This window comes from Lampetra fluviatilis, chromosome 20 (genome assembly GCF_964198595.1).
Source record: "Lampetra fluviatilis chromosome 20, kcLamFluv1.1, whole genome shotgun sequence".
In the NCBI taxonomy this organism is placed as follows: domain Eukaryota; kingdom Metazoa; phylum Chordata; class Hyperoartia; order Petromyzontiformes; family Petromyzontidae; genus Lampetra; species Lampetra fluviatilis.
The window spans coordinates 6,503,225-6,647,403 of record NC_136294.1 but is presented as its reverse complement, the minus strand read 5'-3'; the positions used below and the strand labels follow the sequence as shown (position 1 = coordinate 6,647,403).

At 45.2% G+C, this 144,179-nt stretch overlaps 1 protein-coding gene across 7 annotated transcripts; it reads left to right on the top strand.

The window, feature by feature from the left end:
* The first annotated feature begins 53,784 nt into the window (after positions 1 to 53,784).
* LOC144937908 (gamma-aminobutyric acid type B receptor subunit 1-like) lies at positions 53,785 to 138,482 on the top strand. Of its 7 annotated transcripts, none has more exons than XM_078865505.1 (23): positions 53,785 to 53,948; positions 54,631 to 54,721; positions 62,366 to 62,569; positions 69,575 to 69,763; positions 80,516 to 80,581; positions 85,931 to 86,091; positions 87,740 to 87,874; positions 90,078 to 90,248; positions 93,857 to 93,958; positions 100,260 to 100,325; positions 103,628 to 103,819; positions 107,823 to 108,065; positions 108,855 to 108,918; positions 111,623 to 111,700; positions 114,643 to 114,793; positions 116,342 to 116,474; positions 119,793 to 119,909; positions 126,590 to 126,706; positions 128,465 to 128,558; positions 129,082 to 129,209; positions 133,886 to 134,014; positions 135,831 to 135,971; positions 137,535 to 138,482. In XM_078865505.1, the coding sequence occupies exons 1-23, from the start codon at positions 53,901 to 53,903 to the stop codon at positions 137,667 to 137,669; spliced, it is 2,955 nt and encodes a 984-aa protein (XP_078721631.1). In that variant the 5' UTR covers positions 53,785 to 53,900; the 3' UTR covers positions 137,670 to 138,482. The 7 variants fall into 7 exon arrangements, with proteins under 7 accessions (XP_078721631.1, XP_078721630.1, XP_078721634.1 ...); XM_078865504.1 differs by having other exon boundaries at positions 80,513 to 80,581; XM_078865507.1 differs by lacking the exon at positions 53,785 to 53,948 and adding an exon at positions 54,171 to 54,302 and having other exon boundaries at positions 80,513 to 80,581; positions 137,535 to 138,481.
* The last annotated feature ends 5,697 nt before the right edge of the window (positions 138,483 to 144,179 follow it).

The window sequence follows — 144,179 nt, the reverse complement described above, 5'->3', positions numbered from 1 at the left end:
ATATTGGATTCCTGCTCTTGCAGGTAGCCACATCAGCGTGGGCAGAAGAAACGTACATTGCATTCCCCACAGGACACGCTCATCAATGTGACATGACCGTGGCTAGAGATCCAATCCCATTCCTTATGGGTGGGCAAATGCACTATTTTTTACTGCCTAATAATAGAGATGAGTTTTGGATGAAAACATTTGAGATTTGCGAAATTTTAGAGACAGCTTCTAATATTTTGTTTAATATTCAGATGTTTGGATCGTTTGCATTATCAGGAAAAGTATAGATGTTACGTCATGGATGTGAGGTCGCATATCCTGAGACTTCACATTTTTCCATTATTCCAAAACGATAATTTAATCGGAAACAACACCCCTAAAACGTGTGATTACATATTAAAATATGTATTGCAAACATTAACACTTTACTTCACTCAGTTTTTCAGTCGGCCAAATGTTATTTTAATTATCTTTTGCAGCTGTGCCTATTGTAATTCCCAGTCAAGCTGCATAACAGCAGCGAATCGTGTTGCACCTCCTGGTGCAATAAGCCAAGTTGATAGTCGTTATGACAAGACTGCAGATTTAGCCAATGGGCTGCATTGTGTTTTTTTCAGCGACCGTGAGAACAATTAGGATTAGCTTTCTTTGAGCGAATATGCCATGGCTCCCTAGCATCTGGCGTTAAATGGTCACACTTTGAAATAAACAAAAGCTTGGTCGACCTGTTTTCCCTCCGGTACGATCAATTTCTATTTTCACTCAACGCCGCGATTATTCGGCTTCGGTTGGCAGCTGGCAGCCTGGCCTTGACGGTTGGGAACTCTCGAACGGCCGAGATCGTTCGCCAAAAAGAGAAACGTCTCCATTTTCTCTATCACAGTTCTATAACATTTTGGATTTTCTTGACAGACATGCCCCGAAATATTTGTTGTATTCCGCTCGTGAGTTCGTTTTGAAACAGCACCACCGTTCTCTGCGCGCGTGCTTAATATTTGTTTACCTTGAATGTAAAAAAAAAATGTTAATGTCAAACATTTAAGTCTTTTTTTCAAGACACTGCATCGTAAAATTACGTGCAAAATGTCTCTGATAAAATTTGTCCGCCTGTAGATTTTTTTTGGTTCAACGTTGACGACTTTATCGGAATAAGCGGCATATCCGCGCCTTTATCCCACGGGGTTCACAAATGCGATTGTGTGTAACCAGAGTCACAGCCGGCTTTATGAACTGCGACCATTATACATCAATTACTCGGCTCCAGGCAGCGTAAAAGCACTTCGTAAAACCAAGTTAAAACTATTACAGAGTATAATTGACAGCGAACGATCCTAACTGCCCAGTGATGTATGCTCCCACCCTTCTTTACGTTTCATATTTACTTAAGAAACTGTTTTTAAGGTTAATAGTCAATGTTGGTGCGCTGCTTTCATTTGCGACGTAAAGTATCTTACAAACCACGTTGATATCTTTCAGTAAACAATAATATCAGATTTTCTCACATTTTAATGTTTAAGGAGGAAAACTTTAGTTTGTCTAATGTACAGGGTGTTTAAAAAAGAGGGACCCAATTTCAAAGCAATTTATTTCACGATGGCAAGATGTTACAATTACACAAAAAGTTACAAACGGTTTAATGAGTTATCAAGTTTTACAAACCATTTTACAAATGCTCTATGTGCCCTCCACCTGCTGTACGGACAACATCGAGACGACAGTTGAATTCGTCCCAAACGCCTCTCTTCTCACGTTTTCCCCTGAGCTGCGTGGTCGCCCCGTGCTCTTCCCCTTACATCAACAGCCTGTTTCCTCAAATTGTCGGTACCAATGACGAATGCTCTTTGACATTGGCAGATCAATGCCAAAACGCCGTTGAAACGCACGCTGCACCGCAATTACGGATTCAGTCTTGCTGAACTGCTGAACGCAAAACACCCCTTGTGTTGCCGGGTCACCGTCTTGCGAATGACTGAGGCTAGAGGGCTGTTTGTGCGCTGGGAGAGGCATCGAGCGGTAATTATTTGAAACTCTATGCCCCGCCCTCTCTATGCCCCGCCCTCTCTATGCCCCGCCCTCTCTATGCCCCGCCCTCTATATGCCCCGCCCTCTCTATGCCCCGCCCTCTCTATGCCCCGCCCTCTCTATGCCCCGCCCTCTCTATGCCCCGCCCTCTAAGTGGTAAGCGTTTCATTCATGGGCGGTTCGTGGTTGCAGAGATATAGCAATTTCAAATCGGGTCCATGAAAACCCGATAACCTGGGTTTCATTTCAGTTTCATTTCAGTTTCATTTATTTGGTGTAGTCCTGTGAGCCATTTGGCTCTTGAATCGGGTGCAACCGCAACAAAAAAAAAAACATGCAATGTAACAGTGATCATAGGAACTGTGACCGAAATTTCACAATAAACGACATAAACAACATGTACCACCAAACCCTGTAGCCATAGCTGGCTGCATGAGTCACTCCACAACAGCAGGCGCATCAGTAGGAGCATCAACATTTTTCAAATGCACCTTTGATTCCCAGCCACGGCTAACTTTCACTGGCAAGAGTGGTGAAGTATGGTCAAACGAGTCCGATGACCAGCAGTGACTTGACAAAGCACTGCAAAGTATTGAATTTTGTTTCAAGTTTCTATTTTTCAATACATCGACTGCTATAGCAAGGCTTTTCTTGTCATCTCATTGCCTCCAAGTTTTGTAAATCCATTACCCATCTAATGCCTCCGTCATTTACTTTTTAAACTGTCATTTGTAATTGTATTCGTAATTTAAAGGGCTAAGTAGCCTTATATGTTATTGTTTTTTGTTTGTAAATCCCATGGTGGATGAATGCCTCCTCACAGCATGCCAGTCACGGAGATTGTTTAACCATACTTCACCATGCTGGTCATTGCAGTTTGGTGGAGGGTTACAAGTGGCTAGGACCAGTTCCAACATCACTCACCACTGATGGTAGCCATGGCTGGGATTCCAATTCAAGTTTTCAGGTTCGTAAAAATGCAACGCAAGACCCTTTGTGCCACCATTCCCTCCCTTAAAACAATTATTAACAATGTGTATTAAGTGGCCATAGCAGCCAATACATCACCAGTGAGATTTCTTTGGAAAGTCATTCCATCTAAATGCCCTCACAGCTTTAACTCATGAATTGCATTAAAACAAGCACACTGCAACACAATTATTGCCACCAAAGGGGACACGGACTAAACTAATTTATTTAACAGGTAAAACCCACTTAGCTGTCAGCTACTTTTCAGAGGCGACCTGGCCACACACGATAGCTCATCGAATTGGCTTGTATCATTACACGTGGGAATTTGTAGTTGCAGCCAAATAATCTAAATGCGCGTTGTTTAGAATTGTGGAGGGCAAAACTTCATAACCCAGAGAAAGATCAAAATGACCACCACGGGGAGAGAACACGTGAACTTCAAATATACAGGCATGGTCAGGATTGACATCGAACCCACGAGGTCCTGCATACAGGCAAGGGAGTGAATATCTCGCCACGACAGCGACATTAATATTTAACGAGGAGTTATTGCACACAAATTTCACCTTGGCTGAAGCTGCTGTGTGGCGATTCCCAGTCGAAGAGATGTTACATTCCTCTCGTCCACACATTTTTTATGCACAAATTAGCTTTGTGGTTAACAGTGTTGGGCGAAATTTGACATTTTTCACCCTCCAGTGTTTTTTTCAGCTTTGTCTAACTCGGCCAATTTTTTTAACGAAAATTATGGTGTAAGGATTAGTAAAAAAAAAAGGTTATTTTAGAGCCCTGTGTCAGAGCCTCTCCATGCTGCGTAAGGGGTTGTTTGACCATACTTTACCACGCTGGGTCAGCGCAGATTGGTGGTGGGTGAGGCTCCAAGGCCTGGGTTAACAACATTGCTCCGCCACTAAATTCACAGTTGAATAGACGAAGGGATTTGATTTCTCACGCGACGCGTTGTAACGGGTGTCCACATTACATAACTACACACAACGCACGCCTCCGATTAATTAGCACGGTTGGCTACGTACGGTGAGAAAGAAGTTCAGACGTACGTACATTTTTTTAAGTTACCTTATAAATCATTTGTTTCCTTTTGGTTAGCACAAGATTAAATAAAATAAACATTTCAAAGGAAATTCCCTGCAGGACGGCTTTTCTTTTATTTTATGAACAAATTATTGAATGTCGTGCTCTCGTGTTTAGACAAGTGGCTCTGCTGTAGAGCGAGCGGCTCACAATCAGAAGATTACGAGATCACATCCCGGATATGGGGGTTGGCCCAGTCCATCATTTTTCTGAGGTTGATAAAATAGGTACAAGTTTGTGGTGAAGTTAACAGTGGCCATCCTATGGATATGTATGTATGTATGTTGAACTTCTTTCGCACCATATGAAGCCAACCGTGCTAATCGGAGGTGTGGGGCAAGGACAACAAACTAACCATAGACTCGCCCCTGACATAGGAATGTGGAATTTCCATTACTGACTTATGATGATCGTTGTCTCAATGCTCAAGCGAGCAAGAATTTTTTTTTTGTTTAGCTATAAATTTTAGATTTTTTTTAAAGAAATGAAACTTTAGTTTTCTGCTGAAAGAAATTGACAGTTCCACGGCATTCAAGACAAAGTGTAAACATTTAAATATTTTATTATACATTTCCAGGAAGATACTAAATCGTCACTTTAAGGAATATGCATTAAACGTGTGGTTTTTGTTTTTGTCGTACCAGGATATAATGTGTGAAGCCATCAATTGGAGAGTCGAATAAGGGTTTCCATTGTTTGAAAATGAGTGTTGTAACGTTGGATGGCATTGAACCATAATCCATTCAACAAACGAATAGTGTGATTCCGTTGTATCACTGTTAAACATTATAATTGTACTTAAATTCTCAGTTGTTTGCAGTGCATTTCAAATTTAGTGCAAAGAGGTTTTCTTGAAATGCACTGAAGCTTTCTTTATCTTAGAAGGTGGAGCGCTTGATTTTTAAGTGATAAGCCAGGCATGTTTGACCTCTTTGCCAAAGAGTGGCTTGGAATATTGCAAATCACACAGGTGGGCTCGCAGTTTAATCCGAATTCTTCAGTGGAAGTCACGTGGACCAACGAGGGCTTCGGAGTGTGTGGATGGATTTCTGAATGGCCCCAAACATGGGTTTGAAAGGTCAAGTGATGGCAGGTCAGCCAGTTGCAGAGCACTCCCAGACCATTGACAGGATATTCCTTTCCAGTCTACAGGGCTGGATGTTCCAATTCATTCAATTGGCCCGCTCGCCCTGAACGGGGCTCTGGTCCCAGGTTGCCACAGCCTGAAATGAGAACCCAGTGGTGGCCGTGATTGCATATTGACTTTTAGGCGGCGCTTGCCATGCACCGCAATCTGCTGCCGAGCGAAGAAACGAGCGCTCGTCCACTCGCTGCATCTTCTTAACACTTGTTCCTTGAGAGTCACACGTTTGGAGCGATGCGTCACTTTACGCGCACTGCGTGCGTGCGTACGTGTGGCCCGTCGTGGATGCACAATGCGAAACAACAACAATAACAAAAAGTCGATGCCAGTGATGCATGTTTAATTATTTAAGCAGCGCGCTCGGAGATGTGCGAGCACGCAGCCTTAACGAGCGTTTTATTTAAGAAAACCGAATATTGCAAAGGATGCGTGGGCAAATAAATGCAAAGCACAGCTAATTTGATAAATCATTGTAATGAAAACAATTACGGTGCCAACTCATGCATTTGTTTTACAATAAATGGCAACGTGTTGTTTTATAAAAGGCAAACACTTATTGCTAACAAGTGTTTATGTTGCAACATCTTGGCAGGTACAAATTGGAGCTAACCATTAAGGTAAGAAAAAAATGCGAACCCTGCTGTTTATTATCTTACCTAAACTTTATACCTTTTATTTATTTACATGATATACATACATATATATTCCTTTGTCTAGAGGGTTGTAAAGACAAAGGACTGGAGCAAAAGGCGTGGCAATGTCAGTTATTTGCAACGTTCTTCATCGATCCAAAATCTCCCCAGCTAAATATCTCCCCAGCCCATGGAGAACTAATATATTGGTAATAAACGTGTAAGATCCTTACTCTATATGAAATATACAGCTAACATGACAATAGTGAGCAGATAATGATTCCTCTTGATATGCAAATTATTTTGTCAAGGCGCCCTTTCCCCCCCTTCCAACCCAGCTTATATATATGCTCCAAGCACGTGTGCTGTTTCATTAAGACGCTGTCGCCTCGACAGACCTGGTTTTCACCTGAGGACGGCTGCTTGCGTTGTGGCCGAAACGTCGTGAGAATTATTTTATCATGTTTTTTTTCGTATTACTTCCCTTTTACGTGACTTTACCGAAAGAACCAAGAAGATGAATCTCTGCAGTCACGAAAGCTTTAAATCGAAATTTAGGACTAGATTTGTTCAACATTGACTACTTCGTCAGGTACACAGAAAGTCGCGGGTTCGATTCCGACCCTGGCTCTTGTACGCTTGGAGTTTGGACGTTCTCTCTGTATTCGCGTGGATTATTCTCAGGGAACTCCGGTTTTTCCCTCCCCCACTTATTATTTGCTTGCTAAAGATTTCCACGTGATTAACCACTTCGTTGAGCTATCATTTGTGGTCAGGTCGCTTCTAAAAAAAATAGCTAAATAGATCAGTGGGCCTTACCTGGTAAAATAAAAAAAATAGTTACGTTTTTACATGTGAAGTATTGGAAATGACGGCAGGAAACTCCTTGACGGGAACACACTTCTTTTATTAAATCTTGACTTGTAACAATACAACGCGTGGCCTCTCTTCTTCACAATGCGGTCACCATACAACGGTACAACTCGTGACCTCTTCTTCTTCACCCTACGCTTCTCTTGACTCTCTGGATTCTGTGCTGCTGGCTCTCTGTGCCTCGTGTAGACTCCGCGCCTCGGCTACACTCTTCTCTCGCCTCGTGTAGACTCTGCGCCTCTGCTACACTCTCCACTCGCCTCGTGTAGACTTTGCATCTCTCTCCCTGGCTACACCGTATGCATACTCGGCTCGTGTAGACCTTCCTCTCTCTCTCTGGCTACACCGTATGCATACTCGGCTCGTGTAGACCTTTCTCTCTCTCTGGCTACACACTATACATCACTCAGCTCGTGTAGACCGTTCTCTCTCTCTGGCTACACACTATACATCACTCAGCTCGTGTAGACCGTTCTCTCTCTCTGGCTACACACTATACATTACTCAGCTCGTGTAGACCGTTCTCTCTCGCTGGCTACACACTATACATTACTCAGCTCGTGTAGACCGTTCTTTCTCGCTGGCTACACACTTATACCTTACTCTCCTCTATTCTCTATTACTCTCCTCTACTCTCCATTACTCTCCATTACTCTCCTCTCCGGGCTCTATCTCTGCACCTTCGTCTTCATTCTTAGATGGTTCCACTTCTGCCTCCTGCTCCTCTGTGCATCACCTTATATACCTCTTCTTCCCGGGAGACGGAGCGGATGCGGACCTCAACGTCGGCACCGCTCCCCAGTTACCCAATCCCCACGCGCTATCCCTACGATCCGGTTCCGCTCAGCGCGTGTTTCCACTCCCCGACCAATCACACCGCGCTGCTACCCGATCACTCCCTCTGGGCGCGTCACCGGCACACAGCCAATCAGCAGCACTACCCCCACCCGCGCACTGACGCCTGCTCCTCCCCGTCAGCGCGCGTCACCACACACACACCCGTACATACGCGCTGGCACACGACATATACACCCAGCGCGTATCACCACTACATCACCCCCTCCCACATAGCTCGCAGCCGGCCCGGCTGCTAACAACAACCAACCGCGATGATAAAACGACAACCACCAAAAAAAAAAAACCCCGTAACCCCCCGAGTGTGCCCCGTAACACAACACAACAACAACAACAACAAGAATAACTATGTACAGATTGACAAAGAACACGAAAAGTCAACAATAACACGATACGAGCAAATTCGAAAACGAACGCGCCCCACGTCCCTGCGACTACACGCAGTGACGAGGCGCTCCAACTGCCCCGACTCCTCACGAGGCAGGTCATGCAAAGTAGCACGACCTGGCGCGAGTCCGTCTGGCTGGTCCATCGTATGGGGCGGGACACTGACGACCGTCCGGCGGTTCCGGCTGCTCCAGACGGCGCGGAACGGGCCTGAAAGGGCCGGCCCCGCCGCGGAGATCCGGCCGCCGGTGATCGGCAGCCGTCAGTTCCGAGACACCTGGGAGCAGATCAGGCGAAAATACGTGTGGATCAGGCAGAGACATTTCCCCCTCTGGGTCGCCGGTCACGTCACACGCCCGGCCATCACGACACAAGGGGAGGCCATATGGAGGCGAGAACGGTTTCAGTCGGGAGGGGTGAACGTACCAACGGCGCTTTCCCCACTTTATCTGAACGCACTGGGGCCGTGCAACGCGCACGACCTCCACGGGTCCCCTCCACGGTCTCAACAATTTAGGCGACGTAGCCAAGGGTGCCTGAGGGCAATGCAGCCAGGCCCTGTCACCTGGTTTCCATTCGTGCATGGACACCTTCCGTGCCCGCAACCGTTCATTAGCAATTTGGCGAGCCCGCGAATTAAGCCGTGCGGCCTCCCTCGCCTCTGTCAGCTTGTGAATATTAAACTTAATATGTTCTGCCAAATTAGAATTAGTTCGTGGAGCGGACAGGCCAAGTTGCGTTTCCATTGGCGGGTCAGCTTCCCGACCGTACATCAAATAGAATGGGGAAAACCCCGTAGCTGCATGGGGGGCCATTCTATACGCGGCAAGGACTCCCGGGACCTGCAGGTCCCAATCTACATGTGCCTCGCACACCTGCTGGCACAGCATGGAAGTCAAAGTTTTGTGGAGTCTCTCCACCATCCCGTCAGTCTGCGGGTGGTACGGGGAGGTACGCACCTTCTTGGTACCCAACAGATCGCACACCTCTTGCAACAATTTACTGGAAAAATTTTTACCTTGGTCGGTCAGCAGGCGTTCGGGAGCCCCCTTGTCCAGGACATAGCCCTGGACGAAGGCATCCGTCACAGCCGCTGCCGACTGGTTAGCGAGAGGCCACGCCATAGGCCATCGGGTAAAGTATTCGACCCCCACTAACAAATATTTATTCCCTCTCGGCGTGACTGGGAAGGGCCCCAAAATATCGAGTGCAACGAGCTCGTTGGTACGCGAGACCTGAATAGATTGCAGCGGTGGATTAGCTGCCACGGCCGGTGGTTTACGCCTGGCGCACTCAACGCACCCCTTCAGAATATGTACCACATCACTTCCCATTCCCGGCCAGTAATAGTCACGCTGAAGCAGGGCAAGCGTCTTGTTAACTCCCAAGTGCAAGAGGCGTTCGTGTGCCGCCAAGACAACCCTCCCCCTCACAGCGGAAGGCACCATGAGTGCGTTCCACCGGGACAAACTGTCCCATCTCAATAACACGCCCTGCTCAAGTACATAGGAGCCGGTACGCTCCTGGTCCCCCTCGGGACCCCCAACCTTGCGGCGCAATGATAGCAGCGAGCTGTCCGCCATCTGGAGGCGGCCCCATTCGCCGAGCGACAGCGAGAGCAGCGAGTCCCGACCCTGAGAGGCAGTGGAATCATCCCCGATCGGTGCGCCCGCTGTCGCAGCCAGTGCCCCCATCTCCCCCGCAAGCGTCGGTTTACAGCGCGCCGATCCCGACAAACACGCGCATTCATCACAAGGCAACAACCGCGACAAGCAATCGGCATTTGTGTGTCGCAACCCCTTACGGTACGTAGTCGTAAACTGATAGTCCTGGAGGACTTCCAACCAACGCGACAACTGGCCCGAGGGCTGGGCGACCCTCAATGAATACTGTAGCGCCGCGTGGTCCGTTCGGACTGTAAAGTGACGACCATAGAGATATGGCCTAAACTGCTGCACAAAAAAAACAATGGCAAGCAGCTCGCGACGGGTGACACAGTAGCGCTGCTCCGCCGGAGACAACACCCTACTCCCGTAGGCGACAACTCTTTCGACACCCCCAACGACTTGGGATAGCACCCCCCCAATGCCCGTGTTGCTAGCATCCGTGTCCAGCAAAAAGGGACTGGCAAAATCGGGATAACACAAGGGTGGGGCACCCACCAAGGCGTCCCGGAGGGAGCGAAACGCGGCCTCCTCCTCCGGTCCCCATTTGAACTTCACTCCCTTCGCCGTTAGAGCGTGCAAGGGTTTTGCAATAGTGGCGAAGTGCTCAACGAACCGCCGATAATAAGAAGCAAACCCGATGAAACTACGCACGTCGGAAACGGACGTAGGTGTCGGCCACGAACCGACACAATCCGTCTTCGCGGGATCGGTGGAGATCCCCGAAGAATCGACAATGTGACCCAAGTATCTAACGGACCTACGAAGGAGGTGACATTTGGCCGGTTTAAATTTCAACTTAGCCGATCGCATTCGCAAGAACACCCCTCTCAATCGCCGGAGGTGTTCTTCAAACGTTTTACTGAAAACAATGACATCGTCCATATAAATCAAGCATGTATCCCACTGCAAGCCCGACAAAACCAGCTCCATAAGTCGCTGAAACGTCGCTGGAGAGGAGTGAAGTCCCATGGGTAACCGGTTAAACTGGAACAGCCCCCCTGGAGTCCGAAATGCTGTCTTAGGTTTCGACTCTTCGTCGAGCGGCAACTGCCAAAACCCCGATAACAAATCAAGAGTCGAAAAATATCGCGCACCAGACAATGCATCGAGGGACTCATCCATCCTGGGGAGCGGATACGCGTCAGCCACAGAGATCTTATTCAGGCGACGGAAATCAACGCAGAATCGCAGGGACCCGTCCTGCTTCTTAACCAGCACAATAGGCGCTCCCCACGGGCTAGAGGAGGGCGAAATAATATCGGCTTCTAGCATATCGTTAACAGCCGACTGAACATGTTCCTTCTCCACGGGACTCAGTCGGAAGGGATTTAGCCTGACTGGCGCCGCATCGCCCGTTTCAATGTGATGGTGCAACAAATCCGTGCACCCAATGTCATACTTATGTTTACTGAATACATCAGAGAATTTAATGAGCAACTCGCGCAGCGCACCCAACTGCGCCGCCGACAAATCGTCCGAGGCGGCACATAGCGAATGGACCCACTCAAGGTCTTCCCTTGGCTCAACGTTCCGCGCGGGGCTCGAGCCCACCTGCGCAACCAACCCATCATCCCCAGGGACCTGCGCCGCGTGAGCCAGCACGGTGCCCTGCGGAATGACAGCTGGTCGCGACCCCGCGTTCAAAACCATCACAAACGGATCCCTGTCAGCCCGCACCAAAGTGTGAGCCACCGATAAATCAAGACCCCCGACAGCCTTGTTAGAAGGACCCAAAAGCATACTCTGTCCCGAAGCCTCCCTCACCCATGGTTTCCGCAACCGGAGGGGAATCAACATCTGTGAACCCGGGGGCACTTGCACTGTCTGCGTCGCCACCGCTTGTATCGTAGCGCACGCCGTCCGAATGTCAGTAGGGCCCGTCAAAAATGAAATCCGGCGACCCGATGGCAGTTCAATGCATCGTTGATCGATAAGAATTTTAATAGGCATTTTAGCCAAAAAATCAGTGCCCAAAAGACACGGAACTGCCAAAGAAGACGAAACGAAAACGGGTCCCGACAATTTGATATCTCCAATGCAAATGGACGCCCTAACCTGACCGATAATGCCCAACGATCCCCCATTAGCGGCGTAAAATGGCACATCCACTGGAAGCAGCGGACGACATTGGACTGGAAGAATATTATAAATGAGGTCCGATATAATAGTTGCCAATGCCCCCGTGTCCACTAACACCCTAATCTCAACCCCATCAATAGATCCCGTAACAACGGACGAACCCGCCGAAGCAGCCACAATTCTATGCCCCAATTCCGCCCATTCAATGTCTCCCTGGTCCCGGCCGAACCCCCCTCGCCGAACCGAACCCCCGAACCTTAACCGGCCCTCCTCCGCCGCAACGCGGCGTCCCATGTGTGCCGAATAAACAGGCCGAGCGTGTGAGGTGCCGCGACTTGCCGGGGATTGTAGAGATGACTTGGGCTCTCGGTCGTCGTCCAGCCGAGCTCCCATGGCGCGCTGCCGCGGAGCGCGGCACCCGGACGCCACGTGGCCCCGGAGGCCGCAGTTATAGCACGTGACGAGGGTCGGAGTAGATCTTGGTTGCTCCGACTTTCGGCCCGATCGCAGAGGCGACCGGGCCCCCGGCCTCCAGTCCCCTGGTCGTCCCGTGGCGAACGCCTCCTCTCGTGGGCTGACGACTTGGGGTTCGGCGACCACCAAACCCGGGGCTGCGACGACAGCAGCGTTGCAACCAACGCCTTGCTTCCGTTGTAGGGCCTCGTGCGCTTGAATACTCGTGGCGACTCTCAAAGAAGAAATATCAATCTCGTCAGCTGTGTTGATAGGGACCCCCAGGTCCTGCGCCAACTTGAGCAGCTGCTCCAAAACCATCGCGTCTTGGCCCTCCTCGTCCATCCGAGGGAACGCCGCATCAGCAAGAGCCAGCAACGCCGTGCGATAGGCCAGCGCGGTCTCCGTGGCCGCTTTCCGTCTTGCGTAGAACTGATGGCGGCACGTAGAGGGAGGTCCGTAGACCCTGGCCAACAAACCCAGCGCATCCTTCAGCGTGGAGCGGTCCGACTTCCGTGCAGCCCTGAAGGCCGCGAGCGCATCGTCGTCCAGCATGGCGGGCAATGCCCGCAGCGCCGTAGCATCGGACCACGCTGACATCTCTTGATGCGCCAAAAACCTTCGCTGAAATTGGCCCCAGTCTCCGCCTTCCGCCTTGAAGGCTGACAACGTGGGCAGGCGCTGCTGAAAAATGAAGTCATCCGCCTCGTGGTTCCTCTCCGCCTGTCCGTCGGTGTCTAAGATGGCGGCTCCAGCAGCAGACGTAAGATGGCGGACCCCCTCGCGCGCTGATGACGTCGATGCGCGCGCTTGGGAACCCACCACCACGTGGCGCTCGCCGTTCCCGCCAAAAGTAGGCCCAGGCGCAATGGCGGGAATCCCCCATTCGTTTTGGCGGGAATCTGCGGGGCGACCTTGTAAAATGTCCCCCACCGTCCCCGCTCCTCCCGACGAGCTGATCTCCGCCAAGATGGACGCGGCGGCGAGCAGCAGCTCCGCCAGTCGGGAGTGCGCCTCACGAAGCCCGGCGTCGGTCCCCGGTCGCTCGGCCGGCGCCGTCGACGGACCCTGTAGCGTGGGCAAGTCCTCTTCCTCACCCCCCGCCACCAGCGGCCCCGAGTCGTCCAGGTCTTCCTCGCGGTCAATCCCGTGGGTCCTACGGGTCTTCCTTGTCTCCATATTTGGAAGCCCGTTTCACTTCTGACGCCAGATGAAGTATTGGAAATGACGGCAGGAAACTCCTTGACGGGAACACACTTCTTTTATTAAATCTTGACTTGTAACAATACAACGCGTGGCCTCTCTTCTTCACAATGCGGTCACCATACAACGGTACAACTCGTGACCTCTTCTTCTTCACCCTACGCTTCTCTTGACTCTCTGGATTCTGTGCTGCTGGCTCTCTGTGCCTCGTGTAGACTCCGCGCCTCGGCTACACTCTTCTCTCGCCTCGTGTAGACTCTGCGCCTCTGCTACACTCTCCACTCGCCTCGTGTAGACTTTGCATCTCTCTCCCTGGCTACACCGTATGCATACTCGGCTCGTGTAGACCTTCCTCTCTCTCTCTGGCTACACCGTATGCATACTCGGCTCGTGTAGACCTTTCTCTCTCTCTGGCTACACACTATACATCACTCAGCTCGTGTAGACCGTTCTCTCTCTCTGGCTACACACTATACATCACTCAGCTCGTGTAGACCGTTCTCTCTCTCTGGCTACACACTATACATTACTCAGCTCGTGTAGACCGTTCTCTCTCGCTGGCTACACACTATACATTACTCAGCTCGTGTAGACCGTTCTCTCTCGCTGGCTACACACTTATACCTTACTCTCCTCTATTCTCCATTACTCTCCTCTACTCTCCATTACTCTCCATTACTCTCCTCTCCGGGCTCTATCTCTGCACCTTCGTCTTCATTCTTAGATGGTTCCACTTCTGCCTCCTGCTCCTCTGTGCATCACCTTATATACCTCTTCTTCCCGGGAGACGGAGCGGATGCGGACCTCAACGTCGGCACCGCTCCCCAGTTACCCAATCCCCACGCGCTATCCCTACGATCCGGTTCCGCTCAGCGCGTGTTTCCACTCCCCGACCAATCACACCGCGCTGCTACCCGATCACTCCCTCTGGGCGCGTCACCGGCACACAGCCAATCAGCAGCACTACCCCCACCCGCGCACTGACACCTGCTCCTCCCCGTCAGCGCGCGTCACCACACACACACCCGTACATACGCGCTGGCACACGACATATACACCCAGCGCGTATCACCACTACACATGTAATGTATACGTATTTATGAAGTGCTCGAAATGTAATATAAAAGTGCATGTAATGACATGTATTCATCCTGCAGTCCATGTTCACTGTCCTTCTTCATCTGCAGAAATATTTTTGCACGGTATAAGAATCGGAAAACATTCTGAAAATGCCGGTTTACATGTTTGCAGTTTTATGGTATGGCATATCAACGCATACCAACCCATTTCAACCACTGTATGTACATACTGTATATATATAGAACACAATATATTATTGAAGACTAGTTTTTTTCCTTTTGAGTGCAAGCCTCTTGGAAGATTTTCATTTGGCAGCGATGTGGGTGCACGGTAACGTGTCTCCAGCATTCTGAATGTTCGACCGTGGTAACTCTATTGTCACAAAGCACTGTGTGCGTCAGGGAAAACTACATCTGACTTGTAAGTGTCATCATACGAATGAAAAATGTATTCCTACAATAACCCATATGCTGTGTTGATTCCCCGATCAACGATGCTTTGATAGCTTGGATATTTTGGGACCGATTAGATTGCATCTCTAAATTAAAACATATACTTGCCTGTTACCTTTTATCGGTTTTGTTTAAGCTATAGCAGAACCACAGTGGGGAGTATTGGGAAACAAAATAATAAGGTAACAAAACAACAGATTCGTGAATATATGACGCTGATGACACAAAGCACGAACAGTGATAGACGGGGGGGGGGGCGGGGGCACGGGGAATGAGCGTCGTGTGAAAAATAAAGAGTCACTTTTCAACTTTTTGTTTTATCGTGTGACAAGTTGAAGAGGTATTTCAATTTCTGAAAGAAAAAAAAATCGAGACTCGTATGATGAATACATTTGTGACACCGCCATCACTGACATTTGTGTCGGTATGAAAGATGGCCATAATCTAATGGTAGGTTTTTACCCTTTTAACTGGTACAAAACTGACACCTTTATTCAAGGCATCATGTTTGCAATGACCACAACACAAGTAGTCAATAAAGCAAACAAAAAGAAGCAACTCTGATAAGGATAATAATATGCACTGTCCTTGAAGTTGATTGGCCCACACCCGAAACGGCTTTCTTTAGAGCCTAGTCCCCATTGGTGTAGGGCCAGATGACACCAGAAGGCGTACAACTCAAAAACAGTGCAATATCAGAGTATTGAGAGTTCGGGGTAAACATTTACACTATGAGATCTCTTTTACCAGTGGCAAAATATAATGGTAGGTTTTTACCCTTTTAACTGGTACAAAACTGACACCTTTATTCAAGGCATCATGTTTGCAATGACCACAACACAAGTAGTCAATAAAGCAAACAAAAAGAAGCAACTCTGATAAGGATAATAATATGCACTGTCCTTGAAGTTGATTGGCCCACACCCGAGACGGCTTTCTTTAGAGCCTAGTCCCCATTGGTGTAGGGCCAGATGACACCAGAAGGCGTACAATGGGGACTAGGCTCTAAAGAAAGCCGTCTCGGGTGTGGGCCAATCAACTTCAAGGACAGTGCATATTATTATCCTTATCAGAGTTGCTTCTTTTTGTTTGCTTTATTGACTACTTGTGTTGTGGTCATTGCAAACATGATGCCTTGAATAAAGGTGTCAGTTTTGTACCAGTTAAAAGGGTAAAAACCTACCATTATATTTTGCCACTGGTAAAAGAGATCTCATAGTGTAAATGTTTACCCCGAACTCTCAATACTCTGATATTGCACTGTTTTTGAGTTGTACGCCTTCTGGTGTCATCTGGCCCTACACCAATGGGGACTAGGCTCTAAAGAAAGCCGTCTCGGGTGTGGGCCAATCAACTTCAAGGACAGTGCATATTATTATCCTTATCAGAGTTGCTTCTTTTTGTTTGCTTTATTGACTACTTGTGTTGTGGTCATTGCAAACATGATGCCTTGAATAAAGGTGTCAGTTTTGTACCAGTTAAAAGGGTAAAAACCTACCATTATATTTTGCCACTGGTAAAAGAGATCTCATAGTGTATGGCCATAATCGTGGCGAATGAATTCAGAAGGTTCACGCGAACAGGAAACTCAGTTGAAGACTGTAACTCTTTTGACATCTAATCAGAAAGCAAACCCCCTTTTGCGCCAACACTTTTTCAAAGTACTGTAACACGTCTCGCAAAAGTCTTCTCAAGCACCACTTCCCTTTGAGATATTGCAACCTCAGAAGTGATTACAGTCGTGGAATTTAATATTCAGAGGATTTTCGTCGTGTTGCTACAATGGAATCAATCACTGTGTATTTGTAGATTGAAACCCTCGTAATCTAAGGTGGCCGATGACCAAATCACTGCGAATGCCCCTGATCTCATAAGATATCGAAGGCTAAGCTGGTTTGAACCTGAATGGTGTTTATATGGTTAGCAGCCACCAAGAAAAATCAGGTTGTTATAGGTGGCTATGGGGCTATGTTGTGGGCAGCAGTAGCAGCTAAAGCTATTGTTGGACTGTATGTTCATGCTCCCGTGTCTATGCTCCACGTCTTCACCAACCCTTGACAAATAACCCACGTGGTCCACGCACAGCGTGGGGAGGCCCTCATCCAGCAGTGGATTTACACAGGGGGATGTGCGTGTACTATCTAAGGCGAGGTCAAGAGCAGTGTCCCTTCTGCCTATAACATCGGTGGATTCCTTCTGGAGCAGTCTCGTATGATAAACTCGATGCTGTACTTATTTCGGAAAGTTTGACTACAATATTCATAGTTTTCACTCAGAAGGAACCTTTCACAAAAAAAAGTCTCTGGGTGCAATGCATGAAAATAATAAATATATTATAGAAAGGACCGGATGGAAAATTAAGAGCCAAAAAAGGAACAAAACTAATTGTGGGAAAAAAAATCACAAAAGATGTGTTTCTATTCTAGATTTGAAGCATTCGTGACTGCAATGATTCATACTCTTAGGTTTTGTCGGTAAAGGCACGTAGGTAAAAACAAATCATAAAAACAAATAATAAAAATAAGAGAAATAAAATAATAATTCACGACGTTTCGGGCACAACACAAGCGTCCGTCATCCGGTGGGACAACCACAGCAGGTTGTCCCACCTGATGACGGACGCTTGTATTGCGCCCGAAACGTCGTGATGTGTTTCTAGTCGTGGCTCCAAGATATCAACACCACTCTCTGAGGGCCTCGTGTCCAACGGTGTGGAGTTCCACGACGGGGGGGGTGCCGCCACAGTACCAATCAGCCCAAAAACACACAACTCAGATTGAGGTTTGTGCATGAAAGGGCACAAGGACCCTGCCGGAGACGTCAGATAGAATTAGTTCTTGAATATAAAGTGGAGGAGCTCAGCTCTAGCCCGGCCTTAAATGTGAGCAACGTGATCTTAAATCCCACTCGACTAGAGGCAGACAGCCAATGCTCGTTATCGAATTCTCCTCCAATTAATTTCATTTCTTGTACTCCGTTTGCGTGGCGGTAGTTTTTTTTTCTTTCTGCGATTGCATCTGCTCGCACATTTTGTATGACCTGCCTTTAACGGCCGTGACGTGTTCCGCACCGCGTGGAGCATCCATGTTTAATGTCCTCTGCCTCTGTACGGTGAGTACCCGAAATGCCACTGCACTTTGGCGTCGCTCGTTGACCCAGGTCAGCACTGCAAAAAGAGACTTGTCGTCTCAATGGGGTTTCTGCTGGCCAAGTGCAATCCGTTATTCTCTTTGGGATGATGCCGTGGTGCAACAGCGCTGGACTTTTTTTTCGATTTAAAGCTTTCGTGACTGCAGGGATTCATCTTCTTGGTTCTTTCGGTAAAGTCACGTAGAAGGGAAGTAATAAAATAATTTTTAAAAAACATAATAAAATAAACGTCGTGAGAATTATTTTATTATGTTTTATTTTATTTTTTTTATTACTTCCCTTCTACGTTGACTTTACCGAAAGAACCAAGAAGATGAAGCTCTGGACTTGCGATGCAGAGGTCAAACGGTTCCTACGGGGTTAAACCAAGTCGCCGGTTCAATTTCCCGGCGCGGAAGCTGGAAAAACAATGGGCAGTTTGCGGTGGTGTGCAATAATTGTGCGCTAATGGCGCTCGGGGTTACCAGATGTCGTTAAGGACAGCACTTAAATGTAGCTTCCTCGTCCTTAAGATAACTTGTCTTTCATAGGGATATACAAACGTCCATGTGGTTAAAACACTCAACGTATGTGACGTCATCGTTCTGGAAAATTCCGTGTTAGAAATTAAGCCCCGAGTATAGATGGGCACAGCACAGTTAGTATATCGGCAGGTCGTGTGAATTGGGTAACGAGTGGATACTCCCACCTATTCCAAGATGCTTGGCCACTGTGGAAGAGTAGGCCAAGCACCCTCTAGAGGGGGTCTCTAAAGCTCTCTCTGGTGGGGGCCCTTCCACCAGGAGGGGCGTGAGTAAGCCATTGCAGGGCTGCGCCTGATATTTTTTAAATTTATTATATTGCTTTTCACGTGCGTTGATGAATTGGTTTAGTTTATTCGTGGTTATCCTTATTTAAATCTTCCACCCCTCTCCTCTACCACAACTGTCTCCAAGAAAAAAAACCTGTTCCTGTCCTTCCAGCCCCGATCCAAACGATCACTCCTCTCGTCTTTCATCTCGACAGCTCGTGCGGTGAAAAGCGGAGCAACGCGGACATCCAGAATAAACCTCCTCTCATCTTATAGAGATTGATATAGGGCCATAGTACAAGGCGCTTTACAATAATGGTAAAATTGTATGTAAGATGACAGTGGTTAAAATAACAGCTGGGAGTGGTTGAGGGGTAGTAATAGGGGTAGGGGATGGTGTAGTGGTAGGGGTTGGTGTAGTGGTAGGGGTAGTGATAGGGGTAGGGGATGGTGTAGTGGTAGGGGTAGTGATAGGGGTAGGGGTTGGTGTAGTGGTAGGGGTTGGTGTAGTGGTAGGGGTAGTGATAGGGGTAGGGGATGGTGTAGTGGTAGGGATTGGGATAGTGGTAGGGGTAGTGATAGGGGTAGGGGATGGTGTAGTGGTAGGGGTTGGTGTAGTGGTAGGGGTAGTGATAGGGGTAGGGGATGGTGTAGTGGTAGGGGTTGGTGTAGTGGTAGGGGTAGTGATAGGGGTAGGGGATGGTGTAGTGGTAGGGGTTGGTGTAGTGGTAGGGGTAGTGATAGGGGTAGGGGATGGTGTAGTGGTAGGGGTTGGGATAGTGGTAGGGGTAGTGATAGGGTTTGGTGTTGGGGTAGTGGTAGTGGTTAGGATAGTGATAGGGGTTAGATGTTGGGGTAGTGGTAGGGGTTGTGGTAGGGGTAGTGGTAGGGGTTGGGGTAGTGATAGGGGTTAGGGTAGTGGTAGGGGTTGGGGTAGTGGTAGGGGTAGTGATAGTGGCAGGGGATGGTGTAGTGATAGGGGTTGGGGTAGTGGTAAGTGTCACGGTGAAGATGATTACTCTGTGTGCTGCAGTGAGAGTTGGTTCCAGTGAAAATCACGCGATTTTGGATGATTTTTGACCCCCCCCCCTCGTCACACGGCGTCACAAAAAGTCAGACCACCCCCTTCAAATATGACGTCACAAAGCTCTGCCCCCCCGCCCCAAAACATATATAAAACATGCTTCAAATCGCTTTAAACTATTGTCATTGTAGTGCGTATTCAATGTGGCGCTGCACTCTGATGTTGTAGGAGAAAATATTTATTAAAAAGTAAATTTAATCAAGGAGAACGTGTTGTCTATATTTATTTATAGTTGATGTGACGTCACATTTCTCAAACCACCCCCCCCCCACTCGTCATACATCGTCACACATCGTCACAAATGTCTGACCCTTCCCTAGGTGCGTGACGTCATTTATGGAAGGCCCCGAAGACGCTGGTGGTGTACCCATCAACTGCATCTGATCATCACGTCTCCTTCGTGAATGGAAGATTAAAGAGACGCAATATGCCACGGCCGTGCGATGGTGGCCATGCAACCAAAACTATGGGCCGTGCAGTAAACCACTGTGACCTGTGCCCCTTCCACGGAGGCGCAGGAGCAAAACTATACGTACGAATATGCTTGGGTCTTTCGGTAAAGTCACGTAAATAGGTTCAAAGAAAAACACCAAAAAAATATTTTTATTATCTATTTTTTTTGTTATCTACGTGACTTTACCGAAAGACCCAAGAATGTGAATTTCTGCAGTCACGAAAGCTTGAAGTCAAGATTTATAAGAACGAACCCTCAACAAGCCCTCTCGTCGTGGCTGGCAGACCTCGACATTGGCATTTAGCTCCTAGACATATTGCCATACGCAGAGACTGGGATACAACAGCTCCTGTCCCGGGTGGATTGTTCGTCGGTTCACGGCAGATGGCGACTTGGCGGGGACTTCATCCAGCAGTGGATGGACCATCGCTGCTGACGATGATGGTGAAAGTGCATTAGTGTGGGGGTTGTGATGGTCGAGGCAAGTTGTTACACGCTGTGTCACTCAATTTTCCCAAGCTGCCAAACTTGTTTAATTAATAATTTTGTGTTATTTTTTTTACTTTGCTTTTCAGTTATCTTTCTTTCATATATTCGCTTTGTACTGTAGCCTCGAGATGTGGTCGCTTCTATGATAATGAAATTCTCAACGCACTCTAATTAATGTCATTATTATTTCATCGTAGAGATATTTTCATTTGTTGTACATTGATGTTGGCCTTTTTTTTTACATCATTCATGCGGTTCAAATGAAAATGGAACCCTGTTTCCCATGACATCGAACACACGCAAAAAATAACTCATGATAAAAATAGGACGTTTGAGATAGATGATGGTAAGGAACGTGGCAACATATGGGCAGGGCAAAGGACATATATTTATCGTGCGAACGGCGTGTTGTTTGTTTCAGGAATAGAGAACACATCCAGTGTGCAACTGCAGATAACTTTAGATGACCTCAGTCATTACAAGTGACACGCAAAGCAACAATGCAGATGTTGGATGAGGAGTTGATTGATTTGCATGTCCTTCCAACGAGTCATTAATATATCATTTGTCAATGTATCTCTTTAAAACTCGGCGCACACACACACGCACACCTTCTGAAGCGAGTATTATTTACGAAAATCAATTTCCATTAATCTCTTTATAATTGTTTGTGACGTGAGTATGATGCATAGCATTAGCGGACAATTCCAGACTCATAAACATTACTTATTCTACATCCCAGGGGACAAAATATGGAGATATTCTCGATCATCGGCAGCCATGCACAGGCATTGTCCAGATGGCATCGACTCTTTCCAAGTGCTCCAAAACCCTCGAATGTGACCTTGAAACTGGCCCGAGGAAGCTGTTCATGGCGAAAATAATAATAGTCAAGGCTGCCAAGACACTGGCTTACTCACGAGGTGCTCACGCTCGCCAGTCGGTCCGCTGGTGCCGCACACAGAGAGCGCACATCCTCTGCAGACAAAGGGGGTAGCAGACTGGCCCTGTATGGGACAGAGGGGGTAACAGGTTGACCATGTATGGGACAGAGGGGGTAGCAGACTGGCCATATATGGGACAGAGGGGGTAACAGATTGGCTATGTATGGGACAGAGGGGGTAACAGGCTGACCATGTATGGGACAGAGGGGGTAACAGGCTGACCATGTATGGGACAGAGGGGGTAACAGACTGGCCATGTATGGGACAGAGGGGGTAACAGACTGACCATGTATGGGACAGAGGAGGTAACAGACTGGCCATATATGGGACAGAGGGGGTACAGACTGGCCATGTATGGGACAGAGGGGGTACAGACTGGCCATGTATGGGACAGAGGGGGTAACAGGCTGACCATGTATGGGACAGAGGGGGTAACAGACTGGCCATATATGGGACAGAGGGGGTACAGACTGGCCATGTATGGGACAGAGGGGGTAACAGGCTGACCATGTATGGGACAGAGGGGGTAACAGACTGGCCATGTATGGGACAGAGGGGGAACAGACTGGCCATGTATGGGACAGAGGGGGTAACAGGCTGACCATGTATGGGACAGAGGGGGTAACAGACTGGCCATATATGGGATAGAGGGGGTAACAGACTGGCCATGTATGGGATAGAGGGGGTAACAGACTGGCCATGTATGGGACAGAGGGGGTAACAGACTGGCCATATATGGGACAGAGGGGGTAACAGGCTGACCATGTATAGGACAGAGGGGGTAATGTATGTCGACAGAAAATATATGGTGGTTCTTTTACGCCGAGTTTCAGTGAGTTTGTAAGCATTGCGGAGGGGCGAGTGAGCATGCATATTGATGTCGACAATTTCTAAGCCAAAAAAATGAAGCCCAATAAAAAATGATGTGGTATGCGAGCTGTATGTTAAATATTCTCCTCCTGTGTTTGTGCGATTTTTGCATATCACGTTCTATTCTAAATAGTTGATGTGCTGCTGGAGATGGGTCAATTGTAACAGTGGATATACTTTTCTTATCAGCGAGGAGAAGTGTCACTGTTGCCTTCACTCTGTTAGTGAGAGTTTGTGTGAACCAACATATATAAACAGCTCTCCTCCGTCATGTGTCTCCACATACAAATACAATTTGGTTTCGATTTACAGCTTTCGTGACTGCAGGGATTCATATTCTTGGTTCTTTCGGTAAAAAACCGACACTCTTTTCAAATTTTCTTGCTGTGGTTTTCACACCTGATGATGATTGCTTGTGTTGCAATCGAAACGTCGGGAGAATTTTATAGTTGTATTTTTTATTATTTTATTATTTCCCTTCTACGTGACTTTACCGAAAGAACCAAGAATATAAATACAATATGATTTCATCATTGCCCTATTGGCTTCCCAGACCCAGAAATGATCCAACGGACTTTTTTTTAGGCAAGTAAACTCTGGAATGGTTTTGACTGCCTTGATCTCATCAGCGGTCAGGTTTGTAAAGCACATTAAGTCTGTGGTTTGACCTCAGCCGAAATGTGAATCTTCGGTTGAAAATACTGTCCGTAATCCTAATAAAGATGACGCATTTTTAAAAGAGATTCAATGGAGAAAATGTTTACGGGTCTCTGCGATAATTACATTCGTACAGGGACAGCGATGTCCACACACTTGAATTAATAGTCGAAATCACGCGCAGAGAAAGCTCATTTACTTGCGACAATTGAGTGATGTGTGATGCGATTGGCGTGGCTTGAGGAGTAAGACAAAAAATTAACCCGTAAAAACTAAGTTTTTCACTATAAATCCTTTATATGCGTGGCGGCTAGAGACCTCTCGTCCTCTGGCTTGAGATGGCTGCCACCTATGGGTCAGATGATTGCCTGCCACCATTAAGCAATTGGTAATTAAATATTTTTAAAAAAATCCTAAAAAGTGTAAAGTTATGGAAAAAAAATTTCACGAAAATAAATTGTCACGCACAACAAGTCTGTGTGCAAAATGTCAGCTCGATTGGATCACGGGAAGTGGGTTAAAAAACGACTGAAAGATGTGCACGGTCGTAAGCGCGCAAGCAAGCAAGTAAGTGAACTTAATATAAAGGATTTAAAAACGCTATTCCACAACGCAACGGGGGGGGGGGGCGGGGGGGGGGAGCTAAGTCTTTTGGAAATCGACAAAGTGAGCGCATTGCACTTGAGAAGGAATCTGAAGGAAAAAAAAGACGACGGTGATGGCTCAGAGTTCAGAGCAACGAGCTTGGCACCGTCGATAATGGTGGCGAATATTTGTGCCGGTCCTGGGCCTCCTCTAGGTCAACTCAGCCCTCAGTGAGTACCCGGTGCAATGTGAAAAAACATCGGCACTGGGGTGACCCAGCTGGCCACCCATAGGTGGCAGCACTTGCCCCAACAACCTGCCAAGGCTATACGGGGGATCTTTGTCTTTGTTGTAATACAGAGTGATCCATCTGGAGATACCACACTGACTTCTGACCTTTTCTTATTTTTCTCAATAGGTGATTGAACATTATTAACGCGATGGCTCCATATCTTACAGAGGAATAGAGTGTTAATGAGTTGTATTGAGACTGATGAGAGACATGTTGAGGCTTTGAAATAAAATATTGTTTGCACAGTAATGACTGCCCTGCTAATTTAGTCTGGTGTCTATAAATGGCTCACCTTGTCTAATTAAAAAGCCTTCAATAGAACAAATGCAAATTAAATATTGAAATTACAACACTGCAACGTAAACAATGTATTCAAATATATATAAAACGTAATCGTAATTTGAAAGGAAAAAAATACCACTTTTACTGCTGATGAAAGTTCATCACAGTCTGAAGCGCCTTTAATGTTCGTCTCGTTTGGGCTGTTTTCCACACACATTCATAATGAGCCAGTGCCACGTTCATAATGAGAAATGTTACTACTTGAGATTCCTGCTGCCAAGCCCTACATTGGTACGTACTACAATGATTTTGTATATCCACTGCTGTACGAGGGCGTTCCCATGCCGTGAGGCTCGTGGTGGTGGCTATTTACTTCACCACGGCAATCAGCAGTCATTGGTGAAGACGGGGGAACATAGGCAATGGAGTATGATACGTCAAAATAATATCTTCATCTGCAATGCCCTATACTGCCCACAATGGAGCCTCACGGCCTATGATAAACTGTTGTGCATAGTGACTGCCATTCCAGCACTTATCCAGGCTCAGTCAGGCTGAAATATATTACGATTACATTTATCCACAAAGTTAAACAGAAGAGCAACATGAATATAATGCCAATTAGAGTATTTACGCAGAACTGAGCATCAAGAGTAAAACAAGGAGATGTTAATTATCTCCCCTGGCATACAAGAGGCATGTATATTTATAGTTGACATTTTCACCCCGTGGTTTTGTAGATGTTTCTCCGGGTTTCTCCGGTTTTCCCTCCACAATTAGAACCCTGCGTTTAGAGTATTTGGCTGCTATAAATGTCCACATTACAAGTCACTTCATTAGGCTATCATCTGTGGGCAGGTCGCTTCTGAAACAGAGATATACAGTTCAGTGGGCCTTAGCTGGTAAAATAAAACATTGTTTAGTTTATCACAGCTAAAATACGTGTATACTTAGGGTGACACTCAACGCTGTCATTCGGTGGGCCACTTCAAGCCCAAGTAGAGTATTAATATACTGCATAAAAAAAAGGATTAAACATTCAACACAAACCTGTGGAATTCAGGGTATCGTCCTCACTCTGACAAACACTGTTAACAAACGACCCACATCAGAGTTTTTAAACTACTCTCGCGTTCAATACCGTGTCACGGCAGACAAAGTTATTTTGTGGCTAATGAGGCCAATTGTGGAATCTTGGGATGGCCCAGACTGTAAATGCAGAGACGTGTGCAGGCTGTGATGCGTGTTACAGAGGATTGCCCTCTGGCCAGACTGAATGGAGAACTGTGGAGCACTGAACACGACTGCCAATGCGCAGTTAACTACGAATTGACGGCCAACACTCTCTGTGCATGATGCGGCAGGGCCGTGAAGCAGTGACCTGGCTCTCAGCTAAATACTGTAAGACGCGGAACCCCTGTCATTACCAGAATGAAGGTAGGAACGACACTCCCGCCTCAGTGATAGCAAAAAAAAGATCTAAAGTTACAAGTAGACTATCTACAGCAGAACCCGCCAACAATAATTTTAAATGGAATGTGATTTTCAAACAAACTGCAAACGCAGGACGAGAATCTATGATAATTATTGGACTTCATTTTGGTTTCAAATTGTCATAATTAACTTTTATACTCGATTCCCTCTATCGCTGCTTGAATATCCCACAATGTTTAAAAACTCAGTAAAGCTTCACGCAAGAGCCACATATTCACTGTTAATTATCCATTCTCCATTCATGTTAGTCATGCAGTAGCAGATGGCAGAAAAACGGCTTTGTTATTAGTATGCTTGTTTACACAGGAAAGCTTTTATAGCATCAACCGTATCAGAACATCAACAGGCTGATGTGCACATCTCCTTCCTTCATCGAAGATTAAACAAAAGCCGCAGTGCTACTGTGGCCAGGGAACCCGAACTACGAGCCACATAGTGAGTAGTCTGCACTCCTTCAATGGAGTAACAGCAAAAATTACACAGGCTCTCTCCTGAAGCTCTCTTGTGGTTAGCAGACCTCGACGTTGCCATTTAGCTCCTGAATATATTTCCATCTGCAAGAACCCAGGAGAGCCGTATTGATTCGTATGACTATTTTTTCTGGAGGCTTACTTTTAAATCAGAAGTTTATTTCCCGAGTGAAGACCGTCGAGTTAAGCAGATATTTTTTCAAGGGCGATTCTGCTGGTCCTGACAAGTTTTCCCAACAGGGCAAGATGATCGCTATGCATACTCCGAAATGAGTGTACGTGCATATAATTTATATATAAAAAAAGGTAATTAGGACCATGACGAAACGGGATCTTTAAACACCGCAGCAATAACCAGGGCAGCCGCTGGATTCAATCCGTGAACATCCGCAACAAGCGACGAACGCGCTAAAGGTGTCAGTTTTGTTGCCAGATAGAAGGGTAAAAAACCCATTATCATATTTTTTACTGGCAAATTAGGTTACAATGGTGAACGCGCTACCGTTAGGCCCTGTCACCACCAAAAAGTAGTTGATCTGCATCTTCGGTTCATTCCTCCTGCAGAAGAATAATGCACTCATGTCTGGTTCCAACTAAATTAACTGATTGGATTGTGAGTCTAATAGTACGAATGACGTAACACATGCAGTTGCATAACGGCGTCACGTAACTGGATCTAGATACTTCTCAAGCAGGGGGCAGTCCTGAAATGTCTATGGTTTTTTTGTTACATAGGGCCCTTTATTCATAAAAACAAAAGCAATTTAAATATATTTTCTCTGGTAAATATAAAAAATGTACATTTTCAGAGTCTTAAAGAGGGGCAATTGAAGCCGCCGACCCCCCAATTCTACTTTACAGCGCGTTTGGTTGGTTGATGAACGTCAAGTCATTATCATCGCTTGATAAACCACGGTGTTGGTAACCGGTGACCCAGGACACAGTCGTAGCCTTTGCGTAGATAACAATGCAGTCATTTGCTCTTCGTCGTAATGAATGCACCTTCCCTATGCAAAGCTCTGCATTCATTGCACGAGTACCCGATTCACAAAATGTGTCGGATTCTTCTTGCCGTTTCGTTCGTGAAATGTGCAAATTTCACTCTGGTAACAGGTTGGCTACTTAACACACTTGAAAATGAAAGAGACTAGAAAATGTGTTTTAGGCCCTGAACTCTTTTTTATGGACTGCATGAGTTTTAATTTATTTAACAAGTTGCCCATGCCACCACATCGAACCACTTGTCGTACCTGTGACAATAAAGGTCTAAACATTATTGATATAACTGCGTTATGTATCTACATAACACACGTTTATCGGTTTTGCCTGAGTTCTGGAAATTTCGCAGGTATCAATAATGGACGATCAATTACACTTTGTTTCCAAATTTTCTGACCTCATGCAAGCGTAATAATGCACTTTCCCAAAATTTAATTATACGAAGTTAATGAGTTTCATTTGAAACATTGGCTTTGGAAAGCCTTTTAGGCACCTGGAATGGGTGATACAAAAAAGAAAACAAAAAAATAATTGCCAATTATCAACCTATAAATCCTTGACTGATTTTTTTTATGAGCTTATTAGCTGAGAAATTATTTTTCAACACCAAAGCCCTCACACGCAGAGTGGAAATGTAAAACGGTCAGATGCTCTTGCCAGGAGTATCTCAATAAACCCCGCGGTGACTTGGTCGGCGACTCGAGTATTTTATTTGAAATTTAAAGTCACGTAACTTTTTTTCCCCACATCTCTTTAGACAGATTGACTCTATCACCTCTTAGTTCGTCCCCTACCCCCCAATCACGACTCTTTAAATATTTTAGGCTCACAGTTCAGTAGCGTCGAGGAAGACGACTGTTTAACTGACATCATGTGTAGCGCACTACCTGTGCTGCTATTTCCAGGAATTCCTTTTTTTAAGCCGTTCGTATTTGGGAGACATTCGTTTTCACAATGATAATAACTAGCCTTTTGCCCGTCCAAGGATGGGTGTATTGTAGTAAATCTGAAACTTGCAAGCGAAACGCAGACCACGACGTGATACTCATTGCATCAATGCGTGTGCAATTTGTAAGGGCGCGGTGACACAGACCTATTTCATTTCATCATGACGTCCTTTTTACTTCGATGTCTCAACAGCGTTACGGAGATTGCGTGACGTGAGGGTTCTGCCTTTGTAGTGAGGGTTGTAAGTTGACGCCGAGGAGCGGGGAGGAGGCGCCTCGCCCTCCCCATGTGGAGTGACGTCAGTCGCTAATGATTATGAATTGGGGTGGGGGGGTGTCCATTTGGAGGACATCACCTGCTCATGATTATTAATGAGGGGGGCTGGTCGACGTGGAGTGACGTCACGAGCGTTGCACACAGACATTCTTGGCTCATTATAGTAGCTAATAATAATGGGGGGGTGGGGTGTCCATTTGGAGGACGTCACCTGCTCATGATTATTAATGAGGGGGGCTGGTCTATGTGAAGTGACGTCACGAGCGTTAAGGACAGGGTGATCATAGTAGGCATAGTACACCCATACTCTTTGGTTCTTTCGGTAAAGTCACGTGGGTATAAAATAAAATAAATGCAATCACGACGTTTCGGGCGCAACACAAGCGTTCGTCATCAGGTGGGACAATCACAGCAAGAAACAATTGCTGAAGTGGGCAAAAGGGCTGCTGTAACAAGAGGCTATATAAGTAAGAGAGGGGGGACGGAGCCATGGAGCAGAGATAGAGAGAGTGAGGGTGTGGGGTAGGACGAATGGGGATGCTGCAAGTACAACCAAATGCCGGGGCTGGGAAGTAAGCGGGGCTGGGAGTAGGAGGCTGAAGAAAACTGGAGATGCGGATATGAAGGCAAACTATAAAGCACTCAATACAATACAAACGCATTTACACACGCCTTTCTCCCCGATTCCCGATATCGTGAGGTGACCTCTTCTTCCCCACGACACGACCCGGTTGTTTTGTAACTCACGAGGTGACAACTGCCCCCCTGCGCGTGTAAAGTCCCCCCGGAGAGAAGCCGTGTTTTTATTTTTTAGCTCATTAGCGGGACGGCTGCTCGCAATCGAGCAAGAGTTAATGACTGGAGGGCGGCTCAAAAGATCGGGCTCGGCTTCCCGCCCGACGTGACACGGACTCGTGGCCTGGGCCGAGATGCTGGCAACGCGCTCGACGTCCAGAAGGGCCCCCATGTCCGTCGTCACCATCCGAGTCTCGCGGTGAATTCCCCCCGGCCGACTGCGATTAACGAACGCGACGTCAAACCGCAGGAAGAAATCATCCCGCGTGTGCGTGTGCGCGCATGTGCGCGCGTGTGTGCGTGTGCATCAGAGGTCGCAACCGGGTACCCGATACCCGTACCCTACCCGATACCCGGTTACCCGTACCCGGCCGGGTACGGGTACGGGTAGCCGTTTGCGACCCTGGTGCGGCCGGGTACGGGTAGGCCGTGAGTCACTGGTGAGTAACCGTTTGTCACTCATTTCCCAACGTCTTGTCTCTTCCCACAATTCAAGTTCCTAGAATCAACCCACCCGCGCGTGCAACATGGCTTCATCCCAGAGGTCGCAATCAGGTACCCGATACCCGTACCCTACCCGTACCCGGCCGGGTACGGGTAGGGTACGGGTACGGCCGGGTACGGGTACCCGTTTGCGACCCTGGTGCGGCCGAGTACGGGTAAGGAATCAAAACCCGTTTGCGACCTCTGGCGTGCATGCGTGTGTGTATGTCAGTGACATGCGGTGAGGTCAATGGCTGGGGAGGCACTGGCTCGTGTCAGAGCCAGGTTCACACACTGAGGGGGCGTAGCCTCACTGAGGGGGGGGCGTGTCCTCACTGAGGGAGCGTGGCTTCACTGAGGGGGGCGTGTCCTCACTGAGGGGGCGTGTCCTCACGGAGGGGCGTGGCCTCACTGAGGGGGGCGTGTTAGACACGTCCCCCTCAGTGAGGCAGATGTGATAGCTGCCTCCCCTGGTGCTTTTTCATTGCAGTTTCATGACGAGACCAGCGAGCCTAAATATCTTTATACACATATGTGAAATAAGTTACCTGGAGTATGGAAGGCGAGGACATGAAATGGAGGGGTCTACAAACATTACATTGGTGACATTTCAGTTTTCAGTTTCATTTAGTAACAGGCACGCGCTTATGCCCGCACTCCATCCAGTTACTGAGGGGTTGCACAATCAGAGGGGAGGCTGAGCTCGTCGCTGCCTCACCTCTCGTCTCTTCCTGTATTTGCAGTGGAGCTACGCAAATTTGGCGATTTTGACTATAAAAATGATTGGAATCGTACAGAAATGTAATTTATAACACAGATCAGTGGAAAAATCTTAATATTTATTTAATTTGATTATTTTTTTTCGTAACAGCTATTTCCATTGGAGTATGACAGGTGAGGCTCTGCCTCCCCTGACCGCACGTCCCTGGTGTGTGTGTGTGTGCGTTATGCCCAAGTGTTCTTTGTTTCAACCGGGAAATATCCCGCAAAGGACACACGGAGGAAATTGGTCCATGCGGTGTGTGTAAACGATGCCGTTCCACGTGGGAAGCGGTGATGTGGCGGTTAGCGCTACGCTGCGCTACGAACCGGGCGCCCAGAGTTCGATTCGCGCTCACGGCCAATAGCGGTCACGATTATCTGAATCGGTACTGAGACTCCCCTGGGTCGACTCGGCCTCAAATAAGTACGTGGTGCGATGTGTTAAAAAAAAAACACGGCCGCTGGGGAGACAAAGGCGGCCGGGCGTGGCGCTGGTCACCCACTATCCTCTCGTGTGCCGGGCCGGTCTTCGTGGGTGCTATTCACGAACAGCACTTGCCCGACCCGCCTGCAAAAGCCGATATGGGGGATCTTTGTCTTTGTTCTACATGTACCACCATCATCTGCCAAGTCATCTCAGTCAGCCAACCCATAGCACCTGGGTCTCTCCCGTGACCTCCTTGCCAGCAGGCCTCACGACACTTCACGTGGCCTCAGGATGCACCTAGTCTGGCACAGGCACCATGGTCACGTCACCGTCCCTCAGTGGCGAACGGCAGTCGTCCTGCTTGCACGGCGCATGTAAACTACTCTGCATGCAGTACGTGATTATTTTTAGTGCCATCTGGTAATAATGACAGCGCTGTGGGATGCAATTAGCATGAATGACGCTATATAAAGTTACATTTATTATAATATACTGCATAGACATTTGTCTTCCCACTAGAGCAGTGTTCTTCGTTGTAAGGCCACCGGCGGCCACTGGTGACCTTTCGTGAGGCCCCTGACCAGTGCCGGATTATCTTCGTAGTAAAAGTAGCTACAAATGCTACAGGCCCAGCACTTTCAAGGGCACCGCGCTAAATGCTTTCAAGCTATCAATTCCGGCTCAGTGATTCTGCACTTGCTCTATCGCTATAGTACTATACCGCCTTCAACTTTTATGAACGACTGGGTGTTTAAGGTTAGCGATTTGTCGTATTATTCGGCTGCATATCGAATGAAAAAATACAACTACTTTACCATGCAAGTAAAAAATGTGTTTTAATATTTACGTGTTTTTTTATTTAGGGCCCCTTTATAACATGTTCTACAGGCCCCGCACTAGCTTCATCCGGCACTGTCCCTGACAAACGTGAAAACGCCTCTTTGCAGGCGGTGCGGCGGCCCTCACACTGATGATGTCTTACCGGCGCAAGTGCCCCCCCCCCGCCCCCTCTGAAAATTTGTGAAGAACACCGCACTCATTCTAGATTTGAAGCTTTTTTTGGACCATCTTATCTGACAGGCACTATTTTACTGTACTTTACCGAGTGTTAACATCCCCAGTTATTTTAACAGTACTCTCTTCATTGTTCAGCCAGCATTGGTATAAACATGGGCATTTTCGTTCTTTTGTCTATCATGTGTATCAGACCCCCCCTCCCCCTCTCTCTCCATTGTGTTGGCGTGTGCAGTAATTGGCCGCTTGCGCACAAGCGCTTCCACGTCCGTCGCCCACCCTTTTGGCCTCGCCCCCCCCCCGCCCCCCCCTCCCTCCCGATACGTTCCATTCATTGGCTACCATAGTCTGATGAGCTCCCCCTAAGTTTGTACCCATCATCATTTTCGTTCTTTTGTCTATCATGTGTATTAGACCTCCCCTCCTCCTCTCTGCCCATTGTGTTGGCGGGTGTAGTGGCTGGCCGCTTGCGCACAATCGCTCCATTGTGTTGGCGTGTGCAGTAATTGGCCGCTTGCGCACAAGCGCTTCCACGTTCATCGCCCACCCTTTTGGCCTCGCCCCCCCTCCCTCCCGATACGTTCCTTTCATTGGCTACCATAGTCTGATGAGCTCCCCCCTCCCTCTCCCTCCCCCCTCAACTCGCTTTTAAGGGATTACATCTTGAATCATTGCCTCACTTGATACAGCTAATCTGGCTGTGACGGTCCCACCTGATGACGGAGACTTGCGTTGCCTCCGAAACGTCGTGATTTTTGTTTTTATTTTATTTTACTTTCTACGTGACTTTACCGAAGAAAAAAAAAACCTAAGAAGATAACACCGCACTCGTTGAATGAAGCCTCCGCAATGCAGCGTCAGTCACGGGGGATGTTTGAGAACATTTCCACTTGAACCCAAGTCACCACGTTCATAGCAAAACACTGCACAAGCCCCTCCACACCCCTCTACTCATTAAGGACATAATGGCGTGGATACATTGCTGAGCAATCCCAAACTCCCTCATCACATCAGCCGGCCTTGCAGCGCAGCTTGATAGGCGACAAAGTCATACGTGTGGAATAGAAGGCATCCATATGCTCTTCATGGCACGCTTGCTGCACACCATTGGTGTAAAATTACATGATTGGGAGAGTGGCAGCCCTCTCATATCCAGCAAGGGTTCGGCAATTTTAATTGGCTATCCGTGACGATGGCCTGTTGTTTCTGGAGGCTGTCTTAAGTGTGGGGGAGGGGAGGGTAATTCAGCCCTCTTGCTCTGCCAAATGAGCATTGGTGAGGGGTCATAGGTGTCTGTCTCTGTGGGGACTGGCAAAAATCTTACACAGATTGTCTGGCTGGGTTCCCCTTTTGGGAATAGAGATTGCGGTGCAGGGGTTACCAGCCCCTCGCACCATACCAGGGCACCCCCCCCCCCCCCCGCGTTAGCCACTGGTGGTGGATCAGAGCACGCCACGAGGGTAATCGGTCGACTAACGGCAGTCTACTCCCCTGCTCACAACGCACTGCGGCGTTGCCATCTGGCACCACAAAGAGATGGGAGGCTGGGGGAGGGGGGTTGTTGTTTGGCCAGAGCACTACTACAATACACAGAGTTACACCTGCAGAGGGGTCACTGGAGCAAAGCTGTCCCCTCGAAATCAACACGCCGTAGGTACCCAACCCACAAGGGCATTTGAGAAGATGTCGCGACAGTGGGCAACAGCAGCTAAAACCTAGACATGTGCTTCTTGCAGAAATGGTCCGTCCGCGTGCAATGTCATCGGATAGCATTATTATGTGTTTCCCCGTGTGTCTGTGAACACCAAACAAGCCTTTCCTTCCGGTTCTAGGTCTCCCTCTTCTCTCTCTACCGCGTTTTGGTTTCCTTTACAACAGTTTTCAGGGTAACATTTTGTTCGTGGCTGTGCCCTTGTAGTTGTCTCTTCCTCTTGATTAAAACATGGAACTCTGGGCGAACGTTGGTCCAACGGTTTCCACCTCCATGTCAACGTTGGCCCAACAGGAAGTTCACACCGCTTTGTATGGAGAAAATGCTACTTAAGTTTTTGTATTATACCTATCGCATGGATAGGAGCTACCGTGGATTAACGGTTAGCACAACTGGACACGCAATCCAGAGGTCGACGTGTCAGTGTTAAGTGTATGCAATCCTCTGTCCACCCAGCAGTGTAAATGGGTTCTACCACAGTCCATGGGCAGGCCAACGCGTCTGGTCAACGTGGAAGAGTAGACCGAATAGGGGCACCGCGGTGGCGAGATGTTAACTACCTCGCCTGGTATACAGGAGGTCGTGGGTTCTATCCTGAACCCTGACACGTGTATATTTGGAGTTTGCATTTTTTTCCCCGTGGTCGCGTTGGTTTTTCTCTGGGTCCTCCGGTGGAGAGATGGGGGGGAACGTGGATGCTATACAGCTCCATTGGGCCTTACCTGGTAAAAGAAAAAAATGGCACTGTGCAGACGAAGGCAAAAACACGTAATGTAATCTTAAAAAGAAAAGCATTGTACAGCATATCTAATAAAGGTTTATTGCGACATGCATTTTATGACGTTACGTACGTCGCGACACTGGGCTGCGTTGCATAACAAAAGTAATGAGTAATATTAAAAAAAAATTTAAACACGCTTTAATGAAATGTACCGTACGAGTAATGGCAGAACTCCACGACTCCAGTAAGTGGCCCCGAAGCTTGCCACAACGTAAGGGGCCGTGGTGATTTACAGCCAACGTCAGTTGAGCGTGGACAATTAGACCCAAGCCGAAACATAACATGTAAAAAAGATCGTTTAAAAATATATATTTTTTATTTTAAATAATAGAATATGACATACGTATACCAAGTTTGCAGTCGATACCACATTGGGAAGTGGGTTAAAATTGAGTTACAAGATTTGAGAATACGACAACAGACAGAGTTGAGGATACGACAACAGAGTGAGTTTATCAAAAGCGTGTAAAAGAATGTTTTAAAATGTTTTTGATTTTGTTATGCTAGAATATAGTCTTGTCATCAGTATGACATAAGTATACCAAGTTTGCAGTCGATAGCACATTGTGAAGTGGGTAAAAATTTAGTTACAAGATTTTTTGAGGATACGACAACAGACAGAGTGAATTAAATAAAAAGCGTGTAATCATCAATAAAAAATAATGTGTCGACATTAGCGGCGAAGACTGCGTTCCAAGCAACACCGACACGTGACAGGTTCACCTTTAAATTTCCATTCGAGTGAATGTGCAGCAGGAGAGACTATTCAGAGAGAGAGAAAATGTTTTACCTGCAGCCGTGATCCTCCATGGGCGACAGAGCCTTCGGAAGCCACGTGCCTCGGAATGGGTGAAGCGAACGCTCTCATCGAGAGCGTCAGAGTGGGTTTGAGGCTTTAAAGTTTCGTCTCGAATCATGAAACAGATTTGTTGTCGCTTTCATATCCACGGTCTGCGTCGGGGGTTTTTTTTAATTGTTGTTGGAGTCTTTTCTTTTGCTTTCATCCATTTTAGTTTTATTTTAGTGAATTGATTTCTTTCTGTTTAAAAGGGTTTTAATCAGATGTATTTTGTAAAGGGTCTGTTAAGGGTTGGGTTATTTTATGTGAAGCGCAGTCTGAATGGCGCTGTATACCATTTAGTTTTAGTTTTTAAGCTAAAAAGTTGAACACATCTATCAAACTGCCATTTATGTACTGTGAATAAGGGCCGTTGCCCGAAACGTCACCTATTTTTTCTTTTTAAGCCCACGGTGTTACTGACAAATATCTATACAGAGTGCTTCAAAAAAATGTTAACACTTCGGAGAATTTCCAATAATACCATAAGAAATGTGCCTCCGGGCTCTGGAGACGACCTGGAGAAAATTTCAGGCACGTGTTGACAATGATGGCGAACAAGTGGAGACTCTTTGACTTTTGAAGCTATTAACATACATTTGTTATCATATTACAGTGTATTATCCGTTCTTTTTCCATGAAAAACGATATGTCAGTGTTTTATTTTTATTTTTAAGCACCCTGTATTTATGAAGTATAGTAAACTACGGCGGGAAACCACTTGACGGGTAGCACACTTTATTCACACTTGGGTTGTCACAATAACACGTGTTGTCACTACAGCTCACGCTACACGTTCCACCTGACACGGGTGGTAACTACTGCTCACGCTACACGTTCCACCTGACACGGGTGGTAACTACTGCTCACGCTACACGTTCCACCCGGCTACACACACACGGGCATTCCAGCCCCGTAGCATCCGGGGGAACCTCTAGACCCACCCCAGCTTGGGTACGGATCACGACCACTGGGTCCCGTGGCCCGGTCCTCACACGGACGTCCAAGGTCCCGCCTCTGAGCCACACAGGGCCCCGGTCCTTACAAGGACAGCGGGACTAGGTGTCTCAGGGCCCTATCTCTTCCTCCTCCGTCTTCCGTCTTCACTGGTCACCAACTTCTCCCCGAGCGCCCGCGCGCACCGCCTTATATAGCCCTCCGCTCCAAGGAGACGGAGCCTATGCGGACCGCGATGCGAGCACCCACCCTAGCCGACCAATCATCACGCGCTGCCACACGATCCCTTCTTGTGCCAGCGCACATAACCAATCCCCACGCGCTGCCACACGATCCATCACTGTCAGCGTGCGTCACCAACACACAGCCAATCACCATCACATAGCCCATGACCCCGCGCTGACCTACGATCCATCACTGTCAGCGCGCGTCACCAACACACAGCCAATCACCACGCGCTACCCCACGATCCTTACTACCAGCGCGTATCACCACTACATTTACAGTACTTTTCCTGCATGGACACGTAAAGCTGTTTTGTCCAATCCACTGCTGGATGAGGGCATACCCACACTGTGTAGGTCCGGGGTTATTTGACCATACTTCATCATGCCGTTTAGTGCGGGTTGGTGAATATGGGAAGCATAGATGCGGTAGCACAGAAGTACCGCACAACCCAATGCGTTTCGAAGCAATGCCCTCTCTGCTTCCCACCGTGTAAAAATAGGGCCGCAATCGCCTATGAAAACCACGTGTGCATTGTGGCCAGCCATCCCAGCACTATCCAGGTTCAAGCCTGCTTGGCTACCAATATCTGATGAGATCGGGTGCGTTCTGTGTGATTTGATCAGACAGTAATATACTTTAATGTAATGGCCTACAAATGAACAAAAAAAGCATATCCAGTAGAGAATAGGTTAATTGCTGTTCAATAACTACACGATTACATTCAAACACAAGCGAGGCATCTACAGAAGATAGGATGTCAAGAAATAAAAATTGTGTGAAGAAAAAGGCAACTTTTTTTTTATAAATATATGTGTATGACACTAGGCAACGATTTTCATGTGGGCATGAATTAAATCTGGTGGGCTCTGTTGTGAGTGTGAGAAAGTGGGAGAGCATCGGGGGCAATATCCACGTGTAATATCTCACAGGGGTTATGCAACTTATGGTGTTCTGCCATATTTTGTTGCCAATGTTGTTTTCATGTGAGCAGCCATGAGGGCATATCATCTAAGGGTCTGTCTTTTTAAAAATATATACAGGTAGTCCCCGACTTACGATGGAGATGCGTTACGACGACCCCATCGTAAGTCGAAAATATCGTCAGTCGAAGATGGCCCAGCCTACCTAGGAGTCTTAAAGAATGGTGATAATTTAGCAAAACAGAGCGATTTACAGCACTGCACTGTATACACTATATACTGTATGCATTTATTAATTACAATACTGTATTGCACAGGAAAATTTAAAGTAAAAACAAGGTAAATTCTTAGCCTACCTATATGAACTGCAATTTCATTGAAACAATCTATCTGCTATAAAAACTTTGAACATGCATTGAACGTATGTATCGTGGTAACCCTAAAATGAAATCGCTAAAGCTACGTATCATACATGCATTGAACGTATCGTAACGTATCATATTGTGCTGTACTCACCAAGATTCGCACTAACACTGAGACAACTTAACTCCGTCAACCGCTGGTGAGAGTGAGGCATCACCACATCGTAAGATCGAAATATCGTAAGTCGGACCGTCTTAAGTCGGGGACTACCTGTACTGTATATATGATTTCGGACACTGAAAAAGTAATTGGTGTAAAGCAATTGCGCTGCTTGGCATGAGCAAGCCAAGGTAATGCCAAGGGGGGTTGGGGGACCAAGTGGCTCAAGGGGGTTAAGGAAACAATATAGGGGCGCATCAAGTATCATCTCAAATTCACATCTAATAAACATAATACGCTCCATGAATGCGAACATCAAATTATTTTAGCGTCTAATCTCCATCTTGTCCGCATCTCTTGACTCTCGTCTCACTCCACCTCCATTGTTGTTGACGTTTGTCATCTTACCACGCGTACGGTACTGTACATCTCTCGTCTGTATCTCTTCAGTCATCTCGCGAGGCTTTTATAAATGGAAAGGGGGCCACCCAGAATAATGTCTGTCTACGTGCCCCTCCGGGGCCAGCACCACCACCACTGATTGAAAATGATTTGCCTTCATTACTGTCCATACTGACTGACAAATATACACTCGGCCGAGGGTTTGGGTAACGGCCCTTTAAACAGTCAACGCCCTCTTAGGTTTATTTGCAATTGAATTTGTGTTGATTCCGAGCAGATTGATGTTTTGGGAATTTATTTTTGTCCGAGAAAATGTTTTTGGTTTGTCCCCCATGCAAACACAAACGACTGCACTATCGGTGTCTTGCCATGGCATTATATTTTATTCTTCTTCTATCTTTGAAATCTATCCGAAATAGGTGTGTCAGAAACCTGCCAGGGAAAATGAGATCACAGAATTGCTTCTGATGTATCCCACTGAAGTTGGCATCCTCACCCACACTAAGAGCACGGCTTAATTAATGCCCGATACAGTGTTTTGTTCCATGCAAATACAGCCAAGAGTTTTAATTATTGTCGCCATAATGAGATGAATTCAGCGAGAGGAAAAAAAAAACCCATGTATATATTGTGTGGTCATCGGTGGCCGGGTTTGAAACCATCGGCTCACAACACTTGAGACCCCTGGTTTAATCACAGACAGCTGTCCAAAATTTTAACACAATATCTCGGTGGTGCTGGCTCAGGTGTTTTGCAATGGCATTAACCCCCTGAGTCACCCGGTCGCCTCTGTCCTGAAGGCGAGGATAAACTATAACCTTTTATTCCCTCCTGACAGCGGTGTCTATCATCAGCAATTGACACAATGGACGTGAGCACGCGCATTGTCAGAGATTTATATCAACAGGGCTTCTCAAACACCAGGCCTTGCCCTCTTCACGGGCCGCCTTTCCACGTTCACTTTTATTCTCCGTTCAAAACGAAACTAGGGCAATTAAGCATTGCACGCGTCCCATTTGTAGAAATGTAATGCCGCGCTTTGGCAAAGCGTGAGAGGAACTGCATTTGGGAATTCAAGTTACGCGGCTGCCTGGTCGTCTTGTTTATTATTCTTATTTTGACTTAAAAATTTCGTGACTGCAGGAATTAATATTCTATGGTTATTTGTATAATTTTATTGCTATTATTTTTTCTTCTATGTACGTGAATAAAAACGACGTTTCGATCGCTTGTGTTGCGATCGAAACGTCGTGATATTTGATTCACTTTATTTTTTATTATTTTATTGCTTTTTTTATATCTACGTGACTTTACCGAAAGAACCATGGAATAGTACTATTATTTGCCGCAACATCAAAAGCCCACGTTGAAACGCGAGGGAAAGAACAACGGCGATGTGCAACGAAGCGAGAAACACGAACGGCGTTTTGCGTTTGGTGGCATCGCGAGCAACAACGCTTCCATTTAGACGCGCTTGGTCGCCAGCAAGGCTTTGGTCCGGCAGGGGCAACCTGAATAGAGGCAACTCACACGGAGTGCGCCGCGGGGGGGGGCGGTGGCTGTCAGCGGTGCAGAGCAGGGTGATTCGTTTGCTTTTTTTAGTGCGCAATCTCACTCTCTCGCTCTGCCCCCCTTGGTAGGACAACGCTTTTGCTTTAATGAATTGCCATGTTTTGTACCAGCCTCGCACCAATTGCGGCGGTGGGTGCACTTTACTGTCGCTACGCCATGAGCGCTCTCTCTCTCGCGAAGATATATTTAGATGACGAAAACAATGCGAAAGTCATCAGCGAATGGGTGAATGTAGAGCGGCCAAAACTGTGTCTCGCACAGATGTGTAACTTCTTGTCGGACACGACTACAGCATTGAAAGAAAAAAGGAGTTCCAGATGGCTAATTGGTCATGCGTGTCCTTTGGTATTGCTGGCAAAAGCAGTGTGATAACATTCGTACAGTATCGCAGTTGCAGTGGCGTTGTATATTGACTGAATCTTTAAATAAAATTTGTGCCCGTAAAGAGATCTCAGTGAAAGCTGTTGACTGCGGGCGAGTTCGCGATTCGTTATTTAAACTCGTATTGTCCTTTAAAAAAGAAGATATTACAAAAAAGAAACCAACATTGCACTACGCTGCAAAAATAATATTGAATACTGTCCACAAAAGCTTTATCTTTTTTTTCCCCGTGATATGATTACACTGCTTGAAACATGGGGGGGAACCGGGGGGGGGGGTGATGTCAAGGGATTTGGAGGTGGCATTTTTGGTCATCAACCATCAGCAATTGACTACTGGGGGTGGTGGTGGTGGGGTAGAGTCGACCTCGTTCTCATTTTGTGACGCACCGGGGGAGATCAATAATGGGGCTGCACCAGGTGGGGCAATTAGATTGTAGGGAGCCGTCACAGCCGCAAGCAGCCACTCCTCCCCCTATAACCCCTTTCCTGCGGAACCTCCAAACTGCAGGCGCCGCGTAATGGTTCACCTCTGTATTCGTGGAATTTAATTGGATGTACTCTAAATCAAAACGTGTTTGTACGTTTTTTTTCTCTCTCTCTCTCCTCTGGATTATGTTCCTATCCAGGCATTTGAAGTGCTTTAATGAAGCTGGAGAGATGGGGCAATTTAATATACTTACGGACACACACACACGTGCGCGCGTGTGCAGTGGTGGCTACTGCATTGTGGATCTACGTATTCAGAGAGCTGCGTGCATGCATACATGTGTATGTTCTGTACGTTTCCGGTAGCACCGGGTACATGCAAAGGTCACGCATCAAAGTATTCACTTGTATATAATTGGTCTACAATTGCACATGCACAATTTTAGTTAAGGGAACGTCCATGAATGACGTCACGCGATTTTGGACGATTTTTGACCCCCCTCCCCTCGTCACACGGCGTCACAAAAAGTTAGACCCCCCCTCAAATATGACGTGACAAAGCTCTGCCCCCCCCCTCAAACCATATTTCTATTTTGAAAATAAAACATGCTTCAAATCGCTTTAAACTATTGTCATTGTAGTGCGTATTTAATGTGGCGCTGCACTTTGATGTTGTAGGAGTGATGTTATAACACATTAGTGTTGTTATAACAATTCTATATTTATTTAAAGTTGCGCATTTTGATGTGACGTCACATTTCTAACCCCCCCCCCCCCTCGTCACACATCGTCACAAATGTCTCACCCCGCTAGGTACGTGACGTCATTTATGGACGGCCCCTAAGATACGAAAATAAAAAACCCGCGAACATACTTGTGTATAATTCAGACATCATCAGTATAACAAAATCACACATTCTTAGTTCTTTCGGTAAAGTCACGTAGAAGGGAAATAATAAAATAATAAAAATAAAACATGATGTTTTACTTTTATTATTCATATTCTTGGTTCTTTCGGTAAAGTCACGTAGAAGGGAAATAATAAAATAATTTAACAATAATATGAATCCCTGCAGTCACGAAAGCTTTAAATCGACAAATCACACATGCCACCACTGTAGCATTGCAAGCCTCCACAAACCAGATTAAACAATCATGTCCGCAACAACGGAGAAAACTTCATGAACATCAATAATCAATAATGTTTGTGCAATTGCCTGACGTTAACCAATAACAACAAACTGAGGGACTGTGATCTTAAGAAGCTACTGGTGCATTGGCTTCCATCACGGTTATTATAACGGTGCTTGTCCTCATATGTCCAACTTCCTCTGCCCAGTGTTTCAACACCATCCGACTGCAACATCTTAACCACAGCACGCCTCTGATCATAAACACAGGCAGTCCCCGGGTTACGGAAGGGTTAGGTTCCCGAGAACGATCCGCACCCTGGGGACTTAGGGGCCGTCCATAAATGACGTCACGCACCTGGGGGGGGGGGGGGTCAGACACTTGCGACGATGTGTGACGAGGGGGGGGGTTGAGAAATGTGACGTCACATCAAAATGCGCAACTTTAAATAAATATAGACAACACGTTCTACTTAATTAAATATATTTTTTAATACATGTTTTCTCCTACAACATCAGAGTGCAGTGCCACATTAAATACGCGCTACAATGAAAATAGTTAAAAGCAATTTGAAGCATATTTTATTTTGGGGGGGGGGGGGCAGAGCTTTGTGACGTCATACTTGAGGGGGGGGGTCTGACTTCTTGTGACGCCGTATGACGAGGGGGGGAGTCAAAAATCGTCCAAAATCGCGTGACGTCATTTATGGACGGCCCTCTTACTTTACATATTTGGTGAGCCTAATCCTACATCCTCTTCCGACCGAGCAACCCACTCCTCCTCTTCGATGTCTTCATCAAGAATCACATTCTACCTGATAGGTGTTTGCTGTTGTGCTGAGATAACTCTCTGATTCGTTTTTTGTTGTTGTTGCTTCTGGTTGTACCACGTGTGTAACCTCAGTTCCTTAAGAAGCTCACAGCACGTGGAGTGAACCATCAGGCGGGTACCGCCTGGAAACACATCGGAAACCAACGATACGAACCGACTTTGTCTCCTGATTCAGTCGCCTCCCCAACCAGTTGTCGCGCATTTTCAAAAACACGCCCGTGATGTAGACAGTGTGCCCTCACGCCTTTACGCAATAGTTTCACGAACAGTGTTTTCCTTATACCCATAACTTAAATGCAACCTTTCAACAACCCGCATAATTTCGATTTAAAGCTTTCGTGACTGCAGGGATTCATCTTCTTGGTTCTTTCGGTAAAATCACGTAGAAGGGAAGTAATAAAATAATACAAATAAAACATAATATGTTTTAATGACTTTACATAAAAGAACCAAGAAGATGAACCCGCATAATATTCTTAGAATTTAGTTCGGATTTCTCTCAACCGAGTCACCTTCGTGGAGGGGAGGGGAAACCCCCAAAACATTTCATGAAAATGTTTGCTGCTGCATTAGTCGCGTTGAATTGTAAAGAAAAAGAGTTCCATTCATCCATGCCTCGTAGCGCCTTACTGACAAGAAACAACCTTTAGAGGATGGCAACATCACAACATGACTTCTGCTGTCTCCTCCTGCGATCGTTGTTGGCTTTACGCAGAAGCGAGAAGAGGCGGTCCCCATGTTGCTTGGTTCACCTTCAGGGCTGTGTGTGTGTGTAAACTATCCAAAGCCTGAGTTAATAGTTGTTTAAAATATTTTGCTTTTCGAGATCCCCACTCAGCCAGTGGGGAGGGCGAAAGGGTGGATGCAGAGGGAGGGGTTGAGCCATGCGCTCTCATGGAGCGTGGAGATCCACGTTGTTCTGCAAAGGCCCAGGGCCATTCATAGGCTGGCCGACACCCCAATTCCCCAGTGCTCATGGAAACATAGCATGCACATGGATCCTATGCTAATCCATACAATTCCATATATGAGCAAGCCCAATATAAGTCTGTGGGCCCAATGCAAGTGTTTCGAACCTTAATTAGTATTCGAGGACTACATTTCCGTCTACGGACTGTATTACATTTTCGGAAGATTTAATCTTGTATGTGACCCTGTGTAAGTTCACGGGTCCAATATTACGCCCGTGCATCTTCTTCCATACAGTGTGTTCGGTGTCTGTGTCATTCTGTTGGCTGCATGCAAGTGTGGGGTCCAGTCTTAAGCTGTGGTTCCTATTGCATGTCTATAGGCTCACTTTGTTTCGTCGCGGTAAGTTCGTGTTGTTATTTATGCCTTTTGTTGGATACAATTTCTTGATTTGTTAAATGTATATTTAATTTCTGACGGTTTAATTGAATGCTTTATATAAATATGATTCAGCCCTGAATTTGATTATGCGTATCATTATTGTAGCGCATTGTGAAATGCAATTAGCATGAATGATGCTATATAAAACTAAAATTATTATGATTGCCTATGAGCCCAATTCAATACCCGTAATCATATTTTCCCAATGTTAACCTGTGAGACTATTTTATTTAAAAATAAATCCACTTCAAAATCGCTTACACTTTAGACTTTTTTCACAATATGCATGCAGACGAGTGTCCACAAATGTTAAAATATATCACGATGAATCTCCTGCACAAATGATTCAGATACTGATCGTTTCTAATAATACTGAAGGTCATGACACTGCTCTTTCTGCCTCTTCTTTCGCACAGCTTGAATTTCCGTTTCCTTCCCGTCTTCTCTTTTTTCTTTCCCCAAGCTCGCATAACCTTGTCCAATTCACGATCCACGTTGAACTCTCATCGATTAGAACTTTGACGGCGCTAATTGTTGCTGGGCACTTGACGTTTTTTTCAAGGCCTTTGGGTTTGTGCTCAGCAAATTGTGTTTAGAAGCAAAAATCTGCAGGTATTCTCTCTATGTTACCGCCCGTGCCACCAACGCACTCGGCTCTCAACTTCGAACCTCTTAGGTGGTTCCACCAACATCTTTGCTTCATTTATTGCACCGGTGGAGATTCTATTCTGTGCTGGATATACCCACACGTACGGTAGTCCTTCGGTTAACGTTTTTAATCCGTTCCACAAAAACTGCTGTGAACAGAAATAACTGCTAATCGGATTCACCTATACGTCATGGGACCTCATTTGCCAGTACCAAAATATGAGAATAGGTTTTTCCCTTTTATTTGGCAACAAAACAGGTGTTAAGATGTTAAAACATCATACTGAAACCTTTTGCAAGGAATCATGTCTGCATTAACCACAATACTTGTGGTCTAACACACCGTTTGAGACTAGGCTCGAAAGAAAGCTGTCTCTGGTGTGGACCAATCAGTTTCAAAGACAATGCATATATTATCAGAGGATGTTTTTTGCTTGCATTCTGACCACAAAACCGCCACTTTTTTCAATTTTTTCTTGCTGTGGATTTCACACATGATGATGATTGCTTGTGTTGCAGTCGAAATTTCGTGATTATTTTTATTTAATAAAATAATATATTTAAATTATTTATTACTTCCCTTCTACGTGACTTTACCGAAAGAACCAAGAATATGAATCCCTGCAGTCACGAAAGCTTTAAATCAAAATCTTAACACCTGTTTTGTTGCCAGAAAAAAGGGGGAAAACCCCTATTCTCGGATTCACCTATACTGTACGTTGAAAACTAAGAGTCTGCGCTAGAGAGCTGTTTCCACTGCCAAAACAGAAAATATTGTGTAAACAAAGCCAGGCGAGTTCGTTGATTGGCTCAGCCCCACTTACGAGCGCTCGGAGTAGCCGAAATTGGCGCCCCCCTGCGTGCATAGCGTAAACGTACCGCTAATTAAAATGTTAACAGAAGTCAACACCTGTGGGAGGCTAAACGTTAACCGACAAACCGTTAACCCGATGTCACAGTTAACCAAGGGACCGCTGTGTTGCATTTAGTGGGGGGCAGCAGCCACGATTGCAACGGTCAAACTTAGCGAATCTTCATTCAGATGCGTGTCGCGGTGTGTAATGGTTAGCAGCACACCGGAATTGCGATCCAGACGTCCACGGTTCGATCCGATCTCCCACAGCGGCAGTTGAAATAGTGGGGGAAGTTTCCTAAGCTCCCTCGCCAATGTCTCTCCCCTATACCCTCCGGCAGTATAAATGGGTTCGTCACATTAGCGGTTGTTAGTCGATGGGCAGGTAACGTGTGGCCGCTGTGGCGGTAGTGAAGCTTTACTCGCTTCCCGAACGCCAGTGGCCAATCAACGACCTCGCCTGGCTTTGTTTACACAATATTTTCTGTTTTGGCAGTGGAAACAGCTCTCTAGCGCAGACTCTTAGTTTTCAACGTATAGGTGAATCCGAGAATAAGGGTTTTCCACATTTTTCTGGCAACAAAACAGTTGTGTTAAGATGTTAAAACACCAAAATGAAACCTTTTGCAAGGAATCATGTCTGCATTAACCACAATACTTGTGGTCAGAATGCAAAAAGCCATACTCTGATAATTATATATGCATTGTCTTTGAAACTGATTGTCATCTCCGTGTGAATCTTTGACGGGCATAAATAATACTAAGAAAAAGAAAAAACTCGCCTGCAAACAAATCCGAATGCTCTGAGAGAACGACTGTACTTTCATTTGGAATCCATACATTGATCCACATATGCAACACAACCGCTTCCAGTTGGCAAGAAGCCAAATCAAGTTATCGCTTTTGCATGATTTATTTATTAGATGCGATGATATTATTATTTTTCCCTTGGTCTAAAATATGACTAACATTACTCACCCATTAATAGAGGACAAAGACAAAAGACAAAGATGTCCCAGAGAGTCTTAACAGACTGTTGGGGCAACACCAAGCCTGGCCTCCTTTGTCTCCCCAGTGCTGATGTTTACACACTGCACCAGATACTCATTTGACGCTAAGTCGACCTAGGCGAGACCCAGGACTGGTTCAGACATTCTTCACCAATGTTGGTCGTGAGCGGGAATGGAACTCGTGTCACTGGGGTTCGTAGCGCAGCGCGCTAACCGGTGCCGTATCCGCTCCCCACTCACCAAATGCAAAACACGCGATCTGAACGCAACACCTTCCTAAACACGGCCTTTTGTGGTGTTTAATTTAACTGGTGCACCTTACACATCGGTAATGAATGCTGCAGATAACTAAATGTGGTGCAGTAGTCTTTGCAGAGAATGCATGACCCCATTTTCACGCAGAAGAGATATAAATAAGACATATCTAGAACCTGATGCTAATGGAACAGGGCATGCATGATGATGGCAGCTCTTACACATCCCTTAAAGAAGGTTAAAGGGGTATTTTTTTACCAAATGAAAACCCCCGAAACGTGGACCTATAAGAAGAATAAAAACATGTCACTGTAAAATATTTAACGTTGAGCTGAAGCTTATACACGATTTAATTAAGATTATTTCCTTAAACTCCCACAGTTTATTTTTCATTTGCTTTAGCGGTATGTTTATTCATTTTTTATGATAAGGAAATGACTGATTTAAAATTCACCACCAAACTAAGAAGTGCCTGAATTTCAACACGTTGATGAAGTATTTTATATACATAGACAGATACACTGTGAAATTACTTTCATGATTCGCGAGTTTACCAACAACCCAGGACAAGCAATGGTAACTGTGTAACAATTAGATGTTGTAAAGAAATAATTAAGGCGAGCAAACACCGTGTCGATACACCACTGGCCCCACTTACTCATGGGAAATAACGGATGACTGGAATAAGTGAATACAAACACAGGTGAGGCGGCCAGAAACGAAATGATTTACAAGTCAATTACAAGAAGATCGAGGCTCATGATGGACATATCTACCATCAATAGTGTGCAATGGATCTGAGCTTATTCACTTTACAAACCGTCATGGTCACAGATAACAGCCTTGTTTGCTGGTGATTGAGTAAATCTTCGCCTTCGACTCCTTCCCCCCCACCCCTCCGAATGCTGACACAGATTTAGGATTAGCCAACCAACGCCTTCAATGAGTGATCTGAATTCAATTTTGAAATCGTGTTTTTTTTCTTCATTTTTCTCATACTGGAGAAAAGCGTCGTATAACCCAGGACAAGACTATATCACGTGTGGGAAAACAAACAATAAACACACCTCCTGACAGCCTTGTCAAAATTGTGGAGTAATTCTTTTTTGAACTGCATCAAATTACGCTTCCCCCTACCCCTCCTCCCATACCATTACGTACTTCCAAGGTCCCCACCTGGGACACTGAACGCTATAAAATCCTTCCGTGACCTACATATCCGAAGGCGACGATTTGAATTCGAAATATTTGTAGTCCTACGTCCGATTTTTTTTAGGGTTGTTATTTTTTTTTTACAATTCAGTTGCAATGTCTGTGGGGATGACACGATCTTGGGGGCCACCCCAGTCCGGACAGCGTGACAAGGAACTTGACACGACACGGGGGTTCGACGGACGTGTGAAGTCTGTCGAATGTGCAGGCATACACTCCGTAGAGACACCTGCGCGTTTAATCTTTACAACGACCGAATTGAATGTGTCTCTCGATTTAATGATAAAGGTGTTGGGGTTGTTTTTTTTTTAATGTTTGTTTACGTACAAGTGTTTATTCACGTTTTCCAACCGCATGGGATACTTCCAATAATAATAACAGCACAAACATACACACACACTTCCCAAAAATTACGGCTCGTGTGGGTCCTTGAATAATTGCAAAGGGTTGGTCGTTCTTTGTTTAAGTAAACACAAGACGGGTGGGGGTGGAGGGATTTGGGGTAGTGGTTGACATATGGGAGGGGGGAATCCCATGCGATTAACAAGGGGGGGGTGGGGGGGGGTCCCAACGGCACTGGGACGAGGTGGGTTCCCGGACGTGCGGAGTGTGAAGGGAGAGAGGCTGGTGCTTGAAAGGGTTATCTAAGAATGGATCCCCATGCTGATTTCAAATCTGCCTCCTTCCCCTTTAAGTATGTATCCCAGGTTAGGTGGCGTTGCCTTTAAGGAGACAAACCGTCATGTGATGTGTCTTCTGGGTTGCAATCCTCCTCCCGGAGCTGATCAAATATACACGCTCCATTGCGTTGTGGTTCGTTGTTATTTCGTGAATATTATTTATTGGACGGGGGACTCACTCGACACATTTGTGGCTGGATTTCAGAGCGGTTTTATAGAAAATAATTTAAGCGTTAAAAAAAACATAATTGCGTGATCTTTCACGTTCAGTGAGAATATTATTAATTTTCTCAAAGATGTTCAACATTTATCAAGGGCGTAAAAGCCGCGTGCTATGGGATCTGTGGTGACAGCGAGTATAGTTTAGTAAATAAATAAGTCACTCCAATAGCTATTTCTCTAAATCTTTGGAAATGTGTAATGCATACGTAAATACGCCTATCCTCGATTGCTTACGTGTTTACAAGTCGTTTTCACTGTTAAACAAATTCCTGACCTCAAGAGGCATATTAAAAATAGCTTCTTGTTTAATCGTGATATCTAATTGCCCCACAGGTGAAATACACTAACATAATTGAGATTGGAAGAAGAAAAAAATATTTGCCGAATTGCTCGCAGTAATTGTGTTTTGCAAACAATTAGCAGTAGGTTACAGTGAATGAATTTTACGACAAAAGCAGTCGCATTTTTTGTCCCCCTTTACCACGTACACGCCTGCTAAACAATTCCCTTGTATGTTTAATGCGGGACCTGTTCCATTTTAATATAGTGGAGAAGTTACGGTGTAATGTTAGCTTATGCCCTGGACATACACGCTTGGCATACAGATGCATTTGTTTTCAAATCCCACCTGCATTGAATTGTTCCTGTCATATGCTGAATGTCCCATGCATTCTATTATTAAACTAAAATGAATAACTCTTTGGTTCTCTCGGTAATATGAATACATCGACAAGGCACAATTTATATTTACTGATTTCGTTTGTGACAATAGTATTGCTCAACATATATTATGTATGAATAAAATAATAGGTTTTCCCCCCTTTTTTCTGGCAACGAAACTGAAACCTTTTTACAAGGAATCATGTCTGTGTAATGGGTTCCGGAGACACTTGTAGACGTAACTTCTTTATTACAATACAGCACTCCAACAGTCCTGATACTCTGTTACAGCCTAGGGACACAGCCTAGGGACACAGCCTCCTCTTAGCGTACCTGACTCTGGCTACGCTCTGGGGTCCTCCGGCTACAATTACCCTAGGGGAGGCTACCTGACCCGACCAAGCCAAGGTGCGGGTCTAGACTCTGGCTTCCTCGGAACTCGCCCTTACAAGGAAGTAGAGCCGGGAGTCCCAGAGTCCCACCATTGGCCCGCACAGCGTCCCGGCCCTTACAAGGACAAGCGGGACGAGGGGGTCCAGGGTCCTAAGCTGGCTGGTCTTGGGTCTTGAGCTGCGACTGGCCCCGATCGGCTAGGGAGCGGCCCTTTTATCCCTCTTGCCCATCGAGGGGTGGGGTTGTGTGGGATCCCAGATACCCCACAGCCCCCCGTTGGTGGCGCCAAGGGGCTCAGCTGTCTGGGTTGTCTGGGATGCTAGAGCCCGGCGCCAAGGGCTTAGCTGCCTAGGATCCTAGAGCCCCCAGCAGCCCCTCCCCTCTTGGGCTGGCACAGTGGCCCCTACCCTGGGGGTCCGAGGTACCTGCAAATGGGCCCTGTCCACCACTGCCCGTAAGTGTGGCCCATCTATGGAACTACATCTGTATAAAATTTCGATTTGTATTAACCACAATACTTGTAGTCAGAATGCAAACAAAAAACATACTCTGATAATATATGCATTGTTCTTGAAACTGATTGGTCCACACCAGAGACAGCTTTCTTTTGAGCCTCGTCTCAAACGGTCTTAGACCAGAGGACGCCAAAAGGGGAAAACCCTATTCTTATATTTTGGTACTGCAAAGGAGGTCCCATGATGTAGATGTTCATCCCCGAGCTCTCATTACTCTTATAGTGCATTTGCTTTGAGCTGTACGCCTTTTGGCGTCCACTGGTCTAACACCATTTGAGACGAGGCTCTAAAGAAAGCTGTCTCTGGTGTAGACCAATCAGTTTCAAGGACAGTGCATATAATATCAGAGTATGTTTTTTGTTTGCATTTTGACCACAAGTATTGTGGTTAATGCAGCCATGATTCCTTGTACAAAGGTTTAAGTTTTGTTGCTATTAAAAAAGGGGAAAAACCTTTTCTTATATTTTGCTACTGGCAAAGAGGTCCCATGATATATAATGTATTTTCTACTTAATGCTTCGAGAAGTTTACATAACTCTATAAATTTTATTTTCCCTGTAGTCAAAGACAATTTGGGAGAAAAAAGCATTCAACATCTGTTTGCTTTATTACATTATGTGGTATATCAGGCAACTGTACGGCGTTAGCCTTTAAACATTTAGGCCCTTCCTAATTACGCCTGCTGCATGGGCAATGGTACACCAGTGGATGCAAATGTGTCTGTGGACCTATTCCTTACAAACCAACGACTCTAGAGAGGAAACCCACGAATACCTAAATTGTGAAGGATATAGCAATAATCCAGTAACATGTTGGAGAAACATGCAATAATGTGGCATTAAAAACAAAGCCTGAAACAACAATTCCACGCTTGGTGCAGGGCAATGCTGAGCTCGCCATACTGCCAGTGACATTGCAGAACCCTTGCCTGCATAAAATATACTGTTAAGCCCATCATGCCAAAAGGGCCATTAAAGCGAGTACTACTTTGTGGGGATGTCAACAGTGATTGTTCAATGGATATATTCAGCCATGCCATTGCAATGTTGAATGTCAGCCACTCGTTCTGAGCTATAAATGTCGGATAAGCATTGCCTACATGAACATTTGAAATGGAAATCACTTTGTTTCAATGTTCCTGTTTGCCTCAGTACACTGCTTGTGATTATTAATTACGATTTGAAAAGGTAATCCCAACAACAAGCACGATGACTTGTCAAAACATCTCATAGCGAATTGCCTGCTGTGTATACATCTACGTAATAAGTTAACACGTTGTGATTATTCTGTCGAGATTTGCACCAAATTTGCTTCATACAGAACGTTGTAATGATACTGTATAGTGTTCATTCAGTGCTAGATTGCATTCAGTTATTCATTACTCATTTATCATGCATCCAAAAGTAATGCGTTTATCACATTTGCGTCTTACTTGCTGCACATATACATAAATTAATAAACCGGGAAATGCATTAGTGCAAAAAAATCCAAAATTAAAACGTGACGTCCTTGAATTAAACATGGAGACTGTAGGCTTATTCATGAGGTGGGTAATTACATCCGTTTTAAAAAGAACAGTTATAATTTCTCATTTTAATCCCGGTTGTGACACACAGACACACACACACAGGCGGGTGTGAGTTAGTGGAGTGTCACCTCGAGGCAAACTTTCCAGGACCACTGACGACAGACAAGTCCCCCCGACCGCCCATTTAAACTCCCCTCCACGCGTACACTTCCCAATCAACAACAACAGCATTCATTTCCCCGGGCTGGCATTCCTTTATTATTTCATTCCTTCAACACTTGAAAGCTCCCGCCGGTCCGTGCAGCGTTCATCCATAACATCAGCACAGTCAACACCTACCGGCATAATGACTGATTTTGAGATACATTTCGAGATCATTTTGTTGTCTGACCTGCAATTACCATTGGACACTCCTGAAAATATTTTATCTGCGACGCGCGTCTGGTTGTCTATTAAATATTGCCCAGATTTCACCCACACAACTTCGGTCAAAAACATTTTCTGTAGCTGCCCCGATGGTTTGTAACCACGTTCTTTTCTAGTCTCCTGGCATCATCTTGCCATCTCTGTCCTTACTCAAACTGACGATTAAAATCCCTAAAGTTGAAGTGTGAATGTAATTTTCACAACATAATTGCTATGATGTTTTTTTTTAATCTGTTGTGGAATGCTTTGATGTTGTTTGCCGACCGAGTCGTCCATGAAAAAAAGAGCTTTTTAGCTCAATGTGCTTTACTCGGTGGGAAATAAACTTCTGATTCTGATTCTAAACGAATGTGTCTCGTCACACGCATTACACTACCCCGACCTATTGGCACCCAAGCTCGTAACGACAACCTCCGTACTCCGGCGCTTTGCTGCCTGTAGAGTATTGGCATCACAACAAGGCGCATACTTTAGCATACGACGCCTTGGAGAGAAAACGGAACGGGTCAAGACCAAAAAAAATGCCTAGCAGAGGCGGACACATGGACTCTGTGGTGGTCGGCTCTTTTAGCATTAAATATTAAACGCCACACTTTCGCCCATCAAAGCTCACGCTACTTTCGCCTCGCTTATGAGAAACGGCTTTGGCACAGGATGAGCCAATATAGCGATATCGATTGCTAATAACGGACACTTAAGGGTGAAGCGAGTGTTAAGCGTTAACAGTAAATAATGGCCAGGTTTTTTTTTTACGTCGTTCCAGTCAGCTTTAATCCTCTCCCCCCCCCTCAAAAAAAAATTGAGAGCGAGAGAGAGAAGAGCGAGAGTGAGTGAGCGGTCAAAACCTCTCCAAGTTTGAGCTGCGACCAGCGCAGTAAAGGCGAAGCAACGGCCACTCATCTTCCTTATTGCAAGTGCCCGCGGCCACAGCCACCGTTACGAAGAAAAGTGGCGCGCATTGAGATGTCACTTGTAAATGCAGCCATGGAAAAAGAAGAAGGGAAAAAAAACGAACAGTGTTTGCATTGATTTTCACTCAGGCTACATTACTCCAAATGTATTATTGTATAAATGAATTACCGCGTCGCATTAGTGCGTGTACGCCATGCATTTTTAACGCGCGTCTTCGCAACACTCGTTGCCATCGCGCGAGCGAGCGACGCTGCTGCTGCTGTGGCCGCTGCACCGATACGACACTTGGGGCACGACACACTCCGAAGCGCTCTTTGAGCCTCGGAGAGATTGACACTTCGAGCAATGGTCCAGGAGGAGGAGGAGGATGGAGATTGCGAGCGCTGGCATCGTCACCGGAGATCATTATACACACGTGCGTGCAGGGGCGGGAGGCAGAACAAGTGCGCGCGTTTGGATAATGTACGAGCCGCGTTCTATTTTAAACAGTCGCGTACAAGGAACGACCAATGGCGATCAAAGTAGCTGCGTCGGTGTATCAGCGAGTCGCACTTGCTCGCGCAAGGCATCGCAGAGTGGAGCAGCGCTCCGTGCTTTCTCTCTCTCTGCCTCTCTCTCTCTTCAATAGGCGCGCGGCTGCATTCCACTCCCGTTCGTTGCACGGGCGGCACGAGTTGCATCATTTGGCCCGCTCCTTCGTTGTGTGCGATTCCATCAAGTACTCCACCCTCTCCTTGCAGCCTTTTAGACAATGTTTGCCTCTCTCGCTGTAAGTTCAATATTCGTCAGCGTCATATTTTTAAGGCTGCTCGCCATCTCTCTCTCTCTCTCTTGCAAGAGATTTTGGAAAATTAACTAAACAGGAACAATATATTATTAGTTATGGGACGCCGTGTATATGCGTCCCGGTGTACCTGCCGTTGATACACTAATGAGTGGGTGATTGTGCTGCGGTGCTTTTATGAGCACGGGGCAGTTATTGAATGGAACGGCATGCTAAGGAGGAGGGGCAACAGACGGAAAAATGAATGAATGAATGGGCACATGGGGAGGAACAAGGAGGCGCTGAGCGTTTGCAGCTGCGCGTGTGCTTTCAGATGGAGCGGCTTCTCGCGATGCGTGCCCTGGCTTCTCTCCTTCTGCTCCTGGAATCCTTCGCCGCCACCACCAGAGCCAACGCGACACTTGGTAAGTTTGAGTCCAACTGTTGGGCGCCTCTGCTCAAGTGTGTTTTTGCGTGCACCGCGAGTCAGTCGGCAAAGGACGTCCGTCCGACGTTTCGCTCCACGGTGTCTTGGAGCTCCTTTAGGAAGCCGAAGCTTCTTCTTCAGAAACTGATGCTCCCATTCGGGCACGTGGAGCGAAACGTCGGACATCGTGCTGAACACGCGGCAGAACCCGAACTATACAGTACAATCGCCTATGCAGTAGTGCTGCGATGTTACACGAACGCCCCAATTAAACGCTACGCAGTGGTGCCATGAGTTGTGTTAAAAAGGCTCCCTAGCAATAACACATCAGTCAAGGGGATCAGCCTTGCTGCAAGTGTTCACGCTATCAACACGTCGCTGTGGTGAGCATTGGTACATTTTTTTTAACGACTACCAGCTTCTGTTAAAAATAGATCTGTGTATTCTGCGCTCTTGCCAAATTATTTTTTATTGTCCCCGTTCAGCAGCTGAGCTCTGTCGTGACATTTATTACCCAGGTTGTCTTTACACAGTAGTGGCGCGATATAGCCACTAGGGGAACTTTTAGCTCTTGTGCACGTCCGTGCACGGGATGTATTATGTATAAGGCTTAAAAATCCATTTTATTGGGACTCGGATAGCGCACTGCAAATCCCCCTTGCTGACTTCTTGAGCCAGGGTGCGTTGAGTCACAGGACCCTTTAAGGGCGGAGCACAGATCAGCTGCGGTGTGTCGGCTAGTGTTTGACAAGAGAGTTGCGTGAGGAGGTTTTCAAGACACTCTTTGACACGCGAGTTCACGTGTGAACAGCTGAGACGGCGTTGAATTTGACCTTCAAGGCACCCTGCACACCTCTCGCTGGAGTGTGTCCATGTATCAGTGTTACTGAAGTTTCCTCCTTGGGCAATACGTGTCCTTTAGGGGAATAATGATTTTGTCTCCAGTTGCGTAACAAAAGCACCCGGTCACAATCGGGGATGTTCTGACCGTCAAGAAACAAACTTTTCTACTTAAATATCCAGAAGCTTGCATTCATCAGCTTCGCGTGCCGCACGTGCAAAGTTATCCATGCGTGTAGAATTTATTCGTGTTGGTTTTCATCATCAAATTCATCATCATCATCAAATGGATCAACATCATCATTGACAGGGGCGGTTTCTTCATTAGGGCGATTGGGCGACGCACCACCAATGTCATTCAACCACAGAGTCACGCTAGCCGTCACTGTGCCTCTGGATATAGTCCAATCAGCGTCATGTCACGTTCTGTGGAGTACCGCCTCTTTTTGGGCGATTTCACTCCGGCTGAGAATCGCCCAGAGTGGCCCCATAGACTTACATTCAAAGATGTTTTTTTTCGAACGGGGGCGCTGCAATGCATTCTCTATGGCTTCCGGGAGGGCTCGCCCTAACGTGCTTACGTCATCATACGTAAGCAGGTTTCATCCAACAATATAATTTGTCGCCACCTAGTGGAATCTTTAATAAAATAAACTTGAGTGGATTGTATATTAATAGTGAGTATAGAAACAAACAAGATGTATTGTAAGAGTCACTTTATTTTTCATTAATATTAAAGAAGTGAAGTTGCCTTTACATGCTTAAGCTGTTAATATATCCATTGCATGGGTGGACCTTATCCTTATCAATCATCCAGACATTTGCCCCCCCTGAGATCATTGATAATGGCTTAGCGGTGCCTTAATGCCAGGCTCCAGAAGGCCCACAAACTCTTACATTTCCTCCAGCGAATTAGAAAAAAGGCAATAGGAACACATGATGCGGCCATTTCTGCCTATATGCCATTGGGATAAATGTCTTACATTGCACTCTGGGCAGATCTTGCCATATATTGCATTATAATGGCAGAAAACACATGTTCGAGCTATTGGATTTCCTGAATTTGTTTTCCTTTTTCTGCAAAAAAAACCCGGCACACTGAAATTCCATGGCAAAGCCATTGTTTTATTATGGCAATATATGTGCATGTATACATTATCGATTGGACAGTTTTGGTTTTCACTCAATGACTGATTATCCTGCCACTTTCTGTACCAATATGAGAATGTTGTTGTTTCCGCACTTGAAAACTGAAAAACTGGAATAATAAATAAATGTCTGTTGTGGTTCTATTATTTTATTCTATTGTATTAAGTTATTTATTACCATATTATAATGTGCCTATTTGTATATTGGTTATAATCACTGAGTGCATGAAAATGAAAAAAATGCAGAATGTAAAAGATACTGCGATAAAAAAAAAATAACATGAAATGTGATATCTCATTTTGTAGAGTGTTCAAGGTCAAGGACAATCCGAAAGTGTCAAATAAGTATATGAAGCAAAATACAATGTGAATAGAATGTTCATTCATGCATACGCGTGCAATACAATCCCCCATATATATATTTTGTATTATCAATTATGATACTCTCCTATGAATTGCGGTATGTGACTCGAGCTGTCGCTGTTGCTAGGTTTAAAGGGCACTTTGTGATGTATTGGTCGTTTCAGCTTCTCTTCAGTTTAATTAGACCAATTATGTCACTTGAAATTATTTATACTACGATTGGTGCATTCGTGTAACCAGACATTGATTTTCTTCGATGTGTAAGATTGCTTCGGCAACTAATTGCCTCAATGAGGTGGTGTGTTCTTACTTAAATAGTACTGGTAGGAATCTCCTGGTTACACCAGCCAACAAGGGATTATTGTGTCCGTCCGTCGTGCAGGGAGGGGCTAGGTGGGGAAGGAGGGGCTGGGTGGGGAGGGGAGGGGAGGGTGGGGAGGGGCTAGGTGGGGAGGGTGGGGAGGGGCTGGGTGGAGAGGGGCTGGGTGGGGAAGGTGGGGCTGGGTGGGGAGGGACTGGTCACCCCGTGGTGCCCTTATAAAACTCAACGTTTAACCTACTCACGCCGGCTTGTGCCCGCCCTCACAGTCGGGCATATTTGCGGAATACACCACGCCGCCGTTGATCCTGCCCATTGACCGAGCAACCCAACGTTCCTACCAGCTCCCTCCGCAGGAATGTGTTTCAAATCGCGAGATGGTTCTTTATTTACCCTTATATGTCGTGTTGGCGGTGGAGTGGTGGCGCACAAGTTAGTGCACTGCGCTATCAATCTACCGACCCTGAGTTTGATTCCCACCTACTGCTAAGATGATTTGACATGAGTGATATCTCAAGTGACCTCAGGGCCCCTCCCACAACACCCCTTCACCAACCTGCATTGAAAGGTGTGGTGAAGTATGGTTAATCAGCTCCAACATAACCGACACACGGCGTGGGGAGGACTTCATCCAGCAGTGGATTACCAGAGGCCTGTACATTACTATAACATTATTCACTCAATTACAATGTTTGAATATCATGTCATATAGCATTGTGAATCATATTGAATGTCCTGCTTCATCTTGTAATATCGATGGAATTTCGAAAATGTGGCATGACTGACTTTCACAAAATCAACTAAATTAAATCACAAAATGTTTATTTATTTATTTTGTTTTTCATTTTTTCATTTATTTATTTTTTACCTACGTGACTTTACCGAAAAAACACAAAAAGTATGAATCCTTGCAGTCACGAAAACTTCAAATCTAGAATTTCACAAAATCCTTTGTCAACTGGGATAATTAGATAGGGTTGGGATTAAGCCTAGCCCTGTCATAGGCCAAAAACTCAATGGAAATAATTGGGTTGATATGTTAACCGAGTTGCAAAGTTAACAAAATTGAGTCTCATTATCTGACTCGCCTAAAATTAGCAAATGTTGCCGTGTGGTTATGGAAAATCCCCGATGTTGTGCAGTCTGCATGCGTAACAACGTCACAGATATTACGCCGAAGATATGTTTAGAGACGACACGAGACTGCCATTATAAAATGTGTGGACGAATTCAAGGTGAGAATGATGCAAAACGATTGAATAAGCCTCTGAAGTATGTGCAATGACATCCGGTGAGTATGTAATGGGAATGGACAGTTTCTGGTCACGTACACTTTTTCCCCGCGTCGCGTGGGACTTTTAAACATTGCACAGCGGTGGAGACACGCAGAGTGAAGTGTTTGGCACCAAAGGAGTAAAACAAACCCAGATTCGGTATGTCGGTGGGCGATGCGGAGAGCTCGGTGATACGTGGTAACGCTGCACTTGATCTCCCCGTGTCAGGTAACTTCGTCTCAGCGTGAGATTTGTGCTCCCAGGGTCTGCAGTCAGAAATTGCATTCCGTAAGGACAGGACGCACTGTGAAAAGAATGTACAGAGAGGAGTTCAGCTGATTTAAGCAGCCGAACGACATACGAGTTCATACTCGAAGCACATGTTGTGGAGCACATGTCTCTTTGCTTTCACTTTTATGCTTTTCCACCCTGTGTCTTTGTGTGCTGACAATGCTGTGCGCTGCAACAACAAAAAAAGTTCAGTGCCCTAGATAAAAGTGTATTTTTATTCACAGCAAACTCATAACAGCAAGCCACACTCTGTACGAGCGATGTGCAATGATTCACCACCAACGCTGTCTGCCAGTGGCTTTATGCATTGTCACAATTCAGAGTGGCATTTAAATTCGAGAATCCGTCCTTTATTTAAACATTGGGGTGGCTGTGGTTACCATTTCTGACTGTGGGTATTACATGGGCCCACTGCATACCGACCATTATAAAAAAAAAAGTGATTCTAGTTTCTAGCCCTTCGTCAATCCACTGCTGGATGAAGGCCTCCCCACAGTTTGTAGATGGGGGGATATTTTTGTTCCCTGATGATGCTTGGCATATTTCCAAACGAAGCATCGTCACGTCTATTGCCAAATTGGTTGTGAGAATTGCACTTTAACTTGCCAGCGAGCTGAAACAATAATAATGGTGCATTAAAACGCCGTACATGGTGACAATTACATTTATTTGTGGCTGTATTGGAGCTATTAGATGGTTTCACAATACATATTTAGCCGGATTATTACATGGACTAACCCAAAAAAAATAATTATGAGTCTGAATCGATATCGGTGGATGAACCGAAGCGTTGTTACACCTCGACTGTTTATCGCCGCTTGGCTCATCACACTCCGCTCTCCTTTACACATTTCGTAGGTATGGTGCCTGTCAAAGGAGCGTTCGAGCAGGAAAAATAACGAATGTGCAGGGATCCCGTGAAGTGCGCGCGATGGAGCCTTGTGTGCAATGTGTTGGCAGGCTGCCTTTTTCCCTGCGGCCAGCTACCAACGCATGGCCCACTCGCCTTCACGCCCAGCTTTAGTTGCGCTTCTCACGACGATAGCTCACTGCACACAAAGTTGGGTGGCAATGTGACGGGAGAGAGAAACAAATGTGTATATTTACCGTTTTTAAATGAACGCGAGCAATTTTCACGTATATATATATATTTTATACAAAGTAGCATGAGGGGAGGCACAGTAGAGCTATTGTGGGGGGGGATGGGGTGGTAGCAACTCAACGTTGATTGACCGCTCAAGGGAATAAACTTGTCGATTTAGGGGGGTACGGTGGTGGCATTTGTTGGCGTAGGCCCCGCCAGCCGGCCCCTGCATGGCAGCATCTTGGCATCGGAATCGGCGGCAGAGCGAGAAGATCAGGGGTCAATCAGAGAAGTTCGCGAGTTAAGTTCCTTTGCTTGAGGGTTGACTCAACCCCTCCCCCATCCGCCCTTCAGGGTTGAGAAAAGAGTTAGCACTTCGTGGGGAGGGATCAACAGTGGGTATCGTATGGAAAGACTCGGTAGGAATTGAGCAATTTTCGCCCCTGTTTCAGGGCTGTAAATGGGAGATCGGCACTGCCTCAATGCTCATTTGAACGGCAAATCACTTTGACATTTTTTTTTGTAGTTTGACATTTTTACGCAGAGCGGTGGAACGCACTGAGCGTGTTGGGATCACAGTTACTGCCGGGGCATGCTTGGCTAGCGCCTAGCAGTGCAACTGGGCAGCCACGAACAGAAGGACACTGTCGTAGCAAATAAGTGCCATTTTTTATTGAGAACAATGGGATACTTTTTTGCAGATGTGTCATTATTAAGGCTCATTTGCTTCTTACCCAGGATAATGTTAGCAGCCACACATTCACTCATTGTTCACCACAGCCACTCTGATACAATTCTAGATTTGAAGCTTTCATGACTGCAAGGATTCATACTCTTAGGTTTTTCGGTAAAGTCACGTAGGTAAAAAATGTGAAATTAAACATTTTTTATATGAATAAAATAATAATAAATGAAAATAAATCACTTAAATCACGACGTTTCAGAGGCAACACAAGTCTCCGTCTTCAGGTGGGACCGTCACAGCTAAATTTACTGTATCAAGTGAGGAATAATCCAATTCAATCACGACGAAACGTCGTGATTGAATTGATTTATTTTCATTTATTATTATTATTATTTGATTTCTATTATTATTTTTTATTTTGTATCTACGCGACTTGACCGAAAAAAACCTAAGAGTACTCTGATACAACTCCCCTCCCGGCATGCTGACCCTGCCGCCATCCTGCCCGTTAATGCAACAACAAAAACACATCCAGTCCTCTATTCATGTTGTTTCCAAACAAAGTGGCCTTGCCTTGCCTACCTCTTGATTCAACTGACAATGTATTCAGCCATACCTAGTCAGCTGTACTGGCTGCTTATACAACAGGAAAGTGTTGCAAATGGCATTTGCAGTGCACAATGATGAGTGCATACTCTTTGTACAGGAAGGTCCTCTCGTATCATTAGTTCCCCTCTTTTTTCACATGACTGTTGAACCCCACACGCTTCGATGGCAGTGGAGCAGCACTTACCAGGGCAGGGTGTCTGTGTGTGTGTGTTTTTTGTTTGGAATCTCTGCAGTGATACGTTCATTAACTGTGATGTTTGTCCAGTGTATTCGCAGTGTTGTTATATATTCACATTGACCGATATGCCCATCCCACCACGCCACCCAGGTGCAGTTTTAGTGTCATTCGTAAGGGATGGGCCCCGTGTAGTCCAATTTTTTTTATTTTGTGACATTGCAAAAAAAAAGAAAGGCGTGATAGACGTCATCATGAGACCAGGCAATGGATCCAAGAATGGAAACACGCACATGCTCGCTTTCTCGTATTATCATTCACTTTAATAATCATACATTATTTACATACCCTGCCAGGTGGCTCAGCAGTAGATCGAACAGCTCGCAATCAATCCGACGGTTGCTAGTTCAAATCCTGGTTGGGGATAGACTCAGCCTATCATCCCTACAGGGATGATAAAATAGCTACCAATTTGTGGGGAAGTGAAGAAGAACAGTGGTTGTCCTATAGAGACACTCACCCCTGACAAAGGAGTGGCGAATTTTCCACCACTGCCTCAGGGCTGTCAACTGGAGCTGAGCACTGCCTCAAAGCTGATTTTGAGCAGGAAATCACCGTCGTCATCATCGCGATCCATGAGCAGATAGCCTGTAGGTTGTCCACTGCACATTCCGTTATTTGTTTCCACTTCCAGGAAATCCCTAACGTTGTTAATGCCCGTTGCACCGACACGGATCTTCCTTACGCCTCCATGCGCCATAAAAACCCTCCCCTCTGCTTTTTGTGTGTGTTGTTTTGTGTTTCGTGCGCGCGTGTGTGTGTGTGTGCGTGTGTGCGCGTGTGTCCGCTCGCAGGCTGCAGCAAGATGGACCCACCGCCCTACGCGGGGATCCGCTACATGGGGCTGAGCTACCGCCAGGTGCAGCTCATGCGGCTGATGCCCATCCGCTACGAGATCGAGTACGTGTGCAAGGCGGGCCGCGAGATCCAAGGACCGCACGTTCGCAAGTGCCTGCCCAACGGCACCTGGTCTGACATGGGCACGGAGACCAAATGCTGTACGTACGGGAGACGCGATGCTCTTGTTGTAGCGCGCGAGAAGATCGCAGCCCCCCCCCCCCCGCTGCTGCTGCGGAGGGCACTGGGCCTAAAACGTCAATGGAATTTATTCTGTCGCGCAATTCGTTCTATCCCGTTGCAGCGCACCAGCAAGATTTTACATTCGCTAGAGGCAAAGATACCCCACCTATAGCCTTACTAGATTGTTGGTGCAAGTGCTGTTAGCGAGCACCTGTGAAGGTCGGCACGGCGCACATCGCACCAGCTACAAATTTGAGGCTGAGTCGACCTAGGGGAGGCCCAGGACCGGTTCGGATAATCGTCACCGGTGTTGGCCGTTAGGCGTAATGAAACTCGGGTCGTCGGGTTCGTAGCGCAGCGCGCTGAACCCATACACTGCCGCTTCCCCACAGTATTTTACACACAAAGACAAAAATCCCCCGAAAAGCCTTAACAGACTGTGCTGTTAGTGAGCACCTATGAAGGCCGGAACGCTACACGAGGGGGTGGGTGACCAGCACCACGCCCAACCCGCCTTTATCTTCCCAGTGGCGATGTTTACTACACACCGCACCAGGTACTCATTTGAGGCTGAGTCGACCTAGGGGAGACCCAGGACCGGTTCGGATAATCGTCACCGTTGTTGGCCGTGAGCGGGAATCGAACCCGGGTCGCCAGGTTCGTAGTGCAGCGCGCTAACCGCTACGCCACCGCTCCCCACACACCCACACGCACTCACGCACACTGCTGCCGCTTGAGGCTTTCACGGTTGCGCTGTTTGGCCCTCGGGGATGCGTTTTCAGCTCGTGGCGCAGTCTGTGTGTGTGCGGTTTTTTTTTATTCGACCCGATTTCCTTTTATTCTTCAGGGAACAGAATGCAAGAGTGGAAAGGATTCAGTGCGACCCAAAAACAAACCGTGGAGAGTTGCGCACGCGGCGCATTTGCCCGAGTTTTGTGACACGGATGGATGATTTGATAGAGGAAGCCTTTCAAAGTCCCGGTGAAGCCATTAGCTCCAACTGCTCCGTGCCATTGCTTCCTTCCTTCTGCTGCCCCATTTCCGAGTCGGTGCAAAAGTTTGGAAAACGAAACTTCATGAGTTGACTCCTTAAGCGGGGTCCACATCCGATCGATTCGTTGCACCTCTTGGTTGCATGCGACCGTAATGTGCGGACATCACCTCCGCAATTGGTTGCGAGCCGCGAGGCAAAAAATCCGGTTGCACGCAGTAAAGACTCTACAATCCAGCGGCGATCTGCTCGGCAAATTTGTTCGCGACGTACTTCATCGCCACGTAAAGCATTCACAAAAACTGCGATCGCTCGCTTACAGCCCTGCTGGATTATGTCCTTGTTGGGCAACTACTCGCTCGGACGCGGACAAAAGCAGCTGCGGGGCGACGATTTTAAGTGGTGGCGATTTCGAGAGGGACTCGTCTGCGCGACCGATCGCTCGATTGTGTGTGACCGGGCGTTGCGGTCTCGTTAACAAGTGCCGTGCAGAATCGCCTCTTTCCCCTTGGTCTCGCGACATCCGAGTGCCCGTCACAGTAACCCTGCCCTAACCTTTGCACACGGTCTCGCCCATCTAATCTCAACCTTCCTCTTTTTAAACTGGTTGTAACTATACGTCTGTTTAACACGTAGGCTTTTCGCGACCGATATCATACATAATACGGTGGGGTTTTTGGGGGGGGGTTAGATCGCATGAATATTAATGTGTCGTTAAACCCGCCACCACCCAGTAAGGTTTGTCACGTAAACAGAACATGCCAATTCGTTACTAATACAGCACACCGGTGTGTTGGAGAGTGAATCCACAACATTTATAGATTTGTCTGGCTGCCGCCTGATGATGCCGGTTGTAATTACTGGCAGAAGGTTGTACTCAGTGTGCTGAACTAGTAACGAATTGGCATGTTCTGTTTATGTGACAAACCTTACTATATTCTTGGTTATTCTTGGTTCTTTCGGTTAAGTCACGTAGAAGGGAAATAATAAAATAAAAAATATATAAAACAATTTTAAAAAAGTATTGGTTCTTTCGGTAAAGTCACGTAGATAAAAAAATTATTTAATACAATAAAATAATTTTCAATTACAAATAAATTCAAAGTAATAAAATAAAAAAACCCACGACGTTTCGATCGCAACACAAGCGGAGAGAAAAGAGAACAACTGCTTATAAGCGTTTCCAAAGTGAGTGGGTGGGGGACGAGAGTTGGGGGGAGGGGAGCTTGTGCAGCGTGAACAGCATGGGCGGGGCAGCCAGTCAGCCAATGAGGGGGAGGAAGGGGGTAGAGATAGGGGGAGAGAGAGGGGGGTAGAGATAGAAGGAGAGAGATAGGGGGAGAGAGAGGGGGGGTAGAGATAGGGGGAGAGAGATAGGGGGAGAGAGATAGGGGGAGAGAGAGGGGGGTAGAGATAGGGGGAGAGAGATAGGGGGAGATAGAGGGGGGTAGAGATAGGGGGAGAGAGATAGGGGGAGAGAGATAGGGGGAGAGAGAGGGGGGTAGAGATAGGGGGAGAGAGATAGGGGGAGAGAGAGGGGGGGTAGAGATAGGGGGAGAGAGATAGGGGGAGAGAGAGGGGGGGTAGAGATAGGGGGAGAGAGATAGGGGGAGAGAGAGGGGGGGTAGAGATAGGGGGAGAGAGATAGGGGGAGAGAGAGGGGGGGTAGAGATAGGGGGAGAGAGATAGGGGGAGAGAGAGGGGGGTAGAGATAGGGGGAGAGAGATAGGGGGAGAGAGATAGGGGGAGAGAGAGGGGGGTAGAGATAGGGGGAGAGAGATAGGGGGAGAGAGAGGGGGGGTAGAGATAGGGGGAGAGAGATAGGGGGAGAGAGAGGGGGGTAGAGATAGGGGGAGAGAGATAGGGGGAGATAGAGGGGGGTAGAGATAGGGGGAGAGAGATAGGGGGGGGGGGGCATTGCACCTCGATACACACATCCACACTGCTGACGGTGGAGGTTAACAAGAAAACACAAATCAAGGCATGATCCAAAGTGGTTGATAACATCTTTACAATGATTGCTGAGCTTAAAACCGTCGTCTCGGTTGAAACTGTGTCTGTGTCTGTATATATGGATGGATTCGTGAACGATTTGGCTGAGTCGGGTGGTGGCGGGTTTAATGACATTTATGTTCACGCGATCTAACCAAAAAAACCTGAAACTGGAACTTTTTAATGATAAAAAAAAATATTTCTATGAAAAAAGGGATATCATTAGTAAGCGCAGACTCAAGTGTGTTAATATACTTTTTTCAATATACTGTTGTAACCTCCGATGTCAATGCACCCGTTTCACTTGAGGATACGGTTAGAGAATCGTAATAATAAGGGAATCAAAATTAGCCTAACAACTGCTTGTTTCAGCTTTAATATTGGTTCTGAACTTTGATCCCCCTCCCATCCCCCATGCAAGCTTTAACCGTACCACGCGCATATGTTAACATGATACGTCATGAACATGTGTGTGCATGTATGCAGTTATCTTTGTCTGTGAAGTGGCCATACCCACTTCATGAGCATTCAGAACTTGACTGGAGAAGCATCAATATTTTTGTGGGTTCACAGGAGGTGGTGGTGTGGAGTGCATCGTGAGTTTGTGTCATCACTTTTTTTTTCATCCCATCGTTTATTTTATTCCGTAACGCGATGTATTGTGCGACACACATTCTTCACGCACTGGCAAAGGCGGCGCAGTGGATCTTCTTTGCCAATAAGTATGAAGTTTAACTTGTAAATGGACACCGCAGCACCACTAATTAGGAGCGAACTAAAGTTTATGCCCAGCAGAAACAATGAGTGGCTCTATAAATACACCGAACGCGTGATTGAAATCCCTTGCGGACTACACAATACGATGTCACGTTGTGCCTTAGTCATTGCCGAGCTTGATAGCTGCTATGCGAAGGCTTTCTTAAGATACGGTGTTCAGGTTAAGAGGTTTTTTTCTTCTTCTTCTTCTTCTTCAAATGTTGCTTTTGTTGGTGCTCCGATTAATTGGCGTACATGTTGGGCACAGCGAGCACAGAGTCATTTGCTTCGCCTCTGAATGCGACCCACTTCTTTGCATCTCTTATCACCATAGCGATACGATTGTGCTGTAATTTTCACGTCATGGGAACAAGTTACGATTCGGAACTCTATCAGAGCTATGCATTACCACCCCCGACATGAGAATAATACAGGTTTTTGGGGGGGGGGGGTTAGATCGCGTAAATATAAATGTGTCGTTAAACCCGCCACTACCCGGCACAGCCAATTAGTAAGGTTTGTCACGTAAACAGAAAATGCCAATTCATTACTAGTACAGCATACCGGTGTGTTGGAGAGCAAAGCCACAACATTTACAATCTGAGCACGACGTTTTGCCAGTAATTACAACCGGCATCATTAGGCGACAGCCAGATTTGTGACTGGTTTAACGGGTGGTGGCGGGTTTAACGGCACATTCATATTTACGCGATCTAACCCAAAAAAACAAAACGAGATTATGGATGATATTGGTCGCGAAAGCCTACGTGTTAAAACGGGAATAAAGGCCTGCGGAAGGAGATATCATAGAACACATCCGCGATGCCTTTCAAGTGCAATCTCTGAATCCACACTTCAGGTGCTGCACTCTCCCACGCGCTGCTACAAAGAAATGTTTGTTGCCTAACAGGCAAAGCCCTTTTTATTATTATTATTGTTATCCAGCTTGGATTCTGCCAAATCACGTGCACAAAAAAAAACAACAAACCGAATTTTAAATGATGCGTCGTGCATGCAGTCATGGGTGGTGACCAGGCTGAGACCATCGGCTCATTTTGACTTAAGAACCCGGTTTAATCACGAGTGCTTACCTGGATGTGAACACAGCTTTTCAACAATGGTGGCTCAGTGCTCTCTCTCTCTCTCTCTGATCCTTGAACCACCCAACCAGTACGTCCTACTTTAATATTGATTATTTTCCCCATTGTTCCCATCCACCAGAAGCCAACCGGTTCAATGTGTAGTGCCGTGCTGTGATCAATCGCTGTTGAGCTCCTGTGTGAATTGCTTCGGATTTGGCTCCGAGAAGGGCAGGCGTGAGTGTTGGGAACATTATTCACAAGACGAATGCACGGGTGGCACATCGAAGACATCGGCGCGAGCGTGCCAACTTCAAATTCATTATCGGGGTCCGTGTACAAAAAAAAAACAGCTGTAAAATGCTTTACAATCATTGCCGTTAACAAACAAACAAGATATATAATTGGCTACTGTGTCAGGAAATGACCTCTTTCTCTCTCTTCAGCGCGGAAATAAAAGGAAGGGATAATATTGTGGCCCATACGTGGGAGGAGTTCTTTTTTTTAACTGCAGTGACTAAGTCTGCGAACTGACGGACAAATTGCATTTGAATGGTGTTCCTAGCTGACATTCAACAAAAAACTATTTTATGAATGACGCATTTGTGTGGTTTTTATCTTCCTATTCTTGACGGTTTGAAACGTCACAACGAGTATCTTCAGATTTCACAAATTGGAGATGGTCGGATGACTCAGAGGGCTTTAACCACGTCAGACATGGGATCATAGGTTGCAATTCTAGCAACCATGATTACAAACCACGTTCTCTAGTGGGCCAAATTGATGAGCTCAGCCTGGTAGCCAATGACTGCACAATAAAAGTATCGTACTTAACGTTGTTTTCGGTTTATTTGACTCATTTTCAGCTCTGAGGACAAAAACAAAAACTGTTCAGGTGGATTGCTCCGGGCAGAGGACCTCTAGAGCATGTGTTCGTGTCGTCTACGCAATCATGAGTTATCTTAGTCGCTGGCCTTTTTCAGTTGTAGGCCTCTGAGCCTGTGCTAAGAAAATTGTGATTTTTTTTTCAAAAACACAATGTATGTTGAACTTCTTTCGCAACGTACGTAGCCAACCGTGCTAATTTGGAGATGCGGTGGCGGCGGCGGGGGGGGGGCGAACTAAACACACATAAAGCAGCTCTAAAGAAATACGTTTCTAAGGTGCAGCCCCAAAAAGTTCAAGTTCATTTATTAGGTATAGCCCTGTGAGCCATTCGGCTCTTGAATCGGGTGCAACCGCAACAAACAAAAAACAAAAACATGAACAAGAAAACATCTTAAAGTGACTATGTGCAAACAGAAAATCCAAGAACAGACAGCAAAATATTGCAGAAGAAGCACCGTACACCAACACTGTATGCAGTGTTGGTGTACGAGTTGCCCACTTCACCGTTGGTGCAAGAGAATCCACTAGACGAGGGAGAACCAGGGAGGTGATGTAGCCCGCTCTTCCATGCTGGCATATTCATCTCGAAATAGGTGGGAGTAGCCACACTCTGCTTAGACAACCTGCCGACTGACTAACTGTGGTCTCCCCGTTTATAACGCTGGGTAGACAGGGACTGGGGGGAGGAGGGGGGGATTAAGGTAACCATTGTTGCAACTACCGTGAGGGGAGATCAAACAGAATCTGCGACCTCTTTAATTGCAAGTCCAGTATGGTACAAAATAGTTTTTTTGGGGGGGTTAGATCGCGTAACTATATAAATGTATCGTTAAACCCGCCACCACCGACACAGCCAATTAGTAAGGGTTGTCACGTAAACAGAACGATGTGTTGGAGGGCAAAGCCACAACATTTACAATCTGAGTACGACGTTTCAACTAGCCTCATCAGGTGACAGCCGGATTTGTGGAGAAATCCTCCTGTTTCGTTCCCTAAACAGATAAGAGGGGTAGATGTGATTACATCGCTTGTGCGCTCATTGTGCGCGAAGTGGGGGTTTCATGAATGCATATGAATGACAATGGGTATCCATTGCCGCTTGGGTTATTTATATGATCAAACCGAATCTGCGACCTCATTAATTGCAAGTCCACTATGATAGCCATGATACCGGGCGGGCGTCCACTGCAAAATGAACCTAACAAGGGGTAGCGAAATAAAGAAGTACAAATTCACATGAATTCGCCGTCCTTTTTTCGTTGTTGTTGTTGTTGCAGTGCGGATGTGCCCCGAGATGCCCCCCGACTTCTCGAACGGCCGGGCGGAGATCGTGGAAGGGAACGCACGGGCTACGGAGGGGACCCACATCGAGTACTCGTGCGACGAAGGGTATCGCCTGGTCGGCCCACCGGCCCTGTACTGCACCAAGGCCGGCGTGTGGGACGGCTCGATTCCCCACTGCGTCGGTACGTACCGCCTCGTTCAAAAGCACGCGCTTTTGAATTTAAAAATAATAATGCGTCCTTAACAATTGCCCCGGGGTCGTTTTCGTCGCGCGGAATTCCACCCCCAGCCCCACCAAGTGCAATGCCAGTCGTTGTGTGTTCCTGTTGTGAAGCCAGTGCCAGTCGTTGTGTGTTCCTCTCATGAAGCCAGTGCCAGTCGTTGTGTGTTCCTGTTGTGAAGCCAGTGCCAGTCGTTGTGTGTTCCTGTTGTGAAGCCAGTGCCAGTCGTTGTGTGTTCCTGTTGTGAAGCCAGTGTCAGTCGTTGTGTGTTCCTGTTATGAAGCCAGTGCCAGTCGTTGTGTGTTCCTGTTGTGAAGCCAGTGCCAGTCGTTGTGTGTTCCTCTCATGAAGCCAGTGCCAGTGGTTGTGTGTTCCTGTTGTGAAGCCAGTGTCAGTCGTTGTGTGTTCCTGTTATGAAGCCAGTGCCAGTCGTTGTGTGTTCCTGTTGTGAAGCCAGTGCCAGTCGTTGTGTGTTCCTCTCATGAAGCCAGTGCCAGTCGTTGTGTGTTCCTGTTATGAAGCCAGTGTCAGTGGTTGTGTGTTGCTGTTGTGAAGCCAGTGCCAGTGGTTGTGTGTTCCTGTTATGAAGCCAGTGTCAGTCGTTGTGTGTTCCTGTTGTGAAGCCAGTGCCAGTCGTAGTGTGTTCCTCTCATGAAGCCAGTGCCAGTCGTTGTGTGTTCCTCTCGTGAAGCCAGTGCGGTGCGCTTGCCTAACGACACAACACGCACCTCCGATTAGCACGCTTGGCCCACGTACGTTGTGCAAAAGAAGTTCTACGTACGTACATGCAAGCCGATGTGGGTGGAGAAGTTTGTACATTTACCGCAGGGTTATGGCCTTTGTCGGCGTTACTTAACCATAACTCACCATGCTGGTGAGTGCAGGCAGGAAGCGTAGACGTTGGAGTAGTGCCCACGGTATAGTAGGCCCTATAACAACCTGTTATTGCGTTTGCACATGAACTCGGAGGGAAGAAATATTTGTGTCAATCCACTGCTGGATGAGGGGCTCCCATTCCTCACGCCGTGCGGGTCACCTGGGAGTTGCTTGAACCATACTTCACCACGATGGTGAGTGGTGCGCGTTGACGAAGGCGTGGGGAGGCATACACGTCGGAGAGCATAGAAGTACAGCACAACCACGGGTTTGCCTGCACTGCCTTCTGCTGACCAACGCAGGGCACAGCTTTTAAGCCGCCTAATGACGACCCGTGGCATTGCTCTGCCGGTTGCCCATCCGAGCGCTGCTATCCAGGCTCAAACCTGCTGAGCTTCAGAGATCGGACGCATCGTTGTGGGTAATTGTGATCAGAGGCGGCACAATTTAAGCCCGTGCAATTGCTCGTTTTGGGCTATACGCAGTGCCGGATTATCCTTGTAGCACAAGTAGCTACATATGCTACGGGCCCCGCGCACTTTCAAGGGCCCCGCGCTAAATGTGTTCAAGCTATCAATGCTAGTGCAGTGATTCCGCACATGCTATATTACTATAGTACTATACTGCCTTCAACTTTTATGAACGACTGGGTGTTTAAGGTTAGCGATTTGTCGTAGTATCTGACTGTATAGCAAATGAAAAAATACAATTATTTTACTATGCAAGTGAAACATTTACGTGTTTTAATATTCATGTTTTTACTTAGGGCGCCTTTATAACATATGCTACAGGCCCCGCACTAGCTTAACCCTGCACTGGCTAGACCCTCTTCTGAAGGGTGTTAACAATTTCAGAGCTGCAATAGAATTCGGATTTTTACGGCATCTAAATACAATTATCCCACAATTAAGCGTCTAATCGTTCAGACAGCACTATTAAGATAAACATTTCTCATTTTAGTTTGCACACAATGAATGCCATGGAAGTGTGATCCGCAGCCATTAGGGCATTTTAGAAATGGAAATTATTTGCTTTCAAGAAAGTGATAATTGTTGCCAAGCGTAGTGTAATCCCATCTGGGCCAGTAATCAATGTAACCATGTGACGTGTGTGTACTGTTGTGGGAAGTGGTAGTGTAGCGGTTAGCGCGCTGTGCTACGAAGCCAGAGACATGGCCAAAACCAGTGACGGCAACTGGTCCTGGGCCTCCCCTAGGTCAATTCAGTGTCAAATGAGTACCGGGTGTACACTGGGAAGACAACGGCGGTCGGGTGTGGTGCTGGCCACCCACCCGAGTGTCATTCCGGCCGCTAACAGCACTCGCCCCAAACGATCTGTCGAGGCTATACGGGGGATCTTTGTCCGTGTTTTGTTGTGCAGGACTAGAGGAGACACAGCGCGCTCGTTATGCAGTTATGTGCGGGGGAGTCAGGTGGGAAAAACTGAGATAAATAAGGAGGGTGAGAGTGGGCGAGGGGTAACGATTTCCCAGTCCCCACTGCTCAGCCCGCACTCCCGTGAGATTTGAAGCTTCACCCAAAGACCTGACGGCACAAAGCACAACCTAATGAGTCTGTGTTACGGTATCCCAGGTGTTCATATTTTATGCGGTTTTCCATACGTAAGTAGACCGATAGGATTGTGTCTTCCCCTTGTGAATACATGTGGCCACCTGCATAGAAATTAATATTAAGGCGTCCATTCACCTGGTTGTAATCCCATAACACAGGGCAAAAGTCAAGTTGCTATCTTTAATCGATTCTGCTTGATTTTAACAATAAATAATTTAAGCAGCATTGGTTAAATTAAAGCAAACTTTGCACCAGTTTCTAAAAATAGTGTCTCATTAGCTTAGTCAGGCTTGCATGAACCAATGCGTGTGAACTGCCATATGTAATATCTTTACGATATGGATTCTAGTTTGAAGCAAAAAAACATAAAGATGTTTATTTTTCCAGGTAAGGCCCACTGAGATGTATAACTCTTTTTCCAGAAGCGACCTGTACACAAATAATAGCTAAACGAAGTGGCTTATCATGCGGAAATTTATAGCAGCCAACTACTCCAAGCGCACGTTTCTAACTGTGGAGAGAAAAATCCACGCCGCCACTGGGAGAGAGACACCGCAAACTCCAAATATACGGCAGGCGTCAAGGGTTGGGATCGAACCCATGACGTCCTGCATACCAGACGAGGCAGATACCATCTCGCCAAAATTACCCTGTCCAGAGTTTGCTTGCTTCCAACCAATGCTGCTGAAATATACAGGCAGTCCTCGACTTACGGACACCCCACTTACAAGTCGTTCGACTTACAAACGCATCTCAGGAACGAATTAGGTTCGTAACCCAAGGACTGCCCGTACACTGAGAAAGGCCTTGTGGTTGACAGTGAGTGCAAACAATATTTATACGTTTATATTGTTTACGTCGAAGGACACGCATATACGAAGGGATATATATTATCTTCCGGCTTATTTTGTCATGTTCTCCACAAACGGCGCTCACAGTTATTTTCTGTTTCATTCTATAGGGCGTTGGTATTTGTTTCTATGCGGCGCTAGTCTTCCTGCAGATTGAAATGTTTTTTGCTCGCAAGTACTGTACTTTAAATGACAACACGGTGAAGGTCAGGTTGAAAATAAATTGAACGATGATAACCTTGGCCCTCACAATGATATAATTTAAAATGTTTGAGATGTGACCACGATATTGTTTACCTCCGTATACAGAGTGTTTCGCCGGCTCCAAATCAGGTGTATCGGCATAATTTTTTTTGGGTTAATGCTACAGAAGGAGATTCACGGCAAACACTGGCCCACACAATAGTAATTAGTGTATACTTTATCCAGGGATCAATATACTACTTTGCCACTTATCGACTGTAAGATTAATGATTTAACCATGATAGTGCAGATGTTTTTTTTTTGCTGACACAGAGGCATATGTGAATGGTGCAGTGGTTTAATGGTTCGCGGGACTCCACTTACAACCCAGATGCCACAGAGACTCGATTCGGTCTGCTGGAACGTTAAGTTGAAACAATATTGCTAATTTAGTAAGTTCCCCCTCTCGCCCAGCCGCGTCTATCCACCCAGTCATATATGTACGTATTTTAAACTTCTTTCGCACCGTACGTAGCCAACCATGCTAATCGGAGGTGTGGGGGAAGGACAACAAACTGAACACAAAAAGCAGTTCTAAATAAATGAGTTTTCACACTCGATTTAAAAGTGTATCGTTCCAGTGGCTTCCTAATATTGGAAGGGAGAGCATTCCAGACGGCCGCAGAGGCACATCTGAAAGTTCGTGTGATGCGATACAAATCGGTGCGACACATTTAGTCTCAATCGACAGGTTGTGTGCGAGTGGTGAAGTAAAGTGTAGCTACTCTCACATCATCCAAGACATCTGGCTAGCAGTGGAAGAGTGTGAGAAATACCTTCCAGAGGGACACTTGAACTCCCTCTCCTGAAAGGCAGTGCCGTGAATAAGTTTGGTAATTCCAGGGCTGTGCCTCTACATGTTACAGAAGTGGACACAACAGGGCATTGGATGGGTTTGTATCTCGGGTTTGTTTCTGGGATTATTATTGGTCATGCATGAAATATGGTTATATTGTATGTGTGCCACCCACAATGAAAGTCCAGGGAACTGCCAGTGTCTGCCGACAAATTTATCTCGGCTTGCGGGGACTAAAATTACCTATTTGTCTCAGCAAAACTAAATTGTGTGGGAACAATGAGAGTAGGTTTTTGATGAAGGATATAAAACACATCTACAGCAGCTCGTTAAATCGCAGGATCAGGAGAGATGGCAGAGAAGGCTTTGGGAGGCCTTCATTCAGCAGTGGATTGACCATGCCAGATTGATGATGAATATAGGACACTGACATCGTCGGTCACCACAATAAGCAATCTCCAGATAATCTGCAAAGAATATAAAGTTTACCTTTGATGGGAAAGAATGGCTGCATTATATTACAGCACTCATTACAGCGGTAAATTGCGAAACCTCCAACGCTACACGGAGCTTTGGCTGCTGAGAATTCGAGCAAAGCTCAATTTGACGCGTTCCATTCTTTGCGCGCAATAACGCATCAGCGATTGATTAATTTTTTTGTGCAGTTCCATTGTGTTCCGTGATGCCGAAGGACGGTTTACGGTTGTGTGTGCAATGGCCTGCGTGGAAAGTAAAAACGTCGAATGTCCCTAAAGGGCAACACGAGGCGTGCATTCTTTGGCAATGAATGAACATTGTTACGTTCAACGTAATTGTTGGCTTTGAGAAGACTAGCGATGCGTTTGGCATGAGCGTAGGATAAGAATGTTTTGAATTTTCATCGTTAACTCGATAAATATGACGCAGGCCAAAAGGAGCTCTCACATTTTGTTTTGTATAAACGGTTGCTGTTGAACGTATAACCTTTGAGAGGTTTTTTTTTAAAGGGGAAAACATGAATGTTCTAAGAGCTTACGACAATATAATTGGTTTGATTCGTTTTCAAAATTAATTTTCTCAAGAGGGTGTATAAGGTGGAGATGGATGTAATTTTACTTCAAGCTTTCACGACATTGAGGGTCGAACAATTCCGAAATACACTGTAATAATGATCTCTTTCTTGGGTCAGTTGTTTGATTTTGAGGCATTATATGACAGCAGCTCCAGTGTATAAGTTCATGCAAAATTTACTCCACTAATCATCACCTTGCCCTGAATGAGAATTACTTGTTAATAATTCCACTTGCCATATGAGAACTTGGCAGCTCACGTTTTACATCAAAGTAACGGCATGCAAATTTTTAGTAGCGTGCAGTATATATTCCTGCAATTTTTTTTTCCTCATGCAACTGCTGGTAGAAGGGCCTCAACTCAAGGGACCTCTGGAGGGCTCCCGCACACGGTATTTGGCCTACTCTTCCCCCGCTGGCCCAGAATGTCTCAGAATAGGTGGCAGTACCCATACTTTACCCCCACCACGTGCGATCCTGCCCGTCGACGATCTGTGGTCTAACCGTTTCTCGCTGCTGGGTGGACAGAGACACACGCGGGGATTTGAGAAACGTTGCCCCACATTGTTTCAACTGCCGGCACAGTGAGCCCGGAATTGAACCGCAAGGTTTACTACTGGATTGTATTCTATGGTTCTTTCGGTAAAGTCACGTAGATAGAAACGAAAATAACAATAACATAATAAAAATAAAGTGAATAAAAATAATAAAAATAATAATACTGGATTGTAAGTCCAATGTGCTCTCCATTGCATCTCACCGGTGTGCGCTACATGGTTGTGCGCTTTCGTGAATCTCGCAAGGGTCACGGAGTAAATTCAATGCCTTCTCGTCAAGTTTGATGTCCTAGATTTGCACTGCCTGTAGCCGTCATCAAAACGTTTGCATTTTAGTTGGAGACACATTTGCTTTCGAGAAGCCTTGCGCACTGACTTGTTGATCACAAGCACATCATAAAAAAAAGATTGACCCAATAAAAAACGAGGCACACTTGAGTTACACACACTCCACAGTGCACGGCTGCTTTGTATGGATAGCAAGCTTGAGACGAGGCTTCTGAGGCAAAACACCTTTGGGTATGTTTTTTGTTTGTTATTTTTGCTTCTCAAAAGAGAAATGTGCAATGTGCTATGTCCCTTAAGGGGGAGCTTTGGAAAGTTCCAAAGTGTACGAATTCTGTAATGAATGTTCTGCATCTTCAGAGGAAGCAAAGGTCCCATTGGTAGGAAGTGTTAGGTCTCTTGGTGGCAAATGTTTATTTTTTTGTCCTGTTTGTTGAAGCTCCCCAATTGGCCGTACACAGCAGACATCCATTTAAACGCTTACTCGCAGGTATGGTTTTCGCTTTAGCGGATTAATTGAAATGCAGTGCGACAAAACAAAGCACGTTTATTTGTATTGCCAGTCTCATTTCAAATGCATAGAACCTATCGGGAGCATGTTTTACTCTTCCAGATACTTAGTTGTTAGGGTTCTGATGCCATCGAGATGGGGGTGGTGGGGGGGGGGGCGGAGGAGGGGTTGGGAGGGCTGGGCTCTGAGAAGGAGATGGATTAAGGCTGTTGAATTGTGCATGAAGGAGACATTTGAAGATGAAGCTATAATCAATTCAACGTGAACCAATTGTACGTCGGAGAAGTTCTTCTTCAGCTGTATGCAAAGTGCATAAAAATGCCCAGGACATCAAGAGCGAGCGTTTATTATATAATTTTTTTTGCATAAAACCCAAATAGCGCTGCTCTTTCTCGGGTTTCTTTGCTCAAACTTAATCCTTGGCCAAATTAAATATGCATTTGCATGTTAGGTTCCTGGTCACTTGCAGGTTTCTCAGTGCAGGCCTCCCCATCCGGCATGCGTGTTTGCTGTGAGCATATTCATGAAAGTTTGATACCTGACGTGTAGGTTTTCTGCAGGTTGCGCTATACAGCTCTCCGTTGTGTTTTCTGTCACGATGGCCGACATTTCCCTTCTCCGCGTGCTGGGGGAAGCTTCTTCAGAGACTGAACTCCCATCACGTGGAACGAAACGTCCGATATCATGCCGGACGACGCACGGTCCAACCTAAAAAAACTAAATTCGGACAGCAATGATGATTTTAGATGTATATACCGTCTGATACGAGGTGCACTGCTAGACCTCCAATTATCACGGTTGGCGATGTAAGGTGCGAAGGAAGTTCAACATACATAGATGCTGTAAAATACCAATGAATTTGCATCGAATAACTACGTAAGAAGCATCACATAGCACAAAGACAGGCCACTGTGGCGGACACACAACAGCGAAATGTATCGTGACAATAGAGTTAAAATTGGATAATATATTAAAACCAAAACACTATCCAGACTCACATATAAAATACTATCATGTAAAGTGGAACATATTTGCCATAGAACCACAACTGCAAATAACTACCCTAAATTGTCGTTTTATATGTGCGTACAAAGCGAGGGAAAATCGTGTGGGGGCTTTTTTATAGCAAAAAACAAAAGCATCCAAAACAATAGCATCCTCAAAGATAGATTACACAGGCGGGTGTTTGTGGCATTGTGGTTAATGTTTGTCAAAGCAAAAACACCCAGCCATAATGCACCTATCCTAGAGGGATGGCCATTGTGCCAAGTTGACACCAACAGGCCCCAATTACAGGTGGTCATGTTGACTTTGATGGTGGCAGGAAACGCCGTGGCCGTGTTAGTCACCACACTAGACGAGACTTCGGAATGGCCAATTATGTATGCCACCACGAGATTGAATATAACGTACCGGATTCACCTGCGGAAATCAAGCCGTACCTAGTGTGAGTAATGAGTCAAAGAAAACACGCGCACACGCACGCCGCTTCCGTCATCCTACATCCTACGCATGTCTTTCGCTGGTCTCTTGGCAGTTCAAAGAGTTGCTCTACTAATGGGGAGGGGAGGGGAGGCTTTGCTCGTATTTCCACTTCCTCTGTATCGAGTTGGTGCATTGATTAAAAAAAAACCGAGGCTGGTTTAGTCTTAGATGTATGTCGACGCTTCTCAGTGTGTGTTATAAGAAGATTTGTCCACAATAAAGGTTTTAGATCGCTTACATATAAATGCGTCGTTAATCCACCGCCACCCGACGCAGCCAATTAGAAACGTCTGTCACGTGACCAAAACGTGGTAATTAGTTCCCACTTCAGCATGCAGATGTGTTGGAGAGGGAACCCAATGACATTTACAATTTGAGTACGAAGTTTCGCCGGTGATATTGGTCGTCAAAGCCTTCTCGTTACAAAGCTTTGCGCGTTTGTTTCGCTCTTGCACTGGCTGTAGACGTGTTAAGGGGGGCGGGGGGAGAGGGGCCGCCTGTATTCCCACCGGCAGCTGATATTTTTAATTCAACGCTGCCAATGGGTACAGTAGCGGTAGAAGCCTTTCCGACATTTTTGTTCGTCTATTTTTTTGAATTATTAATCTTTGTAAAATAGAATCTTAGCAAGCGGTCCGAAATACTGTAGAGAGATTGTAACTTGTGGATGAGAGAAACGCGGTATCACAAATTAACGTATGACTAAGCTCTCCTCCCACACCTGCCTGCCCACTTCTCCCGTCCCATAGAGCATTGGACCTGCCACACATTTCTCTGATTCTGGCAATGGAAGTCTTAACCTCTTCATGCAGCCTTTCTTATTTTAAAATAGCCCCGAGTACTTGAGCGTCCATGAAAAACTGTCACACCAAATTGCCCCTTAATGACCCTGTGCCAGACATCATGCAGCGAAAAAAAAGTGAGCGTGTGTGTAAAGAAATAAATAAGTGTGGCAACGTGCAAAAATATAGAATGATCTGAACATGAGAGCCGTACTCCGCACGGCCATGCCAGCTCATGTAAAATTGAACGGACTTCACATCTGGTACCCGGCCACTTCAGGGGAGCCGGGCCTTCGAAAGGCAACTCAATAAAGGCTGTTCATGCTTCCCGACGGATGTGGCCAAGGGAAGGCTACATGACCATCCAGTGTTCACACTACGATGAAATCGGATTACAATTGAGCTCAACGGGACCTCTCACGTGGCACCAAAATAGTCTACGAGGCGTGAGGCTTCCCGTGAAGTTGACAAAACACATCCGATGTTGATTACACAGTAAGGTGGGTTGCTGCCATGGGTGTCATGGTTTAGCACACTGGATTTGAAATGGAATCCAAAAGTCGCCAGTTTAATTCTCTGCCCCCCCCACCTCCACCAGCCTCTGTCTAACCAACAGTATAGGTGTTAAACGGGTACACCACAATCGTTTCGCTGGCAGGTTATGTGGTGGGGTGAAGTGCGGGTACCGCCATTTGTTCCAAGATGTCTGAACAGTATACTCTTTGGTTCTTTCGGTAAAGTCACGTAGGTATTTTATTTTATTTTATACCTACGTGACTTTACCGAAAGAACCAAAGAGTATGGATTCCTGCAGTTACGAAAGCTTCAAATCAAGATGAATGTCTGAACAGTGTGAAAGAGTAGGCCAAATATCATCGAGAGGGTCTCTCTGTCGAGCTCCCTTGAGTGAAAGGCCCTCCTGCAAGCAATGATGTGAGCAAGCAATTGCAGGGCTGCACCTTTACCGTGTATACTGCATGGTAATTGTGTTTTTGCATTTGTTTGGAATTGGCACGTTTTTCACTGTTTCATTATCTTGAGTCTTTTTTGTTGACCTCTTAAAACTAATGTTTTCTTCCACAAAAAACAAGAACAAAAGTTTATTGGCTATTAAATGTTAATTTGTGATGTATATGAATGTGAATATTATTTTCTGGCCCAAAGCAGCTTAGGAAAATACTGCTGTTATAAATGCGTCCTTCTAGACTTTTAATAAAGTGTCGGAGGACATTGTTCTCTTAAATAAAACATAATGTGCAGCATAAAAACGTGTTGGCTGGAATTAACATTGGAACTAAAATGCATTTGTTAATATACGCACTTATTCAGCCTTTCCTCTTAATGTGTTCAGTGAGTGCTTCCCCCCCCCCTTATTACTTATGTTCATGCTAGAATTGGCTTACAATTATAATAGAGAAGTCATTGTTATATGAGTTGATGTATTTGAGTGTAACAACCAAATTAAACCACAATACCCAGACCATTTTCAAAATTTACAGTTTAGTCTCCCCCCCCCTTCTCCTCTTCCGTATATAATGATGACAATACAATTTACAGCACGAAGCATTGCGAGGATGCGAGTAAGCAGCGGTATTTGCCTGCCGGTAGTGCAGTTGACGCTAATAGCCCTCATACCATGGAGTATGCATTTGCGTGGTGCATTGTGGTCGTCGCTCGGTTGTGTCCGTTGTGCTGTACTTACAGAAGAAGTCAACACATTCCAGTATTCCCAGCACACGAAGGTCGTGTCCAAGACTCCGGGAGGCAAAGCAGGTACCGGTTGTGAACGCCTTCACAGACGCCTGCCCCGCATTGCCTGCCCTCAGCATCGCGGCACCAACGGCCTGATATTCCGCCGGGGAAGAACCCATAGAGACGTCACGTGCCTTTTGCAAGGGTGACCTCGGTGGACGACAAGTTGATAGCGGAGCGGGAGGGGCAATACAGGTGTAATGCACAACGCTGAGGAATTAAATTACACAATAGAGTTAAACAACTTTGAAGGCGCATGGGAGCTGACGCAAAGCGTCCCTTGGTTGCCCAGCTGTCGTCGTGCCTGCTGTTGGCTTTCGCAATATATATGTAAATTATGCGTGCAAATTGAGAGGAGGTTTGGTGCTATTGGTGTTGGTTAGAGTAAACGGAGGGGAGTTTGCTTCATGAAGTTGTTTATTAATTTTAAATATTCATGTAAGGGGTGGTGGCGCACGACGAATCCGGTGACCTGAGTTTGATTTCCAGCAACGGCAGACATCAGTGGCAAGTTTCTATCTGAACTGGTGTCTGGAGTACCTCTCCCACACACCCTGCGCCAAGCTGCACTGACCGGCATGGTGAAGTATTGTCAAACAACGCCGATGTATGGGGCACGGTGTGGGATGTCCCTCGTCCAGCAGTGGTTATACAAAGTTCTGTAAATTAATACTGAAAACAATATAACTAAATTTTAAAAATAGATAATACAATATATACGTGAGTGTATTCTTACTTGCACTTACATCTCCATATTTTATTTGCTTCTATTACAGTTTTACATATTTTCTATTTTATGATTATGCTTTATTGTAACCCTAATATTTTGTATGTGTACCGTTTTTACGTTTGTCAAAGCAAAAACAATGAATTTGAAATGTCAGCTACGATTATTGAGAAATATATAAAACGTAGAGAAAGTGGACAATGTATCAAATTACTCAATATAATAAGCAATGAATATTGATGCGATGACAGGTCTTCTCTGGCATGGCCGAGGTATGGAACTTTCAGCCAGCATCTGTCACGTTGCTCACATGTAAAAAAGGGTAGATTACATCTGCTTTCGAAGGATCTTTTTTTTTATGTGACATCCAACCCTGCATTACGGTCCCCATCTTTTGATTATTTCACCTATGTCTCTCTCTCTCTCTGGGGACATTTGCAAAGCATTAAGCATGTATGCGCTATCTTGCCAGAAAGTGAGAGGAAATTCAAATCTGCCGGAGGAAAAGTGACAAGTCAGCCTGACCTGGTTTGGAATTGAAAGAACCTGGGCTCATTTATTCTGGTCTCGCAAGACAAAGTGAATGTGTGTTGCTCTGGTAGTATTGGCTTCCGTTTGCTGAACAAATTCATTATAAGGTCACGCTCATTACACACTAAGTGCTTGCCACAAATTAACCAAAATACCTTGCTGATATCGTTAAGGGGCATAAACAATCACGCGAACTTTAGTCAAACTCACGGCAGTGGCTTTTGGCTAACCATTGAATAAAGATTGTCACCGCATCAAACCCCTTCAAATGCGCTTCTGTGGCCGTCTGGAACGCTCTTTCTTCCAATATTAGGAATAGACTGGAACTATGCACTTTTGAGTCTAGATTGAAAACTCATTTCTTGAGAACTGCTTTTTGTGTTTTGTTCGTTGTCCTTCCCTCGCACCTCCGATTACTACGGTTGGCTAAGTATGGTGCGAAAGAAGTTCAATATACATACGCACGCAGGGCGTTGGCATGCACAGGATGAGATTTAGCGGCAACCCCTCGTCACTCAAACCAGCGCAGAAGAACCTGATCCTTACGTGGCGTTTTCACGTCATCTATCAACCATTGTCTCTCGAATGCGTAGACAGTCATAGATGATTGACAGGTCAGAGTATGGGGTGGTCTGTTATTGAAAAATTTATTTATGTCCATTTAAATATTTTACAAGGGAGACAAGGAAAACACCGACTGTGTGTATGAAACGCTGTATATTGAGTATTTGCATGGATATGCTTTGCTGTATATGGAACATTATACAAAGGTAAAGCTGAAATTGTTTTCTCAGGCAACTTCTGGGCAGAAGGCCCTCCACACTAGATGGACCCCCCCCCCCCCCGAGTGTATTAGGCCTACTCTTCCACGTTGGCAAGATATCTCAGAAGAGATGGGAGTCCCCACGCATTACCCCGCCACATGCGATCTGCAAATCTGCCTAACTGTGGTGTGCTCATTTATATTGCTGGGTGGATAGATGCTACTATCGCACTATAAATTATAAATAATGCCTATGTTCATTTAGGAAAGCCTCAAAGTCTTAAGACTATCATCCATAATACAGTTTTTTTTGGTTAGATCGAGTAAATATAAATGTGTTGCTAAACCTGCCACCACCCGACACAGCCAATTAGTAAAGTTTGTCACAAAAACAAAACATGCCAATTCGTTACTACTACAGCACACCGGTGTGTTGGCGAGTAAACCCACAACCTTTTCCAATTCGTGAACGACGTTTCGCCAGTAATTACAACTAGCATCATCAGGCGAGAGCCAGAGTTGTGGAGAAATCCTCCTGTTTCGTTCCTTAAATAGAGGGAATACATGGGATGTCGTGAGCCATTCAGGTGCGAAGGCCAGAGGGGGGGGGGGAATCAATGTATGCATATAAATTACAATGGATTATTCAGCCTATGTGTTAGACTCCCAAGGCTATTGTTTGCAGGAGAACACTGCATTGAAATGGTTCACCAGAATCATTCTTTAGACTGGAGGAATCCGATGAGCTATTAAGCTCTTTTTTCTACAGATGTCCATTAGGGGCGGGTCAGCGACTTACAACAACAACAACAAACAAATAATACGAACAAGAAACGATAGGAGTGCAAAATCTGCACCAAAAAATTTCACGCACAAAAATACAATCTATGGGAGAAAACCAGCGTAACTGGAAAAAGGCCACGCATACTGGGGAGATAAAACGTACAACTCCGTACAGAATTGATGTCAAAAAACCACATGCTGTACAGTGCAGTGGGTTTAGGAGATTCACTAATTTGTCTGATCCACCAACTTCTGCCTCCAAAGAGCTGGATCACATGCGTGTGTCACTACGCCGAGCCAATATCAAAAATAGATCCAATCATTGCTTTAATCACAATTAAATGTAGAAGATGTATGCGCAAAGAATATAATTTGTACGTGTTATTTTTTAATGCGTAACATGTGGGCACGACAACTGAATTGGCAGTGAGAATTGGATTTTGGTTGCTGAGATTGATGGCACTTTGTTGAGACAGATGCAATTCTGGGTGAATAGTGAGAAGATGAGAGTTCAAAGAGCCACGAAGCTTGTGCTGCTGCTGCTGCTGTGTATGTTAATGTGTGCATCAACGCATTCGTGGGCACGTGTGTGCATACCAGCCTGGCACAAGCACCGTGGTGAAGTCACCACCACTTCGTGGAGAATGTATGTATGTACGTTGAACTTATTTCGCACCGTACGTAGCCAACCGTGGTAATCGGAGGTGCGAGGGAACAACAACGAACTAAACACAAAACGCAGTTCTCAAGAAATGAGTTTTCAAGCTAGATTTAGAAGGACATAGTTCCAGTTTCTTCCGAATATAAGAGGGAAGAGCGTTCCAGACGGCCGCAGAAGCGCATCTGAAGGCGCTCGATGCAGTGACCGTCTTTGTTCGATGGTTAGCCAAAAGGCACTGCGAGGATGTCCGGAGTTTTCGTGATGATGGTTTATGCTCTTTGACGAGATCAGCGAGGTATTGTGGTTCATTTGTGGTAAGCACTTTGTGCTTAATGAGTGCAACTTCATTATGTAGTCGTTCGGCAACCGGAAGCCAATGCAGCTCAACGATCACTGGACAGACATGGTCGGCTCTTGCAGTACCCATCGGCGTTGTTGTTGTTGTTGTTGTGTTTGTGTATCCGCACACATGTGCAGACAGTGCAGTGGTATCGCAAGGGCAGGGATGATGGGCCGGGTGAAGTGGCTTCCCCAGGCACCGCCACTGTGGCTAGGAGATGTTAACTACCTCGCCTGGTGTACAGGAGGTCGTGGGTTAGATCCTGACCCTGACACCTGCTGCATATTTGGAGTTTGCGGTGTCTCTCTGCCAGTGGTCGCGTGGATATTTCTTCCTGGTCCTCCGGTTTTTTCCCCTCCACATTTAGAAACATGCATTTGGATTAGTTGGCTGCTATACATTTCTACATGATAAGCCACTTCGTTGAGCTCTCATTCGTGGCCAGGTAGCTTCTGCAAAAAAAGCGCTAGTGCTCACTGGATCTCACCTGGTAAAATAAAAATAAAAAAAGCTTCGTTTTCTTTTTAGGCTTAGTTTAAATGTCTCGTCGAATTGTTGGAATCGAAGCAAGCAGTGGCGGCTATTCGGATGGCTCAAATGTTTGGTGGGCAGGTGCCGGTGTAACAGGCTAAAATAGCCCCTGCCCCTATTAAACCCGGGGATAGTTTGGCCCAGGCCAGAGTATACCCGGGGGGATAAAGTGTCCTAGGCTAAACTATACCCCCCGGGGGTTTAAACTAGACTGGGCCAGTCCATACCCCCCCTCCAGGCCAGAAGATGCCCCATGTGAAAGTTCAAACGAACTTCAATCGATATCTTAAAAGCGTATAAATGGAAGTAAGAATCTCAATTTGATCAATTGAAGCATTTTTAGGGTTAGGGATAAGGTTAGGGATAGGGTTATTATTAAAGTGTTTCTGGTTGAAGCAATAAAGTCTATGTCTTTACAGGTTTAAATGAAATGTTGGAAAAACTTAGTAATTCACGTGTATATCGCTCAACACTTTTACTATCATGGGGGTATGATTTGGCCTAGAGGGGTATAATTTGGCATAGGCCATAATATACCCCAGAGTATAAATTGGCCTAGGCCATAATATACCCGGGTATCATCTCGCCTAGGCCGTTTTAACCCCCCGGGTATACTCCGGCCCGTTACACCGGCACACATAGCAACGGGGGCGGCACGAGGATGGCATTTTGCTCTTGCTCTGGGTACCAAACTCCCTAGCAACGGCTGCGCGCGCGCGCGCGCACGTGTTTGGGGAGCGGTGGTGCAGTGGTTAGCGCACGAGGCTACGACACCCGGCGACGCGAGTTCGATTTCCCGCTAATGGGCCTCGCCGTGGGTCGATTTCAGCCTCAAAAGAGTACCCGGTGCAGTGTATTAAACATCACCACTGGGCAAAGGGCGGCCGGGCGTGGTGCTGGCCACGTGCCCTAACTGCGTTTTGCCCTTCCGGTCTTCACGGTCGCTCGTCGACAGCACTTTGTCCCAACATTCTGTTCAGGCTAAACGGCGTTGGGCGTGGATCTTTGTCTGTGTGTGTTTGTTTGTGTGGCAGCCAAGCAGGCGCTGTACATCGGGGGGCTATTTCCCATGAGCGGAAGCTGGCCGGGGGGCCAGGCCTGCAAGCCAGCGGCAATGATGGCACTGGATGATGTGAACCGCAAACGTGACCTGCTGCCGGACTACGAGTTGAAGCTCATCGAGACGGACAGCATGGTATGGCGAGGGGGGCTGGCGAAGGGTTTCCCCTCCACCTGTTACAGGAGTGTACTGAGCGTGGGGGGCGAGGGGAGTGCCTCTGGTGGCCAGAGCTACGAGTTGAGCCCCCCTTGATGAGATATGTGTTCAACAACTGTGTGTTCCCACTGGGATTTTTGCAAACAGCGTTGGTGTACGGTGTTTAATCTGCAATATTTTGCTGTCTTTTTTGGATTTTCTGTTTGCACTTAGTCATATATTCACTTTAAGATGTTTTCTTGTTCTTGTTTGTTGCAGTTGCACCCGATTCAAGAGCCGAATGGCTCACAGGGCTATACCTAATAAATGAACTTGAACTTGAACAACAGTGTCAATGAGGAAAACAAAACGGATTTGAAACGCGGTTTGAATGTATTTTTTTACGAAAATGCTTTCATTTACGTTTCCACGTTTAAATTTCATTTGATTAGAGCGGTAAAGTTTGGCTTCCGTAAATTGAGAAAAATCAAATATTGGGGGGGCTCCCACATCACCGATTGCCGCATCCCCTGAGTTGGCAATCTAGTTACGCCACTCACCTGCTCGCATTGTGCAGAGCTGTTCCATTGTTGGTCATCAACCTGAAAAACGTATTGCCCCTGTAGCAGCTCAGCAATCGCGCATTAATAATTATAATAATAAAAAACATATTAAAATAATTAATAAAATGATTATTTTATTATGTTACATTTTTTATTATTTTATTATTTTCCTTCTACGTGACTTTACCGAAAGAACCAAGAAGATGAATCCCTGTAGTCACGAAAGCTTTAAATCGAAAAATAAAAATCGCGCAATAGATGTGACCGAAAATATGCCCACACGTCTTACACCGACAGATAGCGCGTAGCCGCTAATTAAATTATCCCGAGGACAAACGCATGGTGGGACGCATCACCCATATCCAAACATTTGTGTTACATTTCATCAATTGAACCTTATGGCGGGACCGCGGGATCCCGAACGAAAGTCAAAATCGTAATTAATTTATTTATGGTGACCTCGTCCCACCGTGCACATAAACGCCGCGACCCACCTGGCGCGGATCGTTCTGTTATCATGTCGTGTCCAAGCGCAGCAGCGAGGACGAATGCGCAGAAGAAACAAAACTTTGAAACTTTGATGAGCGCGTCGTGTAGAGCTCGTCGAGAGGAACAGATCGCCGTGTCGTTCGCCTTCAACAGACATAAAATGACGTCGCAACGCAGTTCATGCGAGAGCCGGGGGCTTATGGTACCCCGGGGTCCCGCCATGAGGTTCAATTGTCAAACGAAGCCGCCGTGTCACGTTCACGTGCATGTGTCTGTGTGTGTCCACGTACGGGGAGCGGTAGTGTAGTGGTTAGCGCTACGCTGCGCAATGAAACCTGCGACTCGCTTTCGATTCCAGCTCACGGTCAACGCCAAGTTACGATTATCTGTACCGGTCCTGGGCCTCCCCTAGGTCGACTCAGCCTCAACTGAGTACCCGGTGTGGTGTGTACTGTGGAGACAAAGGCAGCCGGGCGTGGTGCTGGCCACCCACCTCCTTCGTGTGCCGTGCTGGTCTTCGTAGGTGCTCGCTAACAATACTTGCCCCAACAGTCTGTTAAAGCTACACGGGGGGATCTTTGTCTTTGTCCACCCAGTGCATGCCGGGCCATGCGACCAAGATCCTCTACGACCTACTCTACTACGGCCCCATCAAGATCGTCCTCATGCCGGGCTGCAGCAGCGTCTCAACGCTGGTGGCGGAGGCAGCGCGCATGTGGAACCTCATCGTGGTGAGCGCCACGGGGTTGGGTAGAGAGCGGGGTGGTGGCATCGCTCCGGTTTCGACCTGTTCAGACGCACGTTGAATGTGTGTTGATCTTCTTTCGCACCGTACGTAGCCAACCATGCGGATCGTTTGGCTAAGTACGGTGCCTGCTAACAACGATCGCCATTCCGCCATGACCTGCGATGTTTGCGGAAAAGATTTTCTTCATTGAATTGGGTTATCCTCGCACCGGCGCACTCAGCGTGGGACAAATTTTCACGGATACCATCGTTGGTCCGTAGGATGGTCAATCAATGCCATAATACACAAGGGCAGCTGTAGGACAATTGTTGTTAGCAGTCATCGCCAGAAACGCATTAACTTATGAGCAACTGTGGTATATAGTGACAGAGTTTTATTTTTTTTGACCAATGAAAGCTGAGTTTGTAAAGAAACTAAAATTGTTGACACGGGGGAGCGGGGATTAAAGATTTGTTCAGATTTTGGCAAATAATTTTTTTTTTTACAATTGGAAATTGTGTCAAACTATGTTGGGTAATGACTTCTGGCTGGAGTGGTCGTGAAATTGGCCTTGCGCGTCGCGGAGTTTCTCTGCTGCTGCTGCTACGTGTGCAGTGGAATGAGGGTGCCCCCACCATCAAGTTCAAGCCCCTTTCTCCGATGTTTCTCACGCCGTCTGCTGGAAAGTGTCTTTTCAAGAACCTGGGGCATTGCTTTAAAAAAACAAATACCATCGTGTGAATTAGAGCCAAGTTGGTACATTTCCCGAGAGCTGTCACAGATGTTGGAGTGCGTTTCACACTCTCGCGTAGGCAGGAGAAATTATCACGCACACTTCAAGCAGATACATATCGGTGCTCTTCAGCTCTAACACATTGCCCATCTGTAATAATAATCAGCAGATGGAGTGTTGCTTAACCGCTTCCAATATGTGTGTGTATATATATGTACAGCAGAACCCCTCTTAACGACCACCCCTGTTAACGGATAATCGCTTAACGACAGGCCTCCATAGAGCCCAATGTGTATTGTATAGTGTAGTGTCTAGTAGTGTAGTGTATAGTGTAGTGTATAGTAGTGTAGAGTATAGTAGTGTAGCGCAGAACCCCTCTTAACGACCACCCCTGTTAACGGATAATCGCTTAACGACAGGCCTCCATAGAGCCCAATGTGTATTGTATAGTGTAGTGTCTAGTAGTGTAGTGTATAGTGTAGTGTATAGTAGTGTAGAGTATAGTAGTGTAGCGTAGAACCCCTCTTAACGACCACCCCTGTTAACGGATAATCGCTTAACGACGGGCCTCCACAGAGCCCAATGTGTGGTGTATAGTGTAGTGTATAGTAGCATAGTGTATAGTGTAGTGTAGAACCCCTCTTAACGACCACCCCTGTTAACGACTAATTGCTAAACGACGAGCCTCCATGGAGCCCAATGCGTTCGCTTACCAAGCATTCCCCTGTTAACGACGGGCTGTTGTAGGTAAATATTAATTAATGCATTGATTAACCATGTTTATTTCAATATGATGTGTTTATAATGTGGTTAGTATCTTTATGTATTCATATCTATTTAAATATTATAAAGTACGTTTTTGGGTGATTTTTTTTTACTTTCGATGCTTTCAAAACGAATTAAGCCTTTAACGTGTATTCCCTAGCCTCACTTAACAACCAAATCATTAACGAACGGTTTCGGGCAACCAATTGCCGTCGTTAAGAGGGGTTCTACTGCGTATATATACACAGCTTATGCCCAACACACACAAAGTTCCCATCTCACCTCACACCACTGCTAGTCAATCTCGTGTCACCTTTCAACTCGCATAAATAACCCACGAGCAAAAGGGGCAATTTTATCCCGCCTCAGGCCTCACTCAAAGGAGAGCCTCACAATGGCCTTTTATTTTCTTCACTAATTAATTAAGGTGGGGGGGGGGTTGGCGGTCCATGTAGGAATTCTACCCTGGGCGTCTAGCCCGAGGCTTCCAGGCATCTGAATTTGCGATTTATACGAAACGAGTGATGTTGCTCCCTTCCTCGTCATCTTCGCAGGGATGAAGCCTCGATCCCTTGGCCCGGAGATCTCCCTCTTTAGCCAGCAACCTCGAAATCCTAATTCCAAAGTCAGAGACAACGAGCGAACACCGATGTTGTTCACGGCGTTCGCGTTTCCCCCTGGATGCTGTCGCGTGTGTCGCCCGTGCCAGCTGTCGTACGGATCCAGCTCCCCGGCGCTTTCCAACCGGCAGCGCTTCCCCACGTTCTTCCGCACGCACCCCTCCGCCACGCTGCACAACCCGACGCGCGTGCACCTCTTCAAGACCTGGGGCTGGACCCGCATTGCCACCATCCAGCAGACGGCCGAGGTTTTCACCTCGGTGGGTCCACAGTGGAGATGCTCTGTGTGTGTGTGTACGTGTGTGTGTGTATGTACGTGTGTGTGTGTACGTGTGTGTGTGTACGATCTTGACACCGCTGGTGCCGATGACTGGTACCAGCGGTGTCAAGATCGGCCTCTGTGGAGGAGGCTCGTGAAGGACGCTACTGGGCAGTTGGAGGCAGTCGCCCTCCAACAACAACGGAGGGCGGAGGAGCGACGCTCACAACAACGAGCGGAGCGCCGGGTGGCAAAAGCACAGCAAGTTGGTACAGTAGGGGGCACAGGTGGTGCATCAGCCAGTCATCTCGGTCATCTCGGTCAGTCGACCCGTGGCACCTGGTTCTGCCCCATGACCTCCTGCCAGCGGGCGTTCGACACTTCACGTGGCCTCAAGGTGCACATGGCCTGGCACAAGCGTCGTGGTGACGTCACCGCCACTTAGTGGCGAATGGCGGTTGTTGTTGTTGTTGTGTGTGTGTACGTGTGTGTGTGTACGTGTGTACGTGTACGTGTGTGTGTGCGGTACTGTAGCGGTTAGCACGCCGCGCTATGAACCTGGCGACCCGGGTTTGATTCCCGCTCACGGTCAATACCCAGTGACGGTTATCTGAACCAGTCCTGGGCCTCCCCTAGGTCGACTCAGCCTCAAATGAGTACCTGGTGTGAATTATAAACATCGCCACTGGGGAGACAAAGGCGGTCGGGCGTGGTGCTGGCCACCCACCCCTTCGTGGACTGTTCTAGCCTTCATAGGTGCTCGCTAACAGCACTTGCCCCTACAGTCTGTTAAGGCTATACGGGGGATCTTTGTCCGTGTGTGAAGGGAGGGGGGGGTGTGGGGGTCTATCCTCGCACACAGAGACGCAATGGTAACAGGTGGTAACGGTGAAGCCCTGCAACGCCTTCCTCACGAAAGTCCGCGAGAGGAACTCTCGAAAACCCCTTCATGGACGCGTTTTTTTGGGCCTCCTCTTCCACGCTGGCCAAACATTTGGAAGAGGTCGGAGTATCCACACGCTTTGCCCCACCACGCGTGACCTGTGCTGTACCCACTTATACTGCTATAAAAAAAACCGGTGTTGAGAAACACTGTCGTATTGCATAGCCCATGGGCTTTTGCGGAAAGTGCGACCGTAAGTTTGACCGAGCTAATGGCTGCCATGGAGGAAACTGCTGAGGAGAGAAGGACTGAGGGGAGGAAACGTGTCAAAAAGGGGATGATGCAAACTGGTTCCAGAGGCTTCCTGCTCACCGGTGGGGTAGGTGTGCTGTGGGTTGGCCAGCAAGAGGTGCCCCCACGCCTGGTGATGGCGGGGCTGACCAAACACCAGCGACGCACCGTTCCCTCTCGGGCCGCACTGCTTGGTGGGGAAATGTAGCATTAGAAACGGCTCCCGTGAGGTGAATTGCTGTGCAAGAAACCCACTGCACTCCTCGATTCCACCGTCCTGATTGACCCCGAGCAACGCACGCCTATGATGTGAAAAAAAACACAAAAAATGCGAGTATTATGTGCTGTACTTAAAGTCAAACATTAACACTCGCAAACCGCTGAATGCCCTGCACCCATGACTCTGAACACAACACGGAATTCCAACCACATCACCTGCTGCTGTTAACAAGTTACAACGGCCGACTATTCACCCAAGTGACATTAGCATGACAATTATAAGAGATTGAGTACCCATAACCACATCCACAATGCACAGGGCGTGCAAATGTGGCTCCCCTGCAATCAATGCATCATGCACTGCCGCCAAATGTTGGTCTTTCATTTGGCCATAGCGCAACTGAGCTAAATCCAGTCCATGAAATGCACATTATACATCATGCAGGGTGTTTGGCGGCATCCACTGATTAAGCCACTCTGGCGTCCCATCCCCAGTCATCTCTCTGGGCCTTCAGAGCGCTGCACGCAAGTGCTCCCTTGGAAGGAGCCGGTTCCCAGCCAGTTGGCCGCAACATCCCAATGCAACTGGATGGATGAGGTTTAGGAGTTCCGTGAGGTGCATCCAATGCCGGCACCACACAACCCTATTTGTTACACTTTATAAACCTAAATTGCATTGCGTGCTTTGCGTTAGGGCTTTTAAGTGGTTATTCGGGGGGGGGAGGGGAAAAAACTCTTGTTAATTTTAAATAAGCAAATACTTTTAAGAGCATACTATATGAGACGCATCAAATGATTAATTACGAAACTTCAAGGGTAAGCAAGTTAATATCAACAATAATAACACCGGCAAAGTAGAATCATCTGCGGGCAAATTTAACAATCAGCCAGCCTGCGTCACGTCACAAATACCCATGCAGCACGCGCAGGCATTGAAGATTTGGCCATTCTGATATTTAGAGTTCAACTCTGGAACTTTACCTTGCTTGAAGTGGGAATGGGGGTGGGTGGCGAGGGGGGCATGACACAATTAATGTTAAGCAACCTTTAAACGAATGTTGACTGTCATCATTTCGGAGGGCTCAGGCTTCATGAGCCCCCTCTAGCCCCCTCCAACTCTTATGGGGCTGATGTGGTTCACGTTTGGGTTTAATATTGTAAGTTTAGCTTTACAAAATGCAGCCTGTTTTACTGATTAAGAATATTGTCCTTTGCTCTTTTACATTGTGAATCCCAGAACATGGAATTGAAATGCCAAAAGACAAATGGGAATTGTTCTTTTAGAGACCTGAAATTGTCTGTCGTGAATTATGTTCCATCTGCACTTTGCACAATGTCAGCTTTAAAACCTTTCTTTGCAATCAAAAAAATGTATATGTATGAACATGTCCATTAAATGGCTTATGAAAAGGTGTTACATCATGTAGTACGGTAATTTTCATAATTGGGAATTTTATTGTGATGTAGTCTTCATTGAATGGCCTTTAGTTGATGAGAAAATGTAATGGCAGAATTTCCATGAGCATTGTGCATACGAGGAATGGTTTATAGCAAGGTGAACATTAATAATTCAACAAACTCAGAAAAGCATTAAAAAGCAGGGCAGACTTTTAGAGTTGCAAAACGATAAACTGAAATGAAATGTGCCGTTCTAATGCTCTTCAATTTCCCCAATGCACGTCAGCCGATCACGTTTAATGTTACCTAGAAATAAGAAACAAACCAGTTGCAGTGTAGAATTCTTACGAAAATCATCTGTGCCTCATGTTTCGCGAGCTCAGAGCACACTCGTGCTGCTGTGGCTTCGACGTTGTCGTGCCAGTTGCTTTTCATCTGTCCACCCGCGTTTCAATTACAACTCTGACAAAATCTTGGGCGAAAATGCGGCGATTCCCGCTGAATAATTTTCAGCCAAATTAAATGAATGCTCACTATTACAGCCAACATGATTGCAGCATCAGACACAGGATCTCATGCAATGGTTTAACACGATAATTTTTTTGGTGGGGGGGGGGGGCGGGGGTTGGTGGATGGGGGGCTTTTTAAATGGTTCGTGCGATACGTGAACAGGCGGTGAGCGTGTTGTCGTCACAGCGAACGAGCGGTGAGTGTGTTGTCGTCACCGTCTCCGGTGTGCTCACGTTGCTCTCGTAATTCCATTACTGCGACTGGAATTTTCCACGTTCTGTTTGTTGTTGTTGTTGTTATTCCCCCAGACCCTGGCAGACCTGGAGGAGAGAGTCAAAGAGGCTGGTATCGAGATCAACGTTCGCCAGAGCTTTCTGTCTGATCCGTCCGTCGCTGTCAAAAATTTGAAGGTAAACCGCTACATTCCCGTCATTACTTCGACAACTCCAGACTGAAAAACACGACAAATAGCGCAAATCTTACCGACGCACACGAAAGGGGCTGTCTGACGCAAGTATAACACTTTGTTAATTATAAAAAAAAATTAAGGCGTCTTCCGAGTGCTGCACTGTAGCACTCTGATATAACACCACACCACTTGGGTGTGATTAACATTATTTAATTGGATACTGCAGCGATGCCTGCGATAGCATGCTGCTTAATGGGACTTTAAAGTTGTTGTTGTTGTTTTTTTATGAATGAGACACTCAAACACGTGCTGGACAACCTGGGACATGCAGCCAAGGTTATGCATTTGAAAAACCCAATCAACATTCGTTTTTTGTGGGGATTACACGTTCCTTTAAAAACAATCCTTATGGCCTCTAAACGACTTCGATATTTGAGTCAGACAGTATTACGCAGATTTTTGCTAAATTAGCAGCAAAGCACGACATATAATTATTGATTCCGTGTTGTCTACGGTTAATGCGGAACGGTGGTCTCTGAACTGAAATTTAAACTCATCCCACCCCTTCCTCTCCCTTCGCTTAAAATCCACGTAAACCCTTCAAGGTCGAATAATATCCAGCAGGGCTCCCTCGTTTATATCGACAACAAGAGACTCAGAACTGGAACTTGGTACTGTTGGCCAAATGTCCGCTTAATTGCTCTGAAATTTAATGATTGATGAGATTATGCCCGACAGAGGATGTGCAAGCACCGGGGGCCCACTCTCATCCCATGGGATTAGCAGTAGACCAAATCGTTTACTTCCCCCAGCCTCCATTCGCAAGGTTATTTAGAGCTGCTGCCAGTCCAAGCTAGAAATAGCCGAGGTGTTTAGATGTGTCTGTGCACTTGTCTGCAGCGTTGCAGCTCAGTAACCTGGAATTGGCAGCTCCCACAAGGGTAGGGGAGCAGTGAGCGGTGCTCAAGTGGCCAGTGTCAAGCTCCTTCATTCTGTTTTCCTCTTGCACGTGACAATATTTTCCGAAGGTAAATGCCAACGCGCGAGGACTACTGGCCACGAGAGGCCTTCAGGAAAGAGTTCGGGTAGTTGCGATGTTCCTCCATTGAAGATTACAGCGGTATACTGTATAGTCCATGGTTTGGGTTGCGTGGACACAGTCGCATCGTGGTGGATCGTCTTTTAATTGTTTCAGTTCCTTCATTGAACACCGTTTAGAATCCATTTCCCATGTTCAATTACTATCACTGTGGAGTGTCCTGAGTGCAGAAAAGGGCACCCGAGTGAAAACTGAGCGCTCATAAAGCATGCGCGGGGAGATTCCAGATACGTGTTCGTTACAGAAAATAGAGAACGCCGAGGAATACAAATAATTGCTGCTTCAGAGAAAAATGGGCCCGTGAATATATTTTAAAATTTATGGATGAATATTACATCACGCTTTTTGCTAAAGCTCTTAAGTTGCATTTCTTTCAACAGCGGTCTACTTTTAACTCACATTAAACGTTTCTCCTATGGGCCAGGTGGCTCAGCATTCCAGTGAGCGGCTCGCAATTGGAAGGTTGGAAGGTTGCAAGTTCAAATCCTGGTTGGGGTTTGACTCAGTTTATCATCCCGCCGAGGTTACTAAAATGAGTCAACACTTTGTTGGGGAATGAAGAGTGGTCGTGCTGTTGAGAAAGTCTCCCCCCCCCCACTATAGGAATTGGAATTTCCAGCTTGAATCAGGAGATAAGAACCAGCATAATGATAATTTGAGCCACGAATCACTTGACTCTTTTTTGAAGTTTCCTAAAGAAAGTATGTCCCACCATAGACATGCGTACATGTTTTGTAAATTACACAAGTGCAATATTTGCCATGCCAAATGCACATTAGGCACAGAACCACTGGCAAGAGTGTAATGCTACTATCCAAGACGTGCGTCTTAATGATAACATCAGTCCCACATAGTGTGGTGGATTGTGTACGTACACACTGCATCGAGGAGGGCCCTAAAGGTTTGTGGTAATCCCCGTAGTGAAGAGAGTTAATGGGAGTTTTATTGGTATACTGTCTCTTCAAATTAGCTCTAATGGTCCATCTGGCAGTGCTGTAGTGCAGGAGGGCATGATGTACATGCTGGGCAATCATCGCTGAATTGCTGAGAAGGGACATTGTCCGGGTTAAGTTGTAGGTTTCACAGTGGGTGCTAGAAAAATTAACATAAGCCATAATTGACCATCCAAAATTTCCCATCACTGCTCCCATACCCACATCACATGCCATGTGTTTGCCAATGCAGTGGCTCACGCTCATCCACAGTACAGTACTGTTACTACACGTTAAAGCACAGGTACACAATTTATACTGGTAGGAACCTCCTGGTTACACCAGCCCACAGGGGATTATTGTGTCCGTCCGTCCGTCGTGAATCCAAAAATGGGAGGGGTGGGGCTGGGTGGAGAGGGGAGGGGCTGGGTGGGGAGGGTGGGGAGGGGCTGGGTGGGGAGGGGAGGGTGGGGAAGGGCTGGGTGGGGAGGGTGGGGCTGGGTGGGGGGTTGGAGGGGTGGGGCTGGGTGGGGAGGGGCTGGTCACCCCGTGGTGCCCTTAGAAAACTCAACGTTTAACCTACTCACGCCGGCTTGTGCCCGCCCTCACAGTCGGCCATATTTGCGGAATACACCACGCCGCCGTTGACCCTGGCCATTGACCGAGCAACCCAACGTTCCTACCAGCTCACTCCGCAGGAATGTGTTTTATGAGGATAATAAACTAACTTGTGTATTAAACGGTAGTGCAGCACAATCCATTGTTTTACTCTCCTGTACTCAAATTCCTTTGCCCCCAATCTTCACCCGACTGGACATCTGTGAAAAAGAGCTTCCAAGCTCATCGGATTACTCCAGGATGAATACACATTCTGATCCTGATTACCAACCCGCAACGACCAGTGCGGTGAAGCGTGGTCAAATAACCCCCCGTGATCTCCGCCAGCATCGGAAGGCCCTCATCCACCACTGGATTGACAAAAGGTCTGTGCATGTATTGCTACTCTAATATACGGCTAGGCTTTCCACGTCATAATTAACAAAAGGCAGTTGCTAACTGAAGATAATTACCATGACATTTGTCAATAATTTGAGCATACTATGGTATACGTTTCGCCTACTTTGGAACGATTTGCTTTCACGAACAGTTTGTGGTTTGGTTTATAAAAGATTAGTCGTCACGATTCAAGTCACCATTGACCAATTGATTTCACGCGGTTAATTTACTACACAGAGCAGTCACGGTATCGTGTAAAAACATTTTCCATTGCACATCAAGATAAAGCAAGCACAAGCAAGGCCTTATATGTACACGTATCTCCAAAGTTACTCCGCAGTCCTACAAATCAATCAATTGGTACATATAGAGTGCACTTCACATTTAAGAAGGTGTTTCAGTGTGCTTGACATAAAATACAATTTACATAAATGCCCACCTGCGTAGAACATATAACCTACAATACATTTACATTAACATATTAACAAAGCAATGTGCCGTAGGCAATGTATATATTTTTAAATCATATATAACTAAAACCAGTTCCTAAAATCAAGGAATAAAACCATATTACCGGTCCACTGAACAGGTGGAACTATAAAATCTCAACTATCTGCTTCTCCGATGTTTATGGGGCAATCACTCCACCACGATTCATAACAGATTTTTTTGGTCAGATTGACGCGTCACTGAAACCTGTGTGTCGTAAACCCTCCTCCACCCGAAACGGTCAGTCAATAAAGTTGCCACGCGGACAAACGTGCCAATTTATTAATGCTCCACCACAACGGCGGTGTTCTGGAGAGCAATTGACACGCATTTAACAGCTTGGTACAATTGCTCCCATAAACACCAGCGCTCTGCTAAATCAATAATAATTTTTGCACGTTTGTTCATCACGTGACAGCTTTATTAATTGGCTGTGTCGGGTGGAGGAGAGTTGATGACGCGCGTGTTACTCACACGGTGATCTGACTCAAGATTAAATTATGAATCCTAATATTGGTCGTGAAAGCCTCTTGCTACGTGTTAAGTCGTCCCATCACGTTTGAGTCAGGCAGCTATCTAAAGAACGTTTCTTTGGATTACCAAAATGCAAAACATTTGTGGGACTGGCTCGAGAAAAGAAAATCATCATATAACATCACCTTTTTGTTTGTAGAACTTTCCTAAACTCTTCATACAAATGTTCTAAATATGTACAAATAATGTTACTGGAAAAGAATCTCATCTCGAAAGAGGACTGTTGAGCTTTGAAAATAATTTGGCAAGTATCATGGGCAATAGCAGGCAGACAGGTAATTCCCTGACGTCAGCACTTTGCGATTCTTCCAAGAGTATGGAATAATGAGGGAAGTAATGCATCAAAGGCCGGTGTGAGGTGAGGTTGGGGGTTCAGGGGAAACCTTGACTTTGATTTTCCCAAACATGTTGGAAACTGCCTGAGGAAAGCGACAACTTTTCTGCATATTGAGAGGCTCTTGTTGAATACATCGTAAAACGGACGTGATTATAGATGCCCTTTGAGGATCATAAAAACATGAGGTTATATTTATCGAGGAATGGATACAGTATTTTTTGTTGCACAATTACTTAAAGGTGTGCGCGCACGTTATGGGAGTAAAATTGAGAGATGTGCTCTTTCAGGATATTATTTGGGATTATCAGGGTAAAAGCGATGTGTGCTGGAGTTTTTATATATCTCTTAAAGAGCAAAAGTGGGGGGATTTGTTTTCATAATTATTTCACAAAATCCCACTGCTTTCACACCATGAATATTGATCTCGTATTTAGAATAAAACCACTGAATTTGCAACAAAATCGTATCTATTTTATCTACCCCACAGGGTTGATGGGCTGAGCCAACCCCCCATCCAGGATTTGAACTCAGACAAGTCTCACTTCGCGCCACTAAGTCTACCGCTAAGCCACATGGCTGATTGTTATGTTTCTCGATTTGAAGTTTTCGTGACTGCAGGGATCCATACTCTTTGGTTCTTTCGGTAAAGTCACGTAGGTAGAAAATTAAATAAATCACGACGTTTCGGGCGCAACACAAGCGTCCGTCATCAGGTGGGACAACCACAGCAAGAAACAATTGCTGAAGTGGGCAAAATGGGGTGCTTGTGACAAGAGGCTATATAGGTAAGAGAGGGGGGACGGAGCCAGGGAGGAGAGATAGAGAGGGTGGGGGTGTGGGGTAGGGCGAATGGGGATGCTGCAAATACAACAAAATGCCGGGGCTGGGAAGTAAGCGGGGCTGGGAGTAGCAGGCTGAAGAAAACTGGAGATGCGGATATGAAACGTCGTGATTGAATTTCTTTTATTTTATACCTACGTGACTTTACCGAAAGAACCAAAGATGATGATAGTTATCTTGACTTTTAAAAACAAATGTAAACACTCGTCTGTTGGACATTGATCCTGTGATGAAAGTTTTCCACTGGCTGTAAAATTGATCAGCAAAATACTCATCTGCGTCCAGATATAAACACAGACATAACTTCAACCGTGATGACGGGTACAAACTGAGTAATCGTTGGAAAGATGTTATTAACCATCTAAAACATATTTAACTACACGTATTTGTACCATCTTATTTGACAGGTACTATTCTACTTTACCGAGTGTTGACATCCCCAGCGTTTAACAGTACTGCTTCCTTTGATGCTTATTATCAGCTAACACCGACCACAACCCTGAGTCTATGTGCAACATTGTTCTCTTTTAGCCCCCCCCCCCCCACTGTGCCATTCCTTGGCTACCACATTCAGATAAGCCCCCCCCTCCCCCTTAACTTGTATTTAAGAGCTTGTCTCTTGGATTTTTCCTCACTTGATACAGTAAATTTAGCTGTGACGGTCCCACCTGATGACGGAGACTTGTGTTGCCTCCGAAACGTCGTGATTTATTATTTTATTTTTTATTATGATTTATATTAGTATTTTTATTATTATTTTTTTTATTTTTTACCTACGTGACTTTACCGAAAAAACCTAAGAGTACTCATCTGCCTGTTTAGTTTGTCATTTGTTATTCAAGAAGAACATATATTTTCTCTCGCTAATCATAAGTACAACAGTGCGTTTCTTTCATGTTCATGTCAATTTACGAGCTTGCTAACTGGCTTGCCTGCCACCTTGACTCAGTTTCACGATTCGCTGACACACTGAGCATGCAGCTGGAAATATTCTATATTAACACGTACCATCAGTGTATGCCACCATTTAAAACACCTCCCCCCCCCCGTGTGTCTTATGTTGAATACTTCTCAGCGTCAAGACGCCAGAATCATCGTCGGCCTCTTTTACGAGGACGAGGCTCGCCGGGTGTTTTGCGAGGTAACTCCACTTTCGCGTTAAAAATTAATATGTACAACAACAAAAAGCCATCTGCTGTCAATAAATAAAATACTTTTTTTTCTTTCTGTGCAGCCGTCCAGGCACATTTTCAGCGTGCAGTATCTAAAAGCTCGAGTCATCATATGTTTCGCTTTGAAAATGAGTAAATAAATGAATACAATTTTAAGTTCTTTAGCGCACGCTCTTGAGTGATACAAAAATAAAGCCGACGCTGTTGAAGGCAAATTTGAATTGCAAATGCACCGTGCAGGGGCCTGCATAATTTATATATCTTTTTTTTTGCAAAGATGGAACATGGATGATACTTCCTGAATTAGATCAATGCTGTTAGAGCATCACATCAAAAACCTAATGTGAATGTGAGACATCCACTACATGAGCTACGGTAATAACAACTGAGCAATGCGATACATCACTTGAACGGCCTTGTGGTGGCTGCATGAGATTGCTGGGTATATATTTAGAAGGGAAAAAACACGTAAAATTAAAAGCATTTCTTTAGTTTCCGTCTCATAAGCTCTTGTGGCATGTTTACTACATTCAGTTAAGGAAGATATGTGTTCCCTAAGCTTTTTGAATTGGGCACTCAGTGTGCATTTTTATCCCAAATTCACACATTCCTTTAACCACTTAAATCATAGTAATCATTACCTAACCACCTCAGTGGGAAATTACTTTATCCTCAGATATTTTATTTTTTCTATTAAACATGTTTTTTACTTATGTTATAACAATTTAAAGTTTGGTAATAATGTCATTGTTTTAACGTGAGATTTGTCAAGATTTAATGAGAATTTTTTACAGCCTAGATGTTTTCAGTAAGCTGACGTTAGTAGAAGATTAATGCATGCTGTACAATCTGTGCGAGATGGAATTTCCACTGTTTATTCGTATAATATAGACTCTACATAACAAGTTATAGACCATTGCAAGATGGGGTGTTTTAAGAGCTGTAAGTATAATGCCATTTTTACTTTTCCTCTCGGGAACAAACTTTGCTTGCCCCAAATGCCCCTAAGAGCTGTGCGGAGCAGCCAAACCCATACTCAACAAGGGCCGGTGATAGCAGCTCGATCAAGCGTGTGCACTCTTTACGTGGAATGCGTGGCAGACTTTTGTAACCACAAATTTCATCTTCTTGGTTCTTTCGGTAAAGTCACGTAGAGTGTAAATAATAAAAAAACATTATAAAATAATTCTCACGACGTTTCGGCCACAACGCAAGCAGCCGTCCTCAGGTGAAGAACAGGTCTGTCGAGAAGACAGAGTCTGTGACCTGTTCTTCACCTGAGGACGGCTGCTTGCGTTGTGGCCGAAACGTTGTGAGAATTATTTTATAATGTTTTATTTTTTTTATTTTATTATTTCCATTCTACGTGACTTTACCGAAAGAACCAAGAAGATGAATCCCTGCAGTCACGAAAGCTTTAAATCGAAACACAAATTTCATATTTCGGAACTGAATCAGGATTTGCGGCCATCCACCCGGTACTAAGGGACGCATTACAAGGGGCTTTGCTGAACACACAGGCTACGGGTCTGCCAGCATTCGGAGGTTTGCACGTCCGTGTCCTACCCAACCACCGCCGCAATGTCATGAGCACATTTTTGGGGGACATACGCGTGTAGGCTGTCGGGCTTTAAAAGATAATTCCCTTCCTTTTTTTTACTCCGCGGTAGAACATGGTGCAGTGGACGCGCACCATTTTCTGCGGCACAATATTCCACATCCATCGGTAATATTTGTTTTTAAAGGGGTGGGGGTGGGGGGTGCCCACCTCATCAGCTCGTTTTTTGTCCCTCAAACATCTCGGCGGGTGAATCTAATGAATAAATAAATGTGAAGAAATAACAGAAACCTCGAACGCGCGTGCACGGTCACCAGTGTATGAGCCCAAAATAAAAAGCCCTCTGTGTGCGTGCGTGCTTGTGGGCTGCGCTACGAACCTGGCGACCCGAGTTTGCCTTCCGCTCCCGGTCAACACAAGTGACGGTTATCTGAGCCGGTCCTGGACCTTCCCTAGGTCGACGCAGCCTCAAATGAGTACCTGGCGCGTTGTGTAAACATTGCCACTAGGGAGACAAAGGCGGACGGGCGTGCTGTTGGCAACCCACGCCCTCGTGTGCCGTGCCGGCCTTCATAGGTGGTCGTTCACAGCACTTGCCCCAACAGTCTGTTCAGGTTTTACGGGGGATCTTTTTGGGCTTTGTGATTTTTCTGCGGCCATTAGTGTTCAGTGCTTTCTTTTTTATGGTGCACCACACTGTGCAGCAGCAGCACACACTATTCCGGGCATAATAATAACACTGTACAGGCGCAGGCCATGTGAGCACAGCAAGGCACGAAGATAAAAGGGCACCGGGCAATGGATGGCGGCTTGCAAATAAAAAAAAGTGCTTTCTTTGACACAGCAGTGAAATTGTGACAGGGCATAGGAACATTTGGCTTTTTTACAGCGCTCTTTTGGGGGATGATCTAAACAATGAATGTTCTTGGAATGTGGATCTCCGGAGACTTCCCTGTGAGAATTTGTGGCAGTATAGCGCTGCTAGAACACGGACACAAATTGGCACGAATTTGATCTCACAACTTGGAGGAAAATGTACAAATTGTGTATTTTATTACGCTGTAGAAAAATCTGCTTTACATTGCTGTGCATTTAACAACATAATTAAGATGATTAGTACCTATCATGTACATCATTAAAAAAACCGGGTTGATCCTGGTGAATAATTTAAATGGATGCGTCGACATGCGTATAATGCACAAATAGTAAAATGTTGACTCCAATGTAATTAATTAAATACAATTTTACATATGACATGCAATGCAAAAAAATCACAGCTTTAATCATATTTAAGATTTGGTGTTGTTATTTCACTTAATGAATCGTTAAAGTGCAAAAATGATGGTTCTGCCTGCTAAACACTGGGTCTTTGCGGCAAATTATGTAAATCCGGACCTGAGTTTGGATAACTCTCAGCAGGATCCTTGTGCTACGTGAATGATTTTGCTGTGGAATTCCAAAAATAAGTCGGCGCTTCACCCCACTGGCAACATTGAATTATGAAACAAGGAACACGCTGGGGCGGTAACCTTTACCGAGCTGTGCCAAGTCGGGGAGGCCACATTACAGTATCCCGATGTTCCACCTTTACAGATTTACAAGGGCTTCCTACAAAGTGCACGATGGCAGCACGGTCAGCACACGACTCGGGCGCGCGCAGGCCTCGCGTCTGTAGACGAGCCGTGCCGATTTTACCCGTCCCTGCGCCCGCAGGTGTACAAAGAGAAACTCTTCGGGAAGAAGCACGTGTGGTTTCTGATTGGCTGGTACGCCGACAACTGGTTCCTGAAGTCGGACCACGCCGTGAACTGCACGGCGGAGCAGATGGCCGAGGCGGTGGAGGGCCACGTCACCACCGAGATAGTGATGCTCAACCCCGAGAACACCAGGGGCGTCTCCAACATGGTACCCACCGGCCTTTCGTGCCATTCATAAATAGTGACGTTCAACCATTGGAACCTCATTTGCCAGTAAAAATATGATCATTGTTTTTTTACCCTTCTATCTGGCAACAAAACTGACACCTTTTTACGTTTGTTTTTTACGTTCAACCCCGAGAACCCCAGGGGCATCTCCAACGATGAGAATCATTAATATTTATTCACATTGGCAGAATCTGACGAGCTATAAAGCTCTATTTTCACAGATGACCAGTAGGGGTGGGTCAGAACGTGACAGCAACAACAATACAACACAATACAAAAATACAATCGGAGTGCATATTATATGAAAGGTAAACAAATCACATAAAAAATATATAAAATAAAACTCAACTATTTTTTATCTTACCAGGTAAAGCCCACTGAGCTATTAGCTTCTTTTCAGAAGTGACCTGGCTGCACATGATAGCTCAACGAAGTTATCATGTGGAAATTTGTAGCAGCAAAATAATCAAAATAATAATTACTCTGCAGGCTTGGGATACGTTGCCGTGGTGTATGTATGTATGTTGACCTTCTTTCACACCAAATGTAGCTAACCGTGCTAATTGGAGGTGCGGGGGAAGGACAAATGAAAAGCAAAAGCATTTCTAAAGAAATTCGTTTTCAATCTAGATGATTTAAAAGTGCCATGGCTCCAGTGGCTTCCTAATATCGGAACGTGTAACGGCCAGCGCACCCGACGTGCAGTCCAGAAGTCGCCAGTTCGATTAGTTCTCCCGGCAAGGCGGTTGCACCGATGTGGCGAGTTTCTCCAATCGCTCTGTCCACCCGGCAGTGTAAACGGATAACAAGGCAGTCGAATGGGCAGGTCGTTGTGTATTGAGGTCAAGTGTGGATACTCCAATCTCTTCCAAAAACACGCGTGGAGGGGCTCTCTAGAGATCCTTTTAATTGGAGGGCCTTTCGCCAGCAGTGGCTTGAGCAAGAAATTGCAGGGCTGAGCCTTTACCTTTGACTTTGTACACACCAGGAAGAGGTTGCAAATTGTCCAGAGTTATAAAATCGTCTCGTAAATTATGGCCTGTCATTTTGATAGAGACCATACCACTCGAAATTCTACGTGGACCGTGACATTTTTGTCGCAAATTGTGACAAATCAATGAATTGTGGAGCGATGATGAATCATTGCAAGCCTGATCCATTGAGTTCGTATATCATCTAAAAGGGTGGAGTGGTGGTATAGTGGTTAGCACATTACGCTATAAACCACCGACCTGACTTCGATATCTAGCCAGATGAATGCCAGTGGTGAGTCATATCACTGACCAGTGCGGTGAAGTATGGTCAAACAACTCCATGACCGATAACGCACGGGGAGGCCTTCATCCACCACTCGATTGACAAAGAGCTCTGAATTATTTATCAGCAAAACAATGTAACTCTTATCAAAGCGCAAATTAATGTCAATGCTATAATTTCTACTTTCCTGCGTGCTATTCTACATTTCATGACATTTATCGCTAACATGATTCTCACTGTACAGCTCAAAATAAACAATTTTACTTCTTTAGTTGTTTTTTATCGATGGACTTAATGCACGGATCACAATGGAAAAGCCGTATTTGTTGATTGCATGCTGCACCGTGATAATGCATTGCGGCATTGATCATCGTTAATCTTGTCAGTGATGACTTTCCAATCACTCAGTGCATTGCTTGACAAAACGTTTTGGACTTTGTGATCCTAGGGAAACTTTTTCCTAAGCACCGAATCGTGTACAGTTCCAAGTGCTTATTGATCACACTCACAACTTTAACCAAACCGCATGACTCAACCTGGTATTAGGAGGCCTTCATCCAGTCTTGAACTCGTTAAGCCTCTAAACAATTTCTTTTTTTCAAATTATGCATTGCTGACGTGGAGTAGTGAGCATAACAGTTAGCGCACTGCACTATGGAATCCACTGATCTGAATTACTGGCCATGGTAAACATAAGTGCTGGGCGTTATGTGAACTGGTCCTGTGAACCGATCCTGGGCACCACCTCCACTTCACCAACCCACATTGACCAGCTTGGTGATGCATGGTCAAACAACTGCCATGATCGACACGGCATTGGGAGGCCTTTATTTCACCCTGGTTTTCCTGGAGGAAGTGTCACCTGGACAAAATGGGTGTTCAACTGTTATTACAGGAAAACGATTGACTGTATGAATAAAATGCCATATTTTGTTAACAGTGTCAACAAGTTTTTCTTGCTGGTTCATGGCGAAGGTGCAGGTTGAATGTATAATTAATTATATACAGAGGAATAGAGGACTTCGTGGCATTTTGTCAGCAGTTGTGATTATTCTAAAATGCCTGTATATGTGAAGGTTCATGCAAAAATAATAACCGCGAACCAAACCAACGTTGGTAGATGATAGCATTATAAATAATGTAAGTTAGGCAATGCATCGGGGCGCATTTGATGCATACCTTCTCGAGCAGGGCGTGGCTCAGGGGGTGATGTCTAAACTAAACCATGAAACTTTTTTTTTTACTACCAGGTAAGACCTACTGAGCGATGTAGCTCTTGTTCAGAAACATGATTGCTTAACAAAGAGGCTTATCATGTGGACATTTATAGCAGCCAAATACTCGAAACGCCTGTTTCTAAATGTGGAGGGGGAAACCGGTGGACCCGGAGAAAAATACAAGTGACCACTCCAAATATATTCTTAGGTTTTTTCGGTAAAGTCACGTAGGTAAAACATTAAAATTAATGAAAGTAAAATAAAATAAAAATCACGACGTTTCGGAGGCAACACAAGTCTCCGTCATCAGGTGGGACCGTCACAGCCAGATTTGCTGCATCAAGTGAGGCAATGATTCAAGATGTAATCCCTTAAAAGCAAGTTGAGGGGGGAGGAGAGGGGGGGGAGCTCATCAGAATGTGGTAGCCAATGAATGGAACATATCGGGAGGGAGGGGGGCGGGGCTCAAATATATAGCAGGCGTCAGGGTGGGGGGTTTCGAACCTACGACCTCCTGTATACCAGGTGAGGTAGTTAACATTTCACCACCGTGGCACTCCCTCTTTCAGGATACCTCAGAGATCATGGGTTTAAGCTGGAGGTTGGTCTGCAACATGAATTCAATGCTCGTGGCTTTGAGTATAACGACCTCGGCCACCTATGGCTTGACTTTAAACAAACAAAAAACCTCATTTTTTAGTACCCCCAGATTCAGTTGTGCTGAGAGTGATATAACTGTTTAATGTTATGCTCCCCCTCATACCATTTCATTTATGGTAAACGAGATGTAGTTTTATTTGTTGACTTGAGCTACTATTTTCTTTTTTTTTATTCTACATTTCAGTTGAATTTTTTTTAAAGAGCTTTGTTTAGGCCTTTAGTTCCAGAACTGTACCGAATAAATGCTAAGTTGTTTCGATTTAAAGCTTTCGTGACTGCAGGGATTCATCTTCTTGGTTCTTTCGGTAAAGTCACGTAGAAGGGAAATAATAAAATAATAAAAATAAAACATAATAATATAATAGAAGAATATTTTATTATGTTTTATTTGTATTATTTTATTATTTTCCTTCTACATGACTTTACCGAAAGAACCAAGAAGATGCTAAGTTCTTGTTGTACCCAGTGCTAAGATACGACATAAAATAAATGTTTTCTTCAGCAGATTAAATGGTTATTTCTACAGAGCAGTCGGGACCCCCCCCCCCCCCCCACGAAGTTAACGAGACATTGCGAAAAAGTCCTGCGGTGTTTCATTCGGAGACTTGTTCCCCGCTGGGGCGTATCGCTGCACCATCGGGGGGCGGGGGGGGGATCACAATAAAGAACAATCCATTCCATTCCCGAGTAATCGTTGCTGCGAGAAGAGGGGGGCGAAACAAATAAAGGAGTGAGATTGTTGGATCAAAGCACGGATCTTACGGCAAATACAATTTTAAGAAAGAAAAATAGCCATTTGTGATTGTTCGATTTTGTGGTCGCTTGTTGCCATCTTCACTGGTTTTGCAGACGTCGAATGAGTTCATCGAGCGGCTGAAGGAGCGTCTGCCCAAGAGGCACAACGAGACGGGCGGGATCCAGGAGGCGCCGCTGGCGTACGACGCCATCTGGGCGCTCGCCTTGGCGCTGGACCGCACGGTGCGGGAGCTGGCGAAGACCGGGCTGATGCTCGCGGACTTTAACTACACCAACAAGGCCATCACGGATGAATTCTACAAGTCTCTCAACTTGTCCTCCTTCAGCGGCGTTTCAGTGAGTGCACCCATTTGGCAGCACTAGACACAAGGAATTTTTAGCAAATGTATTCGGGCCCCAAGTAGCTGAAGGGGTCTTGGAATCATGCAACAAAATATGAGGGAACCAAACATCAGCCAGAATTCAAACCCAAGGATGCATAAAAAAATGTTTTACTATAAAATATCTCGTTAACTCCTCTAACCTTGTCTCCATTTATCTTGTGTTGACTCCATCTGTCTCTTGTCTAAATATCTCTTCTCATGTCTTACTCGGTCCATTAGGGAATCTGGGTCTGTTACACTTTTTAAATCGCATCGTAAAACTCATCTGTTTTGACTGCAGGCTTTTTTCTGTAACTTAACAAGCTTCATGTGAAGCGCTTTGAGGCCTTCCCGCGAATTGCGATGTAGAAAAACGAGTTTATTATCATCATCATCATCTTATGCCATCTCAATCTTTTATCTACATGCCTCTTGTCGTGCTCCATCACTGTCTTATCAATGTTGCATTTGTCATCTCGCTACGAGTTCACAAGTCGAAAGGTGGAGGGGGTGGCGAAACAAAACATCTTCTTCTTGTGCTTCCAATGAGCCAAAACCACTGAGTGCATCTGCTCTGCTATGGAACAACTGCTCCCATGAATGAATCATTGGTAATTATTGACATCAGTTCTAGGCTGCCGTCTCTGATTGTCTTGCTGTTTCCCCCGCACCTCGAGAAAAGAATCCCCTGAAAACTGTGCGCAGGACTCATTTGTAACTTGACTTGTTTACTTGTATGGCGACCGCTGTGTTGTGTTGAAAGGGTCAAGTCGTGTTCGATGCAAGTGGGTCCCGCATGGCGTGGACACTGATAGAGCAACTGCAAGGTAATTCACCTGAGTGCAATAGCCTGCACTGAACACGAATTCTTCCTTTGAATTTCGCCCATTGATTCGTCCACCCAGTTGTTGAGATCTCAATCTACCAGTCAGACTGACTGTTTCCATCTCACCCATGATGTGTGTGTTCAACGGCCGAACCGCAGGTCTCAACAACCTTCTTTTTACACCATTGGAACCTCCTTTGCCAGTAGCAAAATATGATAATGGTTTTTTACCTTTTTTTCTGGCAACAATACTGACACCTTTTATTTATTCTTTTTTTTAAATGCTTACCCCGAGCTCTTATACTATGATGGTGGATTGTCTTTGAGTTGTGCGTCTTTTGGCGTCATCTGGTCCAACACCATGTGAGACTAGGCTCTAAAAAAAGCTGTCTCGGGTGTGGACCAATCAATTTCAAGGACAGTGCATACATTTATCAGAGTTGTGTTTTTGTTTGCATTTCGACCGCAGGTATTGTGATCAATGCAAACATGACTCCTTGTAAAAAAGGTGTCAGTTTTGTTGCCAGATAAAAGGGTAAAAAAACAATTAACCCTCTTTTTGCTTGTTCACCTCGCCACTGCTCTACTTTGGAATTTCCTTTCATCCTCTGTTTTGCCAAGTTCTTATTATAACCTTGCTCAGTTTTAAGAAAGTCGTCCATTCTTATTAATTACAACTTGGCCGGTTCACTTTGTTGCTGGCCGCTCGATGCTTTGGGTCTTTGCTCGGCAACGTCCTTCAGACAACACGGTTTGGATTTAAGTATATCGTGTCTCAGTGTGACCACATCTCAAGATGCTGTACAGAAACAGTGGGCCATGTTTTTTTTGGAGAGCCATTATAGGTCCCATATGTGAGTCTGTGAGTCTCTATGTGAGTCTCTGTGTGAGTCTGTCGGTGTCTGTGCGAGTCAATGCAATACAATCTGGATGTATATGGTTGGCTGTATATGTGACTGTGAATAAAAAAGCAGAAACATCTTCTTGGTTCTTTCGGTAAAGTCATCACGTAGAAGGGAAGTAATAAAATAATAAAAATAAAACATAATAAAATATGTTTTATTTTTATTATTGCAGGGATTCATCTTCTTGGTTCTTTCGGTAAAGTCACGTAGAAGGGAAGTAATACAATAATACAAATAAAACATAATAAAATATCTTCTTGGTTCTTTCGGTAAAGTCACGTAGAAGGGAAGTAATAAAATAATAAAAATAAAACATAATAAAATAAAATAATTCTCACGACGTTTCGGCTACAATGCAAGCAGCCGTCTTCAGGTGAAGAATGAGACACTACTAAGCTAGGAGCATATATATAAGCTGGGTTGGAGGTGGAAGAGCGCCTTAACAAAAATAATGTGCATATGAAGAGGAATTTAGCATATTCATGGGAAATGCGTAGGAGGTGGGCGGGGGGGTTTCAAAGTCATATTATGCCCATGCATTATGCACCAAGGGAGGGTGCAGGGAGTAGCATTAACAAAGGAAAGGAATGTTAATAGTATATAGCTGCAGTTACTAAACAACCACGTAGAAAACTAAAGTATAAACTACATAAAAAACTAAAGTATAAACTGCATAGCACCATCAGTATACTTACTATACTATACTCTACAATAAGCTGAGTTACTAACAGCAAGTAATACATTACAATTCTACGTCGTAAAAATTATATAATATGCAGAAACAGTCAGTGTATTTATTTTGTGGAGACTGTTGTATTTTTGTCAACGAATAATACTGAACAATTCTTTTTGTTTTGTGTGATGCTAAACTTTTACGAAAACCCCCAACTAAAAAGTGGAAAGTGACTCATAATGATGAGAATCATGATGATAATTGTGATGGATATTAGTGCTAATTAACACGAGATGGTAATGAATTACTGGAATCCGTATATTCAATTAATGAAGAGACAATAACATTACATTTTCTGCACACAGCAAATGATTGTAAACACTGTAGTAATTACCATACCGCATTATGAGTGTGTGCCTTTATTAATTAATTCATAATTGAAAACCTGAGTAAATGTTTTTGATTAGATCGCGTTTGTCTTTTATTTTTTCCCGTCTGCCTAAAGCTAATCTGTTTACATTATTAGCACTTCCCATGCCATGTTCTCCATCGCGTCTATACTCGCCTCATAGAGCCACTCTCCTTTCAAGAAATGATGTAATAATTATTGTATACTTAAACATCTCAAAGTGCAATTCACCCTCTTTACTTCGCATTGTTCGTTTTTTGTGTGAAATTTAGTCTACATTTATTACGATTTAAAAGATGCTTTGAGAATATTCTGTCCACTTAAACCCACTTGATGTAACCGAGGTCGCCCTTGTACAGGAGGCAATGCTTGCCATAGTAATAGGTTTTTACCCTTTCATCTGGTACAAAAACTGACACCTTTATACAAAGGATCATGTTTGCAATAACCACCACACAAGCAGTCAAAATGCAAACAAAAAGAAACAACTCTGATAATAATAATGATATGCACTGTCCTTGAAGTTGATTGGTCCACACCCGAGACAGCTTTTATCAGAGCCTAGTCTCCATTGCTGTCGAGCTTTCCATCTTGTCAATGGGTTTCATCCACCTCCTGAATGGATAAACCATTTACCCATTTCCTGGTTGCATATATGATTACTGACTGATGAGTAAACAAAAACAAATGACACGTTGTTGTGCCTGTGTTTCTGCAGATGGGAAGTATGTGAAGATTGGCTACTACGATAGCTCAAGTAACAATATCAGCTGGTTCAATGCAGAAAAGTGGATCGGTAAGGAGAATTCATTTCAGTGCTGGTCACACGGACATATTTGTTTGGTTGTCCCTTTTCTCTCACACCTCCGATTAACACGGTTGGCTACGTACGGTGCGAAATCACTTCAACCTACATACATTCTTCCCATGGCAACATGTTCATTTGTTTGCCGTTTGGATTCACCAAGAAAAGTTGCTTTTTTACTTGAATGTGTTGCTTATTGTTCCAGCTCTTTTGTCAGTTAGATGTTGGACGAATGCCTGCTGCGTCAGTAATGGGGATTATTTGACCATACTTCACCATGCCAGTCAATGCGGCTTGGTGAGGGGGCGGTGGGTTGGGGAATGGAATCGAACTCAGGTCGCCGAGTTCATCATGCAGCGCTCTAATAGCTGCGGTACCGCTCACTCACTCACTCACTCACACACTCACTCACTCATACACTCACTCACTCATACACTCACTCACTCACTCATACACTCACTCACTCACACACTCACTCACTCACACACTCACTCACTCACTCCTCTTTAACAAACCACATCCGCACAAGCCATGGCAGACGCGGATACCTGATGCACAAATGGACAATTAAAAACTCCGGCACGCGACTGTGGTCATCCGGAACAGACCTTACAAGACGTAATAACGCGATTCCCGATCCACAAATACGAAGGAGACATCGCAGCGATACACTCCGCTGCTCCTCACGCAGTTGCCCGGCTTGACCACCTGAATGTGACATTGTAGTTGTCGCTTCATCTATATGAGCCATACGGAAGAAGAAGAACAACAACTTTGAATACATTTTTAAATACGTTAATAATTATAAAAGTCATGTTACCATCTCACAAGTTTTATGTGACAATTTAACATTGCATTCTACATTGTATATATCGTATCATGATGTATCTTTTTTTCCACTAGTAAATATAAAATCACCCTACAAAAAAATCGCGTCTTCACAGATGTTTAAAGCTAAGCAGGTTGTGGAGCCTGGCTAGTGCTATGGTGGGTGGCCACAAGGGCTTGGCGCATGTTGTGGGCGGCGGAGTGAACACGACACGACAGAGATTTGAATTCCACCCTCCTCATGTGCGTGGCCTTTCTTTGGTTGCTCCAGTTTCCTCCTCACAATGGCAAACAACCATTCATGGAATTGGTCCAACATCCTAATATAGGCACCCTAATGGAAAAAAAAAAACATCTTGAGACGTGAAGCTCTTAGCTGGGGTGAACAATTGACATTATTGTATTGACGCAAAGCTGTCCTACTGCTGCTGTGCCTGCTGCTGCTGCCAAAGTACATTCTGTTGTACAATAAATGTTTACACTAAGGGGGCTGTTCACACAACACATGAGTTATTGATTACCTAATCAATAGATGGTGTAGCATGTGACTATACATTACACCTGGCTCTAGCACACCAGACCCAGAGGAAATGTTACCCCCTCTGGTGTTAGGATGGGTTTCGAAGGATTGGAAGGATGCCCTGGTAGGGTCAGCATTTTTAAAACAGCGAACCGCGCTGAGTGCAACAACTGCCGGGGTATCTCCCTCCTAAGTGTGCCGGAAAAGGTCCTGTGAAGAATGATTCAAGATCGCCTTGCCAGACAAGCTGAGGAGAAGCTTGCGAAGCCCCTGTGTGGTGTCCGACTTAGGCGGTCCTGCACGGACGCCATTTTCTTTGTCCGTATGCTACAACAGAGGTGTAAATTATTTCAATAGGACATCCCTGCTTTATTTACCTGGTCAAGGCCCATGATACCACCAATAGGCCAAGGATCTGGATTATTTCTTCGTGCTTTTGGAGTCTCAGGCTATATGCTCACATTAATCAAGGACCTTCGTGATGGTGAGAAGGCCTGGGTAAAATTGCGTGGACAAGTGTTGGAGCAATTTTCTGTTCACCTTGGGGTGCGACAGGGATGTACTCTGGTCCTAACACTATTTTACATCGTCTTTGGCCACGGAGTTCGAGAAGCTTTCCATGGATGTGTCAGTGGAATTTCCATCTGGTATAGACACAAGGGGAGGCTGATTGATTCCTGGGTGCGGTCAAGGATTGACTACCTATTGGTCAGCTAATTTATATTTATGTGGATGATATGATGATTGCTGCCCAGTCTGAGGAGTTGGAGATAAACTTAAAAAACTAAACTATTTTTTATTTTACCAAGTAAGGCCCACTAAGATATATAGCTCTTTTTTTAGAAGTGACATGGCCACATTAGAGCTGAACCATGTGGCTTGTCATATGGAAATGTATAGCAGACAATAGTGCTGAACCTGGAGCATGCTACTCAGAGATGGGGCCTTACTATCAGCCTCACAAAAACAAAGCACCTGCCTGGGAATTTTATGTCATTAAACGCTCCCCTCCCTCAGTGTTTTTATATTGTTCTCCTCAAACAATATGGAGAAGCAAGCAAATCACCTACAAGACCAAACTTAACATCTTAAGATCATGCGTGTTCAGTGCAGCTTTGTATGCCTGCGAGACTTGGACATTGAAAAAGACTGACTATATTGCTATAGAAGGATACTGCATCTAAATTTGACCCAAAGAGTCACCAACGTAGAAGTAAGAAAAAGGTTGCGCATAGAAGACGACAACCTAATGATGCAGGCAGTGATGAGAAGGAAACTGGCACTATTTGGACAAATATGCAGGATGGACAACAACAGGATAATTAAAAGTGGGTTGTTTGGAAAAATTTAAGGAACTGGAAGGAGAGGAAGACCCTACCAGAGAATGACTTGATGAAGGCATCATAAGGGATTGGTGTCAGAAAGATGCTCACCACTTGAACACATTGGCGCGAGAGACAGAGGAAAGCGGAAACGAATGACAAAATGTGCAGTGGACACCTACTTCGTGCTCTCTACCCCTAGATCGTGATGATTGTTCTTCTCGAGCGTGCGCTGGGATTTGACGTTTGTTCTCCCTCCCAAGGTGGATCGCCGCCTCCCGACCGCACCAAAGTGGTGGAGCAGTTTCGCTATCTCTCCCAGGGTCTCTACATCTCGGTCTGTGTCCTGGCCACCGTCGGCATCATCCTGGGCCTTCTCTGCCTCAGCTTTAATGTTTACAATCGCCAAATCAGGTGTGAAATCCTTCAGGGTGTGCGTCTCCCTTTTGTGTGAGTGAAAACCATGATGTGTACCTCTCATTCCGTCAAATCCAGGTCATGCATCACGTGAACACAAGGTTGGATGTTTTTCTGCCTTTGTCGCAATATGTTTCCCAGTGTAGTTTAAATTAACTTGACATTAACAGTGTACAGTAGAACACCTCTTAACGACGGCAATTGGTTCCACGAAACCGGCCGTTAAGTGATTTGGTCATTAAGTGAGTATAGGAAAAAATGTTAAAGGCTTATTCATTCCGATAGCATCTAAAGTTACCCTTTTCACCCAAAAAAACATACTTTATAACATTTAAACAATGGATATTAATACATAAAGATACTAACAACCATTATAACACATTAAAAGAAACATGGTTAATCAATGTTTTAATTAATATTTACCGACAACAGCCCATCGTTAACAGGGGAATGGTCGGTAAGCGAACACATTGGCTCTGGAGGCTCGTCGTTAAGCGATTAGTCCTTAACAGGGGTGGTCGTTAAGAGGGGTTCTACTGTATGTCAAAAGTGAAATTATATTTTAAAAACTAAATTTTCTCTTCACATTTTTGGTCCAGCTTTACAGTACAACGTTATAAAAGTTGGATTTTATAGAGCTTCCGAATGCAACGGCATCTCCAGACGCAGTGCAAAACAGTGGGATGTACGACACAGGGTTAAAACAATACATGTACAATTATGTTCATGTAGTTATAAGTACAGAAAGTAGCCTGCAATGGCTTAAGCCATTGGAAGCCTTGCATTTTTAACGGTGAATGCCCGGTCGCGTTGCATAACAGCTTAAGAACTTTTTTCTTTATTCATGTAGCAGAAGATGTCAGATGTAGCCAATGGATTAGTCGTTCCCAGCCTGTGGTCCACTAATCGCTGATGTTTTACAAGGCTCTGGGAAGTGGCCAAGTGAATTGTTTTATGGCTGTTTACCATTGTATAGTGCTTTTAGAGTACAGTAGTAATTTTTAAAAACCTGTTATTGATGTAACGTAGTCTGCAAGACTTTCTTGAGGATTGACAGTGACCAGCAGCTCCAGGAAAATTGAGAACCACTGCAATAGAGGTTACTGAAGCCTGCCTATAAATTAAAGGTTCTCAATTGGAAAATGGTAAAAAAAAACAAGTTTTCCCAAAATGTCTTTTTGGCATCATTGGTGCTCGATATTGAAAGGAGACATGGAAACACAAATTGGATGGTTTCTCAAGAGATGTGCTATTGGTTTATTCAAGTCCATAAAAGGCAGGATGCAGACTCAATGCCCCCCTCCGGAGGATGGGATTCATCCGTTGAGGATACGTTCAATCAACGTCTGTGTGTGCACTCCATCCGCTCACCGTCTCTCTCTCCTCAATTATCGACTCAACTGGCTGCATGACATAACTGCACTTCTACTGCAAGCACTACTACATTGTAATTGAACTCCATGATTTCATTGTGTGATGTCATCCCACTGTCTTTACCAGAAAGCCATAACAGCGTTATTCACCCCCTCACTTTCTTGACATCAGGTATGTGCAGAACTCGAAGCCGGGTCTCAACAACATGACGGTCGTGGGCTGTGTCCTGGCCCTCTCAGCAGTCTTTCCTCTGGGTCTGGACGGCCTCCACATTTCTATGGCCACTTTCCCCTTTGTGTGCCAGGTGCGTCAATTAATGTCCCTCATTTCACATTCTGCACGTTTTGCTCAAGCAGTTCAGAGGCTTTTTTGGTCTTTGTTTGGCCACCAAAGCCATTGCCATCCCTCACAGTTCTGCAGCGTATGTATGTTGAACTTCTTTTGCACCGTACATAGCCAACCCTGCTAATCGGAGGGGCAGGGAAAGGACCACAAACTAAACACAAAAAGCTGTTGATTTCATCGCTCCGTAGCTTTCCATCCCTCGAAGGCCACTCCATAATTTTAGACGATCGGCCATCGTTACTTTTTGTGGCATGTCCCACTCAAGCCCACTTAATTTTCCCAACAGTTTTGAATCATTGCCTGCCATCTGCTATGACATACGGTTCGGAAACATGGTCATTAACAAGCAGACACAAAATTGAAAAGCTAAAAAGGTGCAGAATGAAACACAGAAAATGTTTGCTTGGAATTACATTCAGCGGCAAAAAAAGGAACGCATGGAGTACAGAATGTAAGCAGTTTATAGACAATCCATATTACCAAGAGCCATGGTTGCAGCTCATGCCTGTAATCCTGTACTGTGGAGGCAAGGGTTGGTGGAGCACACAAATGTTGTGAAACTCCCTGTGGGTGTCGATGTACCATACCCTGGCTCGCCAGGAGAAGGCAGTACAGCAAGTGGACTTATCACCATCTGTTTCCATCTATATGGGGATAAAGTCTTGCTCCTTCGCACGTGTGGGTCTTCTCCGGGTGCTCCGGTTCCCTCCCACACGTATAAACACTCATTATTATTGGCTGAACACATGAAATTTAATTAAAAACCAATGCAGGACTGAAAAAATATCCTCTGAGTCAGTGTGGCTTTGCTGGATATATAAGTAAGCAATGATGATAGAATAGATGCCAGTTTGTTTATACATTTTAGATTAATAACATTAACATTCATCCATTTTCAAGAGGCAATGTTGACTTTGAACAATGCAGTGACAGTCTGTGTAATGATTTGAGATTAGATCAAATGTTCACAGGAGAACAAATTAAGGCTTATCCATTAATAATGCGATGGAACCAAGTGCAAAGAAGAACCAAATTAAAATCCATTCAATTTACATAACTGGGCAGCTATCGTGATATAATGGTGAGCATACTTGACTTGCAATCCAGAAGTTGCCGGCTTGATCCCGTCTTCCAGCTGAGAGGTTAAGACAAAGGTGCAAGTTCCTCAAATTCAAATGTCTCTGTGTGGTGGGGTAAATCGTGGGTAGGCCCACCTCTTCTAACAAGTCTCGTCAAAATCTAAGAGGCCAAATACCCTCGAGAGTTCGCTCACATGGTGACCCTTCTGCAAGCAGTGGTGTAAGCAAGAAATTACAGGTTCTAGATTTGAAGCTTTCGTGACTGCAAGGATTCATACTCTTAGTTTTTCGGTAAAGTCACGTAGGTAAAAAATGAAATAAAAAATAAATAAAAATAAAATAATAAAAATCACGACGTTTCGGAGGCAACACAAGTCTCCGTCATCTGGCTGTGACGGTCCCACCTGATGACGGAGACTTGTGTTGCCTCCGAAACGTCGTGATTTTTATTATTTCATTTTTTAAAATATTAATTTCATTTTTTACCTACGTGACTTTACCGAAAAAACTAAGAGTAAGAAATTACAGGTCTGCGCCGTTACCTTTTTGTTTTTGCCAACTCAGCGACTGTTATAGAATGTGGAGGTGTTGCATAAATAATTTAGATGGAATTAAGGAAATTCTAAATCTGGCTATTTAATTTTGTGAAGTGAAATTTATTTGAATGAAAGAATGCCCCAAGGCAGCATATCCTATCGTACCACTCTGGGTTACAAACGGTCAATCAAGTTGCTGATTTATTTTTCTTAGTAATGTCTCATTCCATTGTATCTAATTAATCACTTTAGCTCTATGCTGCATTCATATTCGGTGCAGGCACTGAATTTCGATTACATCTTGTTCCAGCGCCACCAATCACCAGATCCCAGTTACAGAATGAGATGTGTTATTTAGCGGACTCTCTCACCTGCTTTAAATAAATGATGCCCAAAAATAGATAAATCAATAATTCACTGGCCTTACATCCCAACAGTTGCATAGATTTCTTATGTCTATTACTTACACATTTCCCCACAAAGTTAGAACATATATTTTAAGGGCCTTGTATGCAGAGAGGAGAGAGATATACGCATCAATCTTCCAAGCAGATAGCTAAATTAGTATTGCTATTCACTATTGAAATTAAAGTGTTCCGTGAAATTTGGCCTTAGGTGTTTTTTGCAATCTGCTCCATGCTGAATAAAAATTGTTGAAATATTTTAGCTCTCAAAGAGCATTTATTTGTGCGCATGTTCACAAACAGAATTTTGTCGATGGTTTGACCGTGTTTATGTTTAATTGGGCAGCAGGGTGATGCAGTGCCAACAATTGTGCCTCACAGCAAGAAAAGCCTGGGTTCAATTCCAGACTCGGGTCCTCTTCTGTGTGGAGTTATGTTGCCCTTCCCCCTGTGTTTGGCATGGGTTTTCTCCGGGTTCTCCAATTTCCTGCCATAGCTGCCAGAACATACTTTCGTAACTGGTGTTGGCCAAACATCTCGTTCGTGAAAAAAAAAATGACCTGCAAATTACTACATCGGGGATTACACCGAACAACATCGCCCGCTAGTGTATGTTTCTATGTTGAACTTTTTTCGCACCGTACGTAGCCAACCGTGCTAATCGGAGGTGTGGGAAAAACTTGGCAGGACCCTCCTCAAGGAGTCTCAACAGTATCCAGACTCCTTGAGGCTTTCCTGGATACACAAGCAAAATAATAGCAATGATAATAACTATTTCCGCAATGTGGCATACTTACTCTAAAAGTGAAATTGCATTGAGACTTCATTTTTTTATTTAAAGCTTTCGTGACTGCAGGGATTCATATTCTTGGTTCTTTTGGTAAAGTCACGTAGAAGGGAAATAATAAAAGAATACAAATATAAAACAATAAAAATTCTCACGACGTTTCGACTGCAACACAAGCAATCATCATCTGGTGTGAAATCCACAGCAAAATTTTCTCTGTGAAATCCACAGCAAAATTTTCTTGCTGTGGATTTCACACCTGATGATGATTGCTTGTGTTGCAGTCGAAACGTCGTGAGAATTTTTATTGTTTTATATTAATATTATTTTATTATTTCCCTTCTACGTGACTTTACCGTAAGAACCAAGAATACGTAATATTTTGTTTCCTATTGTGCACACATCTGGTGGTGTGGCTGTTATGATACTGTGTGTGTGTGTACCCGTCTGCTGCTACGTCTCTTTTCCCAGTTACGGGTCTGGCTTATCAGTATGGGATTCAGCCTAGCGTACAGCAGCATGTTCACCAAGATATGGTGGGTGCACACCGCATCCATAAAGAAATCCGAAACCAAAGAAAAAACCAAGGTGAGAACTTCAAGCAGAACTCCTTTTATCCGCCATCCCATAATCCACGCCCCCTAGTATCCATGGGAGCTGATGGGTCCATGAAAACTCCTATTTCTCGCACCTCAATTCTTACTATTATCCGCGATTACCCATGCTTTATCCCCCCATCCTGCTTTGTGGAACAGCTCAATATAAGCTGCAATTTATGTATGGGTAAGTCAAGTTTTTTTGAACAAATACTGTATTCAAAATATCCGCACGGGGTTTGTTTTTAAATCCTTTATATTAAGTTCGCTTGCTTGCTTGCTTGCGTGCTTGCTTGCTTGCTTACGACCATGCAAATCTTTCGGTCGTTTTTTAACCCACTTCCCGTGATCCAATCGAGCTGACATTTTGCGCACAGACTCGTTGTGCGTGACAATTTATTTTCGTGAAAAATTTTTTCCATAACTTTACGCTTTTTAGGGAAAAAATAAGAATATTTAATTACCAATTGCTTAATGGTGGCAGGCAATCATCTGACCCATAGGTGGCAGCCATCTCAAGCCAGAGGACGAGAGGACTCTAGCCGCCACGCATATAAAGGATTTATAGTGAAAAACTTTGTTTTTACGGGTTAATTTTTTTTGTAGGATAAGCATTGGGGAAGATAGGATTTGCTATGTTTGTCCAACCACATCACCGACAATCAGAGGAGGTCTCTATTTTAATGGTTCCAGTCAATGGTGTGTTTGCTCCCATCACAACCATGTTTTGATTAAACAATCTTGATTACGAGTACAGCAGTGTTTGCATCAACATCATTAACACTATGCACCTTCATTGTGGATGTAACAATACATCGATTTGTATTGATTCTTAAACTCAAGATACACGAATCAATGTGTTTCAATGTGTATCTTGTGTGCAATGGCTTCACGCCATCCCTGCAGCCATCAGAGATGCTGCAATGAATGAATATCACTGTCAAAACGATTTATGATTTAATGAAATAATCTTCCTGTGAAATAACAAACGAGATATAGACAATGGATAGTCACGTCGTGAGATTAAAGAGAGATACGGACGAGCGAGAAATGCAGTGAAAATGAGAGATGGTGATGAGAGACCGATGGTTTGAGGTGAGAAATGACTGATGCATATACATTAGAGATGTAAGGATAATAAAATGGAGACATGTAGTGATATTAGACAGTAACATAACATGACTCTACATGTATCTAGACAAGATCTATTTTATTAGTGGAGATATTTATTCAGGTGAGATGTGAAATGGATGTTACGTGACAGATTATTCGTATTGGATACGAGATAGGAAGGGGATATAAGATTACATAGAAAACCGATGATAGAAAATATGCATTGAGATAAGAAATATACACTTCAGAAAGATATGAGAGAGATTATTCAGAAGAAGAGATAGAGTAGATATACTCTTTGGTTCTTTCGGTAAAGTCACGTAGGTAAAAATTATATAAAACAAATCGCAACACAAGTGATCGTCATCAGGTGAACAAATTACGATTGCTTGTGTTGCGATCGAAACGTCGTGATTTTTTTTTCTTCTTTTTTTCTATCTACGTGACTTTACCGAAAGACCCAAAGAATATGAATTCCTGCAGTCACGAAAGCTTTAAGTCAAGATTTATGAGGGAGATATTCGAGAAATTCAGGAGATAGACGCTGTCAGAAGAACTAGAGAGACAGAGGAGAGAGAGAGAGATGTGTAAAGCAATGTATACTGCACTCTCCATGCTGCCATGTATCGTTACTGCTACACGTGTAGCGATGTTAAATGGATCACTACGGCGCGTCGTGCCAAATGCCGTTGAAACAGGCGCAGAGGCTCACACACCACGCAGTACCATTCGGCAGAGGTCGCAACCGGGTACCCGATACCCGTACCCTACCCGATACCCGGCTACCCGTACCCGGCCGGGTACGGGTACCCGTTTGCGACCCTGGTGCGGCCGGGTACGGGTAGGCCGTGAGTCACTGGTGAGTAACCGTTTGTCACTCATTTCCCAACGTCTTGTCTCTTCTCACAATTCAAGTTCATAGAATCAACCCACCCATGCCTGCAACATGGCTTCATCCCAGAGGTCGCAATCAGGTACCCGATACCCGTACCCTACCCGTACCCAGCCGGGTACGGGTAGGGTACGGGTACGGCCGGGTACGGGTACCCGTTTGCGACCCTGGTGCGGCCGGGTACGGGTAAGGAATCAAAACCCGTTAGCGACCTCTGCCATTCGGTGGGCCACTAGGAGCATGGTACTGGGTGCTCGTAGCAGGAAGCCTCATGAGTCCTACCGACAGAGTAGGGGATTGCAGCCTCCACCAGCGCCGCAGGGAATCACCACAGAGGGGGCCACTGGGAGAGTGCGGTGGGGGGCGGCTGGTGGTAGGGGTCATCTGAGGACGAGTCACCCCGGCACCGGGTTAAGCACGTGATGGGCCGGGGTGAGTAATGTGGGCCAAAGGTGAACGAGGGGGCAGGGGGGGTGGAGTAGCTGAGAACGTCTAGAGAGTGAAGAGGCGTGTTTCGATTTAAAGCTTTCGTGACTGCAGGGATTCATCTTCTTGGTTCTTTCGGTAAAGTCACGTAGAATGGAAATAATAAAATAATAAAACATAATAAAAATAATTCTCACGACGTTTCGGCCACAACGCAAGCAGCCGTCCTCAGGTGAAGACCATTCTACGTGACTTTACCGAAAGAACCAAGAAGATGAAGAGGCGTGGTTCAGGGCGGAGCCAGAGAGGGAACAGGTGCGGTGTAGCCTGGAACCGTCGGGAATATTCTGGACGCAGGGCGCGGTCGAGGGTGGAGCCAGGCAGCGCCGAGAGAGATTAAAGGGAAGCCCCGATCACAGATCCGGGCTGTCTGCAGGCGAAGTGGAAACCCAAGTGCTACGTCGTAGTCACCGTCTTCGACATCGTGGGTCAGGCAGCGTGTTGGCTGCTCTGACCCGATTATAGTTATCCCGTATGCAAGAGAAATAGGTGTATTGTGGTCCTATGCGTAACAAGAGTGAGAATAGGTGTATTTAGTCCCGTGTGTAACGGTGTTGCGTAAAGTGTAGAATAAACGTTGTTGCCTCCTATATAGTGTCTCTGAATGACACACTACACATGCATTAAGCCCAATTCCAATAAACGCCATTCGCCGCTCAGTGGTGGTGACGTCACCACGACGCCTGTGCCAGGCCAGGTGCACTTGGAGGCCACGTGAAGTGTCGAAGGCTCGCTGACGACACGAGGTCACGGGACAGACCCCAGGTCCGTGCCATGGGTTGACCGACTGAGATGACTGCCACGATGCACCAGCTGTGCCCCCTGCTGTACAACCCACTAAGCCCCCACCCTCAGTGACGCTCATCCTCCAGCGTGCCACGTGACTACTAGACAAGCTACATAACTTAATTATATCACACGGTGCAACAAAAAGAATAATTATGCAGCTCAATATTTATACAATAGAATAAACGCAATTACATGTTTTAAATATGTATAATGGTAATACAATTGATTCGATTGTGATGATTTTTTTTTATTATTATTAGGCTCTGAATTTGAGATGGTCTTTGCTGCGTCCTCTAATAGTGTTGCCTGAACGCGTGGCCCCGTGAGCTGTTTGGTGCCCTTGGAGGTTTTGCTCAATTTGCCTACCCCGAGCGCTGCCACTGGATAGGGACGAATTGCTTCCACCCCGTAATCCTCATCATCAATGTCACTGTTGTAATTATCGCCAACCGTAGATGCATCGGCCTAATTTAAAATTACTAATCATCGCGGCAGCAGTGGAGATGCTTAATTTCCGTCTGCTCGTGTGTGCGGTATGAGTGGGTTGCACCTAAGCACCGCTGAATAAGTAATGCTATAATTAATTCATGTGCCGACATAAAATATGTAACGTTCCTGTAGAATGTTTTGGCATCGGAATGCTAGCACTTAGCAAGAGAAGAAAATCGGCGCAGAATTAGTATTGGAAGGGATTTAGGCATTTGCACAAATATATGCCAGATGGTTCGGCTCTACGCCAACTTAATGGGGGGAAAAACAAGCACGGCAAAACAAAATGCACGCTGTAACGAAAAAAAATAGATGCATCGGTTGCATTGGCTTTGTTGATAATGAACCTGCTTTGAACATTTTTAATTTGGACAAACACATGCCGCAGTTTTTTTACATCATTACGAGAGTATTTTTGTTACATTAACCGTATTATAGGTAATATCATCACATCGTAAGTATCCAGGCTAATCTTCTCTCCGCAGCGAATGAAAATATAAGCATGGCAGAGTCGTAAAACCGTCATGAAATCCCCAGTAGCTTACACGTGATTCATAGCTGGAGGCAGTGAGTCGGGTTCTATGGGATAAATATAATTGAAGGCTACGTTAGAATGTTAAATGTTTCGATGTTAATTTCAGTGCAGCTGCCTGTGGCTAAAGCACAATCCACGTGAAATTGGCTTTTGATCCATGGTAAGATCAAGCGTAATGGGCTGAGTGGGCATGTTTTTGGTCCTAAACTTCTTTGCTTGCTATTTTTGTCAAATGTTAAGTCGTATCATACGGAACCCAAATCCCAAACGTGAAACTTTGCGAACGTTTTGGCATTTAATTATCCCTAAATAATTTAGGCGAGTGGAGTGAATGTTGGTGACCTGCGTTTAATGGTGACCTGAGTTTGATTCCTGGCCATGGCTAAAGTCAGTGGCCAGTTATCCCCGTTGCTCCTGGGGCAACTCCTTCACCAACACGCACTTACCAGCGTGGTGAAGTATGGTCAAACAACCATCATCAACATGGAAAGGGTAGGCCTTTGTCCAGCAAGTGGATTGATAAAGGGCTGAATATTAAATTGCAAATTTTTGAGTCACTTGGCATGCCGTGAGCTTACTAGGTACTGTGGAATGTATTGCTGCGTTCTTGTCCTGTTCCGTACAGCTAAAGTGCAGATGTCTCATTTAGCCATTCAAGATCTAACGCTGTTCTTTTGCAAAAGATCATCACTTTGTGCATGAACCAGCATAGCAAAACAACCCTCTTACACTTGTACGTCCCACGATGATGAAACAAGCTCTCTGTGACCTGACATAAGGGTTGTGAACTCATGAAAAGAGCAGACACGTCGTTTACCTGGATGTATATAGGGAGATGGAGTTGACAAAAACGGTCTTATGTCATTGATCAGCCCCTGGGGGTCCCTCAGTTCGCAAACGGCAGGCTCGCAGTCATTATTGGATCGAGAGATCAAGCCCTGTATGGGGTCATCTCAGTTCATATCAGAATCAGAATCTGACTATATACACAGGTGGAATCCGATGAGCTATAAATCTCTTTTTCACAGATGTCCAGTAGGGGCACATTACAATAACAAACAATACAAAAAAAAACAAAAGTGCAAAGCAGCGTTCGTGCGAATTCTGTAAATTGATGACATCGCCCAGCTGGCGAACGACAGTGAAGGCGTTACGGGTATGCGATGTAGGCAGTTTGCCTTGGCGGAAAATATAGGGCAATGGGGAAAAAAATGGGTTTCAGAGGTGCCCCTTCCCCAAGCTCCCCCGCCACACATTTTCAGGGACGCCTGGGAAATGCCAACGAGAACTCCGCCAGTAACCGTAGCCCAACCACGGTTGGCAGATTCACGAATTGTTGTTGTCCTTGGCACAGAGACGGGGAATTTACAGATACGTGCGCTGCTCAGAAAAAAATACTAACTCGTATGCTCGTGGAGACAGTTGTGCAATTTGTAATCGTTCGAGATACGTGAATATTTGGTTATAGCCGCGCAGGAACCAAAGGTGATTTCTAGGCAGCAAAATGTGCAATTGTGACCACAGGATTAATAATACTTCCATCGTACCTTGCCTGTCACGTGGTATCACCATACTGCATGTACAATGCTCAATTAACCACGTTACGAAGGGAACAGTGTGTCTAATGTGAGAAAGCCACGAGCTGGGACAGCATGGTTGACATGGGGTCAGCACATTCTATGGTATATCCCGCACTACGTGGTGCCATGGGTGTGATTAAAGCTGGAAAAGATTAGTCAATTAAGTCGATTCATCGAGTAAAAATCGCAATCGACCACACTTTTGTATTTCGATTTAAAGCTTTCGTGACTGCAGGGATTCATCTTCTTGGTTCTTTCGGTAAAGTCACGTAGAATGGAAATAATAAAATAATAAATATAAAACATAATAAAATAATTATCACGACGTTTCGGCCACAACGCAAGCAGCCGTCCTCAGGTGAAGAACAAGAACCAAGAAGATACACTTTTGTAATCGATTACTCGTGCCTCTTATAAAATGGTGCCGCCCGGACATCCTGGCTTCTCAATGTGAATGCGGGAAACCCCCTACGAGCCACGCCCAGCTGGTGATGCTGAAGACATCACCGAGCCCCATACATTCCCTCCTGTCCGGCGTCACACATAAACAAACAGGTAAAGCCCCCCCCCCCCCCAATGATTTGTGTGGTATCTGATTAGTGGGGTATATCACATTAATAAATGGTTGAGGAATCAATTACTTCAATAATTGGATGTCCCAGCTCTATATGTTGTTTTTCTTGGCTCCACAAAACCTTTGTGTCTCCTGCTATCTCGAATCCACCGTTCGTGTCATCATTATTATTCAGCTGGTGCCTCGGTTCATGTGGGGTTTGTTTGCTCCAAAGATCTCTCAGGAGTTTGAGGACTGGAAGCTCTATGCCATGGCCGGAGGCTTCCTCTTAACGGACGCGATCTTCATCCTTATCTGGCAAGTCGTTCATCCTCTCCATCGCACTATAGAGGTAAAAAGGTAATTTATTATTTTCTTTGACTTTAGTTTTCCTTGGCACCTGCGCTAACGCTAAATTATACACATTTCTGTTGTGGTTTTAATATGAGCGAAGTGCACCGAATTGACTTGTACAGCGTGAAAATTGTTTTTTGAAAATGTACGTAATGTACTTCTATAGGCCAAACACATTTCATATTATGCAATATGTAAATGCATAGAAGGGGGCCGACTGATTTTGCTTCGAAAATTATTCAACCTCGGGGGGTGGGGGGCTTCTGTAATTTTGAGTGACTGCATAATTTGCCGATGGCTAACATCGCAACACAGTTGGTGGCATGAGCAATTTAAATTGACGGAGGCCCCCTCATTAGTAGCTCCTTGGGGTGTGCTCACCAACCTAACATGGCTGGGCATTTAAATGTCAGACTACAGGGCAGGCACTACTGAGAGCCTGGGTTGACATCCCAGTCTGCTCACTTGGAATAACCTAAGGCCCTAAACTTTGTTAGTTGATGGTTATCAGCCTGTTCACCAATGACTGCACACAAAAATAGCGTGCAATTGGATGTTTAAAATTTGTATTGCTGCTCTCCAACTAAAGTTGAAAGTGTCAAACTATTAGCTGTGTATGTCTGTCTGCAACGGGCCGGCATGATAACTCTTATAAAGATCATCCGATATATTTAGTGTTATGTATTTTCAGTTTTACATCGAACTCGGACCCATATTTAACATGCGTCCCTGCTAATTAACATATGGCAGCTCATCAACATTGGTTCAAGATAGCCTCACTCTGCTGATGAGACACTGCATGTCGCAACCAGTCCAGAGTTTAGCTTGAATTGAACCAATGCTGCAGAAAATTAATTGTCAGAAGGCAGTTTGGCCAATGGGATGTGTAAATACATATTTTACTTCATATCTGGAGGGACAGACATGGGGAAGATGTATTGTCTGCTTATTTATTTTGTTAACAATGCAAACACAACTTTAGTATAAAGTTGTGATGCTATTGGAGGCGTCCTCCAATAGTGCTAAAATTGTGGCCTACGGACAATAACTCAAAAATACGATCCAATGAAGAAGAAACAAACTTTAATGCAAAGTTGTGTTGCTATCAAGAACTTACTCAACAGAAGACCGGCCAAATTGATCAAAGGATTGCCCGTGACCTTCATCACAAGAAGAGCAGGCCTCGCTGTCTCATCGCAGCCTCCTGTGCCACACACGCCTGGCACGAGCGCTGCCATGATTACCCCATAATTAGATATTACCTAGGACAAACACGTTGGAAATACATTACAGAATCTATGCATGCTTTTTTTTGTCCTCCATGTTTGGCGTAACCTAGCTCAGAGGACCTTTCTCCTCCGGTGGGGGCAGCCTGGCCAAATGTGCTTTGAAAACAGCGTGAATGGGAGAGCTGTTTAACAACTGACTAAGAGAGGTCCATTGGGGACATGTCAGACGTATTTACACAATGTTTTACAATGCATCATTATATTCGGAAGATGATCCCACGCCGCCGGAAGGAGAGCTTCGGAATGATCGCCTTTTTGTCGCATGTGTTTGTGTATTTACTCTCAAACACACCGGTGGGCTTGAAGGAGTAAACTAATTGCCACGCGTTTTGTTTACGTGACAAACCTTACTGGCTGTGTCGGGTGGTGGAGGGTTACGACACATTTATACCTGCGCGATCTAACCCCCCAAAAAAACTTTTTTACGAGAAAATCAAATGTATATATCTCTCTCTCTCTCTCACCAGGATTTCATTCAAGAAAAGCGAGAGGGCGAAGAGGATATTTACATCTGGTCCAGGTTGGAGCACTGCAGCTCGTTCAAGATCATGACCTGGCTCGGCGAGTCACGCATTTGCACCGCAGAGGCAGTGGCAGGGAGTGGGCGGCGAGTGTCTTTAATTTTGTTTTCATTCAACGCACTTGCTGAGAGTATGCGCAACGAAACGACACCGCTAAGCGTCGTATGCGATAATAGTCAAACATTGGCATGCATGCTTACACACTCACGCCCGCTGCACTATAGAGTCCTCTGGCTCACTATAGAATACTTTAGAATAATTATCGCATTATAGAGTCCTCTCACTCACTATATAGTGATCTAGAATATTCTCGCACTATAGATTACTCTCGCTTACTGTAGAATACTTTAGTATACTCTCGCTCACTATAGAGTGATCTAGAATATTCTCGCACTATAGATTACTCTCGCTTACTGTAATCGCTCACTATAGAGTGCTCTGGCTCACTATAGAATGATCTAGAATATTCTCGCACTATATAGTACTATGGAGTACTCTCACAATAAAATGTTGCTTTTGCCATCGCCCATTCGTTATTTCGAACGTGTCGCTTGCTGTCGCAGGTGTTTTCTACGGCTACAAAGGCGTGCTGCTGTTGCTCGGAATATTCCTGGCGTACGAGACGAAGAGCATGTACGCAGAGAAAATCAACGACCACCGTGCCGTGGGCATGGCCATTTACAACGTGGCGGTGAGCACCTCCGCGGGGTGGGAACGGCTTCCTCGCACAGGGTTCTAGCTTCCTCGTGGAGAGGGCAGGGGGGGTCCTGGGTGGCACGTCTGTAAGAGGAAAAAATGAACATGCTTTTTGTATTATTATATTTCAATAGGAGGTGCGGTACAGAGCACCAAGCACGATGTAGGGAGGAGGAAGGGGGTGGTGGGGGTTACAGAAACTCGGTGGACAGAAGTCCCAAACGCAGTGCTTCCTGAGTTTAGAGATGGGGGGGGGATGAGGGGTGACTGTGTGTGCTTTTATGTGGGAAGGGGAGGGTGAGGGGAAAGGAACTTAAGATAGAAAGTGGAGGGAGCGGTGTTGGGGGGATAAAAATGAAAGGGAGGCGCACTTAGGAAGGAGTAACTTGAACATGCTTGGTGAACTGGAAAAAGAACACACTTAATACCAGAATAAGAATATGTATTCATACTGGAGGAATCCAATGAGTTCAAAGGCTCCTTTTCACAGATGGCCCAGTAGGAGTGAGTCAGAACATATATCTGTGGGACCCTTTCGCCAGTATCAAGATATTTTAATGATAAAGAAAGGCTGTATTACCCTTTCTGGCATAAATACAGGCGTTAAGACATTTGTGCAAATATTAATGTTTGCACATTCATGTTTGCATGCTAGTGTGGTTAATGGAAACTCCATGCCTTATAATAGGCGTCTATTTGGTGTTTGCCCATCTTAACACCTGTGTATATGCCAGAAAGAATACAACTTTTTTTTATCACACAATACTTAATATGCAATGGGGATAGAGGTTTTCCTATGAAGGGTGGTTAATACAAAAATATATTATCATTTGAATCCATTTGTCAAGCTACTGCTTGAAGAAAGCCTCCCCATGCTATGAGACCTCCTTTACCAGTGGCAAAATATAGTAGTAGGTTTTTACCCTTTTAACTGGTACAAAACTGACACCTTTATACAAGGCATCATGTTTGCAATAACCACAACACAAGTAGTCAAATACAAACAAAAAGAAACAACTCTGATAATGATAATAATATGCACTGTCCTTGAAGTTGATTGGTCCACACCCGAGACAGCTTTCCTTAGAGCCTAGTCTCCATTGGTGTTGGACCAGATGACGCCATAAGGCGTACAACTAAAAAACAGCGCACTATCAGAGTATTGAGAGCTCGGGGTAAGCATTGACACTGAGACCTCCTTTACCCGTGGCAAAATATAGTAGTAGGTGTTTACCCTTTAAACTGGTACAAAACTGACACCTTTATACATTTGCATTTGACTGCTTGTGTTGTGGTTATTGCAAACATGATGCCTTGTATAAAGGTGTCAGTTTTGTACCAGTTTAAAGGGTACCCATGCTGTCGGTCATTGAGGTGTTTTGGCCATACTTCACCACGGTGGTCCGTGCAGGTCAGCGGAGGGGCCCAGCAGTGGTTCAGACATCGCTCGCCACTGATAAAAGCCGTGGCCACGATTCAAATTCGGGTCGCCGGGTTAACGCTAACCGCTGTGCCACTACTCCAAACAAGGGGGCGGGGGGGGAGTTAAGTTGCCTTGTCTTCGTGTGAAATAAGTATAACCCGTAAAAACAAAGTTTTTCACTATAAATCCTTTATATGCGTGGCGGCTAGAGTCCTCTCGTCCTCTGGCTTGAGATGGCTGCCACCTATGGGTCAGATGATTGTCTGCCAGTATTAAGCAATTGGTAATTAAATATTTAATTTGTTTTCCCTAAACAGTGTAAAATTTTGGAAAAAATTTTTTACGAACATTAATTGTCTCGCACAACGTGTCTGTGTGCAAAATGTCAGCTCGATTGGATCACGGGAAGTGGGTTAAAAACGACCGAAAGATTTGCACGGTCGTAAGCAAGCAAGCACGCAAGCACGCAAGCAAGCAAGCTAGCGAACTTAATATAAAGGATTTAAAAATAATCACGTATTAAATTTCGATTTAAAGCTTTCGTGACTGCAGGGATTCATCTTCTTGATTCTTTCGGTAAAGTCACGTAGAATGGAAATAATAAAATAATAAAAATAAAACATAATAAAATAATTCTCACGACGTTGCGGCCACAACGCAAGCAGCCGTCCTCAGGTGAATAACAGGTCTGTCGAGAAGACAGAGTCTGAATGTCTTCTCGATAGACCTGTTCTTCACCTGAGGACGGCTGCTTGCGTTGTGGCCGCAACGTCGTGAGAATTATTTTATTTTTATTATTTTATTATTTCCATTCTACGTGACTTTACCGAAAGAACCAAGAAGATAATCACGTATTGTTACGCTTTCTGGAGGTGTTAAGACGTTCCAACACCAAATAGAAACCTTTTGCAAGGAATCAAGTTCGCATTAACCACACGTACTTGTGGTGAACATGCAAACAAACGTGCTCTGACAACAATACACTGGCATTGTCTTTGAAACGGATTGCCTTACACCAGAGACGGCCTTCTTTCAGGCCTCGTCTCACCAGTGTCAGACCAGAGAACGCCAAAAGGCGACCCTTACAAAGACAACGCACTATGAGAGCATTTACAGCTCGGGTTGAGCAGCTACAAAATGGGACCTTTTTTTGCCTGTATCGTGTTACCCTGGATGCGAACTTATGGTGCACCGCCGACTTGCGTGTTCGCGTTATACATCATCGAAATATGGACGTCAGTGGTAGTGACTGATGGGCTCGATGGTTGTAATAAATAGTGGATGGACATGTTGCGAGAAAGTGCAGCATATTGTGGCATTTCATCACTGCAGTATATCTTAACCCTTATTGTGACTTCATGAAGCCAGCGCTCGCAAAATGCTTTTCATAGACATCCACTCATGAATGTCGCATGATAAAATATTTACAGCAGTGTGTGCCTGAGTGTGTGCGTCTGTGAGTGTGTGGGGAGCAGTAGTAAAGTGGTTAGCACATTGTGCTACGAACCTAGTGACCCGTGTGCGATTCCACCATCGGTGATGAATGTCTGAATCAGTCCTGCGCCTCCCTTAAGTCGATTCGGCCTTAAACTACTATTTGGTGTGGTGTGTAAACACCAGCACTGGAGAGACAAAGGCGGCCAGGCGTGTTGTTGGCCACCCGCTCCCTTGTGGTATACCGTAGGTGCTTGCTAACAGCACTTGCCCCAACAGTCTGTTGAACTCTATGTGGGAGATTCTAGATTTGAAGCTTTCGTGACAGCAAGGATTCATACTCTTAGGTCTTTCGGTAAAGTCACGTAGGTAAAACATAAATAATAATAAAATAATAGAAATAATAATAGAAATAAAATAATAAATCACGACGTTTCGGAGGCAACACAAGTCTCCGTCATCAGGTGGGACCGTCACAGCTAGATTCACCTGAGACAGTAAATCTATCTGTGACGGTCCCACCTGATGACGGAGACTTGTGTTGCCTCCGAAACGTCGTGATTTATTATTTTATTTCTATTATTATTTCTGTTATTTTTTATTTTTTCCCTACGTGACTTTACCGAAAAATGTATATGTGGGAGATCTTTGTTTTCTATATGTAAAAATATATAGGGTAAAATAAATATATATAACACAGGTGTTAAATCTAGTAAACAATGTAAACATTGAAACAGCCTGGAATTAACAAAACTTCAATTGAATGAAATATAAAAGTGACTTCAGTTTTTAAGAAAGTAATGCACTGTTTTTGGGGCGGTGGTGGCGTTGTGATTTGTGCGCTACGCTTTGAGCCTGACAACCTGAATTCAATTCCCAACAAGTAAACCCGTAAAAACAAAGTTTTTCACTATAAATCCTTTATATGCGTGGCGGCTAGAGTCCTCTCGTCCTCTGGCTTGAGATGGCTGCCACCTATGGGTCAGATGATTGTCTGCCACCATTAAGCAATTGGTAATTACATATTTAATTTGTTTTCCCTAAACAGTGTAAAATATTGGAATTTTTTTTTCACGAAAATTAATTGTCACACACAACGAGTCTGTGTGGAAAATGTCAGCTTGATTGGATCACGGGAAGTGGTATAAAAAACGAGCGAAATATTTGCACGGTCCTAAGCAAGCAAGCGAACTTAATATTAAGAATTTAAAAATATATTCGCCTGTGGAGGACGCGGGGATCGATCCCGCGACCTTTGGCATGGGAAGCGAGGGCGCTACCAACTGCGCTACTCCGCCACGGCCCGTGGAGGGGTTACGCTGTGGGCTCTTACACTGTGACGTTCAGCCAAAGCCATGAATGAGTTCTATTTGAATATATGTAAAATAATTTTTTTTTGCCTAAAAAGTGTAAAATTTTGGGAATATTTTTTCACGAACATTAATTGTATCGCACAACGAGTCTGTGTGGAAAATGTCAGCTCGATTGGATCACGGGAAGTGGGTTAAAAAACGACTGAAAGATTTGCACGGTCGTAAGCAAGCACGCAAGCAAGCAAGCAAGCGAACTTAATATAAAGGATTTAATTACAGCCAACATCTGTGGTGAGCGATATGAAAACCGGCTCTGACCGTTGTATTGAACTATGAGCATATAACCACCATAATTCACACAGCATGGGGAGGCCTTCATCCAGCAGTGGATTGACAAAGGGTTATAACTTAAGTTGCAGTAGATATAATAATGCACCCCCCTCCCCCCCACAAATCAGCATTGCCGGCAGATATGTGTGCACGGTCTTGTGTTGATTGCAGATTCTCTGCATGATCACTGCTCCAGTGACGATGATCCTCACGAGCCAGCAGGATGCCTCCTTTGTGTTCACCTCCCTGGCCATCATCTTCTCATCCTTCATAACCCTGGCTGTCCTCTTCCTGCCCAAGGCAAGCCTCTGTTCTCTGCGGGATTCTCACCTCCGCTCCCTCTCAGCGCTGCTGCTCAAATCCAGAGACGTGCGCTCGTGTGCGTCTCGCACACGGCATCTTCACAACAAATGACTGTGAAATATGAAATACAAGCAGGTTCACCACAAGCAAGGAATCTTGATTATGCAGCCATGTGGCTGTTTATAGAGCAGACGAGGCAATTTTAATGAGGCACTTCATGTCCATCAATTGGGGCTTGTGTTACACGTGGAGATGCGTTGGTATGATTTTGCACATTCACCGGCATTTGCAAAACCTCTTGCATTGCACATTTTACCAATACATATCGACCAATAAACCGATGCATGTATTGTTTGCTAATTTGCTATCCATCTTGCAGGAATAATGCGTAAGACCAGCTGACACAGGAAACTGGATGTTCTGTTCAGCTTTCAATGTTAAGACTTGCCCATCCATCTCCACCGTGCAGATCCATGTCAACGTGCAGAGAAGTGGCTGAAGTTGCAATAAATGTTTACAACTAGAAATATTTCTGAGCTTACAAAAAAAATGCTGACCACCATAGTGAGAGACCTATTCTCCAGTTATTACCATCAGCAATAATTATATTTTGGGGCTATGTGCGATATCCAGATGGCAGCGTGCTCAAATGCATGGTTCGTGATCAGAAGGGTGACAGTTGAAATCCTGGTCTGGTGTGGGCTCAGCTGGTCATCTTTCCAGGACCGATAAAATGAGTACCCCTTTGTGGGCAAATGTCACAGAGGTTGTCCCACGGAGAGACTCACCACTTGCGTGGAAGGTGAACCCTGACCCACTTTTCATGGGAAAGCACTGCAGTGTCAATTGGCACAGAAAGCTAAACGCAGTCGAAAAATATGTGAAGTCAAGAGTTTTCAGTTTACACCATTCGAAACTTGCTGTCAAAACGTGAAGCTTCATGCGATACAGCACCGAAGGGGGAAAAAAACAAGCTTGTTGAATTGTCCATGTTTTTGTATTTTAAACAGTTTCCATTGTATTTTACTCGCATTTTGCTGAATTTTCTGCTTAGACAACTGGCTATTAATGTGTTTATTAGTGCAGATATTTATCTGGAAAATCGCATACTTTTCCCAGTGCACTAAGACCCTTAAAAATACAGCAGAACTCCCAATAACCCGTGATGCAATAATTTGCAAATCCCTGCAATTCACGGATTATTGGCGGTACACCACTGCTCCCCGTAATTCGTGCCACACAGTAGCGGATTGACGACGCTATGTGGACCGAAAACCTCGTTCCATAGAGGTGGGCAGGGCTAACATGGAGCTGCAGACCTGGAGCTGCAGGAAAAATGATGAGTTAATTTATTTTTATATATACAGTACAGTATATAGCAATTTCTTTTTACATTGGCACAGGCTAGCTGTGCTGCCATGATTTGTTTAGAAGAAAATACTTTTTTTATACTTAGATATCAAGTAAAAACATTTTTTAACACAGACCCACATGGCAGATTTGCATCATTTGGTTCCTAGAACAAATTTGTAATCCACGAATTTATTGCCGTTTTCATTTATCCGCTGGTCGAGTGCCGCACTGTCCCTGTAATCCATGATTTTTTCACGGATTAATGATTTTGAGCGGCTAATTCTCCCTCTGCATCAGTGTGATTTTTTTTCCTGAATTCTAAGTCTATCATCCACGCTGGTCCTTGGATCACAGGATATATCAACACTATTATTATTATTGCTTTCTGCTGTGATAAAGTGAAGGTTTTCAGCCGGTCCGTAAGTTGTTGACAGTGCATTTTCTCACGGTTTTCGTGCAGATGCGGAGGATTTTGCTGCGGAACGAGCACCCGGCAGAGACCTCGGAGCCGTCCAACGTTCCATCCACCACTCCTGCAGTCGACGTGAAGGCACAGCAGCTGGAGGAAGAGAATAAGGAACTGCAGAAGCTCATAACAGAGGTACCGAGCGACAACCAGTGGGATCGGACAACTCAGATCATTGTCTTATTAGCCGACCATGCAGAGCAGGTGGCCGGGTGGCTCACAGATTAGAATGCTGAGTTGAGACTGCTTGAGACCCTGCGTTCTAATTCAAGGAGGTGCCTGTGAATAAACTAAGTTCTCAAGTGAAGTAAGTTGATGGTCTCAGCCCCGATCATCAATAACCGAACGACAAAAACCATCACATTAAATTTGATTGTGCACTTATTTCACTCAATTCCAGCTCTGAGAAATAAAGATGTTGGTTTAACTACTGTACAACAGACAGTCTCGGCGGGAAGGCAGGTAGGGAAGTGCTCACCCCTATGATGTGCACCAGAGGTCACTTGAAGAGATCTCACGCGTAGTTTTGTGATATCCGCTTCGACTGGCCGTTCTCTAACACGAGGGGTCACACTGCTCTCTGAGAGGTGACAATGGCTACTTGCATCTCATGGCGTGATGCCGATGGCGCGATCAGGATGAACGTAGGCAAAGAGACAAAAAATTGTTTTAACAAACTAACACCATGCTAGCCTCTTGACAAAAAACCATTAATGGCACTTTATGGCACTTCAATTTCGTACTGGCATGAGCAGTTGCGTTAAAGGAATAGGAACCTGCTCTTAGCTCAGAGAGAGGTTTTTGTTTTGCAAAAAGTTTAAAAAAAATCTATTTTGTAACCATGATAGCAAGTGTTCCCATCTGCTGTCCACCACCAGTCTTAAGCAATGTCCAAGCTTGACTGGTGTACTAATAATATGCTACTGTCATAATGTATTCGAATGAAATACATTTCGACGGACCATTAAATGTACAAAACAAGCTCTTTTTTTGTAGATGTCATTGTATGTGGCCCTCAAAGTGATGTCCTGCTCAAGTGAGCATTAAGGTGGTGCTCATCTCCCATGTCCAGCTCTGAGCCAGTGGCGAACATTAAACGTTCCTAATGCAGGGACGAGTCTATACCAGGAACAAACACTGCTCACTTCCCCACAAACTTCTACTCATTTTTATCAACCCTCGAGGAATGATGGGCTGAAGCAACCCCCAACCAGAAGTTGAACTTGCAACCTTATGATTGCGAGCTCTACCGCTGAGCCACCTATCCGTAACGTACGAGATTATTTGACCTTTATCTTTACCGGATCACCTTGGTTTACTCGTTCCTCGCCATGTCTTTAAAACTGCTTTTTGTGTTTAGTTTGTTGTCCTTACCTTGCACCTCCGATTAGCGCGGTTGGTTTCGTACGGTGCAAAAGAAGTTCAACACACATACAAACAAGGGCAATGGTGATGCTTCTGCGAACTAATGTTAATTTTCCATCGGCCAAGGCGTGCATTTTTTTTTCTTCGTTCAAGTGAGCAAAGCACTTTGGCTTAGTTCATTAGCGGACACTCAAAATACTGGGCCAGCATATGTGCATTAATGGATCTAGTCGGCAAAAAAAATGCCAACGGTAAGCGCTCGTGAAACTTTGACTGACGTGCCCCCCCCCCCGCCCCCCCATTATTTTCCCTTCCTCCCTGCCACTACTGCAGAAGGAAGAGCGGGTTCGCGAGCTGCGCAGGCAGATCATCGAGCAGAAGCAGCTGAGGGAGCGCAAGCGAGCGTCTGCGATCCGCAGCGGCGGCGCACACCTTGACAGCAGCTCCTCGAATGGAATACTGCACTGAGGAAAAGCGAGGGAGGAATATGGCTCGTGGGACAACAAACCAGCCCCCGTCTGTCACTTTGTTCGGCCGTTGTCGGTGTTGGTCAGTTTTTACAACCCCCTGATGCCCTCCCCCCAGTGGTAAACCCGCGGTTGTGTGCAGTCGCTATGCTACAGTGTCATAATTGGTTTGCGGCTTACACCGAACTCCTTTTTATTCTGATCATTGTCGGATACTCTACCTGTTATTGAAAGCACACTTACTGCTGTGATTGTATTATTGATTATCTGAACACTGGATTAATTTATTTAAGCTCAGCTCTGGAAGAAATCTGTTTTTACAAAACTGTGTTTCATACATTTGCTTCAGATGTAATTGATTATAATCTGCTCACTTTAACACCTGACGTTTACCGGCACATTTCAGAAATTGCACCAAAAGAGCCTTTGCATTTTACTATTGTATAATTTAATCTGTATGTGTATTTACGTTGGTTACCTCAATCTGGCTCAATTTTAAGGAACCATGTAATTATGTAAATTACAAGGCCCTCTTGTTGTTTTGCCCTCTGAAATATAGTTTTTTTTTAAAACATGTATTCAGGTTTCTATAACACTGCATGTAAATCTTAATTTTAGAACTTTCGTGACTGCAGGAATTATTATTTGGTTCTTTCGGTTAAGTCACGTCTAAAGATAAAATAATAAATTAAATTAAATAATAGAATACGACGTTTCCATTGCAACACAAGCAATCATCATCAGGTATAATTAAATAGCGACATAAAATCTAACCAGAAAACTATAAACAGACATATTAGCAGACAGATATCACCAAGATACATAGAGAGAGCAACACCTCTCTCTGTTACCTGTGTTGCTCTCTCTATGTATCTTGGTGATATCTGTCTGCTAATATGTCTGTTTATAGTTTTCTGGTTAGATTTTATGTCGCTATTTCATTATACCTGATGATGATTGCTTGTGTTGCAATCGAAACGTCGTACTGCATGTAAAGGTTACTACTAAAAAGTGAGTTACGGTTCTTTTACACTGTCGTTTTTTTTCCACATCGTTTTAAAGGGAGAGGTTTTCATCACTGCACGATAAACACGTTGGCCTGTTGGTAATTCTGAGAGGAACTAAACAACCATCGTGATATTGCCGGCTACATTGCGGTTTCTGAATGTAAGCAAACGACCCGGGGGAGTGAGTGGCGAAATCATTTAGTTTGTCTCGGTTCGGCCGTTTAGTTGTGAAGCAGAGGAACTTTTTTTTAAACTCAATTCTGGATGAGATAAGCAGTCCATTGCCAACAAGCTTGCGAATGGAGCTGTGGAGATAGGGAAACCCATATCTTCATGTAATAATGTGGAGTTTAAGTGTGTTGGTTTTCTTCTCACGTCGTTTTGGCACATTCGGTGGATTTTCACGATACCAGTATAATTACTAATCAGTACTGCGGTATGTAAAACATTTACAAAATGTTCACGAGAATTTGCACGATTCTTTCTAACATTTAGTAAGGCTGCTTACTTGTCATCAATAATAAGTTGTACTTCAAATGTTATTGCATCTCGAAATACAACTTTGTAAAAACGGTTTTTATTGATAATTGTGAAGAGATGAAAGCAGTGTTAACTTTCAGTTTTAAAATAGCATTGTCTAAGAAGTGCCAAGTCCAGTCGAGGAATACTGTACCATATATTATTATGTTACAATAAAACAATATACTATACTGTATGTACAATTTATCTCTGTGAAATACATGTTTACAAGACTCGGACAGCACACTCATGAACCTAAAAGTGTTCTTGGTCTTAAACACCTTCAAAATAAAAACCAGTTTTTTTTTGAAAATCAAATGTTGAAATATTTGCAATCTAATGGTTAAGGTGCAGCCCTGCAATTGCTTGCTCACGCCACTGCTGTCAGAAGCCCGCGATGGCCAGATGTCATCTGCCTGGCCTGGTATGCAGGAGGTCGTGGGTTTCGATTTTGACCCCGACACCTGTATATTTGGAGATTGCAGAACTCTTTCTCTTCCTGTGATCACGTGGATTTTTACTGGTAGAAACGAAGTGAACCAGCCTACAATAGATTATATCATCCGTCCGTCCGATGTCCGATTAGGTGTAGCAACATCGCCCCCTACTGCAAACACTTGGTAGGACCCTACAAAAACCTTTAGACTCAGTAAGGCTTTCCTGGCTAACCAAGTGTAACATTCTCTTATAATTCCCTGAGATAGTTTTTTAATTCCCTGAGATAGTTTTTAATTAAAACATTTAAATTAAAAATTAACTCACAGCGGCCTAAAGCCTACAGCTAGGCCTAAAGCCTAGAACTAGGCCTCAAACTCTCCCTTCGTATCGTATTTGTTCGTTCCTACCAGCCCACCCCGCAGGGACCTGTTCTCTAGCTCCTCCGGTTTATCCCTCCACATTTAGAAACATGCTTTTAGAGTATTTGGCTTCTATAAATGTACACACGATACACCACTTCGTTGAGCTACCAGTTGTGGCCAGGTCGCTTCTGAAAAATAACTAGCTCAGTGGGCCTTAACTAGTAAAATATTTTAAAAAATAGTTTCGTTTATAGTTTAAGGCCCTCCACAGGGAGCTATTGAAAAGCTTCCCTCGAAGAAATGTTGGCCCAATGTTATATGTAAACCTGCCACACATTTCACAAGAGGTTCGACTACCTACACTTTACCCCACCAAACTCGATCGATCGAATTTTGGTATACCCATTTATACAGCTGAGTGGACAGAAGTAGGGGTTATTTAAGAAACTTGCCCATTCATTCAATTGCTGGTCCAGGAGATCGAACCGATGATATCGAGGTTGCAAGTCCATTGTCTTAACCATATCACGATGAAAGCATCATTAATGTACAAAATTACAAGTGCCAAATCACTAAAATCATTACATCAAAAACACATGCGATGCATCATACATTCTGGCACAGCTTTTGGCCCGTATGGCAAAATCACTCATCACTGACAGGCATTGCTGCAATCGCCGAGTGAAAGGTAATCAAGGAGAAAAGGCATTTAAAGTACACGATTTGAATTTGGATGTATGAGCTGGAAGTGTGGACAGCAGGAGGATCAATGATCCATCTTCGAGACGCGGCAGAGACGAAGCGGCCGCCCATTGCAGGCACGATTCAAGACGTGCAGTTGTTAGGAGAAAGCAATTCGACACGTAACGGTGGGAAAGATATGAGGGAGGTGATCACCAGCCATGGCCATTACGCACACCGCTTTGGTGAGGGCCTTCCCAAGCTGACATCCAATCTCACTCCTGCGATGTACCAAATCCGCCGAGCGCCAGCAACTCCAGCCAATTTCATCGCTCCATCTCCATGGGAGGCGAAGTCCTCTCGGCGGAGCTTCTAATCTGTTCATTTGGCCATCGGCCTTAATCGATGACCTTCAGTCAACGTGTCCCCTCTCCAAGTTCAATTTGCTTTTCTCGACCGTCAGAATGTCAACCTGCGTAACCCCCCTTCATTCCACGCATCCACCTGCGGACTCACGACATCGTTTCAGATTGCACAAACATTTAAAGGGTGCAAATAAGCGTGGATACAAGATGCACGATTGGAATGACGTCAGCGACGCAAGCAGAATTTATACCGTGAAAAAGCGCGTTCATTATCTTCAATGTGGCTTTGATATTATTATTTTTTGCCCTGAATATACTACTGTCTTCAAGCAGTTGTTCTATCGTCGTCTGTATGCAGGACACAATTCATCGGCGAATATTTTCCACGCCCTCTCCAAATCGCCTACCAACAGAGACGAGAAAAATAAATTTAAAAAATTCGGAGCTCTGCCCACGTTTCACTTGGCGAAGTCGTCGTGTTGCGTTCGTTGCCCCCATTTATTGTTGATCCGTGATCGCGAGGTCTCCACCGGAACGACAGCGACCCCTGCGGTTCAAAGTGAGTACTGTAAAGTAATCCTGAAAGTCACGCGTAGGTCATCACTGTCCTCTATTGATAAGCACGATCGGGTGACTCTAGCGGTGTTTCACAAACTTGTTTTGGCCCACGGACGAAACATTTCCGAGGTCCACAAAAGCTCCCCCCAACCCCCTGGTTTAATACAAATTATTAATTGTATTTTTATTCAGCTATGCTTTTTTTTAGGGAGGTGTGCAGTGCATTTAGATCTTAGGGTTAGGGTAGTTTGATCAGGGTAAATATTGTGTGTCGTTAAACCAACCACCACCCGACACAGCCAATTAGTAAGGTGTGGGGCGTAAATATAACAAAGCAATTAATTACTAGTACAGCACACCGGTGTGTTGGAGAGCAAAGCCACAAAATGTACCATCTGAGTACGACGTTTTGCCAGTAATTACAACCGGCATCATCAGGCGGCAGCCCAAAAAAAACTATATTATTGATATTGGTCGCGAAAGCCCACGTGTTAAACGAATTTACCTGACTTGTTTTTAATCAAATATCATGAGTAAAATATTAATTGAAGTCCGAAACAACAGGTTTAGTAAAACATTGTCAGTGTTCCCGGATCACAGCCGCGCAGACCACCTGGAGGACCTTCGCGGACCATCTGGTGGTCTGGGGAAGCAGACTTTGAGAACCACTGCTCTAGAGTACAGCACCGTCCGACAGACGGAGTTATCTCCTTATCGGTTCAGTCCCGTTCTTTCACCTCTTCTCCCCTTACTGGTTTTCTGACCAGCTGACACTCTCACCAGATGCCACTCACCACGTGACACTCTCACCAGATGCCACTCACCAGCTGACACTCTCACCAGATGCCACTCACCACGTGACACTCTCACCAGATGTCACTCACCAACTGACACTCTCACCAGATGCCATCACCAGTTGATACTCTCACCAGATACCACTCACCACGTGACACTCTCACTAGATGCCACTCACTACCTGACACTCTCACCAGATGTCACTCACCACGTGACACTCTCACCAGATACCACTCACCACGTGACACTCTCACCAGATGCCACGCACCACCTGACACTCTCACCAGATGTCACTCACCAACTGACACTCTCACCAGATGCCACTCACCAACTGACACTCTCACCAGATGCCATCACCAGCTGACACTCTCACCAGATGGCACTTACCAGGTGACACTCACCAGTTACCCCTCACCTGACACACACTGGCAGTTACCAACCAGACACTCACTTGACATCTAACCCTCAGTCAGCAGACACCACTCGCTCATTCATCCCTCATGTACTCGTTTATCTCTCATACGGTCACTCATTCATAATCAACGATTTTTGGGTTTAGATCGCGTTATTTATAAATGTGTCGTAACCCTCCACCACCCGACACGGCCAATCAGTAAAAAAAGTGTCACGTTGACAAAAGACAAATAGTTCACTGCTTTAGCCCACCGGTGTGTTGAAGCGTGAAACCACAACATTTACAATTTGAGTACGACGTTTCGCTGGTAATTGCATCCAGCATCATCGGGCAATTCGCCAGAATGGTGAGGCTCTGCTGTGTCTCCCGTTCTTATATAGAGCAGCAGCAGGGTGACGTCATCATTAACTCATTAACTCATCAGGTGCAAAGATTTGAGGGGGGGGTTATTGTAATTATATACTTGATTAGTAATAAGGCTATTGTTACGATGCGAGTTGTAGATTAGTAATCATTTGGAATGTGTTCTATTGTGATTATGCTACATTAATAATCAGTTAGTGCTTGTTTCCCTTATAAGGAATTGTAATGCATCTTATTTAATAATACGCTTCCAGGCCGCACTAAGCCTGTAGCTGTCTGAGCGATTAAAGTTATTTATGTTTCTCTCAATCTCAATGGATTCTCTAATTAGTCTTTGCCAGTAGTAACTAGTTTTACACAACACTTCAACGTTGTCAAAATCAATTGAGTGTCCCTGTTGACAAGCATGTTCTGCCACTGCCGACAGTTGTGTTTGCGATAGTTTAATATTTCTCTGGTGTTCTTTTAGTCTTACACTAACGTTACGCCCTGTCTGTCCAATTTAGACGAATTACCTAAATTATCAACAGAAGGTGTATATCGGATTAATTGTGTATGTGGCAGATGCTATATCGCTAAATGATTAGCATGCATGCCTCTTGGAAGGAACAAAGGGGTTTTTTTTGCTGAAAGCTAGAGGGGAAAAACCCCAAGTGTTGTCACATTTCGTCTGCTTTTGTGATGAACAGTTGTTCAACTTTTTAGCAGACAATTATTTTTATAACACGAATAGAAATCACAATCCTTCTGACAGCTGTGCTAATGGAGGGCATTTTCCTACCATACCTATTAAAACGGTGCCCACAGATGTCAAAATATGTTTCTAAAATAACATTAAAGCGAAATGAAACTTCTCATAAACAACACCTAGGAGTACAGCATCACACTCGTCTTTGCGCATAAAAAGGTTGAGTTATAAAAATGGTGGAAACATCCTGTTATCTGTGGCTATTTTGGATTGCACAAAGTAATGAAATGCGATTTCGTTTTTTTTAAAGTAGTGTTGCA

Excerpts from the sequence above, each read along its gene's own strand:
- LOC144937908 (XM_078865503.1), top strand. The coding sequence starts at position 54,562 with ATGAATGAATGGGCACATGGGGAGGAACAAGGAGGCGCTGAGCGTTTG. Across the intron at positions 80,582-85,930 it reads GACTCCGGGAGGCAAAGCAG|CCAAGCAGGCGCTGTACATC; the intron begins GTACCGGTTGTG and ends TTTGTGTGGCAG. Across the intron at positions 114,794-116,341 it reads GTTTACAATCGCCAAATCAG|GTATGTGCAGAACTCGAAGC; the intron begins GTGTGAAATCCT and ends TCTTGACATCAG.